Source organism: Diabrotica virgifera, chromosome 5 (genome assembly GCF_917563875.1).
Source record: "Diabrotica virgifera virgifera chromosome 5, PGI_DIABVI_V3a".
Classification (NCBI taxonomy): domain Eukaryota; kingdom Metazoa; phylum Arthropoda; class Insecta; order Coleoptera; family Chrysomelidae; genus Diabrotica; species Diabrotica virgifera.
In genome coordinates this window covers 102,602,928-102,747,106 of record NC_065447.1, presented here as the reverse complement: position 1 = coordinate 102,747,106, position 144,179 = coordinate 102,602,928, and the positions used below count along the sequence as shown (strand labels likewise).

General features: G+C 33.7%; 1 protein-coding gene across 1 annotated transcript; it reads right to left on the bottom strand.

Moving 5' to 3' along the window:
• Positions 1-38,162: 38,162 nt before the first annotated feature.
• On the bottom strand, positions 38,163-140,932 carry LOC126885075 (uncharacterized). The gene is made up of 6 exons (XM_050651503.1): positions 140,752-140,932; positions 113,982-114,020; positions 89,938-90,062; positions 67,326-67,542; positions 40,892-41,027; positions 38,163-38,405 (listed from the first exon to the last, which is right to left on the bottom strand). Exons 1-6 carry the CDS (start codon positions 140,786-140,788, stop codon positions 38,282-38,284), a joined length of 678 nt encoding a protein of 225 aa, XP_050507460.1. The 5' UTR covers positions 140,789-140,932; the 3' UTR covers positions 38,163-38,281.
• Positions 140,933-144,179: the final 3,247 nt, after the last annotated feature.

The following is a 144,179-nucleotide window of genomic DNA, read 5'->3' as shown; positions in this document are numbered from 1 at the left end:
ACTAAATTCAAAGAACAACTTCGATTCATACATTTACAGAAATAAATTCAATAGGAATTTAATATGACATGAGAGCGGCCATATTCGTTCCTTTTTCTCAAACTTTTTTTAAGAGTAAAAAAATTTACCGGATGACATGACTTCCAATTCCTCCGGGATCTCCCAAAACTTAGTCTCCTAGCTTCTCCAAAGCACCACCAATAATTTGCCACTAAATATCACTTATAAAAGCTTGAAACTATTGTATTAAAATTTCCGTCCTTTTCAATCAGTCATCCGCCACTTTTCCGTTCTAGCGTACCAAGCGAAGTCAATTATTTCCCGTCGTTAGACGAGGAGCCTCACAGAACGAAACTCACATGACAGCGAATGGTGTCTAATACCAACTGAAGTACTTGTGCCAACTAATAGTTAAGTATGACGTCAGTCAAATATTTATTTTAGTTAGATCTTATTATTTTTAAGTATAATTTAATGACAAACCGTTATTAAAATTTAAATAAAATAACTATAAAGATAATTAAAGTTAACGGACTGTTATACAGTTAATTTTCGATTAGAACTATTGCTTTTTGTGAAGATTTAAGTTTGAGACCAGTCTTTCATCCTTACCATCGAGTCCTGATGTTTTTAGGATATCGATTGGTTTTCCGTGTGAAATTTTATCAAATGCCTTCTCGAAATCTATGAAATATGTTCACACACCTCAGTTAATATCCCTGTCTCTCTTTATTAGAACTTACAAACTGAAAAGTGCTTCCCTTGTTCCAAGTCCTGCTCTGAATCTAAATTAAACTTTACTCAGGTGTTCTTCAATTAATTATTCCATGAATTAATTTATAGTTATTCTAAAGCTATGTTCTCAATATTATTTCACACTACAGTTATATCAGATTTACTTTATTTTCTTTACTAAATAATATTGTTTTATCTCGATGTGTTTAAAGTTGAAACGACAAAATGATGAGAATAGAGATTATTCAACATAATTCAAATGATGCAGAGCACATATGCAAAGGGCTTGTTCATTATTGTTACATTTTCAGTCGCTAAGCATTATATATTACAATATGTGAATAATTAGTAAAGATTTTATCTGACCAGCATGATTCAGTTGCTAATTATCTATGCGTCAGTTTCATTGATAGATAAAACATACGAGTTGAAAATTACATGGAGGTTAATTAATGATTCGGGCATATACGTCAGTAGTGCCTATAAATCCCATTCATATTATCTTTTGATTAAATGAACAAAAGCACTGAACTGAAGTTCTGGCAAGGTTTTATTAAATTTAAGTTTATTTACAGGATAAAAAATATTCACATATTAAAAATACGTTATCTGTTGGTTAAAGGTAGTAAATTTGGTAAGGTGTAAAATATTTACTAATACTAATTATTACAATAATAACTATACTTGGCTAAAGAAGTTTTGTAGTGTTCATGAGTGATTGTCAATTTTAATTAATTATGTTATTTTTAATCCGCAGGAAATACCATCATTCCTTACTAAGGGGACCACTTATCTAATACCGAAGGATCAAAATAACACCCAAGATCCAACCAAGTACCGCCCAATTACTTGTCTACCTGCATTGTAAAAATTGGTCACATCCTCTGTAGCTCGGCGTATCCACCAACACTGTGCTCTGAACAATATCATAGAGCCTCAACAGAAAGGATGCGCTAAGGGTTCCATGGGCTGTAAATAACAGCTTATTATCGACTCGGTCATTTCTAACCAGGCATATACCAAAAAACGAAATCTCTGTACTGCTTTTATTGACAACAAGAAAGCGTTTGATTCAGTGGCGCATGCATGGCTTATCGATATATTGAAAATATATAAAGTCGATGATAATATAGTGACCTTTTTAAAGCATATAATGACTGAATGGAAGACAAAAATTCACCTTCAAATACCTGGTGAAAACAATATCGAAACTGAAGTTATCCCAATTAACCGGGGGCTTTTCCAGGGGAACTCCTTGAGTCCATTTTGGTTCTGCCTAGCAATGAACCCACTATCTAAGCTACTGAACTCCACTGACTCAGGCTTTAGCATCAAAAATAATAATACTTTTGTAGAGAAACTTAATCATTTGTTGTATATGGATGATTTAAAATTAATGGCTTCAACTCGAAAACACCTAGATCAGATGCTAAAAACTGCAGAAACCTTCTTTAATGATATTAGTATGCACTTCGGTCTAGACAAGTGCCGTATCTTAAATATAGTCAGAGGACAGGTTCAGCCCGGTGGCTTTGATATGCAAAATGGCCAGAACATCGAGACCATGGGTGAAAATGTCATGTATAAATATCTCGGTGTTAAGCAAGCGCGGAAAATTGACCATAAACAAATGAAAACCGAACTAACCTCTGAATTTGTACCAAGGCTAAGACAGCTTAATCGGTCTTATCTCAATAGTAAAAATTTGTTTAAGGCATTAAATACGTACGCCTTTTCCGCGCTTAGCTACTCATTTGGCATTATCAAGTGGTCAAAAACCGATATAGAAAGTCTTCAGCGGAAAGCAAGAACAATTCTCACAAAGGCACAAAACTATCATCCTCGCAGTGCAGTAGAGAGAACAACATTAGCACGGTATCTAGGAGGAAGAGGACTCATGGACATAGGTAAGCAATTGGATAAACAAGTGGCTAACTTAAGAACTTACTTTCAGGCACAGGCTGAATCATCTCTTTTACATCTTGCAATCTGCGCACTAGATGACTCAACGCCGCTTAAACTGAGGGAACAAGAAATGGGCATAAACCACCTATCTAAGAACGAAAAAATGCGCACCTGGATGAGTAAACCACTGAATGGACGCCATCTCAATGAGGTCAATCAAGAATAGGTCGACAGTAGAGCGTCGAACTATTGGTTGGTACCGGGAAAGATGTTTCTTGAGGCCGAAGGTTTCCTACTAGCCATTCAGGATCAAGTTATTCCAACTAGAAATTACCTGAAGTACATTGTAAAAGATCCTCAGTTCCAAAAGGACAAATTCCGATATGGGTGTCAAGCCCAAGAATCCATCCCACATCATACCGGGGGCTGCCAGGCGTTTGTCGGAACTGATTATAAAGAACGCCACGACTCAGTAGGAAATATTCTCCACCAAAAACTAGCTAGCAAACTTGGACTTCTCCAAACCGACAATCTTCCTTATTATCAATACGTCCCTGATAGAATGCTTGAAAAAGAAAACTACAAGCTATACTGGGATCGCACTGTGCTCACAGACCAAACAGTGGCACAGAATAGACCGGATCTCATACTAGTTACCAGCGAACGGCAGTTCTCGCCAGTGGCGCACACCTACACCCACTATACGCGACACTATATATACACGAAATTTTCGATTTTCTAAATCTGACTGAATTGAAAATTGGACCAACTCCTATCTTAAAGTTCAGGAAAAGACTCACCCATTCATATGTCAACTTCGTAGTTAGGGTCTGTTTTTCGTTCTCGTCCCCAAAACTCCCAAAAACTTCAAAAATTTAAGTCCGACCTTTGCGGCTTCTAATAGAAGCGATCATTACCTTTCCAACGCATGTCTAATTTTGAAAATCGGTTATATCGCTCAAAAGTTACCAAGCTCAGAAATATGAGTCAATTTTTATTTAAAAAAGGGAAATGTTTGTATGTAGGTATGTACGTATGTGTGTATGTATGTATGTATGTGCGTGAAAAAGTTAAACCGATCTGAATTTTTACTCTGTGTTTGAAGAGGGGGTGAGGGCCGATTCAGAACCGGTGTAGTCTGTGAGTTTTGACTACCCATAAGCCAGCTATAGAACTTGAAGGTAAAAACGGCATATTTTTTGGCGGTATATACCTTCGGTTCAAAAAGAGACAGGAGAACAGTAAATACACCAAATCAATAGCGTTGAGTTAAGCTTACAAATGGTGTCTAAGCTGTCAGGATCGGACATACACACGGCTCAGTATAGCCAAAAAACTGAAAAACTAAACTTTGAAAATTTTGGTTTTACGACAATTACTCAAAATTTCAACCTACGAATTACGCCAATAACCGAGCATTTGTAGAAGGACTCTAGACAAATCTAACGGTGTGTACCTTATATCCGGGAAAATTCGACTTTTTAAGTTATAGGCTTCATAAATATGATCAAATCTATTTCTTATGGGAGAAACGGATTTTCAAGCTCAAGAATTCCTGTAATAGCTTCAGTTATCATGCTTGAACTTAGATGCATAAGATACTACTTGTCAATACGTTTCAAACTCATGTTTAGTGAACAAAATCGGTTAAGTCGTTTAGAAGTTATTAAGCTACAAAAGTATAATCCAATTAACGATGATTCCCTAAATGGTTTATGTAGTTGTAGTGGTTACGATGCTGATTTGATCTGGCAACGGGCAATCCGAGTTCATTTACCGGCCATCACAATATTTTTTTTCAATCTATTTCGAATAGAAAAAAATCTAGTGTACATTCGATGGAAACTAGATCATTTGGGAGATAATGCGACAAAGGCGACTATTTATAAAGCTTAACGTGTAATCGAGAAACATTACATTCAACTTTTTACATTTAATTTATAAATCACTTTGAAAAACTCTTGATACAAAATAAAAAACCGCTAAACGCCGTAAAAATGAGTGGCGTATACAATATTCCAGCTAAAAAAGATCTGATATGAATATTACGTGGCGCGAAAATGTATTTTCGTTTTGATGCTAAACAAAATTATAGTTTTATTTTAAAAGATTTTTTCATAATATTTGCTAAATTTGAAGTAAACGCGCCACAAAAGAGTTTCAAAATTCAAACTGTATCAAAGTTACCCTTTTGTGGCGCGTTTTACTTCAAATTGGGCAAATATTATGAAAAATTATTTTAAAATAAAACTAGAATTTTGTTTTGCATCAAAATGAAAATACATTTTCGCGCCACGGATCTTTTGTAGCTGGAATATTGTATGCGCCACTCATTTTTACGGCGTTTAGCGGTTTTTTATTCTTGTTAATAAACTTAGGCAAACAACATCAATAGAGGTGGCGATACCTAACAACAATAAACTGCGTGTTAAGCACAACGAAAAGATCGCCAGGTATAGAGATCTCGAGATACAAATAAAGAGACAATGGAGAATGGAAAGTACCCAGACAATACCTATTATTCTTTATACTACTAGAGTCATTCCAAAGAACCTCATAGAAAACATCAAAAAGCTGGGCCTAAATGAACATCTTAACCAGACTATGCAGAAAGCTGTGCTACTCTCGACCTCCAGATGTGTGCGAAAATTTTTGGGAAATACTCCGGCGTACCAACGTCACCAACGGCGTCACCTAGGGCTCGATAACACGGAAAGAGTCTCACTAGAGCTCAATCCTTTTGATACCCTGGTATATGGGATGAGTGAATTTTCCCTTAGAGGGAGTGCGGGCCGTATGGCTAAATCTGGACTTTACTTGATAATACGGAAAGAGTAACACCAGAGCTCAATAATTCTTCTGATACCGTAGTTATCTGTGATGAGTGAAGTTTTCTCTTGGAGAGAGTGCGAGCTGTATAGCTAAAACTGTAATAAAACGTGTATTTTCATTTTTTTCTACTACTAGAGGCATTCCGAAGAACCTCCTAAGAAACATAAAAAGGTGGGCCTAAATTAAAGTCTCTATAAAACCATGTAGAAAGCTCTAGTACTTTCGATGTCCAGATATGTACGCAAATTTTTGCGAGATATTTCAGCACACACACACACACACACACACACACACACACACACACACACACACACACACACACACACACACACACACACACACACACACACACACACACACACACACACACACACACACACACACACACACACACACACACACACACACACACACACACACACACACACACACACACACACACACACACACACACACACACACACACACACACACACACACACACACACACACACACACACACACACACACACACACACACACACACACACACACACACACACACACACACACACACACACACACACACACACACACACACACACACACACACACACACACACACACACACACACACACACACACACACACACACACACACACACACACACACACACACACACACACACACACACACACACACACACACACACACACACACACACACACACACACACACACACACACACACACACACACACACACACACACACACACACACACACACACACACACACACACACACACACACACACACACACACACACACACACACACACACACACACACACACACACACACACACACACACACACACACACACACACACACACACACACACACACACACACACACACACACACACACACACACACACACACACACACACACACACACACACACACACACACACACACACACACACACACACACACACACACACACACACACACACACACACACACACACACACACACACACACACACACACACACACACACACACACACACACACACACACACACACACACACACACACACACACACACACACACACACACACACACACACACACACACACACACACACACACACACACACACACACACACACACACACACACACACACACACACACACACACACACACACACACACACACACACACACACACACACACACACACACACACACACACACACACACACACACACACACACACACACACACACACACACACACACACACACACACACACACACACACACACACACACACACACACACACACACACACACACACACACACACACACACACACACACACACACACACACACACACACACACACACACACACACACACACACACACACACACACACACACACACACACACACACACACACACACACACACACACACACACACACACACACACACACACACACACACACACACACACACACACACACACACACACACACACACACACACACACACACACACACACACACACACACACACACACACACACACACACACACACACACACACACACACACACACACACACACACACACACACACACACACACACACACACACACACACACACACACACACACACACACACACACACACACACACACACACACACACACACACACACACACACACACACACACACACACACACACACACACACACACACACACACACACACACACACACACACACACACACACACACACACACACACACACACACACACACACACACACACACACACACACACACACACACACACACACACACACACACACACACACACACACACACACACACACACACACACACACACACACACACACACACACACACACACACACACAGTCACATAGGGCGCGATAACAAGGAAAGAGCCACACTAGAGCTCAATCGTGTTAACACTTTAAGTATCTGGAATCAGTGAATTTTCCCCTTAGAGGGAGTGAGAGAATTACGGCTAAACCTGGATATAGTGGGCAGTCCCATAAGTACATAGCCTAAAAAAGAAAAAGGAAAACTTTGGAAAAGTGGCAATTAATTACTCTACATAGTCTCCTTTTAGCTCTATGCACTTCACCCAGCGATGCTCCAACTTCTTTAACCCGTCTGAAAATTACCTTTTCTCGAGGTCTGCAAAATAGGCTTCCGTGGCGGCGATGATCTCCTCATTCGACTTAAATTTCTGCCCAGCGAGAGTCTTTTTCAAGTTTGGAAACAAATAGTAGGGGACAAATCTGGAGAATACGGTGGATGGGGCAACAGTTCGTAGCCCAATTCGACCAATTTGGTCATGGCGACGGCGGAGGTGTGAGCCGGTGCGTTGTCATGGTGGAAGAGCACTATTTTATTTGCCAAATGGAGTCGTTTTTCTTCAATTCGGCATCGATTCCGCCCAATAATTCGGTATAATAGGGCCTTGTGATCGTTTTGCCCTTCTCCAAGTAGTCGATGTAGATCACACCTTGTGAATCCCAGAAAATGCTGGCCATCACCTTTCCGGCCGATTGGACAGTATTCGCCTTCTTCGGAGCAAGTTCGCCGGGTGCTGTCCACTCTTTCGACTGTTCCTTGGTTTCTGGTGGATACCAGTGAATCCATGCTTCGTCGACGGTTACGAAACGATGTAAAAACGTCTTTGGGTCACACTTAAATAGCGTCAAACACTGCTCTGAAGTGATCTCATTGTTGCGCTTATTGTCCGAAGTGAGCAAACGCGGCAGCCATCGCGCCGACAGCTCTCTCATGTCCAAAATATCATACAGGATATTACCTGCGCGGTCTTTTGAGATGCCTACTGTGTCAGCTATCTCGCGCACCTTCAGTCAGCGGTCTGACAATACAAGATCTTGGATTTTTGTCACTTTATTCTCCGTGGTAGCCATTTTCGGGGCACCTACGCGTGGCTCATCAAAAACCGACGTTTTTCCGCGTTGAAACTCATTAAACCAATTTTTGACAGTTGCCATCGAAGGCGAAGAGTCACCGTAAGCACTCTTTGATTTCGCTGCGTGATTTCCCTTCCAAAAACAAGAATCGAATCATCGACCGATATTGCTCTTTTTCCATTTTATTAAAATCCATGGACACGCTGACTTTCACATGTAATAACAACAATAGTGTAATTTCGATTTGGCTGAAATTTTGACATTAGCCGTCTACGAGAATGCATTAAATGACAGTACATTTCATTTGCGATAGTGACGCCATCGAGCGGAGAGGCTAAGTACTTATCGTAATGCCCTAGTATATGAGGGAGCACCGAAGTTTTTTCAGTGTCGGTTTCATTTCTATTCTAACTTTTGACATTACAGCCCGAAAGAGTTCAGTTGAGCTGCATCCAAACCATTCTCTGAGGTTTCTCAGCCAGGACATATTTTTTCCACCTATGCTGCGCCTTCCTTAAATCTTTCCTTGCACGGTTAATTTTAGGAGTTCATATCTGTCACCACGTGTTATATGACCCAAATGTTGTAATTTTCTTAAAAATCTAACATTTTATCCTTTTTCGCGATAACTTAGTGAAAAATTTTGTAACATAACTTTCCACTCGTAAGTGCCTCGAGAAAGGGTGTAGTAATGCGTAGGTTTTTTCGGGGAGAGCGAATTAGCTTTAATAATAATTGTTAGAAATAAGATTATTTCCACATATACCATTATACCATAAAGCCATAAAGGCCGCCAAGGAAATTTATTACAATGCAAGGCTGGCTAAATCAGGTAATGTTGTTAAGGAAACGTGGTCTATCGTAAATTAACTGAGAGATAAGACTTCTTCTCCCACCTCAATCCCGACTTCTCCTGAGACCCTGAACAATTACTTTGTAAATGTGGCAAAAAATTTAACAAATACTATACCTCTTTCTCAGGATCAGATTTCATATCTTTCTCATAAGAATGTAAATAGTTTCTTTTTTACACCCATAGTATTTGGTGAACTACGCTCTACAATAAATGCCATTAAAAACAAATCGTCATCTGGGACTGATGGCCTCACTCTTAAAATGTTCTCTGCTCTACCTGATTGCACTTTAAGCCATCTTACTACCTTAATAAACAGGTCATTCGAAACTGGAGTTTTTCCAAGCTGCCTTAAGACAGCGATAATTATTCCTATACACAAAGGAGGCGATAAAGATCTTGCTTTGAATTATCGCCCTATTGCACTCCCGCCCACGTTGTCGAAGATAATTGAAAGTCTGGTAAAAAAAAAGAATCTTATCTTTTCTGTTGAAATCCAAATTGCTTACTCCACATCAATTTGGATTCCTGAGTGACAAATGCACGAATGATGCTATGTTCTTCCTTTTCGATCATGTTTACTCCAGTCTAAACAACCATCACTCTACAGCAACAATTTTCTGCGATTTCTCTAAAGCATTCGACTGTGTAAACCATAACATCTTTACTGACAAATTACAGCACTATGGATTTAGGGGAAAGGCTCTTAAATGGCTTAAATCATATCTCAATAAAAGAAGTCAGTGTGTAAGGGTTGACACGAAGACGTCTTCTTGCATGACATTAGAATATGGGGTACCTCAGGGTTCAGCTCTAGGCGCTTTATTGTTTCTGATATACATAAATGACATTTCTAGTCTGAACATTAAAGGTAAAATATGTCTCTTTGCAGATGATACTAGTATTATTGGAGTAACACGGATATTATGGATCTTCGCAATACCATAGCTACAGACCTAGTCACCATTAAATCGTGGTGCGATTCGAATTTCCTGTTATTTAACGTTTCTAAAACCAAAGTCCTACCTTACAACAGTATGATGCAATCTTTAGTACTTAATAACAACAGTCTAAAGGTAGTTGAATCGGTGAAGATCTTAGGGCTTATTGTGGATAAGTCTCTAAAATGGAAGTTGCACATTGATGCCTTACACAAAAAATTGAGTGCTGCTTGTTTTGCGCTAAGATCAGTTGCTACGGAAATAAATTTGTCAACATCTAGGACCGGTTATTATGCCCTTTTTGAGTCTCATTTTCGGTACGCCCTTCCATTCTGGGGTTCGTGTTGTGCGACTCAATTTGAGCGTATTTTTAAACTACAAAAGAGAGTTCTTCGTTACTCCCTGAGACTCAATAGCAGAGTTCATTGCCAGGAATTCTTTAAAAAATTTAAAATATTAACTCTTCCTTCTTTGTTTGTTTTTGAATCCGTTTGTTTAATCCGCAAACATGCATCAGAATGTCCAGAGAGACCCACTTACAACTATCCCCTTAGAAACGCGGACCATAATCTTTATCTGCCAACCCCACGGTCTGAGCTGGTTAAGTGCTCTATACTATACAATTCGAGAAAAATGCACAATCACCTGCCATCTAACATCAAATCTATTGCAGCATTTCCCGCTTTTCGCAAGGCCTTGAAAGCTTATTTGCTTGAGAGAGCTTTTTATACAGTGAATGACTTTTTTATAAACGATTTGAATTCAGTAAATTGACTTGCAGGATAATTACTTTCGATTACTTTTGTACATATTTGCAGCGGCATAGATCTTTTGATTTACTTTCCCTTTCCCTTTTCCTCGTTCGCCTTCTTTTTGCTCTGACGTTGTATACATATTGTTTGCAAAATTTTTAAAAATTTTTAATGTGTACTTAATAACTGTAAAATTGTATTTAGGTAGTAAAACTCACGCCATTTATTTGGTGTCTGTTTCTGTTTTTATTTTGTTTGTAGTTTTTATTATTTTTGTTTTTTATTGTATTTTTTATTTTGTATAAGCTTTGTCCACAAACTGTAAAAATTCTTTGACAATAAAGCATACCAATCAAATCAATCTAACATATGAAGTAAATAAAAATTCTATAAAATAAAAATTTGTTGCAAATTCGTATTTAAATTCGTATTGTGAAATAAAATCTAACACGCGACTGTTCACGTTACAGAAGTGAGCGCGACTGCTCCCGGGTTAATGGAATCCAGTATCTTCCTGCTGTTCTCTATTCTGCTTAGTACTTTTTTATTGGTTATTCTCTCTGTCCAGGAGATTCTTAGAATTCTTCGGAGATACCATCTCGTCAAAGCTTGTCCACCAAGCACTGGAAGATGCGTTCAAACAACTACACTGGATATGCTTCGATATTAACATAAACAAACAATATCTGAATCACTTATGATATGCTGATGATATTGTATTAATAAGAGAAAAAAGTAAAGAAATACAAATAATGATAGAAGAACTAGATAGAATATCGACAAAGATAGGACTGAAGATGAACTACAGTAGAATAAAAACCATGACCAATTAACGAGAAGAAATGATAATTACAGTGGCACAAACAATAATAGAACAAGTACAAGAGTATTATGTATCTAGAACAATTCACTAAAATCAGCTAAAGAAAATCAGACCCAAGAAATAAAATAGAAGAATAAGATTGGCCTGACCATCATTCGGAAAACTGTGTTATATTCTGAAGAATAGCAAATACCCGCAATACCAGTGGCGAATCTAGAAATTTGCCTCGGGGGGGGGGGGTAACTTCCAACGAGAAACCAACCAAAATACCAGCCATTTTTGCTGGTCTTACTAAACCTGTAGGTACACTATAAAAGCAAGATATAAAGGTATTTAGTAAGCGACAAGGAAATACTGAACAGAGGAAAAGAATACTTCGAATAGCTTCTAAATGAAATACCCACAACACAATATGAAGAAGGAAAAGAACAAGAACTGAAGGAAAATACTGATCAAGAAGAAACAGAGGAAAGACATATACAGAGAAAAGATATAATACAGAAACTCAAATTTCCCAAGATAGAAAAACATGGAAGAATGAAGAGGAGGCCTATATCCAACGATGGATGTTTAGGGCTCATTAGATAGATATATATGCTGCATTGTACTTTATACTGCCTTTATTATTATTATGATATACTGAGTTTTAGTTCTAAAATTCATATTATTCGAGCATTCAACCATATCTTATTTAAAAAGGTATTACCTTATATATGACCGACAAACATGGAAGGCAATAGTAAACGTGGCAAAGACTCACGAAGAGTTGTAACGCCATTGATGATGATGATGATTACCTTGTATACTTTTTTTCTTTGCGGCGCGTCTGGCCAGAGGTTAAAATATTTTAGCAGATGATTTGCTCATTACATATTATAATTTTTGACATATAAATACAGCGTAAACGTTGGTTTTGATAACCTAACCCGTTAATATTAACTTAAGGGGTTATCACTGGCGAAGCGTCCATGTAACCACTGTTACCATTGCTAACACTTAAAAATCTTGCAAATAAATATGTATTTTATGACGATGAATAATTCCATTTATTATTTTGTTTTATTTTTACCAATAGAAATATATTATTATATTATGTGTTAATAGTACCTAATTTAGTAAATAGCCAGACACACGAAAATATTGGCGAGTTTATGTGACTCAGTTGCTCTTTATTATACTCTGTTACCAGTCTCATTTGTGGTGACAGTGAATGGTTATCTCGCTGTGGCTCGGGCGGCTAGGGACCGGCTAGTACTGAAAATTTTGAAGGAGCGATGGGCGTAAGCGCGCTGTGTATATCAGTAGGGCTGTTACCAGATTTAATTGCTAACAGTACCTATAATAAAAAGTGTGCGTGCAGTTCACCATGGATAAGTGTCGCTGCGTAATCGATCAACTACTTGAAAAGTAATTCTGATTGAAAAATAAAATGAGATTATTGAAAATGAAAGACATATTTTAAACAATTTAAAAAAGGAATTTAAAAAATTAGCTCGATATTTTAAATTTAGTTGGTACAGTGAAAATCCTTGGTTATGTGGTTGCAAGAAAAATAGACTGTATTGTTGGCATGTCTTCTGGTTTTTACAGAAAAATGGGTGGACCAGGTTCACGATTTAAATAGTTTTAGGGTTTTAAAAAAGAGACATGAAATTTCTCCGTTACCTACATGTAAGATGTACACACAATTTGATTCAGTTTGGCAAAACAAGAATCAAAAGTTCTCTTAACCAAGCACTTAAAGCAAATATTGCTAAACATACAATGAGTGTTAAAAAAATAGATAGGTACTCGTATATCCTTAGCTCACTTATAATAGATATGTACCGTATGTTTTTTGGCCGAACAAGAATTAGCGTTTCGTGGTCATTTTGAGGGCGACGGCTCTGACATTCGAGACAATTACAGGGAATTGTTAACATTAATTGCCAAAAAAGAACCAAAATTTTGCCAACATCTAGAAACATCAACTGTTTTTTCGAGAGTTTCAAGTGATATACAAAATGATATTATTGAAGCTAATATGTATATACGTTCAGCAATATCTTCATTTTTTTTAAATAAGATTTTTTGCATCTGGTTTTGGTAACACTTTAGAAAAAGTCACGCGTCGCCACTGGGGGTTACATAGGTCTTGCGGGTAAAAAAAGTGACTTTTTAGAAAAATTATATCTCGAAAACTAAAAATTATTTTTTTTTATAACTGAAATATGTAAAAGTGTAGTACTAAAGGTACTCTCCAACACGTTTTCAGCCAAAATATTCATTTTTGTAGAGTCGACTGCAATTTTTCGACAACAGCCCTTTTTTCCGGTGGGCAGCATAACTAAGTCCAGTCTCATCTGAAATCAAAAATTCAAAAGGTTTCTTGTAGCTTATACTTCTGGCTAGTGAATGAACGAAGGAATTTTTATTAGGTGAAGTTTTTTTTTGTTTTATAAAAAAAAAACTACTTTAAAAATGGTCATTTTTGGAAAAATGAGAAAAATTGGGTTCGAAAATGTGTATAAACTTTGTATATTTCTCGAGGTTTGCAAAAGTTCTTACAGTAATTAAAAGAGAACTCGATGAAAAGTTTTCGGATTTTGATGCACTAAAACCCGATCTTGAGCTTTTTAACAATCCAATGGGAGTTAACATCCAGAACCAATTAGCAGAATACCAATTAGAGCTGTGCGAACTACAGTCCGATTCGATTTTTCGAACAAAGAAAAATGAAGACATTAGTACCTTTTGGAAGTTAGTCTCCAATGATCGTTTTCCTAAACTTCGTAACTTTGCGTTGAAACTATATTCAATGTTTGGTAGTACGTATATATATAATATGGACGGAGTTATGCATCACTAGACCAAGCGCCATTTTCTCAAATTGTGGATTATGGCGCTTTCTGGTGGGAAATAGCATAAACTATATATAAAATAAATCCCATTAGTCTATTAGTAACGGTTAACCAGTAATATTTAAAAAGACCAAGCGCCTTTCTACTTATTGTGGATTTCGAATTTTGCATGACTAGACCAAGCGACAAATTTTGTGTATTAGTTTTGCATTAGTAGACCAAGCGCCAAGGCCAAGAGTTTCAATGATCGTAAATCGAATATTTTGGCAATATATTATGTACATCTGCACTGTTGACAACAACTTGTTGAGGCGTTTAGGTTAAGTAGTGGCAGTTTTTACTTGAATTTTTTTAATAAAATTTTCGTTAGAAGTACAATTAAATATGGACAATTTTAAATCAACAACGAGACAAATGATTGCCAGTGCGATGGTATCACATACACTAGAAGATGTGCAGGTAAGCAAATAAAATAAATATTTATAAATATTATGGTATACTGATCGTATATCTGTTCCAACATTTTATCAGTTTTTCGTGACAAAGTTAGAATTTTCATCTATGTAAATATCTAAGTATTTGTAGTTAAATTAAATTTATGTCAGCAACTTAATGTGGATTTATTTTGTAGTACTTTTGTTTAGTTTGTAATACAATGTTGCCGAAATATCTGCAAATAAGCAAACGGCCCCTTGATGAATATTTCTTGATTATAATTTGGTAAATATTTTGATCTAGTTTTATTGTAATGTTTGCATTTTTTTGCAGACTGAAACACATCCATTAGCACCAGATGATAGCGTTAACCTTATAGAACTTGTGCCAGTTACTTGGGAATTAGATAATGAGCCATTAAATAATGAGAAATATCCTGACAATGAAATTTGTATTGAAAATACCATTCAAGTTCCGGAGGTTGAACTACCAGAACCAGAAGCAGATTTCGACAATCAATCACTTCAGATGCCTTCAACTTCAGGAGAAACAAGTAACATTATTTCTCAGCAGGAGCAAAATGCAGAAGAGGAAATCGCATTTAACAGTATTATTACAAAAGCGAATTTGCCCAAGGGAAGACCAAGAAAAGGGAGTTATAAGGGAGTAAGGCATTATACTCTGGTAAATATTTTGATCTAGTTTTATTGTAATGTTTGCATTTTTTTGCAGACACAAACACACCCATTAGCATAAAAAGAACCCATTAGTAGTTCACAGAATGAAAAGAGAAGATTTCGTTGGAACGAAGAAGTTGGAAACTATGATTACAAACCGTAAATCAGACACAGAAAACAGTAAGGTAAGCTGGCTTAAAACGAGGCAAATTGAAATAAGAAAGGATAAACCACTGAATATTTTTATGAAAAGAGATTTTAATATTAGTGAAGTTGAAGTAGATCTGCACAAGAAACTTCAAAGAGGACGGCCCGTTGCAATGCAATCCCTAAGTAACCACTTGATTCCTCTTTGGCCCACAGGCAAGCCATTTTCTGTCCCTAAGCTTAACGACTTAAGATCTTTAATGCATCTAATACCAAATGATGCAAAACCTCTGTACCGCTCCCTGTTCAGTAATAATACAGTAGAAGATGACATTGACGGATTTGATGGAGAGTTAGACTTTGAGGTGTAAGATGATTAAAGTTTACTTAATAATATCACAATATTCGGAAAGTAGTACTGTTAACACTTATTCAAGTTTTTTTTTATAGTTTAAGTTTTTTTATATTTTTTATTAATTTCTTAAGTAATATAAAATGTTCAAAACAACGACTTTTATTGTCATATCCAAAAACAAAAAATAGCTTGTGGCCTACTATTCACTCACTAAAAGTGATATTTTAGTTACGCATCACTAGACCAAACGACCTCCATGTCGCTTGGTCTATTGATGCATAACGCAATGACACAATGTTCCGAAAATCGTAAGTCGACCAAACGCCTTTTTATTTTTTTTTTCCTTTTTCTTTAGCATTAGCAAGTTACTATTTCGTATTTAGAAAAAACATAAAAAACTGTCTTCGAAAACCAAAAATTACGACAATTGAAACATATACTGAATTTTAATAGAGTGAAAACTTTGAAGTTAAATATCTCAAAATTAATTTTTGGCGCTTGGTCTAGTGATGCATAACGCCGTCCATATATACTTATACTTTCACATATTATGTGAAAGTACATTTTCTGTTTTGAAGCATATTAAATCTAAAACACGTACTGGCATGGAAAACGATTCTCTGGAAGTGTGTATTAGACTCACTATGACTAGCTTAGATTACATAGCAAAAGTTAGTAGATGATAAACTCTTGCCTCAAATATCCCATTGATTTTTTATTTTATGTAAATACATGTATTGTATATGTATTTACATAACATGTAAATTGTAAACCGTCAAAGTGAAAACCGATCTTTTAAATTGCTCTTTAAAAAATATTAGTTTTCGACGTTTTTTTCTACATTTTTATAGTAGTAATCATATAAATCGGACGTACCTTCGGTACAACGATCATTGAGACTACAGATAACCCCCATTGTCTTAATTTAATTTGAATTTTTTACGACTGCAATATCGTTTGCTGAAGCGCCTACAACTGCAATATGAGTGTCAATAGCGGAGGTAGGCCTCCTGATCCACCGCCCAGAAAAACTATTATATTCGATAGTCAAAATGATGCCGAACAAATGGAACTTTCTGTAAGTACTCCCATTCCAATAAATTTGACAACCAAAAACAACAACAACAACCAGTATCCAAATGATCCAAATACAACGAATATGAATGTTAATAATGAAACAAAACAGAACTTAAAAGAGGTAAGGCAAGCATTTTTATTTAATAGTAATGACCTGGGACCATATCACATTTACATCGAAAACAGTGCTAATGATTTTAAAGGTAAATTAAATTCTTTGAAAATTGGTGAAATTATTTTGTCTAACTTTCCTGAAGCAGACAATATGATTTCCAGTATAGATGCCATCGGCCGAAATAGGATTAGAGTCAAATGCAAAGACTATAAAACTGCAAATAATCTTATTAAAAACAAATCTCTGGAAATTTTTAGATCAAATAATTTGGATCTATATATTCCAAAATTTATTTTACACAGACAGGGAGTTATTAGAGACATAGACATAGATTTCTCTGAAGAGTATATAAAAAGTAAAATAAAACAGTATGATAGTCATTGTATATTTGAAATTGCAAACGTTAAAAGAATTACGCGTAAATTAGAGAAAATTGTTAATGAGGAAAAAATTGTCGAATATGTCCCTACTAAATCTTGTATTGTGACCTTTAAATCGCAAACTTTACCTAAATATGTAGTCATAAATAAGGTTATTAAAGAAATTGAAGTGTATAAACAGAAAGTTCTGTTATGTTTCAACTGTCTTAGGTACGGCCACCTAGGCAGTCAGTGTAGGAGTCAGCCAAGATGCAATAGATGCCAAGAATCTCATAATTCTAAAAATTGTACAAAAGTTGAGTTCACACAAGTATGTTTCAGCTGTAAGGGGAATCACTTGACTACGAATTTAAGCGCGTGTCCAGAATTCACACGACAAAAGTTAATAAAAGAGACGATGGGTTTAACAAACGTTAATTTTTACGATGCAAATAAAAATATACCAAAGAATTCATATGCTAGTATTCTTAGGTCAAATATCACAAACAATGATACAAATTTTTCACAAAATTCACAACCTTCTACTTCTACCCAAGGAAATAACTTTGCTAAATTTATATTTAATCCTCACACCAACACCAGTAGGCCAAATAAAAGGCAAAAGCCAAATAGTCCAGACCCAACTGATATAGCCAGAAAAGAAATAATATCTGTAGTTTCCCCTCCAAAACATTCTGAGGGAATAGTTAAAAGTCAATTCTATCAACAAAACTTAAACGTTGCAGATTCACAGTCAGAAGAGTTAGATTCTTCTGTAATAAATGTCATTTTAGAATCAGTTCTTACAATTGTTAATTCAATTAAACAAAATAATAATTTTAATATTTCAAAATCTGATGTAATTCAGTTAATTAGTAACCATTTTAACCAAAATCTAATATCAAATCGCAGGCCTAACTAAAATAAACATATTACAATGGAACTGTCGTTCGGCAGTTGCTAATAAACATAGTTTAGAATATTTACTCCATCAGAACGACATCAGTATAGCTCTATTATCTGAAACCTGGTTCAAACCGGGAAAATATTATAATTTTAAAGAATTTAATTGTTTTCGAGCTGACCGCCCTGATGGATATGGCGGATGTGCCATCCTTTTGAAATCTAACATAAAATGTGAAGAAATAATTTTTCCAAATACGTATTCGTTTACATATAAGTGTATTTCCATTAAAATTTCACCTTTCAGAAAACCTTTACATATAATTTCTTTATATAATGAACCCAATAATAAAGTTTCAATTCAACAATGGATAAATTTTTTAGAAAATATATCAAAACCATTTATAATAGGAGGCGATTTTAACGCACACAATTTGGCGTGGGGTTGCGAAGTTGATGATAGATTAGGTAAAGATCTTCTAGATGCTATAGAATATTGTAATTTAGAATATTTAAACGATGGGTCTCCCACTCTCGCTATTTCCAAAAAACCTTCTGCTGTAGACTTAACCATTTGTTCCCGAGATATTGCTTCTTATTTCCATTGGAATACTCTACTAGAACCTCATGGATCTGACCATGTGCCAATCATTATTTCATCACAAAGTTTCTCCGCAACAGAAGCCACATCCAGTAGAAAACATAGAATATGGAACCTTAGCAGAGCCAATTGGATGACTTATGCCAGTACTTTGGAAGCAATGGAAGTTCCATTAATCTACGAAGAATTGTTAACACATATAAACCAGGCAGCCAACACCGCTATTCCAAAATATTCCTCCATTAACAAAAAAAACAGAAGCCATATTCCGAAACCATGGTTGAATAATCAGTGTCAACTAGCAGCTGAAAGTAGAAAACATGCGTTCATTAATTATAAACACAATCCAACGCTCCAAAATTTAATAGAGTATAAACGACTTGACGCTGTTGCAAAGAAAATCTTCAAACAGAAAAAAAAGAAGAATTGGATTGATTTTTGCGAAAGACTAAACTCAAGAACACCATTAAAAGATGTCTGGCGAAAAGTTAATTGTTTTAAAAACCGCAAACAAGCCAACAGAGTACCTATTGATCCAGAAGATACATGGTTGCAAGATTTCCACAGAAAAATTGCTCCGGCATGGGTTCCAAATGACGACACCGTACAAGAAGATATTCAAACAGTATCCAGACAAAACCACAATTTTGACGAAAATTTTCATCTATGGGAATTGCATCGAGCCCTTGAACAAAGAAATAATACTTCTCCAGGTATAGACAATGTGTCATATTCGCTGTTGTACAACTTACCGATTGAACATAAAATTTCACTACTAAACATTTTCAACAATATTTGGACAAATAAGATACCAGTACCAAATAGTTGGAAAGAATACCTGATAATTCCTATTAAAAAACCTGGCAAACCAGACCGTGATCCAAATTCTTACCGACCTATCTCCTTGTCTTCATGTCTTTTAAAAACATTCGAAAGAATAATTAAAAATAGATTTGAACATTGGTTAGAACACGATGGTATACTTCCAAGATCCCAATATGGTTTTCGCAAGTCTAGGTCTACTCAAGATGCAACTGCAGCTCTAGTTACGTCAATTCAACTTAACTTTACAAGAAATAAGTCTACAGCAGCTGCGTTCCTTGACATTTCCGCTGCTTTTGATAATGTTAATTTAGACATTCTTTACAAAAAAATGTTGTATATTGGAATCCCTAATTCATTTGCTCTCTTTTTAAAATCTTTATATTCCAACAGATTAACTTATTTAAAAATTAATAATGATGAATTTTCATATCCTCGACTAACTAATATTGGATTGCCACAGGGGAGTATTTTAAGCCCGATTTTATACATCCTGTACAACATAGATCTTGAAGTTAGTATAACCAACAATACAAAAATTCTTCAATATGCTGATGATGTTGTTTTATATACAGAAGGAAAATTGTTAAGTAGATGTGAGGATAATTTAAAAGTCGCATTAGAAATCGTAAATCAGTGCTACGAAGAAGTAGGATTATCAATTTCTGACACAAAAACTGAGGTGTGTTACTTTACAAAAAAGCGTAGAATTCCACAAGGCAATCTTAACGTTGGAAAATTTAATTTTCCAATTAAAAGCTGTGTTAAGTATCTTGGTACCTATCTAGACAGGAAATTGTCTTGGAAAGATCACATTCATCATATTGTTAAAAAATCAGAAAACTCAATAAATATTTTAAGAGCTTTCTGTAAAACAAATTGGGGAGCAGACCCAAATATTGCTTTGATGTTTTACCGTAACATGATCAGACCCATTCTCGACTATAGCTGTCATTTATTTGGATCAGCGACCAATACACTTCTAAATAAACTTGAAATTCAAAAAAATAAATGCTTAAGATTATGCCTAGGTTATTTAAAATCCACTCCAGTCCAAATAATGGAAAATGAAGCAGTGGAACCTCCATTGCATTTACGCCGCCAATTTCTCAGTGATAAATTTACAACTCGAATTCTGTCCAAAAAATGTAAATACCTTCAAGATCTACATGAGCTATCAGTTTTAGACCTCACTCATAGGTACTGGAGAACTAAAAAATCTATACCTTTGGTAGAAAGTTATCTAAGTACGGTAAAGTACAGTGAAGTTATCTATAAAAGCCAAATTCCGCCTTACTACAGTGCAATGACAAAAACATTATTTTCTAACAAGGTTAAAACATGTTATTTAAGCTCACATTTACCGCCAAATATGTTTGATATACTTATTAGAGAAAAATGGTCAAATTTTCAGTACATATTTACCGATGGGTCAAAAGACGCAAATGGAACGGGCTGTGCAGTATTCCACGAAAATACAAATTACCATCATCAATATAGCCTACCTATTGAATGCTCAATATACACAGCAGAAATGATAGCAGTAATGTTTGCTGTTCAGTATGTACTACTGAATCCAACTAGCAATTATGTTATATTTACTGACAGTAAAAGCGTGGTGGACAGATTAAGTAACATTCAAACAGTCAAACACATAAACCACATTGAATTGAATATACTTAAAACTCTGTTTGAAATTACACAATTAGGAGTAAATGTAACAATTGCTTGGATTAAGGGTCATTCGGGAATAAAAGGCAATGAAATAGTTGACAATTTTGCTAAATCAGCTTATGTAATCGGAGAAAAAATAAACAAAAATTTAATTCCAGCTTCAGATATTGATACTTTTAGCAGACAAAAACTTAAAAATAATTGGCAATTGCATTACAGAGAATGTAATACTGGCTCAAATTTTGCTCATTGTAACCCTAGGATATTCTCAGAAAGATGGTTTTATACAGAATATAACAGACATTTTATAAAGACCATTAATCGGCTGAGAGCCAATCATGCTCTTACGCCATATTACATGCATAGAATCGGCTTGTCAGATACTCCCAATTGTACTTGTGGCAAAATCGGAGATCTAACACATGTCATATTAGAATGTCATTTAAACATAAATAACATAAACGACCTTTATAAAGAATTAAAAGATTTAAAATGTTTTTTCCCAATAAACCTTAATACTTTAATATTTACAAATGATATGGAAATTCTTCATCTCATTTATAAACATGTTAAATTATGTAAATACAAGTTGTAAACTTAATATAATAGGCATAATTTGTTAATGTGGTTTGAAAAAATTTAAAAAAAAATATATATATAAAAAAAACACATAATAAAATAATAACAAAAAAAATAATAAATAAAAAAAAAGAAAAAAAAATAGAAACAAACATAAAAAAAATAGAAACAAACATAAATAAAAAAAGAAAAAAAAAATAGAAACAAACATAAAAAAAAGAAGTGTTTCGCACAAATTAAAATATATTTTATATTTAAAAAACAGTAAAATAATTAAAAAAAAAACAAAATAAAAAAAGCTACACAATGTACCAATGTATCTATAAAAATAATATTGTAGAATGTACTTATGTTTATAAGAAATTTATGACTATGAATCTGCAATCAATCACAAACAAGTCTGGCTAATTGGCTCTGCCAAAGCCATTTTTCAAAAAAAAAAAAAATTGTAAACCATAATAAAATACTTGTAAATAATATTTCGTTTCTATATTATATTTTAAAGTAAACTTTTTTTGAACGAGTCGAGTTCTCTGGCCCTTCATAATAATTTCAAATTTAATACGGCCCGCAACGTCTAAAAGGTTTGACCACACTGAAATAGGGATGACGGTTTTTGACAAAACACCGGTTTTCGGTTATACCGTTTTTTTTTGCGGTTATAACCGGCCAAAAAAAACCGGTTTTTGGAAAAACCGGTTTTCGGTTTTTTTAATCCAATAGGTTACAAAGTTACATTTACAATACACTTTAGTTTGCGATACTCCATTCAACTCGATATCAATATGATTAAAATTAGGACTATCGAAATTTTAACACGTTTTTATATTTGTAGAATAGGTATATTTTAACTCATTTAATACTTCCTGTATGAGTGTATCGTTTTGAAAACGTAGCAAAATTTTTGGAGATTCCTATTCGTAATCATTAATTCGATATTAGCATTATTTTTGGTAATCAGAAAAAGTCATTCATCCACTTTCAATGTCAAGAGTTAAGTGTGAAAAGTAGATGATGTTTGCATCTAATTCAACCAGACACTTCTTATGTAAATATTATGATTACAAATACCTTTTCAAGGAAATATTATAATAAAACTTAATAATTGTTTCTGGGTGATGAGAGATTGTACTTTCAGTTTGATTCTGTATTTTATAAAATAAAATTTGAATTATGGTTTTGTTTGGAATAATTACTTGAGAATAATAATTATGATTGGGATCCGAAATAATACCTAACCTAATCCTAATCACCGCAAAAACCTAATAACCGGTTTTTACTTTAAAAAGAAAAAACACCGGTAAAACCGGTTATTGCGAAGTAAAACAACCGGTTTTAAGTTTAAACCGGTAGGTTTTTCCCATCCCTACTCTGAAATAGAGTATGTATTGCATACGCATCAATATTTTATCGGCCAATTTCATTCCACAGATCGGTGAAATTGTATATAATACGCTTTAGTTTTAGTTTTGGTAGTGCTTGCTTGTAGTAATTACGATTGCAGTGGTGATTTTCTTGATAATGATGCCCTTAGTTCGTTAGTGGAGGCAAGACTTATTATGTGGTATAAAACTTTAAATACGTACAAATGATTGTTTGATCGGTAAAAATCTGGTGACCGCAAGCACTTGCTACCAGTAAAATATTTAGTTTACTAGTATTTTTTTATTTAATAATCGATTTTATACTGGTCGTCCAAAATCGGTATGTGTGTGTAATAATTTGCGTAACAATCCATTATTGCCGGTATTTTATTTAATTGTAAAATTAAAGTTTTAAATAATTTGGCAACTGAACTCTACAAAAGGTTATCTGAACAACGAAAAAGTTATAAATGGATAATTATTTCTAGATTTTTATAAATTACACACACAGTGAGATATATTTTCTTCGTCTGCTTGCCAACTTGAAATGTGGAAGCAATTTAGGAACTAGCGAACAGCGGCGCCCATGTTCCTTCATAATACCGGTATTGTTCTTTCCTATCTCCCACTACATTTATTCACTACGGCCCGACTTGTATAAACAACATCCATTCAACGATCATTGTGAGCCGCCTTGCCTAGCAATTGTGTTTTCTGTTGATTCTATTGTTGATAAGATGTTTCTGTAGAGAAGGATTCCTTTGAGAGACGCTTGATTAGAGACTAAAAGACGGTAATATGTTTATTTTGTGTTCGCGACAAACGTTACACAAATGCATTTATTAAGAAAAATTGTAGTCTTTGAATGTTGTTTCTCTTGCAGACACTGGAAAAAACTGAACAATAGTTGATTTAACCTCTACACTTTCGTCGAATCATTAAAATTTGTAAAAATAATAACAAATATCCGTAAAAAATATGTTATGTACCTTACTGTGATTTGAAAAAAAGCATGTTCTTAAAATGCAGTATACGGCAAAATAAACAATACTGAAATGAATATTAAAACGTGAGTGAAGTTTCAATATTCAACTTTTGAATATTGAAATGTTTATCCTTATTTACACAGTATGGTCACTATGGTGCAAATAAAAGGAATAAATTCCTGATTTCTTAAACCGGCGATCTCAAGGAAAAATCCCGAAACAGGTCGATTTTTATTGAAGTTATACTTCTTTAGGCGCGATTGGGAGTGAATTTTTATTTTTCTGGGCGCATGCGCACACCGACAGTATGGTATTATTCGTTATACGGGCTCTGATTGGGTGTTGAAATGATCTGTCAATAATTGTTCAATATGGAGGTTATCGGTAAACAAAAATGTTGTATATATTAGTTTTTAGTGTTGTGAGGACAGAAATAAAATCAAATTTATAATTATAGTGACTTTTTAAATAGTTTTGAAAAGCCACAGGTACGTAATTCTAAATGTTTCAGTTGTATTCCAATAAAAAATTATCTTCATACATATTTGGAAAATGTAAAAAAAATAATGTACTTACCTATTAGTAGACAATGCTTTAATTTACATAATCTGAATACGAACAAACTTTCTACAAATCTTCATCTAATATATCGTTTCCTTACTCTATATTTTGTTGTACTTTAATTCGACAAAAATCAAACTAATAATTTGATTAAATTCATATAAATAAACAAAATGTCAAAAAGTTTATGGTGTAAACGTTCAGTTTGTGTATATTTCCACATGACGTATACGCGAAGGTGGCGCAGTGGAAAATCGCTTCGACTTTCGTACGGCGTGATTGACGGGAAGTGGGTTCAAGCCCCAATGCAAGTTATTATTTTTTTATTTTTTTTTTATAGACTTTATGATTGTAAGTATATTATTGTATAACTTTTTTCAGAAAATACTTATTTAATTAAAACTTTTGGCAACAAATATTGTTCAGAAATCATTTGTGGCATTTTTCAATGTGTTTGTGTGTGTTTTATTTTATTATTTTTTAAATTTTTGGTATTGTTTTAATAAAATTTTTTGGAAAGTAGTAGAGAAACTATTTAAAGTATATTGATTTCGTTGAAATCATATAATAGAAGTATAACTTCTTACGTGCGTACAAAGTGCACACATTCTTTTTTTTTAATTATGATATTTTGGTGTATATATCATAATAGTGACGTCGTCCATCTAGCCGTGATGACGTAATAGATGATTTTTTAAATGAGAATAGGGATCACGTGCTAGCTCATTTGGAAAGTTATTAAGTTTTCTCTATTTAGTAATATAAACAATAACATAATTATTTATACAGGGTCTCAAAAAAATGTTTAAATAAATTAATTGATATTATTGAATTAATAGTATCCATTTGACTGTTGCTATAAAACAAAATATAGTTATTTGTATAACAAGAGAGGAAAGTGCTACTTTTCCTCCCGAGAATGAAGTTTACTGCCCGACGCGTAGCAGAGGGCAATAATCATTCAAGGGAGGAAAAGGCACTTTAGTTCCATGTTATACATAATGATTTTTCCACCTTCCTTAAATAACAAGTCATTTTTCCATGTTTAAATAATCTATTTATGTAACTAAGAAAATTTATTAGAGAACTAAAACTAAAAAGTAGGTACAGTAAAGTTGTCAACTGTCAACTATACGTCAAATTATTAATGTAAACATTGTTAAACCACAATAACAATCTACTATTTTTTACCATTCTGCAAAATACAGGGTGTAAATAATCATTAAAATGTATAGATACTTACGTAATAGATAATATAATATTGTGTAGGGCGTCAATAAGTTATTTCGTCAATGACATACCATGACGTCACTTTCACTTTTACTCCCTATTGAGGAGAAGTACGACTTTGCGCCCTACAATCCGGTAAGGAAAAGTATACTTTCGGTAGAGGTAGGTGAAAAAAAATGTTTATTTCGGAAATAAACATTGCTTTTCGATTCAATTTAATATTCAAGCCGGCTACCACCAGTCAGATGCCTCTTGGAAATTTGAACATTTAATTTAAACAAAAATCAATGTTTATTTGTGAACTTACCATTTTTTATATCTGGTCGCAGTAAAATATATTATGAATTAAATCAATTACATACATTCATCTTTTTTGTCAACTTTTTTAACCTTCGGATGACCAAGCGGGGGAAATTGTGATCCCAGTGTATGTTTTTCTTTAATAAATTCAAAAGTATTTTTAATTTTTAACTCATTATTTTTTATTTGACTTTAATATCATTCTAGATATCCTCATGTTTTGAAATAAAAAAATTCCCTATATTTCACGAATAAAAAATATATTCTGAAGTTGATGTTTAGTAAAATAGCGTCTATTATGTGTAATTGCAAGTAATTTTACGCTAATGACGTCGACTTTGCAAAGTAACAAGACACTTACTCAACTTAAACACTACACATGACACTAATACTCATATTGTGACTGGCTGAATGACATAAAGTCCATGCCAAAAAAAATTAAAAATTAAAAAAAAAAACTTTTTTTTTTTGTTAATTTTCATTTTTGACATTTTTAACCTGGGGTCACCTTTTCCCCTCCCTTGGTCATCGGTGTAACAAAAAAAGTTGGTCATCGGAAGGTTAATAGAAAAAATTTTTTGGTCACACTCTATACAAAATTATGTTAATATTTATATTACTGAGTAGAGAATTTAATAACATTTCTAATGAGCTAGTATACGACCCCTATTCTAATTAAAAAAAATTATCGATTGTGTCATTCCGCTCAGGTAAATGACGCACTAGTACGAAATATAATATACTGAAATAATAATATAAAAATAAAAATCGAATTTTTCGAGATTTTTCCTTAAAGTGCCTTCCGTTCAGTTTCAAACATTTTTCGTAGCGGTGACGAAGGTTCTCAATCATGTCTGTGAACGATGGCTGTTAAATGGCGCGAAACAAATAATATTGAATTTTAGTCTACAATTCCGAAATGTCAGATGGTGGATCGGTACGAAAAACAGCCTCCTTTAGCATTCTCCATAATATGTACGGATCACGTAGGGTTAGGTCTGATCAAATCTGGTGAGTGCGATGAGTATGGAAATAACTGCCACTCAAAATAAGGCCATCACCAAAATAATTGCTCTTCTTCTTCTACTTCTTCTTTTTTGTAGGCATGACTCTCTCTGTTTTTCAATGTGCCTCGAGTAGGTTGTCATTCCACCTTTTTCATGGCCTCCCACTGATCGTCTTCCTATTGGGGAACCGTATCTCGTCGTCCTTACTACTCTATTTGTTGTCATTTGGCTTATGTGGTCATTCCATTCTACTCTTGTGTTTTTCACCCAGTTATTAATGTTGTCCACCTTGTATCTCCGTCGTATGTCTGCACTTCTAGCTCTATACCATAGTGCGTTACCATCGATTTTTTAAAGTGTTTTTATCTCTGCTGTTTCTAGCATTCTTTGTAGGTTGTCATTCCACATTTTTCATGGCCTCCCACTGATCGTCTTCCTATTGGGGAACCGTATCTCGTCGTCCTTACTACTCTATTTGTTGTCATTTGGCTTATGTGGTCATTCCATTCTACTCTTGTGTTTTTCACCCAGTTATTAATGTTGTCCACCTTGTATCTCCGTCGTATGTCTGCACTTCTAGCTCTATACCATAGTGCGTTACCATCGATTTTTTAAAGTGTTTTTATCTCTGCTGTTTCTAGCATTCTTTGTAGGTTGTCATTCCACATTTTTCATGGCCTCCCACTGATCGTCTTCCTATTGGGGAACCGTATCTCGTCGTCCTTACTACTCTATTTGTTGTCATTTGGCTTATGTGGTCATTCCATTCTACTCTTGTGTTTTTCACCCAGTTATTAATGTTGTCCACCTTGTATCTCCGTCGTATGTCTGCACTTCTAGCTCTATACCATAGTGCGTTACCATCGATTTTTTAAAGTGTTTTTATCTCTGCTGTTTCTAGCATTCTTTGTGTCCTCTCTGTATCAGGTCGTGATTCTGCCGCGTACGTCATTATTGGTCTGATGACTGTTTTGTAAATTCTAGCTTTCACTTCTTTTCCGATGTTTTTATTCCTCCATAATGTTTCATTCAGGCAATGTACGGCTCTGTTTGCTTTATTCACATGATCTTCCACTTCTGTTTCGAGCTTTCCGTAGCTATATAGTGTGATGTCTAGATATTTAAACTTTATGACTTATTCTATTATTTGACACTCCAGCTCTAATTTGTAGCACCAGCGTTCCGAGCGCTATTTTATTTAGCACGATAAGTTAAATAACCAAAAAGATATATATTCAAAAAGTGTAGTTAATTATGTAACAATCCTAAACAGGTGCAAAATTTATGTAGGTCATAGACATGATGTTCTTTGTGCTACTTTTCGGGATGCCCCGGTAAGCTACGTTCTTCAGAGATTGAAAGGGGTAGGATTTTAAAATAACTTTTACTATCACAAGGTATTAATCATTGGGCGCTATTATTTATAAATCAAAACAAATATACTGCCATATGCCCCTCTAAAAATAAAAAAAAGAATTACTAGCAATGTCGTTCCAATATACTATGTAAAATGGTACTTACCATTGCGGTCGTAGATTGTCTGTACGCCTTACCAACAATAAGGTTAAGAGATATAGTGTACAAAAGAAAAATACTGATAAAAGTTAAAACATAATAATCATTTATTTATGAAAGAAAAAAATAGTTAATAAAGCAAAAATGAATTGAAATGAATCAGTAAAAAAATTAAGTCATTCACGCGTTTGATTGTTCAAAGGAAAATAAACAGTTTATTACAAGTACCTGGTGACCTGGTACTGCATTGTTGACTAGAACTAACGTAGATCGGACACGCGCCAACTCGTAACTCTTAATGACAAACTTTTTTAAATCAAAATGTACACTGGCCAATTCGTAACTTTTTCAACTACCTGACCAACTCGCAACTTTATACAGGTGAATTCGAAACCATTGTTTAATTCTAATACCCCAGGTAGTTGTTAGGTTAAAAGGTAAGAAATAAATTTGAACAGTAACGGATTAAGCCAACACGGGGCATATAGCATATTATGTAAGCGAATGGTTCTTGGTTTGCTTAAAAACATGTTGTGTATTAGGTATATGTACCAATAAAAAAATAACAAAAATTGAAATCTCTTTTGATTGAAACAATATTATATGTATAGACCAGGGCGGATCTGTAGAAAAGCGTCTATTTGTGAATGTGCGAGGTGGCATTCGGATTTTTTGCAGATAAAGTTAGGTGACAACTTCAATAATAATAATTGACTTATGCTCCTTCTCAAATAGGCCTGGAACATTAATAAAAAATTAAAATATTTAAAAATTTCGAAAAACAATAATTTTTTTCTATATTCTTTACTTATAACTTTAAAACGATTCATTTTGGAGCAAAGTTGTACGGAATTAAAATAAAGATAATTGAATTTTTTATGATATACGACTAGTTAAAAACGTCTCAAATTATTACCCTTTCTGCAAAATAGCAATAAATACAAAATAAGGGGGCAAAATAAGCCTTTTTTTTTCAGTGATTTCAACAACTTTAGTTACACTTAGAACCTTCGTAATTCGCATACAAAATCCTTATAACATACTTAAATCGTCCACTAAATTTTATTAAAATCGACTTGATAGATTTTGCATAATAATTTTGCAATCTAAATTTTTTTAAAAAAGTTCAAATTTTTTAAAAACTTTCTGAACAGAAAGTAGACCATTTAGAAGTTTGCTAATTTTTTCACATATAAAGAGGCTCTCTACCTATCTAATACATTTTACAGAATTAAAATCGGATTATCTAAGCGGCCTCAGTACTGTTTTAAAATTATAAACAATTTTTTGGGTTATAAACAAATACAGTGAGGACGTTTGAGTTGGAATAAATTCATTTTTTCGAGAATGGGCGTCTCTGGAGGTAAATCCCGAAATAGGTCGATTTTTATTTTTAAATTCTAATTTTTTGGTATACATATCATACTAGTGACGTCATCCATCTGGGCGTGATGACGTAATCGATAATTTTTTTTAATGAGAATAGGGGCCGTATGATAGCAGGCCGTATGATTCCGTCGGTATAATAGGTTGCCTTGCAACCAGATGCAGAATAGTACCATAAATGTTTTCCACTTTGTAGCACTTTCTTTAATTGAAATTTAAAATTATTTACCACCAGTAACTTACACCCACGTGTACTCATTACGAAATATGTTTTCTCTTACAAGAATTTCAGTCATTTTCACAAAATTTATTTGGATTTTCTCTAGTAACTCTTCCAAGAGACAATACATAAATGATGAATACCTTTTACACCACCTTCAAAGAGAGTAATTTTTACAGACCGGTATTTATTTATCAACATTACTTAAAAATGAAAGTTACTAATTCACCGGTAGTTAGTGGGTTATCGAAGAATTACCTGCGCATCAGAGTTACGAGTTGGCCTGTAATTAGGATGGGGGATTAAAATAGTTACGAATTCACCGAGACCCCGTAGATCTGGTATATCTCAGCTGGAACTTTTGTTACCCAACACTTTTCACTAACACTTTCCATTTGTAAGATCTAAAGTAGGTACTATTTCACAAAGTTGTATATTACGAAGATAGAATTCAAAAGTTTTTGTTTTATTTTGACAAAAGGTAACTGCTTAATAGATTGTTAATGAAACATTCCAACATTGGAAATATTTAAATATTATTTACTTGAACATAGGAAAATTTTGTTTAAACAATTTATTTTTTATTTTATTAAAAAAAACTGGGAAACACGTTCCGCGAACTTGCATTAATTTATGCTTGAAAAGACTCTTCTTGAAAAACCAGGTGGTCTGTTTTCTCACCAAGAAAACAGACAACTGTAACGGTTCGATACGTTACGAGAGTATTTTTTAACTATTTAATTATTTTTATAATTATTTTCTCTTGATCTCTCAATTAATTTCTATAACTTTCGCTTAATTAGCTATAACTAATTATTATCTTTTATATTTAAAATTTCTTGCAACGATGCCACACCTCATTATGTTTTGGTATCACTGATGGAACGTACTATATACGCCACCTAGCGAGAAATATTCTTTCGTGTTCTGAAAAATTCGACAAGGCGGTCGTGCTCGACTTTTACTTGACTGTGAAGTGCGCTGGAAGTAGGTCGGCGGACCTCTGGTTCCATAATGGCGAAAGGTCTCATTTTTTTAAAAGTTATTTATTGGGAAATACAGGTCCACTGGAAGTAGAAATGGTGTCCCGTGGATTTGTCAAATCCATCGAGCGTGTTCTTGAGGAAAAACAATAACTAATAAGGGAAATTCCGGTAAATATTTTTTTGACATATAAAGGTTAGGTTGGATCTTACATTTCTTTTTTCATTTAAAATATTCTTCCCAGTTCAAGTTTTCCAGTAAATTTGTTAATGATTATATTAAGTTTCTTTTATTCATTCCACCGTGTACAATATTTGTTCGGAGAAAGTTCTAACAGTCTTAATTTTTGGTTAATAAAGTTTGAAGTCTGTCCATACCCAATATCTGATAAATTATTAATAAAAAAATCTAATGCCATGCTCATATCAAACTGGCAATATAATTATTCTGTAATATTTTGTTCTAAGTATCATATTCTGTATTTAAATTCTACATCAAGGTCACACACAATACCTTTTCACATCTGATAAGCTGTGCTAATGGAAGTTTTTATTGCTGTTCATTCTAAAAACCTCTTCTTCATTACTTCTTCTTTTGTTTTTTTACTCACATGTTCGATTGGAAATTGAAACTAAGACTCGGAAATGTTTGTTGTTTTAGCCATTTGGGAGAAATATTAAAACCTACTGCCGCAGTCAAGTCACTATTGGGTTTAGCCACTTGGAGAGCAAGTTTTTGGGATATTCCAGCTCAATTTTCGTCTTGGCACCTGTACCTACAGGAGGCATTATTTGGTATCATACTGGTGCTTATTTCCGACGATGCAACAGCAACCTGTTAGGAGTCGTTTGGGTTTAAAATCCACAAGGAAAAATTTCCTGTAGCTGGCTGTATACCATTATATACAAAAATTGAAGAAAAAAATTTCTGTGTAAAAGGTATATTTATTAAGGTATATTAATTAATAAATATAACTTTTATACAGAAGATTTTTTTCTTCAATTTTTGTTTGGGTTTGTTTGGGAACACTTATTAGTGTGGTGATTTGAGTATCTATTGTATTTTATCTCTCAGACGTTTTGGTTTAATGCACTATGTTTAATAATTTTTTTTTTCAGATTTAGCTTGCCTTTGTTTTTTATATAACATATTTGAATATTAGTATATTTAGTTCCCAAACTTTTGTATTTACGGTAAGTTCTTGTGCAGAGAAATAAGCCCAAGAAATTAGGTTTTTTATATTTTATTGTTAATTTAGGTCGATTTCATTAGGTCGATAGGTGTTCATTTACTTATCTTCATTTATTCGGTCAGTTCAAGTCGGTTGGATGTTATAATTCTTCGCTTCAATTTTATTCATTAATTTTGTTTAATTCATTAAAATATTTTCTCTTAGTCAGGCTTGTGCCTATTTATTTACATTATAAGTCATATTTTTCGGGTTTTGCTTTAGTTGTACGTAGCAAGCGTACTATAACCATTTGATAGTCTCATGTGAGTTGTACCCTATGTATAAGTAAGGTACATAATTTTGTACATACTTAATAACAGGACTGTTGTTATATTGTTTATCATAGTATAAACCGTAATTTTTGTCATTTTAGAGTCACATTATATGCATTGTTTAACTCAGAGATTGTCAAAATCTAGTAGTTATCTTTAATAAATGTTTATTTATTTTGCATATCATTTCTTATTATTTCTTGATATTTACATTTACTTATATATTTAATATATTTAATATTTGACAGTAGTGTAAGATACCTAAGAGAGTAATCGAAGATCATTTTCTTGGCGCCCATGATTTGTTAGTTTTATTTAATTGGTTCTTCTTTAGCAATTAATCACCTTTATTCATTTTCAGAACATTCTTCTTATTTTAGTATTTACCTTTTCTCGTCATCATCATTTTCTACTTTGATCTACTCTTCTTCGACAGCCATGCAAAATTGGCCGTATCCATCCTTGAGTGTCAAGTTATCGTTCTCTTGCATATCTAGCTAGCCTAACTCCCTTCAGTTTGCATCTGTCTATTCATCTATATATTATTTGTTCATCAATCCTTTCATCTAATCATTTCCCCCAACATAATACTACCATCAACGTAGTATTTTGATACTTCGGCTTCTCAACGTAGAAGCCACACAATTTTTTGTTTCATTAGCTTACATTAATTTTCTTTTTCCTTACTTCTGTTGGAGTTTATCATCCTCTTTACTTTCACTCCAACAGAAAATTTTATTTGGTACACTACCTATGCTCTACTTTGGCACAACAAACAAAAACTGGAGTTCACTCCATCTGATAACTCAACTTTGTCTCGCAGACAAAACTACAACTGTCTCGCGGACCAGACTAAATGGTCCACCAGCCTCAATTTAACTCTGTCGTAGATAGATCTTGACTGATTTCTTTTACTAATCCAAGACAAGATTCTCCTTGTCTCAGACAGGGAAATTACTCTCCCATATGACAATCACCAGTTAGTTATCCAATTAAAAGAAACCAAATATTGCTTCTACCAATAAAATGACCAGGGTATGTTCCTAAGTCTCATCCCACTAAAAGTCGTAAATCTTCTTTAAACCAATAAAAAAATACACAATATTCGTACGCAGTTTGTCGGTTCACACCAAAAGTGTTAATTCAGCTTTTTAGCAAACCTCGACTCAAAGACACTTGTTTATCTAATCGCTACAGTGGAATGTATTGTATAAACATTATAGCTCTAAAGTAAACAGACTTCAGTCTCTAAGGCTCCTTATTGAAGAATTTATGACCAAAATCCTTTTGTAATTCGCCGCGACAGATGAACTCACAGATATCTCACACACAGACCGTGGGATAAAAAAAGAATTTCGCGGTACATATCCGTTTAATTTATTCGTCGCTACAGGGTCGGACCTGATATATTATACGACGATAAAAACATATTTATTATATTTTTCCTTTTCTGGACCGTTACACTGCCTCCCCCACGATTTCAACTTGGTACAAATACAGTTCTAAATCGGAACAAGAACTCAAAAAATGAAACGGTCAAAAAAACATAAAAAATGAAGACCAACACATGGTAGTCACTATATCATAATATTGTTCAGAGACCTTAGGCTCACGCTAACGATAAAAACATGTCTTACGATCTAGACATGGATGCGTCAACTATAACACAAAAAAAACTAACACGCTTTCTCAGTGCCTTTTTCTTTATCACGGACCACGGAGGAAATTGTATGTCGCTAAAAAAATTAGCAAAATATTTAGATTATAGTAGGTTTCCAGATCAGAGATTCATATGCGCAAAATAAGCTATTTGAAATCGCACTTTCCAAAAATAAAGAATTCTGACTAATAAAAGAGTTTGGTGCATATAACAAAAAACATTTCTTTTCGAATAACTTTCTGTACCATGTGCTACAAATAAAAATCAGAAATATCAAAAAAATTATATATTAAAGCTGGTTCATATCACCGTGTATTAACGGGATACATTTCTATTCTATATCGGACAAATTTGAATCACATGACGAAACATTAACCGAATGATAAGCTTTTAAATCTTTTATGTACGAATTTCCAGCATTCGATCCATATGGATTCTTAAGAACGCACACCAAAGGGGACAGTTTTTTAATTATGGTACACAGAATATATTTGGGAGCCAATTTAGCCATAACATGTTTTGGGGCATTAGATAAAACTCTATTTTTTCTCCAAACTTGATCACCAACGTTAAACTATACGTCGCGTTGACGCAAATTATACAAAAAAGTCTTAGATTGTATAAAAAAAGTCCTGCATCACCTTACCAAATACGCGGTCTGTCGTCGATTTTTTCTTATTCAGCATACTTCTTAATGACTCTAATTACTGTAGATTGATTACAGTTTACTGCGGATGCTATTTTGCGACTATATTTGTCGTTATTATGATGAAAAATAATTTCAAAACTCTTTTCGTTCGATAATTCAGTTTGTTTGGTCTGAGATGACATTTTGATCTTTTTACTAAAAATCAAAGAGCGAATAAATATGTGTTAGGGTAACTAGAGTGTTTATATATAATCAAAATATGTGGCTTTGTCATAAAGATTCAATTTAATAGTACTTTAACGACTTAATAATCACCTCATAATTTTCTCGGATTATGGGAAATCCCTTCAATCAGATTATTTTAGTCTTTTCTGTAGAATTTTGAGCTATTAATTAAAAAAACATTAGTAAGTAATGATAATTACAAGCACAAACTTAAAATTAATTAGCAAAAATATACAAAAAACTTGTGTTAAATCTCCCAGTGGTGTTAAAATTTTTAACACCACTGTACCGAAAATAAATTATTTAATAGTTATTAACCTTCCGATGACCAACCATTTTTTGTTACATGGATGACCAAGGGGGGGGGGGAATGACCCTAGGTCAAAAATGGTAAAAAATGGCATTTAACAAAAAAATAAAGATTTTTTTTATTTTTTTTTTGGCATGGACCTTATGTTATTCAGCCAGTCACAACATGAGTATTAGTGTCATGTGTAGTGTGTATGTTGGGTAAGTGTCTTGTTACTTTGCAAAGTCGACGACGTTAGCGTAAAACTACTTGTAATTACACATAATAGACGCTATTTTACTAAACATCAAATTAAGAATATATTTTTTATTCGTAAAATATAGGGAATTTTGTTATTTCAAAATATGAGGATATCTAGAATGATATTAAAGTCAAATAAAAAAATAATGAGTTAAAAATTGAAAATACCTTTGAATTTATTAAAGAAAAACATACGCTGGGGTCACAATTTCTCCCGCTTGGTCATCCGAAGGTTAAGGTGCCAAGGGTATTATAAGGATAATACCGCTTGGGGTCAATGGTGTATAGACCGAGGTCTTTCGGCCCGAGGTATATACGTTGACCGAAAGCGTTATTATTATAATACCCGTGGTGCCTTCAACGTTTAATGTCCGACTAAATTATTTTTTATATGTAAAAAATTTAAATGAATTCTGAATTAATTAATTTTCAAATAAGTACATTTATTAGAAATAGTCGTAACGTAATTATTGTGGTAACCACAGTTTTACTTAGAGTTTTATTAGTCAACTTAACTCGTTATTTAAATTTGATATGCCCTAGGGCGTTATTTTTCAATAACACGCCCTTACGCGTTATATCGTACTTAATAGACTTCGAAATAATGTCATTATTTGTGAAATAATAGACCAGTCGGACATTAAATATTTTAATAGTTTTTAATAACACATATATTATTCGTGTTAACAAAATGGAAAAATTGGCGTTTAAAAGAGTAAGAGGAAAAACAAGGGAATATTTAATTTTTTAATATCGGTCACATAAAACCTATACTAAAATCTTGCATCATCTGTTCTGATATTTCACTATAACTAGGGTATATACAGTCGGAAAAATGAAAGAATACCCATGAATGATCACATCAATCACTTATTTTGTATTTGCGTACTTTTTCTATCAATAACAAACGTTTGTTATAGAAAAAGATAGCAAATACAAAATAAGTGATTGATGTGATCGTTCATGGGTATTCTTTAATTTTTCCGACTGTAAATATAGGGAAAGGAATAATATGCTACAACAACTACAGCAAGTAACATAGAGAGTCGGTTTAAAACTATATAAAAACAAAAATGATGACCAGTTGACCCCCAATAAGCTAATAGAATATAAATATTATATGAGCTAATATAATATAAATCGAGAAATCGCCCATAGAACTTGTGGAAAAATATGTGTAATTCTGTTACGAAATACGGCTAATGTGAGACAACCACACATGCGAGCTAGTCAAAATAATAAGTTTAGGTTGAGCTGCATTCTGAAAAATGAGAGACGTGTTGAAAAAATACACCAATCCATTTTAAAAGAGAAGCTTTTAACCAGTGCCCAGAATGGAAAATATTATCGAACGTATTACAAGGCAAAATTGGATATGGGCGGGATATGTAGGATATATGAGAATAAAAGACGATAGATGGACAAAAAAATTTCTTGAGTGTACGAGGACAGACAAGCAAAGACGAAGAAGACCCCCAACGCGATAGACCCTCAACGCACCACAAAAGAATTATGACCAATTGTACAGCAGAGGCGCAGACCAGAAGTTGAAAATATCTAGAGAAGGCCTATGTTCCACAATGGACAAATCAGGGCTGATTGATGATGATGCAAATAAATATAGAACTAAGCTTTAATAATTTTATTTTTTTTAAATTGCAATAACAGGTAGTTTGAAACACAAATATAGATACTCAGTAATTCCTTTATTTAGTTATGTATTATGTATAATAAACAATTTTGTTTTTAAGCTGAGCAGGGACCAGCTATTACTTCGTCGTATGCTTTCAAGAATTTATCTAAGTTGGAAGACGCGTCGCATTGGTCAGTAAACATCTGCGGAAGACATTTAGAAATCTTGATGAGAACCCTGAAACACAATTGTGAAGATATAAAGCTTTTTCGTGAAAGTATTTTCATTGAATTAATGAAAAAATTAAAACGTTTGATATTTTCCCCCTATTGTAGCTTGTGAAAAGGAGCTATTTACACACATTTGAGTTACCGCAGTTAGTTTTTTGGCTACGCCCAACTCGATTGCCTTCCATAGTGTTGGACGATTAGTTGAATCATAAGTCTGTTTGAAATCTAGAAGGATCTGATGCAGGTATCTATTATACTCCCAGTACTTTTCAAGAATTTGTCTAATAGTATATATTTGAACAATGGTTCATCTTCCAGGCCTAAAACCACACTGATATTCGCCAACTATTTCTTCGGAGCATATTAGTAGTCTTTTTAGTAATACCGAAGGCAGTATTTTATACGTAGTATTGATTAGTGAAATTCGTCTGTAATCTATACATCATTCCTTTTTCGATTCTTGTGTATTGGTACAATGATACTACCGCATGATTCTTTTGACATTATTTCTTGTTGCATTATACAAAAACCTATCTATCGAATAAGCCCTAAACATTCATCCTTGAATATAGGACTCCTCTTCTTTCTTCCATGCCTCTCTATATTCGGCAATTTGTATCCATTTTGACCCAGTGTGTTTCTTCAGGTCATCTAACCATCGCATCTGTGACCTTCCCCTTTTTCGATGGTGGTTCCACGGTCTCCAATGTACAATAATCTTAGTCCATCTTCCATCCTTATGCCGTTAGGTGTGTCCGCCGAACTTCCATTTAAGCTTTGCTACTTGGGTTGAGACATCTTTCACTTATGTTTCGTTACGGATCCATTCGTTTATTTTCCTGTCTGATAGTTTTTTGTTCAGCTTTTGTCGTTCCATAGATCTTTTTGTCTTTGCTATGTTTTCCATATTTTTTTTTGTAAACGTCCATGTTTGAGAGCCATAATATTAAAACAGGGAGTAGGTATACATTGATTAAAGATACTTGTTTTTAGGTATTGCGGGTATTTCCTGTTCTTTAGAATACAAGACAGTTTTTTGAGTGATGCCCAGGCCAATCTTATTCTTCTCTTAATTTTTTTCTGTGTGATTTTCTTGACTTAATCTAGTGATTTGACCTAGATATACAGGGTGTCCCAAAAATATTGGTTATAAATTATACCACACATTCTGGAGTCAAAAATAGTTTGATTGAACCTAACTTACTTTAGTACAAATGTGCTCATAAAAAAAGTTACAGCCCTTTGAAGTTACAAAATGAAAATCGATTTTTTTCAATATGTCGAAAACTATTAAGGATTTTTTATTGATGTATCATTCTTATGGCAGGATCATCTTAAAACAAAATTATAGTGAGGTTTGTCCACCCCATAATAATTTTATGGGGGGTTTTGATCCATTATACCCTCCCAGACTTTTGTGTACGTTCTAATTAATTCATTATTGTGTATCATTAGTTAAACACAGCGTTTTTAAAACTTTTTTGCCTCTTATTATTTTTTCGATAAGTGAGTTTTTTTTTTTCGAGATGCGTCTTTTTTTGATATATTTACAAACAAATTTTATGGGAGCTTTGTTCCTTTAAACCCCTTAAATGTTTGTGTACGCGCAAATTAAATTACTATTGTGGTACCATTAGTTAAAAACAGTGTTTTTAAAACTTTTTTGCCTCTTAGTCTTTTTTTGATAAGTCACCTTTTATCGAGATGTGGCTTCTTTTACAAAATATACCTAAAAATTTAAATTATAAATACATTTTCAGATTACTAACAGGTCTCTACAGGGCGATTGATTAGTAGGGTAAAGCTCAATAGCTGCGCTATAGTAATAAATAACAATAAAAGTTAATAACAAAAGTTTTAGCCACCTTTGAGATTCACATCAAAATTAGTTAGAATGTTACAGGGTGTTCGATAACACAGTGGCAGACCTAACTATGTTTTTTTTAAATAGAACACCCTACATTTTATTTTATATTCGAAATCCTGTTAACTTCTCCATCACAAAAATATAAAGGTTTGTAATGTTATCCAGGATATTTACAAAGTTATAACTAAAAAAGCAAAAAATGAAAAAATATGAAAAAAATATTTTTACGAAACGCTTTTCTTTACTTACGAGTGACTAAAATTAAACATAATATTATAAATCAACTAAAAAGCAAAAAATAAAAAAAAAAAAAAGAAGCGCCACGCTTTTCTTTGACGAATGTGTTAGATTTTTTCAATTTTTTTTATTTTTTGCTTTTTAGTTGATTTATTTTATAATGTTTAATTTTAGTCACTCGTAACTAACGAAAAGCGTTTCGTAAAAATATTTTTTTCATATTTTTTTATTAAATTTTTAAATAAAACACCCTGTAACCCAGTAAGGAGCCATATTTTATTTAAACGATTTTATAAATTTTAATATTTTGATGTCTTCTATCACCCATTAGCTAATGTCCAATTAATTATAGGACACCCTGTATAATATAACATTATATTCTGACTTACCGACATGCTTCAGCTTTACTATGAGGAATCTCGACTTTGTCGACTCCTTCTGAAGCTTTTCCAATACATTGCCTATATTTATCACGGGCTATATTATTTTTCAATACTTTTCTGTAGCATTGCTGTACCTCATTAGCTAAAAATGGATTTTTTTTATAAATTGTGCAATAAAAAGTGTTTGTATAAAAAATATACCTACTTAAAATATTTGACTACTTACGCTAATTGTTTTTTCAATATCTCATTCTCAAATTAAATATAGAACATAATTTTACTATCAAAAGTTAAATTTTGGTGTCTTAATGTCGAGTAGATAATTTTGTTATAAAAGATGACCTATTAGTAAATAATAGTAAGTAATAATATAAACTTACGTGCATAGAAATCGGCCCACATAAAAATTTGGTCATTTTTGATGTCTCATATTTCCTAAACCTGTTAGCCGATTTAGTGATTTGTCGAACATGTTATAACCTGATTCTTTAACAATACGACTGTAATAATATTGTTGCTAAACAGGTAAATTTTGATTATATACCGGGTGTACCAATCAAACTGTGTTTTTGTCTCAAAGTTTGCGTCACTTTGTGGAATATTCTAGCATATATAAAATACTAAAATTAAAACGTAACTATAGCCTTAGGTTTTCTCAACATTCTGTTTTTTGATTCATTCGTTTACGTTAGATAATAAAAAAGTTAGGTACTTTAACAAATAGACATGTTCTTCAGCAATACACGATGTTTCTAAATAAGTGCGACAAACTTTAAGGGGTAATTCTGCATAAAAAAATAATGACAGTTGGCTTTATAAACGTATGTCCGCAAATGTTTCGTTTCCGAGATACCGGATGTTGAATTTTTTCTTACAAACTGACGATTTATTTTATTGCTTTAAAACCGGTTCAGATATGCCAATGAAATTTGGTGGGTTTTAAGACGTAGTTATTGCACATTTTTTGACATACAACTAAGAATTTAATATTCACCAATAGCGCGCATACGTGTAATAAGACCGATCATATTACCAGTATGCACGCTAATGGTGAATATAAAATTCTTAATGTTATGTCAAAAAATCCGCAATAACTATCTCTTAAAACCTACCAAATTTCATTTGCATATCTCAACTGGTTTTAAAGCAATAAATAAATCGTCAGTTTGTAAGTAAAAATTCAACATCCCGTATCTTGTAAACGAAACATTTGCGGACATACGATTATAAAGCCAACTCTCACTATTTTTTCATGTAGAATTACCCCTTAAAGTTTGTCGCACTTATTTAAAAACACCGTGTATTGATGAAGAACGTGTCTAGTTGTTAAAGTACCTAACTTTTTTATTATCCAACGTAAACGAATGAGTCAAAAAACAGAATGTTAAGAAAATCTGAGGCTATAGTTGGGTTTTAATTTCAGTATTTTATAAATGCTAGAATATTCCACAGGGTGATGCGAACTTTGAGAAAAAAAAAACAGTTTGATTGGTACACCCGATATACAATGAAAATTTATCTGTTTAGCAACAGTATTATTACAGTGGTATTGCTAAAGAATCAGGCTATAACATGTTCAAAATATCACTAAACCGGCCAACAGGTTTAGGAAATATGAGACATCAAATATAACCAAATTTTTAAGTGGGCCGATTTCTATGCACGTAAGTTTAGGTTACCAAATACTATGTGCCAACTTCTGAATACAGGGTGAGGCAGATAAAGGGCCTATTAGAAATATCTCGAGAACTAAAGTTAAGAAAATCATGAAAATTGTTATACAGGGGTTTTAAGGTGTGAACTATTTAATAAAAGTATTTTGGTCTCTTTGCTACTTCCGGTTATACTGGAAGTTGATTGTAACGTCGTTTTTTTAAGTGGGACATCCTGTATATTTTTACATTTTTGGATTCTCCTCGATTTTTTCTTTCTTTAAATATAAGGTTCTGTAATATTATACAGGGTAGGTTAAAAGATAATTACGTTTTCTTATTAGTTTGGTCAAGTGTAGCAAATCTTCGTTTCTGATGGTATTTGGCCACAAAATACAAACAATTCTTCGTAGAAATTTGTTAACAAAGACCTGAAAGTTGTCTGTAAGGGATTTTGTCACTCTCCAGGTTTCACATCCATAGAATAGAACAGACATAACATTTGACTGGAATATTCGGATCTTTGTCCTGGTAGTATATTCCCCAGACCTCCAAACAGGGTTAAGCATGCTGAATGCTTGTTGAGCTTTCCGTGTCCTCATACGAACATCGTCTTCTGTACCTCCGCTTTCTGTTATACGCAACTGTAGATATGGTGGAAAATGGGAGGATTAAATTTAGATAATGAAATTCGAACCAATAAGAATAAAGATAAAAGCCATCATTGTAAATATAAACACCATACCGATGCTCCTAGATGATTCATCATCATCATCAGTAGCGTTACAGCTCTTTATGAGCCAAAGCCTTCTTCATATCAATCCTTCTTTCGCCCCTGTCTTCTTCTTTGAGTGCCTCTCCTATCGGAGATTGGATATCATTAAGGCGATTCTAATTTTATTTACTGCTGTTTTGAACAATTCGTTAGTGGTACAGCCAAACCACTCTCTCAAATTTCTCATCCAGGACATTCTTCTACGGCCTGGATTTCTTCGTCCTTGGATTTTTCCTTGCATTATATTTTGTAGGAATGTGTACTTTTGTCCTCTCATCAGGTGGCCTAAGTATTCAAGTTTTCTCTTTTTTATACTCCGTAGAACTTCTGGCTCGTTATTTATTCTGCGTATTACTTCTTCATTTGTAATTTTATCCACCCAACTTATTCGTAGTATACGGCGGTAGCACCACATCTCAAAGCTTTCAAGATTTTTAATATTCCTCTGTTTAAGAGTCCATGACTCAACACCGTAGAGCAAAGTACTGAATACATAGCATTTTAACATTCTAGTTCGTAGATGAATACTAATATCACGATTACAAAATAATTTTTTCATTTTTATAAAAGTAGACCTGGCAATTTCAATACGTCTTTTTATCTCGTGATTTTGGTCACTTGTTTCATTGATAAGGGTTCCCAAGTATTTGTATTCGTTTACTTTTTCAAGTTGGGTACCGTTTATTGTGATACTAGTGTCATTTATTGGATTCTTACTGAAGGTCATATATTTGGTTTTTTTGACGTTCATCCTTATGCCGTAGTTATTACATATCTCATTCATAGTTTCAACTAAATGTTGTAGACCTTCCGCTGTTCTTGCCATTATCACAGTATCGTCAGCATATCGAATGTTATTGATAACTTCTCCATTGACTATTATCCCTTCGTTTGCATATGAGAGAGCTTCTTGGCATATTTGTTCGCTGTAGATATTAAATAAGAGCGGTGACAATATACAACCCGGTCGTACTCCTCTACGTATTTCTATTTCGTCCGATGTTTGTTCTTCTATTTTTATATTAGCTCGCTGATTCCAGTACAGATTTAATATTATTTGTATGTCTCTGGTGTCAATGTTCTTACTCTCCAGGATTTCTTTGAGTTTACTGTGGCGTACTTTGTCAAAGTCCTTTTCAAAGTCTATAAAGCAGGCGTGTACCTCTTGGTTAACATCTAGGCATCTCTGTGTTAGAACGTTCAAGGCAAATAGAGCATCTCTTGTACCTAATCCTTTTCTGAATCCCATCTGTGTATCGTTAATATCGATGTCTAGTTTTTGATAGATTCGGTTGTGAATGACTCTAAGAAATATTTTAAGCAGGTGACTCATCAAGGAGATTGTTCGATGATCTGAACATTGCATTGCCTTAGTTTTCTTCGGTATGGTGACAAACGTAGACAGCAACCATTCTTGCGGTATTATACCAGTACTGTATATTGTATTGAATATATGCAATATTATGGTTACGGATTTATCATTCAAAAGCTTCAGCAGTTCTGTAGGGATTTCATCAGGTCCGTTTGCTTTTCCATTTTTAGCGTTTCTTATTGCGTATTCTACTTCTTCTTTCAATATGTCTGGCCCAGTTGCATTGATTATCTGAGTTAAGTTGTTTCTATCGTCTTCAAATAATTCATTCAGGTATTCTGTCCATCTTTTTATTTTATTCTCTAGATCTACAATAAGATTTCCATCTTTGTCTTTAAGTTTACCTATTTCGCATTTCTTTATGCTTCCTGTTATCTCTTTTACTTTTTTGTGCATATTGAACGCATCGTACTTTTTCTCATAGGTTTCCATTTCTTCACACTGTTCTTTAATCCACGCCTCTTTGGCTTCTTTTATTCTCTTTTTTATGTGTTTGTTTATTTCTTTGTATTTGTCTAGGTAATTCTTCATCTTTCTTCTTTGTTCCATCAAGTCTAGTATGTCCTGTGTCATCCACCCCTTGTTCTTTGTTGTTGTTTTTGTCAGATGTTTCTTTCCTGCTGTTTGTATAGCTGTATTTATGTACTTTAATTTTTGGTTAACGTTATCCGTATCATTAATTTGTTGTTGCACTGAACTGAGGTTTTCATTTATTTCTTTTCCTGTTTCTTGTCGTATATTTTTATTTCTAAGTTTATCTAAATCTAGTGTCTTCCTGTGTGGTCTCCTAATCTTTTTTGGTCTCGCCTCTATCACAGTAACTATCGGGTTATGATCTGAGCCTATATCAGCTCCTGGGTACGTCTTAGTACATTTAACAGCATTACGATACCTCCTTGCTATCAGAATGTAGTCTATTTGATTTCTCACTATTTTTTCTTTGGTATGTTGTGGGGATGTCCATGTATATAATCGCCTAGGAGGTAATTTGAAAAGGGTGTTTGTTATTACGAAGTCTTCGCTCTGGCAAAATTGAATCAATCGATCTCCTCTGTCGTTTCTGTTTCCAAGTCCGTAGTTTCCTACAAGTTCTCCTACCTTACCTTGACCGACCTTGGCATTAAGATCGCCCATTATTATGTTAATGTGTTGCTTTTTTATTGCTTTCAGCATTTCTTCTAAGTCGTTGTAGAATTGTTCTATTTCATCGTCATCTTTATCTGCTGTTGGTGCATAGACTTGAATAAGATTTATTAAGTTATGTCTTTCTTTAATTTGTATTAATATTAAGCGTTCTGAGTAAGGAGTACAGGTAATTAGAGAATTTTTCCATTTCTTTGAAATGATGATTCCAACTCCGTACCGATGGGTGTTGTCGATTCCGGAGTAATAAAATACGCCATCATTTCGTGTTGAACATTTCCCAGATCCTGGCCATTGTGTATCGCTGATTCCTAAAACATCGATGTTTAGTCTATTCATTTCTTGTTCAACATTATCCAGTTTTCCTGCAGAGAACAAACTTCTCACATTCCACGTTGCAACTCTTAAAGTTGTTGGTTTCTGCATTTTTGTACAAGGATTTTGCAGGTTTACGACCGAGTGAGCCTTGTAGTCTTGTGCTTTTCTCTCTCTGCCGGATCTTGGTATCCGATTCCCATGATCAGTAGAGTTTCCACTATTTTTTGTGTACACCGTAATGACTTAACTAGGGGTACTCTATGAGTCTTTAATGCAGTGGTTCCCCGTTGCCTTCTGCATCCTTCCACCGTTGACCGTCCTTGGTTCATCCGCCTTCAAGACCGATTTCTCGATCTCAGGACAAAAGAGTGCCCTTCCACATACTAGCTCATCCGCCCGAAGCCGTTGGCCAGTAAGTGGTGGGATTGCTTATACCGGCAATCATTCGGTAGATTTCACCATATCTGGTTACCCTCACTGTATCTGGAAACTATTCTCCATGATCTAATTACAATAGATTTTAAATCATTATCTAAGTAGTCTTGGTACCTAAGTCTCGGTCTTCGTCTTGCTCGTTGTCCTATCGGTCCTCTCCGGTCAAAAACTTTTCTGACTATTTCATCTTCCTCTTGCCTGACTACATAAGCTATCCATCTAAGGTGTGCTACCATAATGAATTTTACAACGTCAGGTTTTCCAAAACTTCTATACGACTCAAAGTTGTAACGCCTGCTTCACAAACCTTGTTTTTTATGCCTCCATTATATTTGTCTTAAGATTTTTCGCTCAAAACGTTTGAGCTGTTCTTGGTCATTCTGTGTAATTAACCAATTTTCTGAACCAGATGTTAGCACTGCTCTTATAAGTGTTTTTTAGACAGCCAATTTAAAGTTGTTCTGAAGCTATTTCCTTGTGGCATTTTTATGATTAACTATTTATATGGGAAATAAGCCACAATTAAAATGAAAAAAATAATTTTATTAACGTTTCGATGCCCAAATCGGGTGCCGTTGTAATATTTTGTAACATATAAATAGTTAGCCAATTTAAATTTTCTATTTATTTTTGAGGCGTCTGTCTTATAGTACACTCAACGAAAAAGGTACGTAATATTAATAAAAATGTTAATTCGGACAATAAAAGCAATACTTAAAATTGGTCCAATTCTTGGTTTTATTGTAACAACAAAGCGATATTTATCAATTCATTTTATTTTCGTTAGTTGATCCAATGTATTACGTTTATTGAATGGATGAACATCCATTTATTAATATTACGAACACTGTTCACTGAGCCAACGAACACTATTCATTGAAACAACAACGTCGTTAATTGACCGACGAAGACTATTCGTTGTGTCAATAACAGTGTTATTTCTCCTAACGTATTTCGTTTATTTCTACAATTATTGCCGTTTATTCTTACAATTAATTCCGTTCATTCCCACAATAAATACGGTTATTCTTACAAGCAATTCTATTCATCCCTACAATCAGTTTCGTTCATTCATACTATGAACGTATTTTATATTGATAACTACTGAATGCATTAGATCAATGTATGATATTAATTGATTAATAATAATTTTGCAAATCCCCTTTTTTGTCCTAAACCTAATGGACTTTGCACTGTGTGATTTCTCATATAATTTCACTTATACCGTGCGCTATAAAAAGTGTTGCCCCCTTATTAACTTATTTATTTTTAGCATTTAAGCAAAACACTCGGACAGGTCGATTTTTAAAATAATCAAAGTATATTATAACATCAATGTTTCGAACTTTACGCGATCCCTCTTCAGGTGACAGCACCAAAAATGGTTTTTTTAAAGGGAAAGTATATCATGTGACAAGCTCATTTAAAAGAGATTGAAATAGTGATTCCAAAATGTATAACACTTTAATCTTTTTGGAGAGCGCAGGTGCAAAATTTCGATTGAATTCTTGTTAAATGCATTTATTTCTTTTTAATCCTGATAAAACTAATAAGTATTTTTGAAAAATTTAAACGCAGAATAATAGATTACATTATTACCGAGGGCTGAAATCAAGAAAGTGTTTTGCTGCCAGAATTACCATTATTTATTAAATATACGAAACTAACTTATTGTCTGAATATATTGAGTGTTATTGATTAATTTACTCTAGTTATTTTCACAATTATTATTCAATAATTTTGACAATAACCAAATACATTTATCAATGTCTAAAAGTTCGTTGAAACAAAAAATTAAATTGTTGTTACAACGAAATACTATTCAATAATCACTGTTAACCAATATTACGAACTAAATTTTTTTGAGTGTATTACTTATTGCCGAGCACTATTTCTCTTTTAATTATTATTGTAGGTGTCAGGTTACTGGACCTAGTGCAACAAATATACTTGGTGTTTTGAATATTTATATTTAGTCTGATTCTCTGTGAGATGCTCTTAACCACCGAAATGCTTCAGTCAGAATTTCTGTGGATCTGCCTATGATGTCTATGTCATCTGCGCATCCGACAGTTTGTATTGATTTGTTTAAGATAGTACCATTCGTATTAATTTTGGACTCTCGAATTATTTTTTCTAATGAATGACGCAATTGTAGATAGGGTTGAAAATGGGCGGAATAAATTAAGATAATAAAATTCGAACCAATAGGGCTAAAACTAAAAGCCATCATTGTTATATTAAACGCCATACCGATGCTCCTGGACGGTTATCCTTTATTTAGTCTATTTTAACACGTTGACGGACAGTGCGTCAAATGTATAAGCAAGCAGTGTTGTGACACTATTTTGTATTTTGCAACGTAGATTAGGGGAATTGATTAATTTTTTGAGTTGAGTTTTTGAACATTGTTTTTAAACATGTGGACGACGACCATGGACATCGCGTCACATTTAATATGCATTTGTAGATGTAATGTAACATTTTTTGTCACAACTCGTTATTTAAAAAAAAAGACGTCTATAGAGGTTGTGCCACATTACATCAATGGAAATTCGACGTCTATAAACGTTCTGTCCGTCAGCGTGTTAAATACCTGGGAACTAATCTATCGGCCGACAACAATATCGACGAAGCGGTAAAAACCAAATAATTAAAGCCAGTAGAACGGCCGGATGCCTAAACGGACAATTTGGAAAAACAGACACCTAGGATTGAAAACAAATGCCCGAATATACAGGGTGTAACAAAAATACAGGTCATAAATTTAATCACATATTATGGGACCAAAAATAATTCGATTGAACCTACCTATTGAACTTACCTTAGTACAAATTTGCACGTAAAAAAGGTACAGCCCTTTGAAGTTAGAAAATAAATCGATTTTTCCAATATATCGAAAACTATTAGAGATTTTTTATTGAAAATGGACATGTGGCATTCTCATGGCAGTAGCATCTTAAGAAAATTGAAAAATTAGTGGAAAATTAGTGAAATTTGGACACCCCATAAAAATTTTATGGGGGTTTTGTTACTGTAAACCCCCCAAACTTTTGTGTCCGTTCCAATTAAATTAGTATATTGTGGTACCGTTAGTTAAACACAATATATTTAAGACTTTTTTAGCCCAGCAAACGAACCGGAAATACGGCGATACCGTGTAATTTTCAAGGGCAACTACGAAATGCATGAAAATTTGGATTTAGGTTCTACTCACCCTCCACTTCAAAGTTGAAATTGTGCCGTTGGTTGCTTTTACTTGGGGGGGTGACAGTCACCCCTTCTAGGGGGTGAAAAAACATACATTCAAGATAAGACCGGAAATGGATAAATTGCCTGATTTTAAGCAAGTTTTTTTCTATAGAGTTTTTTGTGTAAGTCAATATTTTACGAGTTTTTGGCGATTGAAAATGTTTATTTTTCGACAAAAAAACTACGTTTTCTGACGGTTTTTCGCAAATAACTCAAAAAGTAAATATTTGGTCGAAAAAATATCCTTAGCAAAAGTGTAGCTTATAAAAAACCGAAAAAAATGTGTATCAGTAAAGTCTATTAATCGAACAAAACCAAAGTTGTAGCTCATGAAAAATATGTTCTTATGCGTCTAATTCCAAATCTAATATCTCAAGGTGAAATCACCGAAAAATTAAGCACTTTTCGGGAAAACCCATTTAAACTTTTTTAAATTATTTATAAAAAGCTTTTTTCTAATTGTTCATAAAAGTTTCTAGCATTTAAAATAAGCAAGATACGCTCAAAATAAAGTTGGCCCTCTTTTTTTTTGGTAAAAAAATCATGAAAATCTCGCCGTGTTTAGTTCCCAAAATGAAATTAATCGCTACCGATGTAGAAAAAATTTACTTACTTATCTATTTTTTATATCATCTGTCAGTCTCACGGGTTTAAAGTGCCTATTTTTGAGAGGGTTATGTTAAAAAAGCTTGAACGGGTCACTAATCACGAGTGTATGCAAATTTTGAACAGCCATATCTTAACCAATTTTTTTCTTGCGGAAAAACAAAATGAAACTAGCAAATTTATAATAGCAAAACCTACATTTATTTACTCCTTAAGATTTTTCTTACCACCAATACTTTTTAAGTTATTTTGAAAATTTTTAGAATTTTTAGAAAAATTTTTTTTTTACTATAAAACCAATTTTTCTTAAAAATAAGCACTTCAAACCAATCAAGTTTACAGATCATTTAAACAATATACATACCATTAAAATAAATGGTAAAGCGGTAACGATTAATTATATTTAGGGTGCTAAATAGAGGGAGGTTTTCAAATTTTTTTTTACCAAAAAAGAAAAATTTTTTTTCAGTGTAACTCCTTTATTTTTGTTGCTAGAAACTTTTGTAAAAAGAAATATAAATTTTTTCTAGATACTTTAAAAATGTTAATAAGTTTTTCCCGAAAAATGCTTAATTTTTCGGTGATTTTGCGTTTACGTATTCGATTTTTAATTAGACGAATAAGAACGTATTTTTCATGAGCTACAACTTTGCCTTTTCTCGTTTTATATACTTTACTGATACACCATTTTTTTATTTTTTATAAGCTACACTTTTGCTAAGAATATTTTTTTCGATAAAATATTTACTTTTTGAGTTATTTGCGAAAAACTGTCTGAAAACGTAGTTTTTTTGTCAAAAAATTAACATTTTCAATTGCGAATAACTCGAAAAGTATTGACTTACGTAAAAAAATTTATAGAGCTAAAGTTGCTTATAATCGGTAAATTTATCCATTTCCGGGTTTATTTTAAACACGCGTTTTTCACCCCCCGAGAAGGGGTGACTGTCACCCCCCAAGTAAAAGCAACCAACGAGACAAATTCAACTTTGAATCGGAGGGTAAGTAGAACCTAAATCCAAATTTTCATGCAATTCGGAGTTGCCCCTGAAAATTACACTCCAAAACGGTCATTTATTGGGCTATTTGCCTCTTAGTACTTTTTCGAAAAGTCAGTTTTTATCGAGATATTTTGAATATTTGTCAAATCCACCACATATTTGTATATGGAGATTTGTATCTCAACGATTATGGAGACCTGGTAATAATATAAAAATTAATTTATGATTTACATTTTTAAGCATATTTTGAACCATATTAAAAAAAAGCCACATCTCCATAAAAGGTGCCTTCTCGAAAAAATACAGAGACAAAAAAGTTATAAAAACACTGTGTTTAACTAATGGTACCATAGTAATATTTTAATTGGAATGTACACAAACATTTGAGGGGTTTAAAAGAACAAAACCCCCATAACTTTTTTATGTAAACATATTAAAAAATAAGCATCAACTCGATAAAAACTGCCTTATCAAAAAAATACCGAAAAAGTTTTAAGAATATTGCATTTAACTCATGGTACCACAATAATAATTTAATTGAGAAGTACCCAAAAGTTTGGGGGGTTTAAGGGAACAAAACCCTCATAAAATTTTTATGGGGTGCACAAATTTCACTATAATTTTCTTTAAGATGTTCCTGCCATAAGAATGCCACATGTCTATTTTCAATAAAAAATCTGCAATAGTTTTCGATATATTCAAAAAAATCGTTTTTCATTTTGTAACTTTTTTTATGTGCATATTTGTACTAAGGTAAGTTATGTTCATTCAAACTATTTTTGGTCCCAGAATATGTGATTTAATTTATGACCTGTATTTTTGTTACACCCTGTATAAATCAGTTATTAGGACAGTTATGACTTACATGGCCGAAACAAGATCAGGTACAAGAAGAACACGAAGACATGAAGATCTTAAGAAGGATTGCTGGAAAAGGACTACAGGATAGGGCAAGAAGTGGGGAAATCAGACGCATATTATATGGGATAGACAATATAATTACCTGGGTAAAGGACAGAAAAGAAGAGTGAAATGAACAAATATGCAGGATGTCTGAATCTAGGATAGTAAAAGTAGCCAGGGACAAGTAACCGTTAGGTAGAAGAAGTACAGGACGCCCAAGGAAAAGATGAAACGATAACTAAGGGGCTAAATGAAAGGCACCGTTGAAGAAAAACAGGTAATACTGTCTATATAAAAGAAGAAGAAGAAGAATAAAAATCTTTTTAGATGAATAATGACGCAACTGTAGATAGGCTTGAAAATAAGAGGATTAAATTAAGATAATGAAGTTCCAACCATTAGGCATAAAAATAAAAGCCACCATTGTAAGAATAAATGCCATACCGATGCTTCTGGATGATTACTCCTAATTTAATCCCTATTTTTAATATTTAAAAATCGTTTTTTGCTCTCCTAAAAAATTTCGCTTTCTGCAGTTACGTCGTTCTTATCCCGGACCGGCGATATTGCCTTGTTTCGCTGCTCAAAAACAACTTTTGCCAATGCCGCGTCTTTATCCTATCTTACCATTTAAAATAATAGTTTAACTTATACCTCAAGACATATTCAAGATCATGTTCATCTTTTTATCAGTGAGAAGATTTTTCTCTATTAATTTATGAGTTAACTTCTTTATTACACGCTCTTTATTTCCCAGTTATCTTTAAGATTCAGCCCGGAATCCACCTCTCAAGGGCGTCTAGTTCATTTAAGCTATCTCTTGAAAGCATGTCTTTACTACAACTTGTTAGGTTATTTTCTCGCCTTTGGACAAAGTATCATACATGTTGATCAACCCGAGTTCTGTCACATTACTCATTAATATACAGCTCGGCGGTGAATTTTAATCCTATAAAGCTCAGCGATGACATTGTTCGAGGTGTGATATTACATAAACAAGGAATCATTTCATAAAACAGGTTAATGCGTTGTTTATGGAATTGCACACCTCAAACAATAGCACCCCTCTGGCTAAATATTAATAAGTTTCTAAATGATAGCGTACAGCTTCTACGCAGATGTTAATACTGATACTGACCAACTCAAAACCTAATACTACCGAATGGTCAGCTTGATGAACCATGTTTTTAAATATTCCATAGAATTTTGCACTCAAGGATGCACCAAAAATATAAGAATATCTTGTGACACAGTTTGGGTTCCGCAATAAACTAAAAACAGAAAAAGCAATATCATTGTTTATACAGGGTGCGCCATACCTCTGGTTTTCTTTGATTACGGCTAAACTATGGGATATACAAAAAAATGTTTTTGACAAAACTAAAGTACATCAAAACACTCTATAATTTAAAATTATTTTCGATTATACAGGGTAAGTCAGAACTACGGTACGAACCAAAGTTTTGTTTTTTTTTTAAATGGAACACCCTATACATTAGATCATTTTTAAATATAGTTTTTAAAAATATGAAAAAATTGTGAAAAGTCTTATAGGTCTAAAGTTAATAATTTTCGAAATATTTACATTTTTATTGAGAAAAATGGTAATATTTGTAGGGCTGTGGATTATGTTTCCTAGGTAATAAAAATTTAAGTGATAGGTCAAAGCTTTTATCATACAGTGTCATTTTAAAATAATTTCATACCTTTTACTTATAGCTATAAAATATACAGTGTGATCACTATTTGCAAATACAAAATTTTCTCATTTTTTTTTAATAGAGCACCCTGTATATTAGTATTGCATTTTGTAGTAAACATTACAACCTTTCTTTTGATATAATTTGTATGCGTATAGCATGTTTGGTTTTCTAAATATTTAAAAAAGAACTATACATTTTACGTTTCGCGGATATTTTATATCCGCGATAATTTTAATTAAATTTTTTTGTAAAAAAAAATTCTACATCTTGAGAACGTATATGCTTTGAAACAAATAAACGTTACAGAAGTATATTATTAAGTAAATAGTATCTATGTAGTCGTGTCACAAAAGCTGGTAATAATTTCTAATGGTTTCGCCCAAAACAAATGTCATATCCACCAATTGTTCGGTTGAAAAATTAAAATTTAAAATATAAAAAATTGTTACAAAAATTTCAACTACAAAAGTGTTACGAGCTATTCTGACACCATTTAATACTATTTATATTAATAAATAATTTGGCTGATACATTTAACATTCATTTGTCTCAAAGCATACTTTATAATTATTATGTTCTCAAGATGTAAGTAAATTAAAAGTTTAACTGATCTTACTCGTAAATACAATAATATAACTAACAATTAATTTGGTACAGGAAAGTTGCTGTGGTAGAAAAATTACTGGGATTTTGGCTGTTTATTTAATTTAGTAACTAATTTATGCATTTATTAGTATGGTAAAATATTTTTTGTAAAATAATTTTAAGTTAATAAATCAATTGAATTGTACTAGTGTACGATTTATTTTAATCTTTAATTACGTTTTTATTTTCATATTTGATATTTCATTGTATGTTTCTAAATCCAGATTATAATTATTTTTTCTACGGCCGTGCTAAAAGAGCCACTTTCACGCACGTATTTCGTTTCCGAAAGTTGCACTTTCCCGCACGGCGTGCGTGAAAGTAAATTTTCCCACACAGCGTGCGGGAAAGTAAAACACCTTGTAATATGGCATTATAATATATTATAAAACATGCAATAACCTAATATTTAGATATTATTTACTAATTTATTTCAAATTTATCTTATAGTGTTCATGTTTAAATGAAATTAGCGCGATTATTTCATTCCTAGGAGATTCTGACCAACAGAAAGCTAGAGAAATACAAATTAAACTGATAATTTCTGATAATTTCAACTGATAATTGGCATTAATGAAAATTAATGTTTTAAAAATTATAAAAGTGACGACTTTCAACCGTCAAATATTGATAAAAACTGTGTGTTAAAATTGTACTAATTTGTACTTACATAAATAAATTACAATAAAATTTTGGTTTTGAACAGTTTTATTCATGAAATAATCGCAACAAATTGCACTCGATCTCTAAAATTAATATAGAATTTCTGCCCTCGTGACACTTTGACATAATTTCACTCGCTTTCGGCTCGTGAAATTAAAACTGTCAAAGTGCCACTCGGGAAAAATTAAATAATTTTAGAGCTCTTACTTGCGCTTACAGCGCAATTACTACTGATAATTCGGTGAAATTAAATTATTTTGACATAATATTTAAAAGTCAGATCAGTAGACAATTACAATGGTTTTGATTCGTCGTCATGGAAACCAATATCGTCGTCGTGGTAACCCATTATAATAAAAGTTTGGTTTTAACAACCTTGTCAAAGAATTAATTTGTGTATTTTCACTTCTACAGAAAAATTGACATAATTCTATTGTTTGTGGCTTTTTTCCAAACGTACGGCCCTAGAAAAAATATTGTTCCTAACTCATGCGGAAAGTGTCTTCCCCGCACTCGACTGCTTGTCCGAACTCCGCTATCGCGTCTTTCAGGTCAACGGCACTTTCGTGCGTGAAAGTATCGCTTTCCGCACTAGTTAGGAAAATAACTATTTTTGCAAAAAATTTTTAATAAAAATTCCGCAAAACGTATAATCTATAGTTTTTTTTTAAACATCTTCAAAACGAAACATGCTAGGTACATACAACTTTATACCAAAAGAAAGTTTGTAATATTTACTACAAAAGTAAATACTAATATACAAGGTGTCCTATTAAAAAAATGACAAAATTTTGTATTTGCAAATAGTGATCACACTGTATATATTATGGCTATATGTCAGATATGTTAATTTATTTAAAAATAACACTATACTAAAAAAACTTTGACATGTCATTTAAATTTTTATTACATTAAAAGCCTAATTCACAGTCCTTTGAGTATTACCGTTTTCCTCAATAAAAGTGTACATATTTCGAAAATTGTTAACTTTAGGCCTATAATACCTTATGTAAATTCTTAATATTTTTAAAAAATACATTGAAAAATTATTTAATATATAGGGTGTTCTATTAAAAAAAACACAACTTTGGTTCGTACCGTCGTTCTGACTCACCGTGTATAATCGAAAATAATTTTTAATTATAGATGGCTTCAGTATACCTTAATTTTATTTAAAACATTTTTTTGTATATCCCATAATTTAGCCGTAATCAAAGAAAACCAGAGGTTTGGCGCACCCTGTATATAGGGTGAGGCAGATAACTGGCCTATTAGAAATATCTCGAGAACTAAAGGAAACAGAATCATATAATTTGGAATAAAGGGGTTTTGAAGGATGATCTATTAAATGAAAATATTTTGATCTCTTTGCAACTTCCGGTTATACCGGAAGTTGCTCATAACTTCGTTTTTTTAAATGGGACACCCTGTATATTTTTACATTTTTGGATTCTATTCGATGTCTTCTTTCTTAAAATATCACGTTTGTAATATTATACAGGGTATTTTAAGATAATTACGTTTTTTATTAATTTCGTAGCAATATTCACACCCTGTAGAATTGTAGTAGTTTGACATCTAAAACTCTACTTACGTTCAAATGATTTTTAATATACTCTACTATTGTTAAGAACCATTAGTATAGCTAAATTTTTAATTTTAGTGTACAGGGTTGGTCGAAACTCGGAATGAGTATTTTCTGAGTTTTCTTAAATAGAACAGCCTGTATTTTTGTATTGTAGTAAAATGATATTTTATAGTACTTTTTTATTTCTTAAGCATTCCCTATACCTAACTGCTTTAAATTGTGAGTTATTGGTGATTCAAGCTAAACATTAATTGCAAAAAAAAATACGTAAAATTTTATTAGGTTGGCCGTGAAAATACTCAATCCCAAATAATTTTTCAGAAATAAATACATGTTAATCCAGACTGGTCCTTAAAATTAGCAATAATGGTTTAGCTATCAAAATACCTACGTAGTTAAATTGTTGGTGCGATTAACAATTAAGCACAAATTAAAGCAGTTAGGTGTAGGAAATGCTTAAGAAATAAAAAAGTAGCATAAAATATCAATTCATTACAATACTAAAATACAGGGTGTCCGCTTAAGAAAACTCGGAAAATACTCATTCCGAGTTTCGACCAACCCTGTATACTAGAATTAAAAATTTCGCTATACTAATGATTCTTAACAATAGTAGAGTATATTAAAAATCATTTGAACGTAAGTAGAGTTTTAGATGTCAAACTACTACAATTCTACAGGGTGTTAATTTTGCTACGAAATTAATAAAAAATCGTAATTATCTTTTAAAATACCCTGTATAATATTACAATACCTCATACTTTAAGAAAGAAGACATCGAAGAGAATCCAAAAATGTAAAAATATACAGGGTGTCCCATTTAAAAAAAAAACGAAGTTGCAAAGAGATGAAAATATTTTCATTTAATAGACCATCCTTTAAAACCTCTTTATTCCAATTTTTATGATTCTACTGCCTTTAGTTCTCGAGAGATATCTAGTAAACCCTTTATTTGCCTCACCCTGTATAGTAATAGTCATCCCAATAGGTAAAACCGCCTGTAATCAAATTACAGAGCGTCAGTGAGACAGGGGCTATCCTCACCATAGCCCAAGCGCAAAAAGTATACACGGCCAACAGGATTTCCAAGAGTGGTAGGGAAACCCTCATCCAGGCGAAAAGCCCGGAAGATTATAGGAAAATGGTGAAGATAGCGGAAGAGTATGCGAAGACAAACAACGCCAAAGGGAAAGGCTACAATGGATAGCTTTCCCATTGGATGAGGACGTAAAACCTAGAGTGGTTTTAAGAGGATTGCCCACGAACACCACAGAAAAGGCAATCCAAGAAGAGATGGCAGCACAGTACCAAATAACTTGTCACTCCGCGAAGAATATGTCTACCAGAGCAGGCCCAAAAAACAACTACCCATGTTCATCCTGACTCTGGACCATGAGGACGTCGAAATGGCAAAGCGTATCTCAAATTTGTGCCACATGAAGGTCGTGGTAGAAGACCTACGCAAAGCGACCGGACCAACGCAGTGTTTTATCTGCCAAGGCTACCACATGCCCAGAATGCCTGCCACAAGGACCCAAAGTGTGTGAAATGCGGCGAAGATCACCCCTCAGAGCTGTGCAAACGAGCTAGAGAAGTGAAGGCAACATGTGCTAACTGCAATGGAAGCCATCCAGCCAACTACAGAGGATGCCCTAGGTGCTCAACCTGGGGAAGACCATCACCACAGAGGCCACAACAGACGAGTAGACGACAACAGGCAACCGGGGTATCCTACGCCCAAGATACGCAAACAAACAAACAAACAACAAACACAGAACACCACAGCGAACCCCCAAAACGTAGACTACCTAGTCAGAATGGTCACCAACATAGTGACAAAGGTAGTCCAAGAAGCGATCCTAGACACCAGGCAGACGCAGAACTAATGCAGGCAGATAGGGGATACTTGAGGATAGGCTCCTGGAATCCGGGCGGTATATCAACAAACCAGAACATCATGGATGAACTCGCCAACAGATACGAGATGGACATCGTAGCAATACAGGAAAAAAAGCAACTACGAACAACTTCAACCTAAAGTTTCCTGGGTATGATGTATGTAGCAACGACCTCACAAGAAGATCAGGAAGAACGGCCATCCTAGTCAAGAAGGGAATCAAGCACACAAGATTCACGACCCCATCACTTGTAAACATGGAGGCAACAACAATAGAAGTGAAAATGAGGCAAGGCGTAGTGAGAATAATATCAGCCTACTTAAGACCGCGAGACCCATTAACGAACGATGACCTAGATGCGTTCCTAAACATCTCTGAAACATCGATAATAATAGGGGACCTGAATGCAGGACAGAAACGATAGAGCTACGAACAGAAACGGACGACTACTAAACAGTTATATAGAAAATAACGAAGACATAGTGGCAATGGGCCCAGAAAAACCAACACATTTCCCAGGAAACGGACTTCCCACCCACATCGACATCATTGTGGCTAAAAACCTAGGACTACAAGCTGAACTAATCACCTTGAACGAAGGAACAACAGATCACAACCCCATTCTACTAGAACTAGGAACATGGGAAGAAACAAGCCCGCCGAAAAGAGTAAAAAAGAAAATAAAGTGGACGAATTACAAAAGATGAGTGAGTGAAGGAATAAATATAGTGACAGTTATAAACAACCCCAACAAATAGAAGAAAAAGTCCTAGAGCTAGAAAACATCATCCAAGAAGCAATCAGAAACAGCACAACAGAGGAAGAAGTCGAGATCCACACGGGAAGGTTCAAAGACATACCACAAGAAGTACAAGACTTGATATGGGAAAAGAACAGAGTGAATCAAATAGCCAGAAGAACAAGAAACTGAGTAGGCCAAACCTGGGCAAACACATTAAACAGAGAAATCAAAACGGCCCTTCGACAACACCGCAGTGAAAAATGGGACAACTTCGTACAAGAGATGGAAGAACTAGACTCAAACATAAAAAATGTTTGGAAGCTCCAAAAAATGATGAGAAGTGTCAGAAAACCCATCCCCCATTACATGGAGAAGACGGCATAGTGTATACCCTAGAGGAAAAAGCAGAGGTGATGAGGTCTCCCACCAAGACGAGGACCTAGATTTCATGAAAGTAGTCGAAGAGCAAGAGGAAAGACCAGAGGACCGAGAAGACATCATTCCTCCAACATCACCGGAAGAAATTAACGAACATATAAGAAAGAGTTCACCGAGAAAAGCGCCTGGTCTGGACGAAATAACAAATAGAGCCCTAAATTATTTGCCCACAAGAGCTATAGTGTACTTTACAAACATAGTGAACAATATATTGAGATACAAAATATTCCCAAACGAATGCAAAGAGGCCCATGTCATCATGATCCCAAAACCTGGCAAGAACTACACATTCCCGCAGAACTACAGGCCAATCAGCTTACTCCCAGCGATCAGCAAGATAGTGGAAAGAATTATTCTCAGAAGACTGCAAACGGAAACAAACAGATTAGAGATAATCCTAGAAGCTCAATTCGGATTCAGACCAGAGCACTCCAGTGAGCTACAAGTACAAAGACTAACTGAGTATATAGCAGCTGGATTCAACGACAACCAGTACACTGGAGCAGCATTCCTGGACGTAAGCAAAGCTTTCGACAGAGTATGACACAATAGGCTCATATACAAAATGCGAGGTTATGGATACAGCGGAGCGATGACGAGGCTACTCTCCTCGTACTTAGGCGACCGGAGCTTCAGGGTTCGGATAGGACAAGTCCTATCCGAGCTCAAAAGCACGGAGGCTGGAGTACCACAGGTAGCGGTCCTGTCACCTCTGCTGTACACAATATACACCGCTGACGTACCTAGAACACCAGGTACCCTAATGAGCCTCTACGCCGACGATACAGCAATAGCGGCCAACCATCGCAGTGACCAACCTGCAAACAGCGTTAGAAGACATCGAGGAATGGTGTATAAAATGGAAGATAGCTATCAACTCCGAAAAGACGCAAGAGGTACTATATAAGAAAGGAAGACAACAGCCAGAAGAACAGCTGACGGTGCTGAACAACCCCATCGAGTAGAAAAATGAAGCTAAATACCTGGGAGTCATCATGGACAAAGGATTAACCTTCCAAAAACACGTAGAAGCTACAGTCCAGAAAGCCAACACGGCGAGAGCAACATTAAGAGGACTCACAGGAAGAAAAGTAAATTAAGACTAAAAACGAGGTTAAGACTAATAAATAGCATAATACTACCGGTATTAACATACGCATCTCTCTCATGGGGACAAGTATGCAACACCCACAAAAATAAGATACAAGCGGTCCACAACAGCAGCCTAAGAGAAGCAGCCAGAGTCCCAAGATATGTAGCAGAAAGATGTCCTCTTCAGAGAACTTTAACAGGTGAGAGTCACCGAAATAATGACAGACAAGGCAAGAGTCAAATTCGCGGAGCTGCAGCACCACCCAAGTCACATACTGCGAGAGATGCTAGGGTATGACGCTTTCCATCGATGGAAGCACAAACGGCCTAAACAACAAATAGTGGATTAAAGTGAATAATAAAGCAAACAACGAGTGACAAAGTAAAGAAAAAAGTAAAAGTAGTAGATAGTTCGTAGCTCGAAACACCAAGTGCCGAAGAAACACGCGTAGGTCCAACATCACGACCAGGTAAGAAAATATAGGAAAAGGCGCAAGCCAACAAAAAAATACAAAAAAAAAGGCGTAAGCCACCAAAAAAAAAACATAAAAAACATAATTTTTCTGATAGTTGTGCCCCCATCGCGCATCAGCGTGCTATGGGGGGGGGGGGAGAAGGGATGGCCTAGGGCACTGGAGCAAGGTGGGGTGATCCCTGCTTTTACTCGGGTCAAAACACCTCGCCCCAATGAATTGTTACACCCGAATATACTTTTTCGATAGGGTGGATATCTCCCACAGGTCGGGTTGAATCAAATTGCTTGCTTCCCAATAGGTAAATTTGTTTGATTCTAATCGAGACAGTCACCAGATGTCATCACCATTTATTTCAGGGTAGCAACGTCAGGCGTAACTAGGATGAATCCAAAATGCATAGACACCAATTTGAATAAGGTCCTATTCGTATCACCCCAACTCGCATACATATTAAGAAAAATAACTATGGAATATTATTTAGATATTGAATTAACCTTTCAGAGATAACGTGGCATGATGGTACATAAAGTGTAACGTGCGGACTCACAGTCCGCACATTCAGAAAAGGTCCGAAAAACAAATAATTTCGGAAAAGCGGTCTGAGAACTTGTCAACTGTTTAAATATAAAGACAAAAAAAACATTTGCAAACAAATTTATTATAACTTGCACTTAAACTCATGCTTCAAAAATAAAAGTGAACGGATATATCCTTTTCACATTTTGAGTCCTATAAATCACAAAAACCTAAATTAAAAACATACAATACAATTATTTCTAAGAAACTAAACAATGACTAAATAAAAAACAAATGTTTGAGCTGCGCAAAGTAGATACATGAATGAACGAAAATAAGTCAATCTTCGCTGCTGTCGTCGGAGATTCTAAGATTCTCTCCTCAATTTCTTCTTCCATGTCGCTATCGTGGTCCTGTACTTCTCCATAATCTCCTTCCAAACTAGCATCATCATGGTCAGGTTCAGCTTCTGGCTCAGAATCAGAGAGAAATTCCGCATGCAGCTTTCCAAGATATGCTAGTTGCTTTCCGAAACTCATCTTAAAAATCTGTAACAAAAATAAGTTTATATCAATCAAATATACAGAAAACGTAATCAGTAGATCACTCCCAATTATAAAGTACATAAATATTTTAATATTTACCCTAAAAACAAAATATTTTAAAATTGAATCTTACCTGAAAATTTGTGACAACTTGTATAACGTGCGGACTCACATTCCGCAAGTCAATATAGCAGCAGAACTAAACGCACTAAGACAATTCTCACAACAGTACTGAATAGAGCACCCAAAGACCAAGATCGTAATTAATCGTCAGAAATCGACAAATATTTAGACAAGCGGAATCATAGTCGGCACGTTAACTTTGAAAGGTTAATGATGTCATGCTATTATATTATAGGGTGCCCCAAAAGTATCGGAACGGTCGAATATTTCGTGAAATGAAGATCGGATCTAAAAACTGAAAAATACCTATTCAATAATTTTCAAAAGTCCATCGAATGACACTAAACACGAAACCCCCACTCCAGCCCCTGAAGGCGGGGTGGGGGTAATTCTTAAATGGTAACCTCCATTTTTATTGCAGATTTGTATTCCTTATGTAAAAGTAAGTAAATTTTATTCGAGACATTTTTTCGTATTGTGGGCAGATGGCGCTATAATCGTTGAAAACGATTTATTGTGACACCATAGGTAAATAATTATAGAAACGTTATGTTTGAGGTCGTCCAATAGGTTTTTGAAAAATATTAAAAACGTGTTTTTTGGTTTTTCATTTGGAAGTGTATTTCTCGAAATATTAGACTATTTCTGTAGTTTACCTATGGTATGACGATAAATCCTTTTTACCGATTATAGCGCCATCTATCCAGAATTCAAAAAAAAAATGTCTCGAATAAAAGTTGCTTATTTTAACGTAAGGAATCTCCATCTGCAATAAAAAAATGGAGGTTTCCATTTAAGATTTTAAAGCTACCCCCACCCCACCTCCAAGGGGTAGAGTGAGGGGTCGTGTTTAGTGTCATTCGATAGATTTTTGAAAAATATTAAATAAATATTTTTCACTTTTTCGATCCGATGTTCATTTCGAGAAATATTCGACCGTTCCGCTACTTTTGGGACACCTTGTATATACAGAGTGAGTTTTATGTATGGAAACACTCAATTATCGCGAAAACGGCTTGCACGATTTTTATAGATTTTTGTGGGTAAGGGTTTTCTGAGGTGGCCGATTTTATAGTGGCAATTAAATAGTTGTCAGATTTTTCGTTTTTCTGGAAATCTAATGAACTTTCTTATTTCAAATGAAACACCCTGTATATTTTTTGCGTTTTGAAGTCCTAAAGAAATACTGACTATTTTTCATGTTACATTCCCTATAACTAAATGCCATAAATTCGGAGTTTCGGCTACATTTATTAAAAAAAAAATTAAACAAATTATAAAAATCAATTTTTTCGGCTCTGGTAAATATTATTTTAGATTCTTTGGTTCATTATGAACAAAAAAGATATTTTATAATTTTTCTATAAAATTAATCGTTTCCGAGTTATAAACAATTTAAAACTGAAAAAAAATCGAATAATGACGATATTCAAGGTTCAAAAATACGAATAAAAATTATTAGTTTTGAAATTGCGTAATACCCAAATTCAAGTTCAAGCCTTATTTTACCAGATATCGATAAGTAATTTGAACTTGTTTTATATGAAAATATTTTTTTATAATTGTTTAATGTAGTCCGATCGCCCGTCCTCTCATAATGCGCTTTATTAACAAATTAAAAAGCGATGTTTTAGAATAAAACATATCAAAAAATCTTTTCGCCAGCTCGTAGAAAAAGGATAGAGCTTGAATTTAGGTACTTTGTAATTTCTAAAATTATATTTTTTATTTGTGTTTTTGAACCTTGAAAATCGTCATTATTTGATTTTTTTCAGTATTAAAGTGTTTATAACTTGGAAACGGTTGATTTTATAGAAAAATTACAAAACAACTTTTTTGTTCCCAATGATCCAAAGAACCTAAAGTAATGTTTACCCTAACCAAAAATATCGATTTTTATAAATTGTTTAAAATTGTTTTTTAATAAATGTAGCAATAACTCCGAAATTATGGCGTTTAGGTATAGGGAATATAACATGAGGAATAGTCAGTATTTATTTAGGACTTCAAGACGCAAAAAATATACAGCGTGTTCCATTCGAAATAAGAAAGTTCATTAGATTTCCCAAAAAACGGAAAATCTGACAACAATGCAATTGCCACTATAATATCGGCCGCCTCAGAAAATCCTTACCCACCAAAATATATAAAAATCATCCAAGCTGTTTCCGAGATAATTGAGTGTTTCCATACATAAAACTCACTCTGTATAATGTATATGTTATAGTCAAAGTCCGAATTTCAGGCACCCCTAGGTTTGACTAGGCAATCTTCAGGTCTGACTGACGGTGTTAGTCAAAGCCCGTAATAAATTACAGTTTCGGCCTTTGACTAGTCAAACCTAGAAGAGACTACGTTGGTCAGGCAAAGGTCGAAATTTAATTTTATGAAATCGGGGTTTGACTAGTCTAACCCCGGTCAGCTATTAAATGTGTATTATATTCATATTGTCGTAATTAAAATAAAAAAATTAGTGTTTATTCTCGCATGTTGAGGCATTATGGCATTTAGAGTTGCACAATAGGTTAGATCTTTTACACTTACATGGTTTTGAAGAGCACTTCTTATCGCAGTGGTATTTTATAAATCCTTGTCCTCCAAATTTAGAATCATTTTACTAATTTATCTTAGAGACAGCTTTACGTCTGAAACATCTTCGAAATGAGGAAAATTCTCTTTGCATTCTCTTATTTGATTTCTTGAAAAAAGTGTGTTTGTTTCGTATTTCGTACCAACTCTATATAAACCGTCAATTATTGTTTTATCTTGTATGATACCCAAAATAATTTTGAGCATCTCCTTGCCACGCATTCGAGCATGCGTTGTGCACAGACAGAAAAGATTAAAACAAATAAAGGATATGCGATTGAATGTCTTCATGCCAAGGCTAATGCTATGAAACAAATAAAGTGAAAAAAAAAGAATGTGTGTGTACTGTGTACGCACGTTAAAAGTTATACTTCTATTATACGATTTCAACGAAATAAAATATTTTAAAGAGTTTATTTTTATTTTATTTAAATATTAAACTAATTTTAATAGTTAACACTTTTTAAAAATCCAAATTGTTAAAAAAATTAAATAAAAAAAGACATCAATTGTCGGCATTTGAACCTGGGACCTCTCGATCTCTAGTCGAACGCTCTACCAATGACCCACAAAGACATTGTTTTGACCGTCTCTCGGACATTATGACAAATCACGGTAACAAACAGATGAAGTGAAGTAGTATACATATAAAAATAATGTTTTAATATAACGTATTATATTACTCCCGAGGAAGACAAATCCAAAGACACAAAAATTATAATAAATATATTATTTACTAAAAACACTAAAATATTCTGTACACAACTTTTTTGGATTACATACATAACTTAAATCATTTATCAACGAACTACATACTGTCTGTGTGCGCATGCGCGCAGAATAATAACAATCCAATCCCAATCGCGCCTAAAGAAGTATAACTTCAAAAATGTCCTCCAATTTTGATTGGAAAAGCTGTACCAATACCTATCCCCAGCTTTGATAGAGCCAAAGAGAACTGCTCGAAATATTTTGAGTTGCATACAAGATAAAACAATTTGACGGTTTATATAGAGTTGGTACTAAATACGGAACAATAAACACACTTTTTTTGAAGAAATCAAATAAGAGAATGCAAAGAACAATTTCTTAATTTCGAAAATATTTCAGACGTTGCTGTCTCTGTCTCTAAGAGAAATTAGTACAAAAGATTCTAAATTTGGAGAACCAGGATTTATAAAATGCTACTGCAATAAGAAGTGCTCTTTCAAATAACGTAAGTGTAAAAGGTCTAACATATTGTGTAACTCTAAATGCCATAATGCCTCAACATGTGAGAATAAACACTATTTTTTTTTATTTTAATTACAATATAAAAATAATAAACATTAAAAAAATTACGTTTTATTAAACCTAATCTAACAAATTACGACATTTTAATAGCTGATCGGGGTTTGACTAGTCAAACCAAAATTAAATTTCGAGCATTGCCTGACCAACATAGTCTTTCCTAGGTTTGACTAGTCAAAGGCCGAAACTGTAATTTATTTCGGGCTTTGACTAAGACCGTCAGTCAAACCTGAGGATTGCCTAGTCAAACCTAGGACTGCCTGAAATTCGGACTTTGACTATAACATATACATATTATATTCAATTTCAAAATATATTCTTCCATGTATTTATTTTTCGTAATATGTATGCGAGTTGGACTGTTATCAATAAGATCGTATCCAACTTGGTGTCTATACATTTTGGATGTATTTTAGTTACGCGTGACGTTGCGACCCTGACAGAAATGGTGGTTACATCTGGTGACTGTCTCAATTTGAATCAAACAAATTTACCTATTGGGCTGACCAATTATTACTATATGTATAAACAATGGAAATATCTGATATTATAGTATAAGTATTTCAATATTATCCGATGTACAAATGTAACATCCTTTACTTTCTAGATGACCAATGTACTTAAAATAAATAAAAATATTTAGCTACTAAAATCTAAAAGAAAATGTTTACTTACAGCTTACAACATCTTTGTTAGCATACATAAAGTGTGTTACTGAATTTTGTGCTGCTACAAGTAAATCTGGATAATAGCCCTGACTCTCCTTTAAGCAGGCTTTACTAAGTCGGACCAATTCTTTGCTGCAGTCATTAATGTTTTGTATGAATTCAGCTTCTGGCACAAAATATATTTGTTTTTTACCTGCACATAATTCGACATCATCAAACGTTTCCTAAAAAGAACCACGTACATGATGTATCTTAAAGCAATGAATTTACTATAATATTATGCTTAAGCGGCCACATCAGCGCGTCATCACTATTACTTCGGAGAATTAATAGTAGCACACCTTATTTCTAACTTTCTACGAAACTTTGGCAACAGTGTGTCGGTATTTTTGACAGTGCCTAGATGAAGGCACAATATTGTGACAATATACTCATACGCGTGCTAAATAGAAGTAATAGAAAACAATTATTATTGTATTATTATTAAACAAATGTTTATAAAAATAGACCAAAATAGATGAAAATTTTATGTTAACATAGGTATTTGCATGATATAATAATAAAACAGTATTGCCACTCCCCCCCATATGTCGTATTTTGATGTAACACCATGTTACCAATAAGCCTGTTACCTGGTCTATCAAAAATCTTGGAAAAACTTCTCCTTAAACAATTATCCCCAATTATAGAAGAAAGGGAACTATTTCCCCATCACCAATTTGGGTTCAGAACACAACACGCAACGACAGAACAGGTCCATAGACTGGTAAAGCACATCAGAAACGATCTAGAAAATGAAAAATATTGTTCTGCTGCATTTCTGGACATTGGTCAGGCCTTCAAAACACAACACGAAACGACACAACAGGTCTATAGACTGGTAAAACACATCAGAGACGATCTAGAAAATAAAAGATATTGTTCTGCTGCATTCCTGGATATTGGTCAGGCCTTCGACAAGGAATTGCATGCTGGTATGCTCTCTAAAGTAATGAAAAACCTTCTCCATCCTTTTTATCAAATCCTAAAAAGCTATATTTCCAACCGACATTTCCCAGTCAAGCAGGATAATGAATACCCAAGCTTAAGACCAACAAAAGCCGTTTTACCACAAGGAAGTGTTTTGAAAACAATATTGTACTTGCTCTACACTGCTGACCTACCAACAAGTAACAGAACAACGTGTGCAACTTTTGCTGATGACACTGCTGTACTAGCCTCTTACCATGAACATCACAGCATCCAGAACCCTTCAAAAAGACCTTAATACCATCCAAGGATGGCTTAAAAAATGGAAGATAAAGGCGATTGAGAGTAAATCCACCCATGTAACATTCACCATGAAAAAACAAACATGTCCGTCTGTAACTCTGAATTAAACACAACTCCCACAAATCGATACTGTCAAGTATCTAGGAGTCCACCTTGATAGGAGATTAACATGGCGAAATCACATTTTCACAAAAAGAAAACAACTAGGAATAAAATTCCGAGAAATGTGCTGAATTATCGGTCGTAAATCTCAACTATTACTTGACAACAAACTGCTGATATATAAAGCTATGTTGAAACCAGTGTGGACCTATGGTATCCAACTTTGGGGGACAGCCAGTCAAACAAACATAGAAATACTGCAGAGATTCCAGAACAAAGTCCTTAGAACAGATGAATGCCCCTTGGTACGTGCCAAAACTATGTCGCGATAGAGCAAGACCTCAATGTTCCATCCGTAAAAGCAGTAATAACAGAATATTACAAAAAATATACCAAGAGACTAGAATCTCATCCAAACAAGTTAGCCAGGAACCTCACTGATGACCATAATGATGTACGACGCTTGAAGAGATTCAAAGTAGTGGATCTAGCCAGAAGATTCGAATAATCTGTGATAATTAAACTTATTTTAACTTGTTTTAATTTAATTTATGTAAAGAGGGTGATTACTGGATCTCCCTCTACAGGTTAAATTTTTAATTTTTGTCAAATAATTTACCTATTGTTCTCAGTTAAGGACAGATTTTAATAAAACATTTTTAAAAAAATGTAACACATGTGGCTTTTTTTAAGGCTACTCATCCTTCCAACTACATAGAAATGGCGAATACTAAAACGAACGGATATGGTCCCCAGGTGGGTACGGTATGTTATGCCAAGTCCCACACCCAGAAAAGGGTCTGCCTCGTGGAATCTGGGGGAGGCAAGAATTCGCTTAGTACACACAAAATGCACATCGGAACATATAAGATCAGAACGATGAGGATAGAAGATAACCTAGAAGAGTTGCAAGAAGAACTTAAGACCATAAAATGGGACGTAGTAGGCTTATGCGAGACAAGGCTTAAAGGCGAAGAAACGACTCTACTAAAATCAGGGCACACTTTGTACCAATACAATTCAGGAAATAACCAAGGTATAGGAGGCGTATGCTTTTTGGTACATAAAAGAATTGAAAACTTGGTAACTAAATTCCAAGCGATTTCTAATAGAGTTATCTATCTGGTAATAAAACTAAATTGTAGATACAGCATTCAAATAATCCATTGTTATGCGCCAACTTCTTCTGCAGATGATGAAGAGGTAGAACAACTTTATGAAGACATTACAAGAGCCAGAAACCTAGAGAAAACATATTACGTAATAATTACGGGAGATTTCAACGCTAAAATAGGAAAGAACGAAAATAACAACGACAACGAATATATTGGAAATTTTGGACTGGGAAGTAGAAATCACAGGGCTGATATGCTCGCAAACTTCCTCAGCACAGAAAAGCTATTCTGCTTAAACACATTCTACAAGAAAAAGATGCAGAGAAAATGGACGTGGCACAGCCCAGACGGCAAAGTAAAGAATGAAATTGACTTTATACTCTCTAACTTCAAAAACATTGCTAAATATGTTACTGTACTAAATTCTGTCGACACTGGCAGTGACCATCGATTAGTTAGGGTGCGAATAGAAGTAAATACGAAATTCGATAGAAGAAAATTATTAACACAGGATAAATTACCAAACATAGAAGCACTCGAAATGAATCAAGAGGAATATCAAAGTGAACTAAAAAAGAAACTAGGACCTTTACCAGTATTCAACACGAAATATATAAATGAAATAACACAAAAATTAACGAATGACATAACATCAACTACAAAAACGATATGTGGTAAAAATAAAAATCCGAGAAAAACGAAACTTAAACAAACAACACTGGATTTAATGGAAGAAAGAAGAAGAACATCTAAAGAATTACCAGAATATAAGGCTATCAACAATAAAGTTAAAAAGAGCATAAGGTCAGACTTGCGGGCTTATAAAACAAAACAAATATTGCAAACCATCGAAGACAATAGCAACATGAGAGTATTGAAATTAAATTTAACTAAAGGAAAATCGAAGATAACTAAAATCAAAAACCAACAGGGAAATACGGTGACAGAAAAAACTCAAATACTAAAGGAAATACAAACGTTCTATAAGAATCTTTATACATCCACTATACAGAACCCCGGAACAGACCATAGAACAATTCTAAACGTCGGCTCGGAAACTCTCCCTAAAATAACTTCTTCGGAAATTAGACATGCCTTACAGCAAATGAAGAATAAACAAGCTCCTGGCGAGGATCATATAACGTCTGAAATGTTAAAAATGGGTGGTGTGGCGTAATTGTCTTTTTACGCCGTTGACTCTACTATTTTATTTATTTATATTTTTAGGCACTAATTTAAATAAAGGAAGACTTACTTATATTATTTTATTTACATCGCTTATTTATTTAATAATTACAAATAATACCAACTAACACATCTAATTTATTTACAACTCAAATTTATGATTTAATTAACTAAACATACTTCCGATAACTAATAAATACATTTCACTAAATCCGATTTCGAATACAATTATATCACGCGTCGCGGCTCGTTCATTGACTGACTCCCTGCTGCTTAAAAATTATCCGCTTATATAGATACGGCTCTGCTTGGAGAACATTTGGAAGGCCTGAGGCACGTCTCGGCCTATCATCGGGAAACTTCTGGATTAGCGGAGACATTACTCGTCGATGACGTGTCGCTGTTGTTTGTTGACTGCTAGGGGCAGGACCGGCCTCAGTTAGAAATTCGTCACATTGCCCCCTCCTTAAAAGATGGTTCCTCCTGGAACCTTGTCAGGACTGGAACTGGATGCTGGTATCGGCAACTGGACCCTCTTTTACAACTCCCAGTTGTATAAAAGTGGCAGGGGACGGTCTTCTCTCCGCACCAGTAACTATGCGGATTGCAACAGACTAACACCTGGACTTCGGTGTCTTGGAAAATTTCTTCTACCATATTTCGGATAACTCTCCAGTCTAATTGGCTGCATTCTAACTTTGGCATGGCTAACTTTTTCACGTCGGACTCCAACACGTGCTCTCTCAATTGAATTAATGCATCCCATACATCTTGGTAGGTAGGTTGGTCATGGACAGTGTCTTTTGTTACCAGATAGAATAGGTAACGTGATGCATCTTGGAGTTTCAATGCTTTGCCAGGAGCTGGCAGTTGGCATTGAAGTTCTGCAACTCGACCAAACTTCCTTCGGAAGGCGGATGCCAACCCTCGTGCGTCTTTGATACTGGCCGGGATGGTATGGGCCAGCGAATAGTCATCGGGAAGTGCGAGAAGATCTCGCTTTTCTTCAGTGGTAACACCATGTCTTACTTTACCGGTACCTCCGTAGGCACCCATGAACTCTTCAAAGGTAAGGTCAGGTATTCCTCGAATTTGGTTGACTTCCACTTCTTCATCTACGTCGTGGTCTCCCTCGTACGGCGCCAACCGGTTATGGTGGACTATCATCGGCTTTCCCCTAGGAATCTTGCTTATTCGGTAGATAACGTCATTGATTTTCTTGACAATGAGGTACGGACCCTCCCAGAACTGCTGCAACTTGGGAGAACAACCTGTTCGCTTCTTTGGATTATAAAGCCAGACTTTGTCGTTCTCCTTAAAACATCCCTTCTCGGCTTGGGTATCGTATCGTTTCTTCATGCGGTCGCTAGCGATCTGAAGGTTAGACCGGACCAACTCATGTATATCGTCCATTCTTCTTCGTAATTCATTCACGTAATCCTCACCAGCAACATCTTCTCCAGGTTGATATCCAAACTCTAGATCACAGGGTAGACGCATCTCACGTCCAAATAGGACTTTTGCTGGTGTTTGGCCAGTTGATTCATTAACAGCAGATCTATAGGCCATTGCGAAAAACGGAAGGTACTGGTCCCAGTCTCGTTGATGATTGGACACCATCTTTGTCAAATACTTGCCGACTGTCCTATTCATACGCTCCACCATTCCATCCGATTGCGGGTGATAGGCCGTGGTCCTTGTCTTCTTCATGCCTAGTTTATCACAGATTCCTTGAAATAGATCGCTCTCAAAGTTCCTTCCTTGGTCACTATGGATCTCCAGAGGTACTCCAAATCGGCTGATGCAGTCTTTGATTAACACATCTGCAATAGTGGCGGCCTTCTGGTCTGGAATTGCGTAGATCTCCACCCACTTCGTGAAGTAATCCATTATCACCAACATGTATTTGCATCCATTGTCACTTTCTGGAAATGGCCCGGCAATATCCAAAGCTATTCTTTCAAACGGACTTCCAACATTGTACTGTCTCATAGGAGCCTTTCTTTTCCGGTAGGGCCCGTTACTTGTAGCACAGGTAGTACATTTCTTACACCAGTCCTTCACATCGTCGGAACTATTCATCCAATAAAATCGTTCCCGAATTCTCTGAAGGGTCTTCTTTACACCAAAATGCCCTCCTGATGGACTGTCGTGTAACTGACGAAGTACTTCGGCTACTCTGCTCTTTGGAATCACCAACTGTGTTCTCCTCACCGAACCATCATCATTTTCTATTACTCGTTTAAGCAAGCTGTCTTCCAAGATAAATGAGTCCCACTGGGCCCAATACGTCTTAACTACTGAGCCTAGGCTTGATATTTCTTGCCAAGATTGTCGACGATTTTCTTCTTTCCATTTTCGAATCTTCTGTAAAACTGGATCTTTTTATTGTTCTTCCTTGATCTTCCTCGTCGTTGACCACTGTTGTTCTTAGTACTGCTGCTTCCTTTGACTCTGTTTTGTTGCAATGGGAACATTCTGCTGGACACGGTCTTCTAGATAGAGAATCAGCGTTTCTGTGGCTAACTCCGGCCCGAAGCTCGATTTTGAAATCATATTCTTGAAGTCGTTCAATCCATCTGGCTATCTGACCCTCTGGATTCTTAAACTGCCTTAACCATTTAAGGGCGGCATGGTCGGTTCGGATTAGAAACTTCCTTCCGTAGAGGTATTGATAGAAGTGTTCCACTGATTTTACTACTGCTAGAAGTTCTCTTCTCGTGACGCAATAATTTCGTTCACGTTTTGAAAGCACTTTACTAAAATATCCAAGGACTCGTTCCTGTCCTCCTTGGATCTGCGACAGCACTCCTCCAATTCCCACATTGCTTGCATCCGTATCTAAGATGAACTCTCCTTCTGGCAGTGGATACCCTAATATTGGCGCTGTAATTAAATGCCTCTTCAAAGTTTCAAAGGCCGTTTGGCAGTCTCCATCCCAGCAATAATCCCTTGCTTCCTCTGTAAGTCGCGTTAATGGCTTAGCGATATCTGCAAACTTCTTAATGAATCTCCGGTAGTAAGTACATAGTCCCAGAAAACTTCTCACTTGATGTTTATCAGTTGGTTCCGGCCATTCCTTAATGGAATCGATTTTTCCTTTGTCCACGGCCACTCCTTCTTTGCTGACTATATGGCCTAGATAATTGACTTTACTTTGAAATAGCTGGCATTTCTTGGGCTTTAACATTAACTGGGCAGCTCTAAGTCGATTAAAAACGTCTTCTAAATTTTTCAGGTGGTCTTCAAACGTCTCCCCCAAAACGATTATATCGTCTAAATACACCAGGCACGTCTTCCAAGATAACCCTCTCAACACATTTTCCATAAGCCTCTCAAATGTCGCAGGAGCACTACAGAGTCCGAACGGCATAACGTTGAATTCCCATAATCCAGATCCTGTCGTAAAGGCCGTCTTCTCCTTGTCCACTGGATCCATTTCTACCTGCCAATATCCAGACTTCAAGTCCAACGTAGAAAACAATTTACTTCCAGTCAGTGTGTCCAACGTGTCGTCGATCCGAGGCAGAGGATAACTATCTTTCTTGGTAACATTGTTCAACAAACGGTAGTCCACACAGAATCTCGTAGCTCCATCTTTCTTCTTGACCAGGACCACCGGAGAGACCCATGGGCTCGTAGAAGACTCTATCACCCCGTCTTTCTTCATTTCTTGAACAATCCTTTCAGCTTCCTCTCTCTTTGCCTGTGGTAATCGTCGAGCTGTTTGACGAATTGGCCTAGCGGTACCAGTGTCAATTTTATGTTTGACAACTGTCGTTCTTCCTGTCTTTCCTCCTTTCGGTACGAATATATCACGATATTGCCTAAGAAATTCACTTAATTTTCTTTTTTTCATTTGATTTAGAGACTGGCCTGCAACTGCAACCATTTGGTCGAACTTGTCGTTGGAATTATCTGATGTTGTCGTCTGACGGATTATGGACGTCACGGGTACACAAGTTCCTACTTTTGTCTCCTTCTTTATGGTCACTGGGTAGTCATTGACATTAATCAATCTCACGGGAATTTCTTTAGCAGAAGTAACCAATTCCTTTCCAATTATGATTCCTCGGCCAACCTCCTCGTCGTGGTTCCATGGCTCCATCATAACAGGCGTTCCTTCTTCTACAGTTCCCTGTAGCCGCGCTACGATGATCGTTTCACTCCTCGCAGGCACAACTGTATCTTCTTTAATGGCTGCTAGCACAGTGCTGTCATCATGTGGATGAAGAAATACCTCCTCGTTGCCAACTTTGATTACCCTGTTCTTAAAATCCAATTGAAATCCATGCAAATTCATTACGTCCATTCCTAATATAACATCTTCTTCGATGTCTGCAACTATGACAGTATGGACGAACTTTTCTGCTCCAATCCCTAATTGTATCTGGATTTCTCCATGGGTGTTGGCGTTTTCACCTGTGGCAGTCCGCAGTCGCAACCTCGTTGGTAAGAGTATCTTACGGCTGTTTAAAACTGACGGTCGTATAATGGTCCTGGTCGCTCCGGTATCCACCAACAATGTATACTTTTTACCATTTATTTCTCCATCCACATATACACTATCTTCACGACATTTCAAAGAAGCTATTAGTATGAGAGGGTCTTTGGAAAAGTTGCGGGTCGAAGCTGCCCCCTAAGGCCGACCCGTTCTAGTTTTCCTGCTGGTGAGTCTCTTGATTGTTATTGTACCTAGGGTACTTACATGAACTCCGTACGTGTCCCATTTCCCCACAGTTCCAGCACCTTATGGTCTTCGTTTTCTTCGATGCCATGTCTTTCATCATATTAACAAGCTGGTCAAGTTTGTCCTCATCCTGTTCCTCTTTCACAGTCCTCACTTTACTGTACCCACCAGAGGCCTGGGTAGCTGATTTGTATTCGAGGGCGGCAGACAAGACATCGACCAGCGTCTTGTGACGAGCTAATCGCAGTGTTCTTTGCATTTCATGATCACGAAGGCCATCAATAAATGTTTGAACAGCCAGCTTTTCCATCATATTTTCGGGAGCTGTTGGATATGCATATCGTACCAACCTGGCAATATCGACCTCGTATTCTTGAAGAGCTTAATCTTTCTTTTGTCTTCGATTTTTAAACTGCGACTGATAGATATGCTCTAAATGTTCGTGCCCGTATCGCATATTCAGTCTCCTTTTAAGCTGCTCGAAGTCATCTGTCTCCTCTACGGCTATGGTCTGGAGGACATCCAAAGCGTCGCCTCGACGAGCAATAGTGAGGTTTACAGCTTTTTCTTTTTCGGACCATCCGTTCGCTCTGGCCGCCGATTCGAACTGTTTCATGTAGTTGTTCCATGATGACTTTCCGTCGAAATTTGGCACCTTAAAACGGGCATGACCTACACTCCCTTCAACTATCGACCGTGGCTCCAGTTTGTATTTGGTTTCATCATCTTTGATGTCTGTTAAGATGGGTTCCATCCCTTTGTCTACTTTTTCCGTTTCCTCCATTTTCTTTTCTATTTCCTTGATCTTTTCTTCAAAAGTAGATTTTATGGGCGATATCTTGTCGTCAAAATCCGAAGTGACCCTAGAGATCTCGTTAGTCATTTTGCTGTCAAGGGATGAAATATCACCCGAAACTTTCTTCTCTAACGATGCAATGTCTGTCGAAACTTTCAAAACATCCGAGGAAACTTGGGAAATTTCACTAGAAACCTTTTTCTCTAACGATGTAATGTCTGTCGAAACTTGGAAGATTTCACTAGAAACTTTGTTCTCTAACGATGTAATGTCTGTCGATACTTTGTTCTCTAACGATGTAATGTCTGTCGAAACCTTCGAAATCGACGAGATCACAGCAGCATGCTTGTCTTCAAACAAATAGGTTTCTGGATCTTGACCCTCTTCCTGAAGAGCGTTCTTAGACGTTCGACCAGATCAGCCTTTTTCCCAGTAGAACTCAGATCTCTTTCTTCCAATTCAAGTCTCAGGTCTGCAATTTTTAGCTTACACAAGGTAGACATGATCACACACTTTATTTATTACGATTTATATTTTATTTATTTTTAAAGGTTCCACACTTTATTTAAACCGAAAATTTACGTTGATATTTATTTCAAGTATCCCACTTCTGACACCATTTGTGGCGTAATTGTCTTTTTACGCGGTTGACTCTACTATTTTATTTATTTATATTTTTAGGCACTAATTTAAATAAAGGAAGACTTACTTATATTATTTTATTTACATCGCTTATTTATTTAATAATTACAAATAACACCAACTAACACATCTAATTTATTTACAACTCAAATTTATGATTTAATTAACTAAACATACTTCCGATAACTAATAAATACATTTCACTAAATCCGATTTCGAATACAATTATATCACGCGTCGCGGCTCGTTCATTGACTGACTCCCTGCTGCTTAAAAATCATCCGCTTATATAGATACGGCTCTGCTTCGAGAACATTTGGAAGGCCTGAGGCACGTCTCCGCCTATCATCGGGAAACTTCTGGATTAGCGGAGACATTACTCGTCGATGACGTGTCGCTGTTGTTTGTTGACTGCTAGGGGCAGGACCGGCATCAGTTAGAAATTCGTCACAGTGGCAACACCGTTGTAGAGGTTGTGGAAGTCTTGCTGAATAGGTGTCTGATAGAGAAAAGAATACCTAATCTGTGGGAAAACGCCGAAATAATACTTTTACACAAGAAAGGAGACAATACTAATATTGAAAACTACAGGCCTATAAGTTTGTTGTCACATTTATACAAATTGCTAACAAGAATAATAACCACCCGCATAACACAAAAACTTCATTTATATCAACCGGTTGAACAGGCGGGATTTCGAAAAGGGTTTGGTACTAACGATCACTTACAAACCGTCAGAACACTGGTAGAAAAAACCACAGAATATAATGTACCCTTACATATGGCATTTATTGACTTTCACAAGGCTTTCGATAGTATTGAAACCTGGTCCTTTTTGTCAGCCCTCAGGGATGCTCGAATAGACTCACGGTAAACTACACTCATTAAAAACATTTATGAACAGGCCACATTCCACATCAAAATCAATGAAGACCAAAAAACCGAAAAAATACGCCTTGGTAAAGGTATTAGGCAAGGTGATACTATTTCACCACAAGTTTTTACCTTAGCATTGGAAAATGTATTCAAACAGCTCGACTGGGAGGAAAAAGGTCTAAACATTGATGGTGTACATTTGAGTCATTTGAGGTTTGCGGACGACATAGTATTATTCAGTACAGATATCAAGGAACTGGAGCAAATGATGAAGGAACTAAACCAGCAGTCAAATAAAATAGGTCTCAAAATGAATCTTCAGAAAACAAAAATAATGAGTAATGTACAAACTAATCTTGTTATTGACAACGTCAGTCTTGAAAATGTAGACCACTATATATATATATATATATATATATATATATATATATATATATATATATATATATATATATATATATCTTGGACATACCATTAAAATCGGCAAAGAAAACCAAATAGCCGAAATAAAAAGACGCATACAATTGTCTTGGGTAGCTTTCGGCAAGTTAAGCTGTATCTTGAAGAATAGAGATATACCAATGTGTCTAAAACGTAGAGTTTATGACAAATGTATCTTGCCTGTAACTACATATGGACTGGAGACCATGGCCTTTACAAAGAAAACCTTAGAGCAGCTCAGTACAACTCAAAGAGCGATGGAGAGGGCCATGCTAGGGATTAGTTTGAGAGACAAAATTCGAAATATCGACATTCGTGAAAGAACAAAGATTACTGATGTCGCAGAACGTATAGCAAGGCTCAAGTGGCAATGGGTCGGACATGTTGCCCGAGGTAATCCCGAAAAATGGACACAGAGACTAACAAACTGGAGACCAACAGAGAACAGGCGATTAGTAGGCAGACCGCAGAAGAGGTGGGCAGATGATATCAAACAAGTCGCGGGCAAACAGTGGATGAGAATTGCCAAGAGTAGAAATCGATGGAAGCAAATGGAAGAGGCCTATGTCCAGCAGTGGATGAACACAGGCTGAAGAAGAAGAAGAAGAACACATGTGGAGGTGAGCCGTAAGAAGATTACAGCAAAGCGTAAAACATAATAAAAGTGGATACAGCGTGTCTCGTTCCCTGTTCAATAGTGTTCAACTGATGTTGGAGTGCATATATACAGGTTGTCTCGGTAAGTTCATATTTATTATGCATATTCTAAAGGACAAATGAAGACAACATAGTTATTTATAAAACAGTTCGTGAAGTATGCTTTTTGAGCACGCACGCGATGTTTAGAGACGAGTGCTATACATCTCGTAAGGGCGTAAAAAGTTCTTCACGCACAGTTTCATATATTATTAAATTTTATCTACGATAACCAAATAAAAAAACTGCAACTCTTTGTCACTGGAATACATTTCTCTCTTCTAGAATGACTAGAACTTCGACATTTTGACAAAACTGTCAAAACTTTTGTAGTAATTTATTGCTCACATACCGTCACCATGACAATGCGAAAGTTAAGGATATTTGATTATATTCTGAAAGTGTGCCAAAAATCATTGCGCTAAAGTAATTCCCATTTAAAATACATTGTAGAATGTAGAAAATGGGGCGGCCAATATAGATCCTGATACACTGCGACCTTTGCAGATCTGTTGTGTTTCTCTATTATTTTAAAGCACTTCATCTAGCTTGGTCTTCTTAATGAGCCTCACCAGCCTTGATAGTGGTCTTTTCATGTAGCCTGGTGCTTCCTGTTTTTCCTCCCTGAGTTCTAGAAACCGCATTCGTGCGAGACCTTCGCAATGACCTAGAACGTGTAGAGTGGTTTCCCCTTCTTCCAGACAGAATCGACAGGTGTTCTCTTCTGTCAGGCCTATGAGACTCAAGTGTCATGCCCTGGAATCTTATATGAACAAACTGGGGAATTTTCCCCATCACTTTCACACCGGTCAGCTAATAAAGGAAATGACAGCCTATCTCGCTTACGAAGCCTTTAACCAATCATTTATGTTAACACCATACCTGAATGTCACAAATACAATAGTCAAACGAGGCTTAAACAAGCGCGGATCCAGGGCCGATTTTCGGTGGGGGCCATGGCCTTTTTTGGGGGAGTAACGGGGGACTGTCTTTTTTTAAATTAATTTTTTTTTAATTATGGCTAAAGTGGTGAGTTTTAAGGCATTTTTCACACACTTTTGAGTGGCATAAAGACACTCAAAACTTATCGTTATTAAAGTAGTATTTTCTACAACCGTGTTAAAAATGCAATTTTTAGCACTCCATACGAGCGTTAAAAATGCTACTTTAAGGCACTAGTGCTTTAAAATATTTTTAAGGCACTGCAGTTCATTTTCAGTAGTTTCAATTTTGATGTAATGTCAAAAAAATATAAAAATGGAATGTCAGTGAAGTTCAAGTAAAAGTTTTTGTAGATATTGTCCTGTAATTACGTTTGTAGAAAAAATATTGTATGATATGCGTGTTAAAAAGTACATTTTTAAGACACTCATGTGAATTGCAGAACTCGCTATCGCTCATTCTGCAAACTTTCACATGCGTGTCTTAAACGTGTACTTTTAACACTTATATCATAAATAACTATTAAAGTCAATACCGATCACTACACATTTCTTCGGATCCAAGTGCAGTTCTTTCAACAAGTTTAATACTATTTTTACCAAGGCTTTTCCTGTCAGGCGTTGTTCTTCCCCTATTTCTTAATTTTCACTAAGTATTTTTATGTTCTCATAAGTGTCAATGAACTTGATTAAATCTTCACGAATGTTGTTATTGTGTATGTATGTAATAATGAAAACCTGGTATGTAAAAGTCTAAAAGGCTATTTATAAAGAAATAGAAGAATAATAAATATTATGACACAAAATTGACATAAATCTTGTTCCGTCAATTTTAAAATCTAATTTAATATTTTCTTACATATTTGTTAATTTTTTTCGTTTAAACTTGTTAATGTATTATTTGTTATTGTTAATTTAAAGATTAGAATGTTAAAGACTTATAAAACCGATTTTCTTTAAGGTATGTAAATATTTTGTCATAATTGTATTCAAAATTAATAAATTTTGTTCTTTAAGGAGAAAAAACGGTGTTTAGTCTATGTCCCGAGTTTCCAGAGTTTCTACATTATAAATCGGTTTTTGGTCACCTTGAAAACAGGAAGATGTCGATAAAGAAGGTACGAATCCATTTGGAACTTGGTGAAGAAAATAGCTTAGAGGTAGTTAAATTAACAACAATTAGATTATTATCAGATGATATCACTTATTTCTTTCCAACAAATTTACAAAATTTAAAACATCATAAAGATTTATTTGACACAAGTAGTACTGTCAAAATGGCAAGTAAAGCTTTGACAAAAGTAGGTCAGTATAGGAAGATCACGATTACATTAAATCCTGAGATTGTTACTTTGTATTTAGATGAAGATTGTAATTTTGTTTTTAAAAATTGTTATTTAGAGGAATTAGTAGAGAATAGCACGCTGATAAATACTCCGGTTTCATTAGAAGCAACAGATAAAACTAAAGTAGGTTTAATTAGACTAATTGATAAATTAAGTAATAAACTCGAGACAAAAGTAAACAGGGGGCTGGATATCTCCCAAATTCAAAGTCAGTTTGTTTTAAATAAATTTCAAGGCAAAGAAAATGCTAGACAGTGGATGAGTAATTTTGAAAATGAATGCAAAAGACATGAAATAGTAATAGATGAAGCTAAAATACAAATATTACGTCTATTTCTGGAACATAATGCTATAGAATGGTATAGCTCAACTTTATGTAAATTAACAATGCATGAAGCATGGTTGGAATGGCAAAATTCTTTTTTAGAAACTTACGGCGATAAAAGTTGGCGAACAGTATATCTAGCATATACTTATAAGTATATAAACGGTTCTTTTCTAGACTATGCGCTAAAAAAAGAAAGGATGTTGTTAGAGACTGAGCCATCTATGTCAGATCAATCGCGCATAAATCACATTGTGGTGGGTCTGCCATTGGACATTCAAGATCGCTTGGACAAAGAGACCATTAATACTACTGAACAGCTTATGAATCAGCTACGTAGATACACATCAATATTTCCTAGATTCAAAAAAAGACAAGGAAGATTTTTAAGTGTTACTAATGAGACTGATATTGGTTTGAATGAAAGTAGAAATCAAAAATCGATAGAAAAACGACCATGCAGTAACTGCGAGGCTCGTGGGTACCCAGGACGTTTTCATCCAGTTGAAATTTGCAGATACAAAACCCGTAGCGCTGAGGCGAGAAGGGTAAATCTAGCGGATGTGGGTGAAGTTGCTGTTAATGCTCAAGAGGAAGAACAACAAAAAAACTAGATTATACACCACTAATTAAATTAACTGTTACAATAAACAATAATAAAGTTACTGGAGTTTATGACAGTGGATCTAATATAACACTGATAAATTCAAAGATTATTGAAGATGTTAAACATAATATGTTGGAAAATGAACAGACATTTAGAACAATTAGTGGTGTGGAAAAAAGTTATAATAAAATAAAGTTACCTATGAAAATCCATAAAATAGAACAAGAAATAGATGCTTTTGTGATTAAAAATGATAATTTTTCTTATGACGTATTGCTAGGATTAGATGCCATTAAACAGTTTCGTTTGCTGCAAGATGAAAATTTGAATATTCTCCAAAGAGTGGATGAAAATAAGATAGAAGATATTAAGATATTAGAGGAAAATTTAAGATATAGTCATAATAGTACAACCGAGACTTTAGATAACAATAAAGTTCAGATAAGACATTTCGAAGAAAATTCCTATGACTATTTAGATAAAGTAAAACATCTAGACAACATTAAAATAAAACAAATTTCTAAAATTTTGGATGAAAACTTATCGATATTTGCAAAACACAAGTACGATGTAGGAGAAGTAAAAAATCAGGAAGCTCACATTAAACTCTTAGAAAATAAATATATTTCAAAGAAACCTTATAGATGTTCCATTCCTGATGAACGTGAAATTGAAAGTCAGATAACCAAGTTACTTGAAGCAGGATTGATAGAGGAATCTGAATCTCCTTTTGCTGCACCAGTGACCTTGGCATATAAGAAAGATGAAGGAAGACGATCGAGACTCTGTGTTGATTTTCGTGAACTGAATAAAATTTTGGTACCGGAATCACAACCATTCCCACGAATCGAAGACATTATAGTAAAGGCTCGAAACTGCAAATGGTATACAGTTTTGGATATTAATTCAGCATTTTGGACAATACCAGTAAGGCAAAAAGATCGTTATAAGACGGCATTTGTTACACAGTCCGGTCATTATCAATGGAAGAAATTACCTTTTGGTTTAAAAATATCTCCAGCGATTTTTCAACGAATACTAGCCACTACTATTCGACGCAACGGACTTCAGGGCTTTTGCATAAATTATATTGATGATACTCTAATCTTTTCTTCTGATTTCGAAGAACACATACATCACATAGAACAGTTACTTCATGCACTTAAACAAGAAGGGTTCCTGCTGAAACTATCAAAATGTAAATTTGCTCAATTTTCTGTGAAGTATTTAGGCCATGTTCTCTCTTACAATTCTGTTAGACCACATAATGATAACTTAAAATCTATTAAGCACTTTCCCAGACCTCAAAATAAGAAAAATATTCGTCAGTTCCTAGGAAAAATAAATTTTTACCATAAATACATTCCAGATCATACTAGGTTTCTTGAGCCCATCCATAATCTTCTACGTAATAAAACAGAGTTTAAATGGACAGATGAATGCGAGGCAACATTTATTCGAATCAAAGAATATCTCTGCCAGAGTCCCATCTTGTCAATTTTTGACCCAGAGAAAAGAACTTTTTTATTTACAGATGCTAGTGCTTTAGGAGTTGGGGCAGTTTTGAAACAGTTACAAGACAATGGTGAGTTGCACCCAGTAGCATATTTTTCAAAGAAATTCACGCCATCACAAGCAAAGAAAAAAGCGGTCTATTTGGAGTGTCTCGCAATAAGAGAAGCGCTACGTTATTGGCAGCATTGGTTAATAGGGCTTAAGTTTCAGGTAATCACAGATCATAAGCCATTAGAAAATCTTAAAATAAAAGCACGAACTGATGAAGAACTTGGAGACCTAGTGTACTATATGTCTCAATATGATTTTACCATTACATATTCTCCAGGCAAAACGAACCAAGAAGCAGATGCTCTTTCGAGAAACCCTGTTTTGGAATCATTTGAGAATACTGATGATATACTACAAGTGGTTAATTTGATAACCATCGAAGACCTAAAAGAAGATCAACAAAATAATAGCACTGAGCTCTCTTTAGACAAACGTATAGTTAAAAAAGGCGAACTTCTTTATAAAAAACTAAGAAACAAAGAACGCATCTTTATATCTAAGAACTTCGGTTTACAGTTGGTAAAAAAAATTCATTCTCACTATGGCCACATTGGAACTGGTCATATGATAGCAAAGATACGACCTTTTTATTATTTTAAACATATGGATGCAGTTATAGCAGAATTTTGTGACCAATGTGATATTTGCAAGAAAAACAAGTCAAGAAGAAGCCGAGACATTGGTCGTTTATCACAGTTAGGGCCAGCCAAGGAACCATATGAAATCATGTCACTTGACACTATTGGTGGGTTTGCAGGCAACCATTCACCTAAACGTTATCTTCATCTTTTGGTAGATCATTTTAGTAGGTTTGCTTATACATTCCCTTCTAAAGGCCAACAAGCTAAGGATCTAATCAGGTTCTTACGTCCTATTTTTGAGAAGAATAAGGTGAAAGTTCTCCTGGCTGATCGTTATGCAGCGATTAATTCAAATGAGTTCAAATTTTTCATACGAAACTGTGGCATAACTTTAATTTTTACGGCTGTTGACTGTCCTTTTTCAAACGGATTAAATGAGCGTCTCAACCAAACACTGGTAAATCGTATCCGCTGCAAGGTTAACGAGAAACCACGACATCCATGGTCCAATATCGCAATTGAATGTACAGAAGAATACAACCGGACAACACACAGCGTAACAAAATTCTCTCCACTTTATTTACTCACGGGTGAACAATCTTCAATTTTGCCCTTAGATCTTAATCAGCCCCAAGATTTGGCTCAGAACAGAACTCTGGCATTCCAAAATTCACAAAGAGCTCACAATAACAATAAAATTAGAGTTGACCAGAAGAAGCAAGACTATGAATTTAAAGTCGGAGACTTAGTCTATGTCGAAATGGGTAACCGTCTTAACAGAAACAAACTTGATCCGGTAAGAAAGGGGCCATTCAAAATTTTAAACAGGTTTTCGTCATCAATTTATGAAATAAATGGAGGCTATCGTCGGAATCAGAAAAATTTTGTCCATAGCAGTAAGCTCTTGACTTTTCAAGGGGGGGAGATGTAATAATGAAAACCTGGTATGTAAAAGTCTAAAAGGCTATTTATAAAGAAATAGAAGAATAATAAATATTCTGACACAAAATTGACATAAATCTTGTTCCGTCAATTTTAAAATCTAATTTAATATTTTCTTACATATTTGTTAATTTTTTTCGTTTAAACTTGTTAATGTATTATTTGTTATTGTTAATTTAAAGATTAGAATGTTAAAGACTTATAAAACCGATTTTCTTTAAGGTATGTAAATATTTTGTCATAATTGTATTCAAAATTAATAAATTTTGTTCTTTAAGGAGAAAAAACGGTGTTTAGTCTATGTCCCGAGTTTCCAGAGTTTCTACATTATATGTATCTCCAATTTAGAGAAAGCTGTTCCACGTGAGATACGCCGGTCCTTTCGTCAAATATGACAGAGTAATAATTTGAAGTTTGAACCTGGTTCATTATTTGTTCAATTATTTCTTCATCACAATATGTGTATCTTGCTCGGGAAGATGCTGTGGATAGATGTTGTTTTAGATAATAAAATTTGCCTTATTGATAGGTCCAGCATCTTCGTCCAGAAGCAGAAGGCCATCATCACGATGGCCCCTTAGAGGAATATTTTGTCGGCCTAAGAACACTATAGACTCTAATATTGGTCGTAGTCTTTCTCTATTTTCTTGTATCTGTTTAGACCTCTGAGAGTATATTTGCTTAGTGACTGACTTTTGCGGGCTGCGATAACTTTGTAGAAACTCCAGCCCAACCTAAACGCACTCCTTGTGCTACAATGTTTTTTCATGAGTTTGTATGGCCTCGACGGTGCCCATGAGTTTGGAGAAAGATGTTTAACCCTCTAACCGGCAAGCGTTCTTTAAAGAACTCGTCTTTGGAAATCTGAAAAACCTATACCTGAATATTTATTATCGTTTAAACCTGTGTCGTTCCGTCCGTCAACAGGTGTTTAACATTTGCTGAAAAGATTAATGCAATCCAAAATTTGGTTTGCACGCTGCTTTCAATATTGTTCAAAACGGCAGTGTAGACGCATCGATAATTATTTGTCGAAACGACCACGTGTTGTATCAAATATAATTTGTATTCTGAATATCCAATCGACTTGGGAATTTTTTTAGTAAGTAACATAAATGTCTTTTATCAATAAAAACTACTAGTTGGATTACAGAAAAAAACAGTTACAATAATAAATAATGTTTGATAAAGTGAAGCGTTCTTTGAAGAACGCTTGCCGGTTCAAGGAAAAAAAATAGTGAACTTATTTTTGTTTTTTTATTTTAGAAAGGGATTATTAGTTTGATTACAGAAAAAAAAAACAGTTGAAAAAAATGTTTGACAAAGTGAAGCGTTCTTTGAAGAACGCTTGCCTATATAATAAAAAATATATTATTACTGAAACCAGCTTTTTTTTTCTTAACCCGGGAGTAGTCGCGCTCACTTCTGTAACGTCGATAGTCGCGTGTGAGATTCTATCTCAAACTACGAATTTACAACAAATTTTTATTTTGTACTATTTTTATCTACTTTTATATTGTAAATATATATTTCTAACAATTTTATTAAAAAAACCTGTGTTAACGGCCACCTACCAACATCGGCCACCTGTTTTAACGGCCAGTTTAAAAATTTCCCAAACCAATTATAATGTAGACTACAAAAACTGGCAATACCGTCCACCTTTCTATATCGGCCAATAGTTCTTTCATTTTTAGTGGCGGTTACTGACAAATTTTACTGTACAGTAAAACCTGTGTTAACGGTCACCTGCCAACAGCGGCCACCTGTCCTAACGGCCAGTTTAAAAATTTCCCAAACCAATTATATGTAGACTACAAAAACTAGCAATAGCGGCCACCTTTATATATCAGCCAATAGTTCTTTCATTTTTAGTGGCCGTTACTGACAGGTTTTACTGTATTACGAAAAAGGATGAAATGTGAGATTCTATCTAACGGCGCGACTACTCGCGGGTTAAAGCTAATTGGCTTTCCCCAAAGCCATAAATTACAGAAAAAGAAGAAGAAGGAGAAAAAAAATTCCTACGCATTACCACACCCTTCCTCGAGGCACTTACGAAATTTTTTCAAAATTGCAAAATTTTTCATCAAGTTATCGCGAAAAAGGATAAAAATTGAGATTCTATCTCACCGCGCGACTACTCGCGGGTTAATCCGGCAAGTGTTCTTTAAAGAACGCTTCACCAACCAACTTTTTTATGCTTAATCCGGCAAGTGTTCTTTAAAGAACGCTTCACCTTTTTTACCAAGAAAGTGAGCCAATAAACTTTTGCCTGCTAGAGGGTTAAGGTTTCGTGGCAAGGCATCGTGTCATCCCTTTATTGGGACCATATTTTTCATTCTTCTTTCTTATTCTTCTTCTTTTTATTTTCTTATTTTCTTATTCTTCTTATTTTTCTTATTCTTCTTCTTCTTTGTGTGTACATCATATGGAAATTGATATCATTTTGTTTTGATGGCTGCCAAGGTCGTTCTAACAATTGGCACTTTGTAAAATTATCAACATTTTGATTTATAAAACATCCTATGTCATTCTTGAAGCCTCCGTTACTGATTTTGTACAATTCTATTCCTAGAAGACATATTTATCCCTTGTTTTGTACATATATGTATATGTGTTTGAAACTAAAAACATTTGCACTGCAAATATTTAAATTTATATTTTTGTTAATTCTCGGAGGGGGCCATGGCCCCCATGACCCCCTCTCTGGATCCGCCCTTGGGCTTAACTCGGCGGCAATGTAAATTCTGTCAAAAGTAATGACAGTTAGTGCAAATAACTTTCCATTAATTTACAGTTTTTATTGTATTATCTTTAACGATTTATTCTTAGTAATTTCAATTTAAGTTGGTTCTCTATCATTTTTTTTATTGGCTTTAGGATAAGACCATGCGGCCAGAAACAAAGTAAGTAGTACCTAATATAAACATAATACAAACAAAAGAATTATACATAATATAAACAAAACATAAATAAACATAATATATCTTATCTAAATTATCTAAATAGTAATCTAAGTAAAGATTATCTAAGTCTGACCGACCTTTTTGTTAAGAATAGATATATTAATCTTAACAAACATTTTAGGTTAAGGACAAGGGTTACACTTTTCTCATCCAAGGGTTTTTCTTATCATTTTTTATTAATTACTGATTACCTACATACCCACCCCACACGGTAAGGCAGCATGTAGGAAATTAAAAGGAAAGACATTTAAGGTTACAAGCCTAATATAGTCTTCTACAACTTAATTTTACAGTCATATAGGAAAAACAAAATAAAATCAAAAAAATACGTTTATCACTCAGAGCCAAAAGATACATAACATTATAGGGACCGTAAACATTTAAACTTCTTAAATTTTTTGTAAGAATGTCCGACTGATGTGTGTACTTCTTACAATTCAAAAATATATGATCTAAGTCTGCCGTTTCATTGCAAATATCACAAAAATTTTTATCAATTATTTTTATTTTGTATAAATGTGCCGGATAGTAAGCTTGTCCAAACTTCATTCCAGATATGGTTGTTATGGAACTTCTTGGATAGTCGTAATTTTTAAACCAGTAATTTTTTCGAATATCGGGTTCTAGCACGTTTATAAAGTGTAATTTTTTTTTAGTTACGAAAGAACTTTTGTGTTGTGTTAATATAAAAAAAACTAAACATGGTTTATTATTGTTGTGTACCGTTGGGTACAAATCATAGATAAGTCTCGACTGACGTCTCGTGATTTAAGTCAAAATTTAATTCGCGAAAATTGCCAGGCAACAAACTTTCATACCAGTCGAAAATATTGCCGGCAAAATGTTCTCTCTTGTGATATTATATACGAAAGTAAACAAACCCAAAAAATAATCAGATATCTCAGCTAAAAGCATGTATTTCGTCTTCTCTTCATGTATTCGAAGTCCTAGACTACCTGTTTCTTCCTCGAGTTCTGAAGGCACCTCTCTCACGTCTCTTATGGAATGAGCGACTTCATTATTTAGATAATCAGCAAAAGCCAATCTTAAGTTTTATCACTGACTCAGCTCCATTTCAGTTCTATTTCAGGGTGGCAATTTGGGAAATTACATCGGCAACTTCTGATCTTCGTCTTAAGTCTTCATTACTAACTCGGTCACGAAGCGATGTAATCAGCATTACCTCTCCATTTTCCTCTGAGCTATTTGCAGCATTTTAGAAGTTGTAGCTGTCAATGTCAAAGTTTCGGCACCATAAGTCATCACATTCAATACACATTGATAATTTTTTTGTTTATTGTTTTATAATAATTATTTTATTGCATTTATTTAATTATTATATATTATTTAATTATTTTAGATATTTTACTTATTGCATAGTTTTAAAGCCAAATTAAATAGCAATGGTGATAAGGGATCTCCTTTTCTAAGTCCTGATATTATACCTACTAAATTGAATCGACGTTTTGTTTCCTAACTTTTACTTACACTAATTAATACTAATTTATAAAAATCTTGTATGCTTACCTTCAATTTATTTAGGGTTTCTGCCGTCATTCCATTTCGTCTGCAGTTATCTATTATAGATGAAATATCCAGAAATCGATTTTGGTTTGCATCAGACATTATATATCTTACCAATCTGTAATGCGCTGAAGAAAAAAAAGTTATACAAATCTGATGCTATTGTAGAATTAAACCAAATTTTTGAAGTTATTATACTGCTTTAAAACATGTTGAGAAAAATGTTGAGAGCCAATTTTTAGGTTGCGGACACACCGACAGAAAAAATCAACAGTCTGAATTTAGTTGCTGTATTTTTGAAAGTTACGTATCAGTGCAAATAAATAGTGTGAATAAAATAAAACCATAAATATTGCTTTTTTGTTAATTCAATTACTTTATATCATACAACGGTAATATACATTTACTCACAATTTATTAGAAAATATATTTACTTGGAATATGAGTAGACTAGGGCGGATCTGTTTTGAGGTGGATGGAGATGTGGCATTCGTATTTTTGCAGATAAAGTTAGGTGACAACTTTATTAATTATAATTAGTCTGGGCTGATTATCGGAGAATAGGCCATTTTTGGGAAAAGTTATTTACCAGGAATTTTATTGTTGCAATCGAAGCTTATGATTATATATATTAATAATATAGGTATGAAAAGTCGGCAGATAGTGTGCTACTTTTTTTGTTAAATGGCGCCCCCAAATCGTGTTTTCTTTTAATTTTTGCTCCATAACTCCGAATATTTTAACTTTACACCAAAAACACCCTAATAACGAAACTAAATTCTGCATAAAGATTTGTTTTTCCCAATCTGCTCCGACGAAAATTTTCCTCGGATTATGCGGGTTTTCCCAACAAAATCTTTAAATTTCAAATAAAGTTTTAGATAAGTAATTATCTACCAATAATTAAATAACTCGGTAACATAAAAGCTTTCTTGGTTTAGATTATAGTTTCAGAAGCCGGTAAAAATTAAACGAAAATTTTAGCAACAATTCAATTGTTCATTAATAATTTACGGTCACAATAATAACCAAAATAATTATGAAACACTGATCAAACTTTGAAATCTTATAAAAATGGGATGCCTATTTAATATTTTGTTGACAAAATATAAATTTTTAATTTTTTTGAATAATCTTTAAATGTTAAAAAAAAATAGTTATAAACAAATTAACCTTTCACAGAAAGTTTTTATTATATACCAATTTTAAAAAATAGGCAAAACGCGTATTTTAGATATCTTGAAAATGAATGAATTAAAACTTTTTTGCAACCATTTGCAAAAAAGTTTTTGTTTTGTTTGTAAATTTTTTTTTAATTCTTTCAAAGCGTAGAAGTGAGTTTAAAGTACAAGCTAATTACTTACAAAAAAATACCGATTATTAGTTTAATGGTGTAATTTACACGCGCGAAAGTAGACTAATAAAATACTGTAGCTAAAATTTTCACTCGAAGCGACGACCGCCGCGCGACGTATAGTAAGTAGTTAATAAACAAAATTATGTATTATCGGCTCTGTAAGCCTACTTTCGCGGTAAAAATTACAAAAAAAAACATTTTTTAATCTTGTAAAATATAACCATTGAAAAAATGATTAATATTTTTTGAGAGCAATTAGTTTGTACCATAAACTCACTTTTAAGCTTTGAAACAATTAAGACAAATTATAAACAACGGAGCAATCGTATGTTTACTTTGCTGTTTCATAACTTTTTTGCAAATGGTTGGAAAAATTTTTTAAAGCATTCATTTTCAAGACATTTGAAATACGCATTTTAAGTATTTTTTAAAATTATAATACAGGGTGTTTCATTAGGAAAGTAACTTACGTTAACTGTAGAAAGGGGACACTTAGGCGATCTCAAAAATATCATACTTAATGGATCTTACTCCATTAGTAACAAAGATACTGGGTGTTTTACCTATTTTGCCATTTTTTTAATTGGTTTATAAATTTTTAACCACACTGTATATTTATTTTATATTTGTCACGCAGGTATCATTTAAAGTGTACAATAAATTAATTTGTTTACAATTGTAAAAAATCCAGATCCGGATTAAAAAATATTGGAAAAATTTTTCGACCCTAAAACAACACCCTGTACATTAAATTTTTTTAAAATGGATTTTTCAGTTGAAAAGAGGATGAAAAACTAAATTCAGTGGTATAATTTGAATTTTCGGCAAAATGATTTTTCTGGTGAAATTTTGAATTTGAATTCGGAAATTAAGTGAATTGCGAGAGCTCTAACTAAAAAAAAAAATGAAATACAGCTTACAACTTGTCAACCTCACTGTACATTAATTTTATATTTAACACGCGAATATTTTTTTAGGTGTCCAATCAATTAATTTATTTACAATTATAAAAAATCCAGGTCCGGTTTAAAAAATATTGTGTAAATATTCCGACCCAAAAAAAACACCTTGTATATTAATTTTCTTTAAAATGGATTTCGCATTTGAAAAGAGGATGAAAAGCAAAATTAGTGGTATACTTTGAATTTTTCACAAAATGATTTTTCTGGTAAAATTTTGAATTTGAATTCTGAAATTATGTCAATTGCGAGAGCTCTTGTAGAAAAAATTAAAATGCGACTTAATTTTAATTAATACCATTATTTAATCTAAATTGGTAAAATGTTAATATTTTAGTGTTTTTTTATTATGTGTGAAAAATAGTTTTTGGCGAATATTCATCTTTAAATAATGAATAAATAATAAAGGGTCAATAAAGAATACATCACTTTAATAAAAAAAATAGCTAAAAATTATAACAAAACAGCGAAAATTTGCAGCATAATCACTATTCAAATCTAAAGTACTTATTCAAAATTACCACCATCAAAAATTATTTTTTTTTACGTAGGTACGGTAAGTTTTTGTAGTTAGGTACCTAGCGTCATGTGTACTGTGTACTGTGGGTGTTGAGCAAGTGTCTTTTTACATTGCAAAGTCGACGTCATTGTCTTTGCAAAGAGACGCTAATTGTATCCGAACGTCTGCGGTCCCTCCGGTGATTACCGATCCCACAAGGACAGAAACTATTTTCATTTATTAATTTATAATAAACGAAAAATTTCTGACCTTGGTGAGATTCGAACTCACGACCACTCGGACCTTTCGATCCAAAGGTAGGCGCTCTTACCACTGAGCCACAGAGGGGGTCATCAAAAATTATTGTTATGTGTGCAAATGTTAATATTTTACAATTTAGATTAAATAATGGTATTAATTAAGATTAAGTCATATTATAATTTATTTTACTTTGAGCTTCGCAATTCACAAAATTTCAGAATTCAAATTCAAATTTTTACTAGAACAATCATTTTGCCAAAAATTCAAAGTATACCACTAATTTTGTTTTTCATCCTCTTTTCAAATGCAAAATCCATTAAAAAAACTTAATATACAAGGTGTTTTTTTGGGTTGGAAAATTTATACAATATTTTTTAATCCGGACCTGGATTTTTTATAACTGTAATTAAATTAATTGCCTGGAGACCTAAAAGAATATTCGCGTGTTAAATATAAAATCAATATACAGTGTGGTTGACAAGTTGTAAGCTGTATTTCAATTTTTTTCTACTTAGAGCTCTCACAGTGCACTTAATTTCAGAATTCAAATTCCAAATTTCACCAGAAAAATCATTTTGCCGAAAATTCAAAGTATACTACTGAATTTAGTTTTCTAACCACTTTTCAACTGAAAAATCCATTTTAAAAAAATTTAGTGTACAGGGTGTTGTTTTGGGGTCGGAATATTTTTCCAATATTTTTTAAGCCGGAACTGGATTTTTTACAATTATAAATAAATTAATTTATTGTACGCCTTAAATGATATTTGCGTACCAAATATGAAATAAATATAGAGTGTGGTCAAAAAGTAATGAACCAATTAGGAAAACGGCAAAATAGACAAAACACCCAGTATCTTTGTTATTAATGGAGTAAAACCCATTAAGTATGGTATTTTTGAGACCGCCTAAATATCCTCTTTCTACAGTTAACGTATGTTACTTTACCAATGAAACACCCTGTATAATAAACAATTTCTGATAAATGATAATTTGTTTATAACTATTTTTTTAACATTTAAAAATTACGCAAAAAAATGAAAAAATTTTATATTGTTGACAAAATATTAAATAGGCATCACATCTTTATAATCTTTCTAAATTTGATCAATGTCTCATGATTATTTTGGTTGTTATTGCGACTGTAAATTGTTAATTAACAATTGAATTGTTGCTAAAATATTCGTTTAATTTTCACCGGCTGCTATATTTATAATCTATACCAAAAAAGCTTTTATTTCACCAAGTTATTTAATTAATAATAAATAATTACTTGCCCAAAAAAAATTATCTGAAAATTCGAGATGGTGTTGGGAAAACCCACATTTTCCTAGGAAAATTTTCGTCAGAGCAATTCGGGAAAAACATGTCTCTATGTAGAATTAAATTGGGGTGAACTTTTATTTGAGTGTTTTTGGTGGAAAGTTAAAATCTTCGGAGTTATAGACCAATAATTGCAAAAAACACTATTTGAGGGCGCCATTTTGTTAAAAAAAGTAGCACACTATCTGCGGACTTTGCATACCTATATTATTAATACACTAAGTGCTAAAATTAACGGACCACCTTAAAAATGGGACATTTTTATTGTCTCATATTTCCTAAAGCTGTTGTCCGATTTTAGTAATTTTTTTTTTATTATAGATTTATTCTTCAAAAATATCGATGTAATAATATTTTTGCTAAGCAGGTACGTGTTGTTGTATACCGGGTGTAAAAATGATAGTGTGTTTTTTCCTCAAAGTTTGGAACACCCTGTGGAATATTCTAGCGTATATAAAATATTCAAATTACAACTCAACTGTAACCTTTGGCCATCTTAACATTTTGCTTTTTGATTCATTCGCTTATGTTAAATAATAAAAAAGTTAGGTACTTTAACAACTAGCAACTTTCTTCATCAATACAGGATGTTTCTAAATAAGTGCGACAAACTTTAAGGGGTAATTCTGCATTAAAAAATAATGACCGTTTGCTTTATAGACATACGTCCGCAAATGCTTCGTTTACAAGATACGGGATGTTGAATTTTTTCTTACAAACTGACGAATTATTTATTGCTCTAAAACCCCTTGAGATATGCAAATGAAATTTAGTAGGTTGTAAGAGGTAGTTATTACGCATTTTTTGACGTACAATTAAGAATTTTATATTTACCATTGGCGTGCATACGGGTCATATTACCCGGTCTTATTACCCGTATGCACGCCAATGGTAAATATATAATAGGGTGGTGCGAAAAAAGTCAAATTGATAATCCCGTATGGCTATAGTGCGGAAAAGTTGCGATTGGTAATTACAAGAAAAACAAAACAAAAATTATTAAAATCGGATTTTATCCTCCGATCCCGCAACGGGCCTAAAGATTATGAAAAAAATGAAACTTCACCTTTTTTCGGAAATTTTTATTAATCCTCAATGTACGTTTTATTTATCGCTATAGTAAAATTTATTTACAGTTTGCATGGTTGAGTAATAAAAACAACAGTTTTACGCATCTAACGAATATCTTCCGATCCCTCAAAGTCAATCACCTAGTAAATCACCAAAATCACCAATAATAGTAAAGGGCCTAGCCGGGTAAGATGGTGAAAAGTGCCCCCAACCCAATCTAAATTCCATATAGGCCAATTTTTAGCACATATAGAGGAACTCACTTTCTGAAATTTTTAGCCCCCTAGGTGGTCACGTGACCCCCCTAGAGCTTAATTAGGCTTTTTATGTTTTTATTTTTTATCTCAGCCGCATTAAGAGCTAGCCAAAAACTTTATTTAAAAAAGTTGTAAGCTTCAAAAAGATCTATATGAAAAATTTCTTTTTTATTTTTTTGGCTGGAAATTCGAATTTTTAGAACAATTTTAAACTTTTAAATAAATCTGAAAAAAAAACTAAGACACTCGTTTTTACGAAAATTAATTATAATGTGTATTTTTGCACAATCTTTCACCTTGAATTTTTTCAGATTTTTAAAATTGGTGAAACGTACCTTTAAAAATAAAAAACCGCATTTTTTCGGTTTTTTTTTTTCGTTTTTTTGATACAATTTTATACATATTTTTCAAAAAATTTAACACCGTCACTAGAATAGGTAAAAAACTGAAAAATAATTGGGATTTGCTTCATAAAAATTTTTTGTAACGCCATCCATTTTCAAGATACAGGGCGTTGAAGAAAACAAAATTTTACATATTTTTACGATTTTGCCGAAACTACTGGCAACATTGTAATAAAACTTGGCGGGTTTTAAGAGGTAGTCATTGTGCATGTTTTGACATACAACTAAGGATTTAATATTCATCATTGGCGCGCATAGGGGTAATGGTCTGAACTTTTCAAAGAAAAAAAGATAGTACGCCACTGACATATTTCAAATTAACAATCATTTTTGAATTCCTCGTTCAATTTGCAATAAAAAATCTATCTTCTCATTTTTTCATACGACGCGCTGTTTTGCTGCAAAAAATAAAATATCTTAACGCTTCCAAAGTATTCGAATTAATTTTGATAATGGATGTACGAGTTTATTATGTATGTATGTAGATGTAGAAACTACTAGAAGTTCGAATACTTTGTAAGGGTTAAGATCTTTTATTTTTTGAATAAAAATGGCGCGTCGTATGAAAAAATAAGAAGATACATGTTTTGTCACAAATTGAACGAGAAATTAAAAAACGATTGTTAATTTGAAATATGTCAGTGGCGTACTATCTTTATTCTTTAAAAAGTTCAGACCATTACCCCTATTGGAGCCAATGATGAATATCAAATCATTAATTGTATGTCAAAATATGCACAATAACCAGCTCTTAAATCCCGCCAAGTTTTATTACAATGTTGCCAGTAGTTTCAGCAAAATCGTAAAAAATGTGTAAAATTTTGTTTTCTTCAACGCCCTGTATTTTGAAAATGGATGGCTTTACAAAAAATTTTTATTAAGCAAACCCCAATTATTTTTCAGTTTTTTACCTATTCTAGTGACAGTGTTACCTTTTTTGAAAAACATGTATAAAATTGTTTCAAAATACGAAAAAAAAAACTGAGAAAATGCGGTTTTTTATTTTTAAAGGTACGTTTCACCAATTTTAAAAGTCTGAAAAAATTCAGGGTGAAAGATTGTGCAAAAATACATATTATAATTAATTTTCGTAAAAACGAGTGTCTTAGTTTTTTTTTCAGAGTCATTTAAAAGTTTAAAATTGTTCTAAAAATTCGAATTTCCCGCCAAAAAATTAAAAAAAAAATTTTTCTTATAGATCTTTTTGGAACTTACAACTTTTTTAATAAAGTTTTTGGCTAGCTCTTGATGCGCCTGAGATAAAAAATAAAAACATAAAAAGCCTAATTAGGCTCTAGGGGGGTCACGTGACCACCTAGGGGGCTAAAAATTTCAGAAAGTGAGTTCCTCTACATGTGCTAAAAATTGGCCTATATGGAATTTAAATCGAGCTGGGGGCACTTTTCACCATCTTACCCGGCTAGGCCCTTTCTTTTTCATATTTTTATCCAGCTTTTAAACGTCAACTTTGTATTGTGATTTGGTGGTAGAATCTGGCAGCATGGACCTTGATTTAAGTGTTACCCTTATGAATCCATCTCTTGATTGGGGCCCACATACATTAGACCAGGGATGACCAACTTAATCGGACACGAGATCTACTGTCTGCCTCTCTAATTCTCTGCGATCTACCGACTAGGAATTTTTGTAATATTTAGGACGGGAATAGGTAGGTAGGTAGATAATTTTTTCTTCGCCATCGATCGACTGACCTAGGGGTCGCGATCGACGGGTTTGCCTCCCCTGCATTAGACGATGCTTCCGTGACCAACTTTAGGCACCTCTCATCAGCTTGCGTGTGTCAGGGATAGTTTTGTACATTCCACTCTGGTATGTCGCCCGATGTAATGCAAGAACTTATATCTTCATTTGACACTTCGAAGAAGTAGTGGAGAAGATAGTTTTACAACATTATATTGCAGTCTATTATTTCAGTTTAGTACCCTGCTTCAAAATTTCAAGTACTAGGGAGAAAGGAATCACATTAGAGAGCTAGGGCTAAGGAGAGTGTTAAAAGCCGGATAGATTAAAGCCAAGGACAAGCGTATTAGAAATTTCATCCCTCCTACTTTAAATTTTGAAGCACAGGACTACACTTAAATATTAGATTGGAATGTTGCAAAACTATCTTCTCCACCAGTTCTTCAAAGCGTTTCAAATGAAGATATAAGTTGCTACATTATATCAGGCAACACACCAGACTGGAATGTACAAAACCATCTCTGCCATACGCAAGCTGTCTAGCGGTACGTAGAGTTGGTCACGGAAGTATCGTTTAATGTATGTGGGACCTAATCAAGAGATGGATTCATCAAGACAACCCTTAAATCAAGGTCCATGCTGCCAGATTTTACCACCAAATCAAAATTCAAAGTTGACGTTTAAAAGCTGGACACAAACAAATGAAAAAGAAATGTACGATCTAAATAATGTAAAAAACACACACTCATTGGTTTATGGAGAGAAGGGTGTGGGTGGAGTAAAAAGTGCAACCACTTTCTTGTTATGAGTTCTGGGTCGGTTAAATATTATTATACAATATCTAAACAAGCGAAAAGCTTCACAATGCAACAGAAAAATGAGATAACTAAATGTTTTTTAATTTATCAAAATCATCAAAAATTTCAAATTTTTATAGATTTTGATTGACCTTGCGGGATCAGAAGATATTCGTAAAGTGCGTAAAACTATTGTTTTTATTTCTCAATCATGCAAACTGTAAATAAATTTTACTATAGCGATAAATAAAATGTACAGGGGGAATAAATAAAAATTTCCGAAAAAAAGGTAAAATTTCATTTTTTCATAATCTTTAGGCCCGTTGCGGGATGGGAAGATAAAGTCCGATTTGAATAATTTTTGCTTTTTTCTTCTTGTAATTACCAATCGCAACTTTTCCGCACTATAGCGATACTGAATTATCAACTTGACTTTTTTCGCACCACCCTAATATATAATTCGTAATCGTATGCCAAAAAATGCGCAATAACTACCTCTTAAAAGCTATCAAATTTCATTTGCATATCTCAACCGGTTTTAGGGCAATAAATATATCGTCAGTTTATAAGAAACAATTCAACATCCCGTATCTCAGAAACGAAGCATTTGCGGACATATATTTTAAAGCAAACGGTCATTATTTTTTCATGCAAAATTACCCCTTAAAGTTTGTTGCACTTATTTAGAAACACCCAGTATTGATGAAGAACGTTGCTAGTTATTAAAGTACCTAACTTTTTTATTATCCAAAATAAGCGAATGAATCAAAAAGCAAAATGTTAAAATACCCTAAGGTTACAGTTGAGTTGTAATTTCAATATTTTATAGTACATAGGAAGTATACTATCCTAAGTCACATTTTCATAATTTTACAGGAGGAGCACTTAAACATTATATTTGATGAATTTTAAAGTCAAAAGGCAGATATCGAGCACTGGATTTAATTAAATCTTGCCCAAGTATACTTTCGCTCACAAGAGGGGCCCTGAGGATGCTCTTGTGAGCGAAAGTATACTTGGGCAAGATTTAATTAAATTCAGTGCTCGATATCTGCCTTTTGACTTTAAAATTCATTTATTGGAGCATTCAACCATTTCCTAATTATATTTGATGTTTGTTCAAAAAATGATAAGTAATTAATAATTGTAGCGGAAACTATTGTCGGTATTTAAAAATAGTATTATATATAGTTTGCTGTGGTAATTTGAAAGTAAAGTAAGGGTTTAAAGATAATAAAATAATGGACTTAGGCTCTATTACCTCTAAGTAATAAGACTCCTTATATTTATAATAAACATATACTAAGTCCTCATAAATTGGTTATCTGTTTAAAAAAACTCGTCAATATTTCTATATTTATTTTATTTAGTTATAATTAACATGCAGTTTTCAAATTATGTATCATCATTATCGTTATGGTACTCGGATTCTTCGTTTGAAAGTGGCAGATTTTTATAGAAATCATGGCTGTAGGATGGCAAGTATAAGAATAAGTCCATAAGATCACTATATTTTTTGTTGATATAGGAATCAATTGCATACTCATTTGTGGTAAAGTTTCTGGCAAAATGATATCACCTCTTTTATTTCGTCTGAAGTCAACCATTTGAAAAGTGTCACTGTTGAATGATGTTTTATATTGAAGCATTCCAAAATTTTCTTTGGTAACACGTAAGATCACTGATTTTGAAATTTGAAATGCCCCTCTATCAGTATTTATTTTCCGATTAATAAATGGACCTGTTGAAGAATATAAGCATTCAAAATTTTTAAAATCATTGAGTTCCATGTTGACAGCTTCGTATTTATTTGAGCACTGACGAATAAATTTTTGCCAGTCCCAGGGTGTTAATATAGTTATAGTTGGTAGTTTTTTTCCGTTTCCTTTTTATATTAGCGTGTACTGAATCGGATTCCGTATGCGTGTGCCCCTTTAGAAGAAATTTACAATATATTACTTTGTGTTTTGGGATATCTTTGAATGAGATAAAATGCACACATAACTACACATAGGTTTTTGGTCTGGCCCCAACAGTTATCTGCCATATGGTTACACATTCGACGTCAGATGAAGGAATATTTAGATCAGTTCACTTTAAAATTCACGAAGCAATTTCATTTCCTCCTCTGTTTGCTTTGGTTTCATCCCACATTACACAATACGCAGCACTATTATATCCATCGTATAAAGTGTAATTCAAAGTCCATAATTTTCGCTTATAAAAATTTACACAATTGGTCAAATATGGCGTTGGAAGGCACTTTTGTAGATCACCAGTCAGTACTTTGTGCTTTATATTTGCTTTTGCTTCGGTCATATCAATAGATTTAAATTTATATCTCTTTTCTGCTTCTTTTAAGTGCGTATCTTTCTCGTTTTCAATCAGTTATTTCTCAGAATAATTATCAATTGCTCGTATTTTAGCTGCAAACATATCGCAGTCGTCACTAGTGTCTACCTCTGGGGGTTTAAACGTTAAATTAAATTGCTTATTAAAAATATCGCGATATAGCCAGGGCTTTGCTATGTCTTCAGTAGCATCCTTATTCTCTGTTTTATCCTGTTCGTATAATTTATACATTTTTTCAATATTTAAATCAGGCCCTAAATAATTCTTTTTGGACCTTTCCCGATTGTAGTGACACTCGTATTTTGGAAAAGATGAAATATGTGATACCACAGAATGAATAATTATTTCTGTGTCTTATTACTTGGTTCATGAGTGCCCCTAAGATCCCATTGAACCATGCCGCCATACTGTCGCTTTGATAAATCAGTCTTCACTACATGTTGTGAAATACTTAAGGCTATGGGTACATAATTCGAAAATATTTTACGGCTATCCCTACCTTTTCTGTCTTTACATATCAAATTACGTGTAGTAAAATTCACACTGGTATGGACGTATGGATAGGTACATATTACTAGAATGTCATTCTACTTGACAATGTCATTGGATTGTTCTTGGATAACTGTTATTTTTTGTATAATTGCAAATTATTAATTCAGTTAATTAAATGTGATAATTTTTTCACTAGCTATGTATTCAGTGATTGTAATAATATGTACCTACAACAAAAACTAATACTCAATCGAGAAAAGAGCAAAAGTGTTAAAGTGATTTTTTAATAATATATTATTATTATGGAATGCTCACAATTTTGAACATCGTTAAAAACAAAATACTTGGATCACAGAATATATCTTAATGTATGCTCCGCTTCTATCTTCCCTAAATAATACACAATAAATAACTTTTTATAAAGTTCACCTCTTAGTCAATTATTTATCAAATACACTATATATCAATATTATTTTATCAGCAACTAAAAATATTCCCGATTCATGTCAAATAATTATTAAAAATTGTCACTGATTGTCAGTGTCTGACTGACAATATTCTATTCGACTAAGTGCGTTGTATGACAAAGATAGATTTGGAAAATTTTACCACGGACATGTGTTCATTTTTTTTCGAATCCTGAAAAAACCAATAAACATTTTTGAAAAATCTAAACGCACAATGAAAGACTAAATTATTGCCGAGGGCCGAAAGTCCCTTAGAATAAATAAAAAGTTTATTTTGAATGAGATATTTGAAATTAAAAATAACACTAAATTTTCTCTTATTTTTCACCCCTGTAACTTATTAAAATAAACAATATAGAAGTTCTCAGGGACTTTGGGCCCTCGCTAATGACGTAGTCTTTCATTCTGCGTTTAAATTTTTTAAAAATACTTATTAGATTTCTCAGGATTCGAAAAAAATGAATCCCTATTTGAATAGCATTGCAGCCGAAAAAACGTACCGATCCTCTTAACGTGTTTAAGAACATGGTTCTACAAACTACAGTTCTATTACCGTTAATTACAAAAGAGTAAACTAAAGTATTTGATCTTAGTTTAGATTCATCTCCTGAGCGCAACGTACTTCGTTCTGTAGGTTTCGTTTGGACACAAGATAATATAAATTGCCTTTTGATGTTATAATCTGCTGTATCATTCCAATATTTTTTGAAAATATCTTCCCTTTGAGCTTCAGATAATTTTGAACCACATTTCATGCGGCAAGATGTTCCGCATGACACTTTTAAATTTTTGCAAGGAACATTCTTACCCTTCTTACTAATATAGGCCCTTCCACCAGCATAGTTTCTTTTTCTCTCATTTGCTTTCCAGTTAAGAACATGTCGTGTTCGTTTCTTTCCTGTTTGCTTTATTTTTGTTTTATTGACAACTTTTCTTTTGGTCACTAGACGATTGGGATTTCTAGTATCTCCTACTGTAGTAGTTAAAGAGTCTGGTATAGCATTAGATGTACTTGGCACACCTTCTGGAAATGCCGATAAAGGTACAGGAAACCTACTTCCACTTTCATCCGAATCAGTGTCCGAATCTGGTTGATAATCTTTATCCTTTATTGAGTAATCGCTGTCACTTAAATAAAGGTTGGCACTTACCACAGAACTTTGTTTAGAGTGCTTTTCTTCTGCAGCACTAGCCGATTTGATGGCTGCATCTTGGCCGCATATATCGCTAAGTTCGTGATGTGGTAGGGTTTCTTTATCTTCACCTGCAATAGAAAGTTTCGTTACAAAGGAAGCAGAGTTTAAATAAAATAATTATTATTAAATATATTTTTATTAACATTTAGAAAAGCAGTAAATATTGCATTTATTTTTTCACGACTGACTGAAAAAAAAATAATTTAGTGATAAAACTTACCTTTTTGTAATCTGGGGTCTGTATTTAAAGACTTAGGTATGTCGGAGAGTGACAAATCTAATATCTTTAAACTTCTTTTGCGAAAAGCCATTGTTAAAGCAATAAAAGACTCACTAAATACCTTCTCTAAAATAACACGCTTTCGACTTTAAATCTGTTTTCGGTTTGCTATGCTGGTACGTTAAAAACTAAATATTATATTATATTCAGAATGCGCCTGCCTGACATTAATGACAATTTTTCGTTAAAATACTGCTTAGTACAACGTAATAAATTAAGTAATAATTAAATCCAATCTCCAAAAGATATAAACACAATAAATTAGGGCGGCCTGTAAACCATAAAATTACTAAACCAATATTCTAAACAATCACTACTTGATGTGCACTTAATATACTACGCATTTAACTTGAGTTTGTTTTAAAAATATTAAGTTCCACGAAAATGCACACGTGTGTGTATATTTTATTATTAGTGGAGTCACTGAAGGTGGATATGAGCTATTACCTCCGATTTCGTTGAACCTCCATCGATTTTCATGAAAATTGGTGAGTGACTAGAGGATATATCAAGGAACAAAGGTGACATGGTGCCAACTTGCGCTTTTACTCTGGGGGTGGATGCCACCCCTTCTCGGGGGTGAAAATTATTTTATAAAAATAACCCCATAATTTGATATAGGGAAAAATTTCAAGTGTTATATAAAATTATTAAAATAAATCAAAACTTTTTGAGTTATTAAAGATCAAAAATTTTTATTTTTATTGAGAAAAATGCATGATTTTAACCAATTTTTCATCAATAACTCAAAAAGTGTAAATTTTTACAAAAAAGTTATTATTATCAAAATTGAAGCTAATAAAAAATGTAATAAATCCCTTACTAGAAAAACCTCTTAGTGTTAAATACAAGTGAGTTATAGGTAATCGAATGTATATTTTTTTCGGCGAGTAAAAAACTCTAAGTATTCAAGCTGAAATAACGGGAAATTAATGCATTTTATAACATTAACTTATTAAACATTTGTCAAAGTACTTAAAAATATCTATGAAATGAGCCCCCGAATATGTTGATAGCGTTAAAATTTATGCACCAAAATTTTTTCAAAATTTATCTTTTAAAAATTTTTCCAAAAAATGTTAATGTTTTTTTTAATAACTTCGTTCGTGTTTAGGATATCAGGTTTTCCTAAAAATTGTTTGAAAGTTAATTCCAAGTGCTATTTAAGCACGTTAAACCTAATCTTCTGAACCCCTTACTTTTTAAAACTAAAAGGTTAAATAACGCCGGTTGCATGGTTCCCACAGCAAAATTTAAGATTTAAACGTTTCTATCTCGGTTATTTTTTACCCTATAGAAATAGTAAAACAGGTAAAATATTTGACATAGAAAAAACTAAAATTTGGTTATATATAATTTTTTACGTATATTGAGTATTTTTGGAGTTATTATCAAAAGAATATGAGAATTACAATAATTTTAAAAATTACGATTTTTTTAAATTATACCTTTTTTTCAAAAATATGCATTCTAAACCGGTCAAAATTATCGAAAACGTTACTTATGCTAATATAAAGAAGTTCTTGTAAGAATTACTATAAATTTTAGTTTTTGTGGAAATCGCGTATGTTTCATTTTTCACTTTTTTATAAAAAAAAATCGAAACGGTTCTTTTATTTTCATTATAACTTGCTTAATCTTGACTATTTCCTTGTTCTAAAGCTCATTTGATAGGTACTCTGAAGTATTTTGATAAATGTTTAGCAGGAATATTTTATACATTGCATCGTTTTCCCGTTATTTAAGCTTGAATACTTAGATTTGAGTACTCGTCTAAAAAAATACACATTCAATTACCAATAACTCACTTCGAACTAGAATTAGTTTAGTTCTTTATGTGAGGAGTGTATTAATTTTTTTATTATCTTCAATTTCAGTAATAATAACTTTTTTGTAAAAGCTTATAGTTTTTGATTTATACGTGAAAAACCGATTTAAAACATGCATTTTTTTACGAAAAAATAAAATTTTTGGTCTTTAATAACTCAAAAAGTGTTGATTTATTTTAATAACTTTATATTACAAATTTTGCTTATAATTTGTCCCTCTATGGACTTATGGTATTATTTTTAATAAAATAATTTTCACCCCCGAGAAGGGGTGGCATCCACCCCCAGGGTAAAAGCTCAAGTTGGCATCATGTCACCTTTGTTCCCTGAGGTATCCTCTAATTTCTCACCAATTTTCATGAAAATAGATGGAGGTTCAACGAAATCGGAGGTGAAAACCTTCAGTGACTGCACTATATATACTTGATATATTTTCCTTGAGAGGCATATAATCCTATAATGGACTTAGGATCCGGTTCATAATATTTCATTTGGAGGAATATAAGTTTAAGTCCAGATAAGATTATATACCTCTAAAGCAAACTGGACATAGTATACATATTTTCTCGTATAATTTCGTTTCTAAAAGAGTTTGGACTTAGTATAGTATTCCCCTGAATAATATAGGGTATTCCGATCCCAGCTATACAATAATGTATTTTTCTGAAAAAACGGACTTAGGATAGTATGTCTCCCATATCGCACCTTGAAAACCATATGGCAATAACTGCAATTTTTTCATGAAATGACCTTTAAATGCAGTCTAATAGGAAAAAAAATCTATTTTTTAATGCTATATAGCAGCATCTTCAAAAAAATTTAAGTTTGGCACCAGAAAAATACATCCCTATGGCTTTTTTCAAAAATCGATTATTCTTTTTATACCATCAGGCATTATCTGCAGTTGATGCTTTACGGTTTTAAAATTGGAACAAAAACTCAGATCTATATGGCAATATGTGCAAAATGTGACCCACGCTCGTAAAATAGAAGCAAGATGTAATAAGGAAAAATCCTTTGCATGCAACAAAACATAGAGTGGTGCATAGAGATTTCATTGCAACACTGGAAATAAGCGACAAGAATATAACAAATTAATATACAACGTCGTACTGCAGATGGGTTTATCCCAAAAGAAAAGCGAGAAACTCATAAGAATGGAAAAAGAATCAACGAAGTCGTGAAACAAAACATAATGATTTACATCGAGTCCATTCCTAGAGTGGAATCTCTCTACCTAAGGAGACAAACTATCAGATAATTCATCAGCGATGACAAAACTCTTGCTGATATTCATCGCGATTATATAAAATTTTGCAAAGAAAAAGGATCGGTGTTCGGAAATTACGCTACGATGTTGACCATATTTCACACGGAATTTAATATAGACTTCTTTAAGCCCAAAAATACCTTTGCTTGTTGTGAAAACGTTACAGAAATTAATTAGATAAATCGACATTAGAAACAGCCTATAATACTCACCGTCAGGAAGTGGAACTCAATAGGAAAGAGAAATAAATGACTTAAAATCTGCAAAATCCAACACTTGCATCGCTGCTTGTTTTGATTTACAATCATTACTACCGACGCCTTCAGGCGAAGTCTCTTTATTTTATTACAAAAGGAGATTATCAGTAGTAATTGCACAAGAGCTCTAAAATTATTGAATTTTTCCCGAGTGACACTTTGACAGTTTTAATTTCACGAGCCGAAGGCGAGTGAAATTTTGTAAAAGTGTCATGAGTATGTCAAAGTGTCACGATTATTGCGATTATTTCATGAATAAAACTGTTCAAAACCAAAATTTTATTGTAATTTATTTATGTAAGTACAAATTAGTACAATTAAACACACAGTTGTCATAAATATTTTATGGTTGAAAGTCATCACTTTTATAATTTTTAAAACATTAATTGTCATTAATGTCACTAAATGTATTTTTTCATAGCAACGAATGGCATCTGGCGTAATATACTTGACGACGGGAAATTATCAAAAATTATCAGTCTAATTTAGATTTCTGTAGCTTTCTATTGGTCAGAATCTCCTATGAATGAAATAATCAACATTATTTAATTTCACAATTTTTTACCTGACCAGAAATGCAGGACACTTCTGTCTTTGGTTCGAGCGAATTGCTAATCGTGATTCAAAATGAAATAGCGTCGTTCCTGTTACAATTTCTGAGGAACCGTGCCAGGAAAAAAGAAATAAAATTATACTCCGATAACTACTGTGGGCAAAATAAGAACAAGTATAATATTGTCTAACTTTATCAATATGCAGTACAGAAATTGAACATACCTAAAATTACCCACAAATTTTTGATAACGGGTCACTCCCAAAATACGGTATATAACGTGCATTCTTTGATTGAGGAACAAAAAAGAAAGGCTTTAAAAGATTACCAATTTACGTGGCTGCGCAATGGTTCACAGTAGTTCAAACAGCGAAAAAACCAGGTGAACCTTATAAAAAATTAATGAAAGGTGTACATCGGATATATTGGACTCTAAAACGATGTAAGAAAATGGGGAACAATTATAACATTGACAAAGAAGGAAATCAGGTCGTCTGGAATGACATTCAGATGAGCTAGGTGGAGAAGACATTTAAAAATAAGTTTCAGGTTAAGGCAAGCTTCAACGATACAGAGTTCAGAACCATTAATACAAGGCAAAGACAACGAGGGATGTGGCTAATATGGAACGTAATAAGTAAAACATATTAGCATCCACCAGGAATATGCAATCTCAAAAACAAGATGTAGACTCTCACTATGTAAGGCTAATGTTATTCAAGAGCAATATCATAGGTTTTATGCAGATTTACACGTGACCAATGCAACAATAGAAACCGAACAGACAGATTATAATATGCAATACTTTGAATATCAAAGTCTTGCTTCAATCTTAAATAAAAAAACTGTTATTTGATATGCATTTTTACTGCGTCATTTGCGAAAATTGATATATTTTTTAAAACCATATGGCCGTATGCGCTAAAATACCTATTTCCTGGAGGAAATTTTATGTACTTCTTAATTCATATAAAAATATGCAAAATTAAAGACAATTGTACCAAATATCAGGTTTGTAGCTTAATTTTGGGAACTACAGGAAATAAAATTAACTTTACAAAAATTTAAAATGCTCATAACTCGATATTATGATTTTTGCAATTATTGCCCTATGGTTTTCAAGGTGCGATATATGCTAGAATATTCCACAGGGTGTTCCAAACTTTGAGGAAAAAACACACTATCATTGTTACACCCGGTATACAATGACACTTATCTGTTTAGCAACAATATTATTACGTCGATATTCTTGTAAAATAAATCTATAACATATTAAAAAAATCACTAAAATCGGACAACAGGTTTAGGAAATATGAGACATTAAAAATGTCCCATTTTTAGGGTGGTGCGTTAATTTTGGAGCTTAGTGTATATAGGATCATAATTATAATATTCGACTCCAGCAATTAAATTGCTGGTAAATAACCTTTCTTTTTACTTTACTAATTAGACCAGCGTATTAAACATTTTTTTTTTCAAAATTTAAAGAATATGCAAAAAAAACGAAAAATTTATATTTTGTCGATAAAATATTAAATAAGCATCTCATCTTTATAATCTTTATAAGGTTGATCAATGTATGTATCGTAAATTGTTAATTAACAATTGAATTGTTGCTAAAATATTCATATTCGTATCAATGTAATCGTAAATTGTTAATTAACAATTGAATTTTTGCTAAAATATTCGTTTAATTTTCACCGGCTTCTGAAATTACAATCTATACCAAGAAAGCTTTTACGTCACTAAATTATTTAATTATAGATTAATAATTACCTACTTAAACTATATTTAAAAATTAGAGATTTTGTTGGGAAAACCCGCATTTTCCGAGGAAAATTTTCGTCGGAGCCAATCGGCAAAAACATACATCTATGCAGAATTTAATTGCGGTGAATTTTTGTTTGGGTGTTTTTGTTGTAAAGTTAAAATCTTCGGAGTTATAGAGCGATAATTGAAAAAAATACGATTTGTCGGCGCCATTTTGTTTATAAAAAAGTAGCACACTCTCTGCGGAGTATACCTATATTATTAATATATAGGATCTTATATATAATTCGATTCCAGCAATAAAATTGCTGGTAAATAACTTTTCCTTAGACTTATGCTCCTTCTCAAATAAGCCCGGAACAATAATAAAAAAATTAAAATATTTAAAAATTCCGATAAACATCGAATTTTTCTGCTTTCTTTGCTTATAACTTTAAAACAATTCACTTTCGAACAAAGTTGTACATAAATAAAATAAAGATAATTACATATTGTATGATATACGACTGGTTAAAAATGTCTCAAAGTATTACCCTTTCTGCAATATAGTAATAAATACACAATAAGGGGGCAAAATACGCCTGTTGTTATTCAATATTTTTTAACCACTTTGGTGGCACCTAGAAACTTCGTTATTCGCTTAAAAAATTCTTATAACATACATAAACCGTCCACCAAATTTCATTAAAATCGACCTTATCGATTTTGCATAATAATTTTTCAATATAAATTTTTTTAAAAAAGTTCAAATTTTTAAAAAACTTTCTGAACAAAAAGTATGCAATTTTAAAAGTATGTTTTTTTACATATTATGTAAAAAACATACTTTTAAAATAGACTACATTTTGTTCAGAAACTTTTAAAATTTTTCTAAATATTATAAACAGGCGCTTTACCTATCTAATACACCTTACAGAATTAAAATCGGATTATTAAAGCATCCTCAGTAATGTTTTAAAGTTATAGACAATTTTTTGGCTTATAGAAGAAATTAGTGTTTTCGGCAGCAGGGAATGCAACGGCCTCCTTTATTTAGATGGACTTACCCAAGTTTTTTTTTAGTGTATTTTGACCTGTAGCACACGAATTTTTTGGGTAACAGTTGATCCGGCGGATGTCGATAAGATTGTTATAAGCAAAGAACTTGAGGAATTACATAACATTGATTTTTCGCAAAATAAAATATTTTTTTGGATTTCTTGGTTACTTTTAAGCAAAAAAGGTTCTTACAAGTTTTTTCGTAGGATGCATAATTTTCGAGATAAACGCGGTTGAACTTTCAAAAAATCTAAAAATTCCAATTTTTGAACCCGAATAACTTTTTATTAAAAAATAAAATAGCAATTCTGCTGACAGCATTTGAAAGTTTAATTCAAGTTATACTAGTTTTGATTATTTGCATTACTAAAAATTATATTTTTTTATTATTAAACAAAGCTATTTTTTATAAGCTAAAAAATTGTTTATCATTTTGAAGCATTGTTGAAGCCCCTTAAATAAACATATTTTAATTCTGTAAAGTGTATTAAATAGGTAGAGCGTCTCTTTAGGTAATGTAAAAAAATTAGCCAACTTCTATATGGTCTACTTTTTGTTCAGAAAGATTTTATAAAATTTGAACTTTTTTAAAAATATTTAGATTGCAAATTTATTATGCAAAATCTATAACGTTGATTTTAATGAAATTTGGTAGACGGTTTAAGTATGTTATAAGAATTTTATAAGCGAAACACTAAGGTTCTAAGTGCCTCCAAAATGGTTCAAAAACATTGAAGAACAACAGGTGAATTTTGCCCCCTTATTTTGTATTTATTGCTATATTGCAGAAAGGGTAATACTTTAACTTTCGGATGACCAGGGGGGGGTAAATTTGGACCCCAGCGTATGTTTTTCTTTAATAAATTCAAAAGTATTTTCAATTTTTAACTCATTATTTTTTATTTGACTTTAATATCATTCTAAATATCCTCATATTTTGAAATACACAGAATTCCCTATATTTTGCGAATAAAAAATATATTCTGACGTTGATGTTTAGTAAAATACCGTCTATTATGTGGAATTCCAAGTAGTTTTACACTGCGCGTTATCAAAATATATTTTTAGTCTCTGGTGCCTGTTATGTACGAATCATGACATTCCTGTCTGCTACAGTTAGTCATTATTTTTATTTTCTGGCGTATATTATTATTAATCCGGTCAACTTAGACATCAAAATAGTTGGCAAATAACAAAAATTGCCGGAGAGCCAAATTTTGGTGGAGAGCTAGAGTTTACCATAACAAATAAAGTTTTAAAAGTCCCCATCGATCCCATGTATACAACAAAAGTTTTGCGGGGTAAAAAGTCAAAATTTTAGATTTTTTGGATTTTTCTCGAAAACGGTAAGTTTTATCAAAAAATACATCACACCAAAGTTATAGATCTTAACATTCTCTACAAAAATAATCCTTACAATTTTTTTCCTAAGAGTTACCATTCCTGACATATCGCGATTTTAAAAGTTACTTTATACATTATATATGCACATATAAGCCACGTATATACATAATGTGGCGCTTAAGACAAGTATAAATGCCTGTTTTTTGTGTCTCTTTTATATAATATATTATACTATTCTGAAAATATTTCTTCAAAAGATAATCAGACCCAAACTGAATTTCCTCTATCCACGTGGCCTTAGAAAACATTTGGCTATACCTACCATTGTTTAAAAAAGAACAGATTGTCTATCGTAAACAATGGCTACAGTACTGTCCGTAGGTCTTGTTCATATTATCTGTTTCTTTTAGTGCTAACGGTTCAGTTGAAGTGAATATAAGTACTTATTACAAGCGTCTACCATTTAGCAGACATTACGGGTTTACAGTGACTGGTATTTGACGGCTACAGTGACTCGACAAAGAATATTAAAGCTGCAGAACAACGTCGTCGAACTACAAAAACATCATCGGGTTCCGAGATTATCTTTGATGAAAATATAACAGTTCCAGCGAATCAGCAACAATTTTTCGCTAACATTAATAATAAATCTCGTTTCATTTCCATGGCCAACTGACAAATTAACAGCTGTGAATATTGAAGTGAAACAAGCTAAAAATGACGCAGATGTCCTTATAATTGAGACAGCAATTGAAAAATTTAAGGCAACAAACACAACAGTTGTAGTTGGTGAAGATGTTGATTTGTTAGTAATGCTTACTACAAGGACTCCAGTAGATAAAGGTATTTATTTTCTGAAACCTGGAAGGGCTCAACAGCGAACAGAGATATATTCTTCGAAAAGTTTATCGGCTTATCCCAAATGCCAAAATATATTTTATTTTTATATGCGATAACCAGCTACGACACTACGTCAGCAATGTACAGAAGGGGCAAAACGCCAGTACTTAAATTATTCGAAAAAAAAAAGATTTGACTGACTGCTGTAAAGTTTTTACAGAATTTTTGATTCCACACCGCAAACAATAATTACGGAAGGAATTCGCTACCTTCTTGCGGTTTATGGAGCTCCAAAAAAATTAGTTGTCTTGGTAAATACCGATACTTAACTTTGGTAAAAATTACGCGAAACAAGAAACAAGTCCAACTATCATGTCTTCCTCCAACATCAGCATCTGCTTTTAAACATTTGTATAGAATATATCAAGTTCAAACATGGCTAGGCAATGAACTGAATCCAGAAGACTGGGGTTGAAAATTTATAGATAATACTCTAGAATCGATTAAAATCTTACTCTTACCTGCTCCAGAAAAACTCCGTAACACTTTTTTTTGCAATTGCAAAAAAGGTTGTAGTGCAAAATATGGATGTAAAAAAGTCGGGTTGCTGTGTTCTCTAGAGTGTACCAACTGCCAAGGTCAGTCGTCTTGCTCAAATGTTCAGTTTAGTACAACATAGAAAGACTCCTGTAATTTTAATGAAGAGACCAATGACTCAGTCATATTTGAACAATCTTTGAACATCCAACAAGAGGAAGAGGAAGAAGATGTAATCAAAGAAGACTTGACTGTTGAAGCAGGCTTTCAAGAATATGAATTTGGTTAAAATATCCAAAGAAATCAAAACTACTAGTTAACCTAACAAAATCAATAGCAATATCAATAATCAATATCAATCATAAGGTAATATCTAGAACTTGACCGGTATTGTTTCCTTAAATTATCCTAAAATTGTCAAAACAGTTGGTGGAGTAGGCCTACAGGAGAAACCACGGTAAAAAAAACGCGCCGAGTACACTACCTCACAGGTAGTGTGGAAACGTGTGCATAATTTATCAGGTATAATGTGACTTTTAGAATCGCGATATCTCAGGAATGGCAACTCTTAGGAAAAAAATAGTAAGGACTATTTTTGTAGAGAATTTTAATATCTACAACTTTGGTTTAAGGTTCTTTTTGATAAAACCTACTGTTTTCGAAAAAAATCCAAAAAATCTCAAATTTTGACCTTTGACACCGAATAACTTTTTTTGCACACATGGGATCGATGGGGACTTTTAAAACTTTATTTGTTATGGTATACCCTAGCTCTCCACCAAAATTTGGCTCTCCGGCAATTTTTGTTATTTCAAATGTCTATATAGATCGGGTTATATAGTTTCTTAGTATTTTGTGTACATAAATTATATAAGAAATGGCCGGCAAATATCTTACTGAGGCTGAGTTATAGGAAATTGTTACTGCTAGCGATTTTTATGATGATATAGAAGATGAAATAGTATCAGAAAACGAGGATATATTGTTAGATGAAGATTGAAATGCTGAAAATATTAATTCCAGGTCATTTTTGACCTGGGGTCATTTTTTACCCCCGTTGGTCATCCATGTAACAAAAAAAGGTTGGTCATCGGAAGGTTAATAAAATTATAAAAAGAAAAACATTGTTAGATTTTTTTCGACGCAAGAACTACATTGGCTAGACTAATATGTCGGTTAATAAGAATGACTTACCACTTCTCTTCTCTAATGCGTATTCTGCATTTGAGAGAACTAAAACAAAAAAAAAACAAAATATAAGATATTGCATTTATGTTGCATAAAAGAAATAAATAACATATTAAACATTTCTAGTTAATATTCACTATTATTGGCAAATATAGTATCTATTAGGAAAGCATCATAAACGATTTCATTTTAGGCCTGGATCCCGCGTACCAAAAAAAGTTGATTATTAGCACGCTGAAAGTTTGTCAATAGATTAACGGTGTCTAGTTGGACAACTGGATGACCAACGAGATACTCGGCATGATGGACCAACGAAGACAAGCCAAGAACAAAGACAATCACAATTACAAAATAATTAACAATGAAATCAGAAAAAATATAAGAGAGACAAAACAAACTTACTATGAGGAAAAATGTAAAGAGATAGAAGATCTTCAGAACAAATACGATCTATTCAACCTGCATAAAAAGGTTAAAGAAATGGCAGGGCTGCAAAAAAGAAACCACAACACAACTCTTTTAGACAAAAATGAAAACATTATTATAACGACTGACGAAAAGCTAAAACGATGGAAAGAATATATGGAAGAGCTTTTCGACGACGAAAGAGAAAACCTACAAAACATATCTTTCGAAAACAGGGAAAAAAGTGTAGAAATTACAAAGGAAGAAATATTGTATGCACTAAAAAACAACAGTAACGGAAAAAGCCCAGGGCCAGATCAACTGCCTATTGATATTCTTAAAATAATAGAAAATGAGTACATAGATGTCCTCTTAAAGCTATTTGTAAAAGAATTCATCTGTACTCAGTAGATATATCTTAAAAACACCCTGTAATTATCTACGATAATTACTTTCAGTTATTTATGTCATCATAACAATATTACAACCTTCATTCGAATATATAAATATTGTTATCCTAGATCACGATTCACTAATAATTGCAGAGTCAATTATAAACACTTTTCATGGTCGATGCTGAATAGGCATTTCTAAATATATAAACAGCAAAACTATAACAAGGGAATTCTTATTATTATATGAGACATTCGTCATTATATTTTTTGATCAGACGTAATATTTCCACATTAAAGATAGTGTCTCTTTCTACACGAGACGTTCTTTGGGTGCGGTGCTACCAGCTTATGCTCATGCGAGTGTAAATAAAACAACTCAACAAGTAAAAGCGTATCAATTATTCCACCCCTCGGATAAGGGATAACCACCCTCACCGGGAGAAGATAGCCTTAATGCCAGGGCTGTCATATGGCGATCCAAGACCAGGCGAGAACTCAGAACTAGCAGTCTAGAACGAGAAATGAGAAAACACGTCAATGTTCAGGCACCTAGACCACCTTAGACAACAGTGTGGTATGTAAAATGGATGGAGACATCAGGCCGACGCGGAGCTGAAAGTGGAATAGTATGGAGATGGAACATCGTGGGACAATGGACAATGGACAATGCTATGGAACATGCAGCGAGGACTTGTGATACGAACAAAGACGTGTAAAAGCGGTAAGTCCATATTAGCTATTTTTATGGTATTTCCTGATTAATATAAAGTATAAAGTATAAACATTATGTGCTACCTTAATTACATTAATATATGTTTCAAGTTTACCTATTTTTACTTAATTATTCTATTCTATTACCAATATTTATCAATATACAAAGATTTTTTTTTACCCTCATATTAAGTTATTATAGGACGCAATGATACAATTTTATATGATTTTTTACATATTTATCAACGTATACTTTATCCTTGCTGACTTTTATTCATTTATTATTTGACTACTGATTTTTAGTACATTTTTGCAAATTTTTATGATTTTAATATTTGCTATCGTAAATATACCTATCAAAATAAATATACGATATATAACAAATATACGCTATATGCATAATACATTTAAATTATTATTCTAACTACTTATTTACAAGGGTTAATATAACGTTATTTATTTTTGAATTTTTTATTACCACTGCAATTTTTACATATTTTTACCATATATTGACGTATTATTTTATCACCATATTTTTTACTATATATCTATATACTACATATCTATATACACCGTAAGACTATCGAATTTATATTTTCGCTAGGAAGTGCAGGAGCTGAAAAAAAATTATGTATAAATGAGTAGCAACAAAGTTACTTGGGAAGATTTTGTCAAAATAGTTGAGGAAATTGCACAAGAAATAGACAGGCAAAGCAGAAGAGTCTTAAAGAAAAAAGTTCCGAAATCTAAGGACATAAAGGAAGAAGTGACGACACAGCTAATTAAAGCTTATAACAAGTTCACGCAATTGACTAGGAAAAACTGGGAAGCACTTTCGGACAAACAAAGGGAATCGTGCAACAAATATTTTGGAAAAATCAGAGACAAAGTTATACGATCATTTCAAGCAATAAATGTGAGAACAGTGGTTCCAAGTTCAATACATCAACCAATCGACAAGGAAGTTGAAGAGGAACAAAGCGATGAGGAAATAGAAGAAGGAAAAAGCGACGAAGAAGGAGAAGAAGAAATAATTAACGACGGAATAAAAGAGGAAAAAGGTGACATAAAACAAGATATAACAATATTAAACATGGCTTTGACAATCAATGAATTTTTGAATATCGCAAGCAAGATATTGCCCAACGAGTTCGATGGAAGCGCAGGGAAATTACAACCATTTTTAGACGCATTAGAACTACTTGGAAAATTGGCAGAAGGTCATGAAGACACAGCTGTAACGCTAATAAAAACGCGACTCACCAATAAGGCTAGGAACCTAATAACCACAGAAGATACGATTCCACGGATAGCTGAAGCACTAAAGAAAGAATTAAAAGGTGATAATCCGAAGACTTTAATAGCCAAATTAGCCAAAAAAAGGCAAGGGCATAGAGATGCAGCAGTGTACGCATCTGAAGTGGAAGAGTTAGCAGAACAATTAAAAGTAGCATACATAGCGGAAGGAATGCCACTTGACTTAGCAAAGAAATATACGACAGAAGCAGTAGTAACAAAAATGAAACGAAACGCTAATGCAGAGAAAGCTAAGTTAATACTGGAAGCAGGTAACTTTACATCACCGCAGGAAGTAGTATCTAAATTTTTGTCGATCCATACGACTGAAGAAAATGCACAAGGAAGAGTCTTAAATTATAGGACAAACTACGAGAATAGGAGAGGACAGCAGCAATACAGAAGAGGATACCATAACAAATATGACAGAGGAAGAAGAAATAACTTCGGACAACGGAACGAAGGAGAAGCAACGGACAATCAACGAAATTATTCGAACAGAGGATACAGACAATTTAACAATCAAACATACAGAGGAAACCAGAGAGGCGGACGTAACAGGAACATAAGGTTACTAGAAATAGAGGACAGTCAAGAAGAGCAAGAAAACCAGCAGTTGGGGTTTTGAATGAACAAGAAGTGGGAAGCACACAGGCAGAAATAAAATATAACATTTACAACTTCGACCTAAACCTAACGAACTTGTACGAATGAAAACAGGAATTCTTGAAAACACAAGCACTTTTATCATAGACACAGGAGCTGACATTTCAATACTAAAATGTTCACAAGATTTTATGAAGGAACAGGTGAAACCAAACACAAAGGCGAAAATAAAAGGAGTCACTAAAGGAGAGTTGCAAACCATGGGAGAAGTTGAGACAACACTCGAAGTAAAAGGAACTCGATTCGAACACATCTTTCAATTGGTAGAACCTAACTTTCCAATTCCAAGAGACGGAATCATTGGGAGAGACTTTATTTCTAACTTTCAATGTATACTAGATTACGCAAACCTTAAAATGCACATTAAAGAGGACAACGATTGTTACATTAGTACGAAAATTCTGGATAATATAGACAATGACACCATAATAATACCGCCTAGATGTGAAATTTACAGAATCGTAAAAATTTTTCAAACGTTAAAGAAAGACAGGTTAGTGGAACAGCAAGAAATACAACCAGGAATATTCATAGCAAGAGCAATTATTTCAAGGAATAATCCATACATCAAAATTTTGAACACAACGTACGAAACAGTAAATGTAGACGCAAGCACAATCAGGACGTTGGATATTAAACTATTCAATATATATATAGGCTAGTCAACGACAGCAAGGACAGAAAAAAAGAATTACGAGAATCACTGAAATTAGACATACCAGAATACATACGAGACAACTTAGTATCGTTATGCGAGGAATATTCAGACATATTCGCCCTAAGGCATGATATGTTAACCTGTAACAATTTCTACGAACAAAAACTAAGAGTTAAAGACCAAACTCCGGTATATATCAAGAATTATAGGACACCTCATGCGCAAACAGAGGAATTAAATCGACAAGTACAAAACCTAAGAGACCAAGGAATCATAGGACCATCTACATCCGAGTACAACAGCCCAGTAGTACTGGTACCGAAAAAAGCTATAGATGGAGGAAAAGCATGGAGATTATGCATAGATTTTAGACAACTGAACAAGAAGATAGTTACAGACAAATTTCCATTACCAAGAATAGATTCGATATTAGATCAACTAGGAAGAGCAAAATGGTTTTCAGTTATAGACTTAATGTCAGGCTTTCACCAGATACCATTAGAAAAATCATCGAGAAAATACACATCGTTCAGCACAGAAAATGGAGCATTTCAATTTACCAGATTACCTTTTGGATTAAATGTAAGCCCAAATAGCTTTTCAAGAATGATGTCAATAGCATTTTCAGGATTAACACCAGACATGATCTTTCTCAAGAGGGAGTATCACCAGACAAAGCGAAGTATGCAGCAATTGAACAATATCCGACACCTAAGACAGCGGAAGAAACAAAGAGATTTGTAGCATTTTGCAACTATTACAGACGTTTTATTAAAAATTTTGCGGAAATATGCAGACCACTCAACAAATTATCGAGGAAAGGAGTAGAATTTTCGTGGACCGAGGAGTGTGAAAAAGCATTCAAAAAGCTTAAAGCATCTCTGACGAAACCACCAATTTTAAAATATCCTGATTTCAACAAACAGTTTATCTTAACAACAGACGCATCCAATGAGAGTTGTTCAGCAACCCTAAGTCAAGATTACAACAGAATTGACCTACCTATAGCATATGCATCAAGAAGTTTTAGTAAAGGAGAATGTAATAAACCTATAATCGTTAAGGAATTACTAGCGATTCATTGGGGAATTAATTATTTTAAATGTTATCTATATGGAGCACCAACATTCAAAGTAAAAACAGACCATAAACCTTTGACACACCTATTTGCAATGAAAGAACCAACCTCAAAACTCACGAGGATCAGATTAGACCTAGAAGAATATGACTTCGAAATAGAGTATATAACAGGGAAAAGTAACTACGCAGACAGCCTTTCAAGAATAACATTGCATCAACTAAAAAACCTATACATAGACAACGCCCATATACTAGCTATAACAAGAGCTCAAGCAAAAGAAAAGGAGAAAGAAGCAAGAAAAACAAAGGCTGAAAGTGAACTCGCACTACAGCCAGAAGCCACCAAACAGACAGTAAGGAAGGTACTAAATAATTTAGAGGCGCATAGACTACCAATTTTGTCCTCTGGAGCAGAACTAATCTCACCAAGACTGAGCATTAGGGCCAAAAACAAAATAAAATGCAGCAAAAGCATAGCCACAGGATTGAATCGTTTCGATTTAAACCAAGCGTTGGTACAGCTTGATAAGCTGGCGGTAGAGAATGCAGTACGTAAAGTAAAAATATACGCAAATGATATTATTTTTAAAATGTGCACAATTGATGAATTTATTAAAGAAGGAAATAAAAAATTGAAGAATATAGAAATATACATATGTGAAGTACCAGAAACAATAAAAGATGACAAAGAAAAACACAGATTAATAGGAGAATACCATAATCACCCGATGTTCGGAGGACACGTAGGGAATAACAGACTAATTAAGAAGCTAAAGGCAAGATTCCGATGGAAAAATTTGGAAAAAGACGTAAGAAAATACGTAAAACAATGCCACAAATGTCAAATTAACAAACCGAAAAGAACACATGTCGAAGAGTTCGTGATATCGGACACATCTTCCAAACCATGGGACATAGTATACATAGATACAATAGGTCCATTCACGAGAAGTAATGAAGGTAATAAATACTGTATCACAATTTTGTGTGAACTGACAAAATACGCGGTCAGCATACCAGTGTGCAATAAAGAAGCAGAGACAATAGCAAGAGGAATCTTTGATCATTTCATACCAACATACGGACTCATGAAGCAAATAAGAACAGACCAAGGCACAGAGTATAAGAACGAAATAATGCAGGAATTAACAAAGCTATTAAAAATAGAACACAACTTTTCAACGGCATACCACCCACAGTCCATTGGAAGTCGCGAAAAACTACACAGAACGTTGAACGAGTACGTAAGAGCATTCATAGACGAAGACAGAGAAAATTGGGATGTGTGTTGCAGAATGTTCTGAGAGAGCCAGAACCTTCTTATTAAAACACAAAAAAGAGCGGCAAGAAAAGAATAAGCTCAAAGCAACACCACAACACTTTAAAATAGGAGACCTAGTCCTTGTAAAAAGGGAAGAGAATGGTAAGTTTGATAGTCTTTATGTAGGTCCTTTCACGATAACAGAAGTAAATAACGTTAATTGTAAAATCAGAATAGAAAACAATAAAATCAAGGAAATACATAAGAATAGATTATATGCTTACAATCCGAAAACACAGTGAGTGACAAGTGTTACGAAACAATGTTGTTAAACGAACATTTTATATTATTTATGTATTTGCGTAGGCTTAGGAAATTTGTATATAAAATAAATTTTTTGTATTGATTACAACACAGTATGGGTTGGTAGCACGACTTGCAAATTTCCCTCCCCGTAGTCGGAAAATTCCTAAAAAGGGAAGGTGTACAAGAATTCATCTGTACTCAGTAGATATATCTTAAAAACACCCTGTAATTATCTACGATAATTACTTTCAGTTATTTATGTCATCATAACAATATTACAACCTTCATTCGATTATATAAATATTGTTATCCTAGATCACGATTCACTAATAATTGCAGAGTCAATTATAAACACTTTTCATGGTCGATGCTGAATAGGCATTTCTAAATATATAAACAGCAAAACTATAACAAGGGAATTCTTATTATTATATGAGACATTCGTCATTATATTTTTTGATCAGACGTAATATTTCCACATTAAAGATAGTGTCTCTTTCTACACGAGACGTTCTTTGGGTGCGGTGCTACCAGCTTATGCTCATGCGAGTGTAAATAAAACAACTCAACAAGTAAAAGCGTATCAATTATTCCACCCCTCGGATAAGGGATAACCACCCTCACCGGGAGAAGATAGTCTTAATGCCAGGGCTGTCATATATTTAATGAAATTTATCAGTCGGGTAACATACCCAATGAATGGTTGACCTCAACATTTATTTGTCTCCCAAAAAAGAAAAATGCTAGGGAATGCACCGACCACCGTACCATAAGCCTGATGTCTCACGCACTTAAAATGTTTTTAAAGATCATTCATAAACGCATTTACCAAACACTTAATATGGATATTGAAGAAACCTAATTTGGATTCCGTAGAGGCGTAGGTACCCGTGAAGCTCTCTTTGCATTCAACGTACTAATCGAGAGATGCTTGGACGTGAACCAGGATATGTACGTCTGTTTCATAGATTACAACAAGGCTTTTGATAAAGTACGCCACAAACAACTAATGGACGTCCTCAAAGCAAAACAAATACAATACAATGACCTTCGAATCATAACAAATCTATGTTATAAACAGCAAGCACACATACGCATTAAACATCAGAAGAGTTCGAAATTAAAAGAGGAGTGCGACAGGGGTGTGTATTGTCACCACTACTATTCAATGCATACTCTGAAGAAATTATGAAAAGAGCTCTTGAGGGAGAAACAGCAGGACTAAAGGTAAATGGAACGCCAATTAACAACATTAGATATGCGGACGATACTATCATAATAGCAGACAACCTTAAAGACCTCCAAAAGCTAATGAACAGGATAGTTTAGTATGGAGAAGAATATGGATTATCAATAAACATCAAGAAAACCAAATTCATGAGGATATCAAAAACCCAAAATAATGATGAAAGCCTGACAATTAAAGGTAAAACTTTAGAACAAGTAGAAAACTATAACTATCTTGGCACAATAATTAATCACACAAACGATTACTCCAAAGAAATCAAAGTTCGAATAGAGAAAGCAAGAACAAACTTCAATAAAATGAGAAAGGTACTTTGTGCAAGAGAACTGAAATTAGACTTGAGAGTTAGGCTGGCAAGGTGTTACATTTTTTCGACTCTGCTTTACGGGATAGAAGCATGGACTTTTAACGCATCGACTACTAAAAAGTTGGAAGCATTTGAACTGTGGGTGTATAGAAGAATCCTGAAGATATCGTGGACCGAGCATACAACAAACAACGAAGTCATGAGAAGAGTCAACAAAAGACTGGAAATATTGGAAACCATCAAGACACGAAAGCTGCAGTACCTGGGGCATGTTATGCATAATGAGAGATACAACATACTTCAGTTGATTATACAGGGGAAACTCCAGGGCAAGAGAAGTGTAGGAAGGAGACGAATTTCGTGGTTGCGTAACTTGAGGGAATGGTACGGATGCACATCAACCGAACTGTTTAGAGCAGCAGCATCTAAGATCAGAATAGCCATGATGATTGCCAACCTCCGTCGCGGAGATGGCACGTGAAGAAGAAGAAGAAGTCGGACAAACTTTGATGTATGGGAACACTTTAACAGGGAAAGTTTTAATTATGGAACCTCTTATCCTGACCAGTTTAGGATTGTGAAAACTAGCAGGTTGCTTTTAAGTCTATTTGATAGCAAACTTTATAAAATTATAATATATGAAAAATTTTTGTTCGACAAATATGTAGGGCATTTCAATAAGTTTGACGCGTAGAACATGACATTATAGCAGATAAATCGTAGTGTAATTTTTGCATGAGAGCTTAGTGAAAGGGTAACAAGTCAATTGGAAGTTCTGTCCGACAAAATACATGGGGCGTTTTCGTAATCTGACGTTCGAAACCTGTAACGTGTTCCACATTTAAAACTTTAACTGTTTCAGGGTTCCCGTACATCAAAGTTTGTCCGACTAGACACAGTTAAGCTATTAACAAATTTTGAGCTTGATATTAATAATTTTTTTAAGGATCCAGGCCTATCAGCAAAACTATGTAAAATACTACGTGTAATCTATCTATATACTCCTTCTCAGCATGTCCTGTTTACACATCCGTTAATTTTTATCTCAGCCGTGTCCTAACTGTTAAATTTTTATGTGCGTATTGAACTAATGATTCATCGCAAATTTAACTGCTCCACAATTGAAAATTTCTTTATCGTTCGTTTACACTCAAACCGTTCGCGACGCAAATTCTTTGATCTTCACTCAAAAACCGACAGCTGATGTCGAGAATTCTTGCTTCCGATGTATGCGATGAAGACGTCCACATTTGCAGAATTTACCTTCTTCTACTTCTACGGCACTACAGCCCAAATTGAGCCTTAGTCACCTTTATTTTTGCCTCCACTCTTGTTTGTCCATGACTGCTCTTCTGCTTACACTGACTCCTAAAAGGTCTTGTTCGTCGCTGTTTACTGTATTCACAGCGCTTTGATGGCTTTTCAACCGGTCTCTTTCCCTGCATTCTAGCGTTCAGTGTTCTTTTTGATAGCCTACCCTGTCCCATTCTTATTATATCCGACCCATTCTTTGTATGTATTCGTACACATGCCTGAGTTACGTCCATTGTGGCTTTAATGAGTCTAGGTAGCTTCTGTGGTATTGCCAATTCAGCCAATATATAATATAGTTTGTTCATTTTGACTGATTAGTATGCCTGTTTAAAGTCTACAAAAAAGTTGTGAACATCACTGTTGTGTTTCCATGATTTGCTCCAGATCTGCTTGACCGTAAATATTTGTTGTTCTATAGCTATTTTCTTGTGGCATTTTTATAATCAACTATTTTCAATGGGAACTAGGCCTTTATTTTGTATTTTGACAACGACACCCGACTTGGGCGTCGAAACGTTAATAAAGTCATTTTTTTGGTAAACTTGTGGCTTATTTCCCATTGAAAATAGTTGATTGAAAATATTTGATCTAGTGTCGATCTTCCCCGTCGGAAGCCCGTCTGATACTCTCCAATAATATTTACACTCCAATTTTACAATCTACCTAGCGCACGCAGATATTTGCGACGAAAATTTGGTTCGTCACGTTACCCATGAGGATGTGCCTTTACTAGTTGTAGTCTTATCAATTGTCAAGCGCCGGCGCGGAGCCGCTATTAAATAATTGTCAAGCGCCGGCGCGGAGCCGCTATTAAATTATGTTTTAGTCGTAACTATGAATATTATTCAAAACGAATCAAAACGACTATGATACGATAACATTTCAAATCATTTTTAGGGGCTCGTTTAGATCATCATACACTATCATTCTTATTACAATATCTTGATAATCCGCAGTAAATACTAGAATTTAAACTTGACATGATAAACAAGAATTTCAATAGACATCTATTCTCAATAATTACGCCGGGAACAGAATAAACTAACAACAAGAAGCGACACGATAGCGATTTTCATGAACCAAATTTTTTTAAACCAAATATGTTATAATATGTTTTAATGTCAAAATCAAAGAGCTTTCAGGACATTGACTTTGGTAATTGTACAGAATCGGCGTTACCTTTTCTATATGCTATTTTTGATATACTTTTATATTTATAGGCTATTGATTATATTCAAAATAAGATAGCTAAAAGGAACTATAACGTTAATGGGGTTTTATTATTTCATATGGTCAATGGACATCTATATATAAAAAAACCGCGGAGTGCTACCATTTAAAGGGGTACGTTTTTGAGAAATAGGTGAATTAGTCCCTGGGCATAGGAAGTAATTCCTATCTTCCTACAATTGCAGTTTTTTGTACATGGTTTGTTACATTTACATGCTATTTTTTTAAGCAAAACTTGTGGTACAGGAGCTTTGACAGTAAATATTGGAATTAATCTATATTTTTAAGTTTGCCCGGCCGAGTCAAGTGGATCCAAAGTATTACCTATAAAAAATAAGGTTCAATCATAAAACACAATCACATAAAAAAGTTATAATGAGAAATTTAAAAAATAATACTAAAATCTAAAATCGTTGCAAGTGCTTATTACATTTTGAAAAAGCATATCTTATTCAAAAATATTCCTAGAATTTTTATATTACACCATTTTAAAGTAAACAGAATAAGCTTTGTTTTTTATTATATAATATATACCCAAATCTAGAAAAAAAAATTTCAAATGGGCAATTTAAAAAATAATCGTAAAAAATATAAAATCTCGTTAAAAGTATAAAATCTTGAAAAAGATGACCTCTTTAAAAGAAGACCTACAACATTATAGAGTAGAACATTTTAAAGGTAGGTAATTGATTTCTATTCCTCTTACATGTACCATTGAATATGCCTAAAGTTACGTAGAAAAAAGTCACAGAACAATATTTGCGAAATAACAAGAAAAATTGCCCAAAATTGCTGTGAGTGGCGAACTTTGAAAAATCATATTTCGAAAACTAATGAGCTCTACCAAACATCCTTTTAAAGAAAATATGTGAGTTTTTTTCTATAAAGCAATGTCTATACCTATATCCCCGTGGACAAAAGTTATGGGACAAAAAACAAAATTTCTTTCTTTTGAGTTTCTTTGTGCTTTTTCTTTTGAATATATTTTTGTAAAAAAAAGTATCTTTGACTTTAAAAAGTTATATTTAGATCGGAAATTTAACCGGGAACAATTTTTATGTAGATGTGTTTGTACCAAAAGTGCATAGAACTCACCCTAATGTAATCTGTGCCCAGGGACTAATTCATCCATTTCTCAAAAACGCACCCCTTTAAATGGTAGCACTCCGCGGTTTTTTCATATGTAGAGATTCATTGACCATATGAAATAATAAAACCCCGTTAACGTTGTAATTCCTTTCTATAGTACATAATAAATAGCCTATTAGATTTTAGACTTCGTAATTAGATTTTATAAAAGTTTAGGTTTTATTTGTGTGTGGTGTTTGTAGTTGTTGATTTAAGGCAGAAACGCATTAGAGGGTCGCTGACAAAACAGTGACATACTTAGATTCTCAATAAAAATTGAATCAAGTCCTCGTCGCGTCTGACACTTCTAAGTGCGTTCATAAAGATAAAAAACAACGTAAAGAATTTGAGCTAGTCTAGTCCGCGACTATCTATTGTGTTTCAGCCTTTACTGTTCAAAAGGCTAAGAACAAAGGAAGCTATCTTGTATTTATATCGTGGTTGTCGCACAAAAAGTGAAGGTAGTTTAAGCCTATTTTCAGTTCCGAAAAATCAGGATGTAGCAATGTTGCTAAAATGTTTTATATGTTATGTAAAATGTTCATACATTATTTTTTATCGATAGAGGAGTATGTTATGTATATGTTACGGTAAAAGTAGATAATCTGGAAATTGTACACAATAACCGGTAATTGTATAAAATTACCAGAGGATCTTGGTAAAAGTAAGAAATTCATATTATAACGATCGACACCTAATCGGATGCTACAATACATATCCGTAGAAATCATAACGATCTATTTGAATCTGTGTGAGAGCAAGCAGATAATTAAGTCAAGTTCATTTTGGTCTACCAAGATCACGTATCTTATAACATAATTTGTACAATAAAGAACTTTGACAACTAAACTTGCCGGAAAAGTTGCATTAGCACCTCCTAATATTCCTCAAAGCGACAATGGACGAGAATTATCAATAGTAACTGCACGTTGTAATTCCTTTCTATAGTACATAATAAATAGCCTATTAGATTTTAGATTTCGTAATTAGATATTATAAAAGTTTAGGTTTTATTGTTGTGTGTGGATTGTGTAGTTGTTGATTTAATGCAGAAACGCATTAGAGGGTCGCTGACAAAACAGTGACATACTTGAGATTCTCAATAAAAATTGAATCAAGTCCTCGTCGCGTCTGACACTTCCAAGTGCGTTCATAAAGATTAAAAACAACGTAAAGAATTTGAGCTATTCTAGTCCGCGACTATCTATTGTGTTTCAGCTTTTACTATTTCAAATGGCTAAGATCAAAGGAAGGTATTCTTGTATTTATATCGTGGCTGTCGCACAAAAAGTGAAGGTAGTTTAAGCCTACTTTCAGTTCCGAAAAATCAGGATGTAGCAATGTTGTTAAAATGTTTTATATGTTATGTAAAATGTTCATAAATTATTTTTTATCGATAGAGGAGTATGTTATGTATATGTTATGGTAAAATTAGATAATCTGGAAATTGTACACAATTACCGGTAATTGTATACAATTACCAGAGTCGAAGGTAAATGTAGGAAATATTCTTTAAAAACCCTTTATTTTCTACTTTTACCAGTAATTTTATACATTTCCCAGAGGATCTTGGTAAAAGTAAGAAATTCATAAAAAAATAAAAATGTATACCATTTTTATTCATTCAGTTGCGGTGCGAAACCAAAACTGTCTTAATTTTTACTCAGATCAGAGAGTGCAGCCAGCACTCTTATCGACGATTTCACCTCTTTTTAGAGGTTCATCAGAGACTGCATAGGCTGCTTTTCTCTGGCCCAGGTAAAAATCTTCGACATATCCATCTCCCACCGCAACTGACGAGATGGTAGTAGGTGCCTAGCGGCATCTGCTAAATAAAAGACTAAGTTTTTCAACCTAATAAAAATATTTGTAAATTAAATATTTTTAAAAGATTTTTAATTGAAAAACTTTATTGGCCCATTTCCTGGTGACAACCTCCAAGGCTTCTACAATATGCAAGCCAAATGGATGCTGCAGTGAAGACTAAAGGGAAGGAATTCTACACTATGCAATTCACAACCCCCGTCTGCAGCGTGGAAAAGCTCCAACGGAAAATGGACCTAGTTACTCCATAGGAGTAATACTAATATAAAAATAAAAATGTATACCCTTTTTATTCATTCAGTTGCGGTGCGAAACCAAAACTGTCTTAATTTTTACTCAGATCAGAGAGTGCAGCCAGCACTCTTATCGACGATTTCACCTCTTTTTAGAGGTTCATCAGAGACTGCATAGGCTGCTTTTCTCTGGCCCAGGTAAAAATCTTCGACATATCCATCTCCCACCGCAACTGACGAGATGGTAGTAGGTGCCTAGCGGCATCTGCTAAATAAAAGACTAAGTTTTTCAACCTAATAAAAATATTTGTAAATTAAATATTTTTAAAAGATTTTTAATTGAAAAACTTTATTGGCCCATTTCCTGGTGACAACCTCCAAGGCTTCTACAATATGCAAGCCAAATGGATGCTGCAGTGAAGACTAAAGGGAAGGAATTCTACACTATGCAATTCACAACCCCCGTCTGCAGCGTGGAAAAGCTCCAACGGAAAATGGACCTAGTTACTCCATAGGAGTAATACTAATATAAAAATAAAAATGTATACCATTTTTATTCATTCAGTTGCGGTGCGAAACCAAAACTGTCTTAATTTTTACTCAGATCAGAGAGTGCAGCCAGCACTCTTATCGACGATTTCACCTCTTTTTAGAGGTTCATCAGAGACTGCATAGGCTGCTTTTCTCTGGCCCAGGTAAAAATCTTCGACATATCCATCTCCCACCGCAACTGACGAGATGGTAGTAGGTGCCTAGCGGCATCTGCTAAATAAAAGACTAAGTTTTTCAACCTAATAAAAATATTTGTAAATTAAATATTTTTAAAAGATTTTTAATTGAAAAACTTTATTGGCCCATTTCCTGGTGACAACCTCCAAGGCTTCCACAATATGCAAGCCAAATGGATGCTGCAGTGAAGACTAAAGGGAAGGAATTCTACACTATGCAATTCACAACCCCCGTCTGCAGCGTGGAAAAGCTCCAACGGAAAATGGACCTAGTTACTCCATAGGAGTAATACTAATATAAAAATTAAAATGTATACCCTTTTTATTCATTCAGTTGCGGTGCGAAACCAAAACTGTCTTAATTTTTACTCAGATCAGAGAGTGCAGCCAGCACTCTTATCGACGATTTCACCTCTTTTTAGAGGTTCATCAGAGACTGCATAGGCTGCTTTTCTCTGGCCCAGGTAAAAATCTTCGACATATCCATCTCCCACCGCAACTGACGAGATGGTAGTAGGTGCCTAGCGGCATCTGCTAAATAAAAGACTGTTTTTCAACCTAATAAAAATATTTGTAAATTAAATATTTTTAAAAGATTTTTAATTGAAAAACTTTATTGGCCCATTTCCTGGTGACAAACTCCAAGGCTTCTACAATATGCAAGCCAAATGGATGCTGCAGTGAAGACTAATGGGAAGGAATTCTACACTATGCAATTCACAACCCCCGTCTGCAGCGTGGTAAAGCTCCAACGGAAAATGGACCTAGTTACTCCATAGGAGTAATACTAATATAAAAATAAAAATGTATACCATTTTTATTCATTCAGTTGCGGTGCGAAACCAAAACTGTCTTAATTTTTACTCAGATCAGAGAGTGCAGCCAGCACTCTTATCGACGATGTCACCTCTTTTTAGAGGTTCATCAGAGACTGCATAGGCTGCTTTTCTCTGGCCCAGGTAAAAATCTTCGACATATCCATCTCCCACCGCAACTGACGAGATGGTAGTAGGTGCCTAGCGGCATCTGCTAATTAAAAGACTAAGTTTTTCAACCTAATAAAAATATTTGTAAATTAAATATTTTTAAAAGATTTTTAATTGAAAAACTTTATTGGCCCATTTCCTGGTGACAACCTCTAAGGCTTCTACAATATGCAAGCCAAATGGATGCTGCAGTGAAGACTAAAGGGAAGGAATTCTACACTATGCAATTCACAACCCCCGTCTGCAGCGTGGTAAAGCTCCAACGGAAAATGGACCTAGTTACTCCATAGGAGTAATACTAATATAAAAATAAAAATGTATAACATTTTTATTCATTCAGTTGCGGTGCGAAACCAAAACTGTCTTAATTTTTACTCAGATCAGAGAGTGCAGCCAGCACTCTTATCGACGATTTCACCTCTTTTTAGAGGTTCATCAGAGACTGCATAGGCTGCTTTTCTCTGGCCCAGGTAAAAATCTTCGACATATCCATCTCCCACCGCAACTGACGAGATGGTAGTAGGTGCCTAGCGGCATCTGCTAAATAAAAGACTAAGTTTTTCAACCTAATAAAAATATTTGTAAATTAAATATTTTTAAAAGATTTTTAATTGAAAAACTTTATTGGCCCATTTCCTGGTGACAACCTCCAAGGCTTCTACAATATGCAAGCCAAATGGATGCTGCAGTGAAGACTAAAGGGAAGGAATTCTACACTATGCAATTCACAACCCCCGTCTGCAGCGTGGTAAAGCTCCAACGGAAAATGGACCTAGTTACTCCATAGGAGTAATACTAATATAAAAATAAAAATGTATACCCATTTTATTCATTCAGTTGCGGTGCGAAACCAAAACTGTCTTAATTTTTACTCAGATCAGAGAGTGCAGCCAGCACTCTTATCGACGATTTCACCTCTATTTAGAGGTTCATCAGAGACTGCATAGGCTGCTTTTCTCTGGCCCAGGTAAAAATCTTCGACATATCCATCTCCCACCGCAACTGACGAGATGGTAGTAGGTGCCTAGCGGCATCTGCTAAATAAAATACTAAGTTTTTCAACCTAATAAAAATATTTGTAAATTAAATATTTTTAAAAGATTTTTAATTGAAAAGCTTTATTGAAGAAATTCATATTATAACGATCGACACCTAATCGGATGCCACAATACATATCTGCAGAAATCATAACGATCTATTTGAATCTGTGTGAGAGCAAGCAGATAATTAAGTCAAGTTCATTTTGGTCTACCAAGATCACGTATCTTATAAAATAATTTGTACAATAAAGAACTTTGACAACTAAACTTGCAGAAAAATTTGCATTATGAGCTCCTAATATTCCTCAAAGCGACAATGGACGAGAATTATCAGCAGTAACTGCACAAGAGCTCTAAAATTATTGAATTTTTCCCGAGTGATACTTTAATAGTTTTAATTTCAAGAGCCGAAGGCTAGTGAAATTATGAAGTGTCACGAGGGCAAAAATTCTATATTAATTATAGAGATCAAGTGCCATTTGTTGCGATTATTTTATGAATAAACCTGTTCAAAACCAAAATTTTATTGTAATTTATTTATGTAAGTACAAACTAGTACAAAAAAACACACAGTTGTTATAACTATTTGACGGTTGAAAGTCATCACTTTTCTAATTTTTAAAACATTAATTGTCGTTAATGTCACTGAACGTATTCTTTCATAGCAACGAAGGGCATCTGACGTAATATACTTGACGACCGGAAATTATCAAAAATTATCAGTAGTAATTGCACAAGAGCTCTAAAATTCTATATTAATTTTAGAGTTCGAGTGCAATTTGTTGCGATTATTTCATGAATAAAACTGTTCAAAACCAAAATTTTATTGTAATTTATATATGTAAGTAACAATTAGTGAAATTAAACACACAGTTGTTATAACTATGTATTTGACGGTTGAAAGTCATCACTTTTATAATTTTTAAAACATTTGTCATTAATGTCACTGAATGTATTTTTTCGTAGCAACGAAGGGCATTTGACGTAATATGCTTAACGATGGGAGATTATCAAAAATTATCACCTTAATTTGCATGTCTGTAGCTTTCTATTGGTCAGAATCTCCTATGAATGAAATAATCAATAGTAATACCACTAGTGATTCAATTTTCGCGATAAGTCTGTCGATTTACTTCTAAACGAAACTGAGTTGCTTGAAAACACCACAAGTCCGTAGGACGAGTGGTGTTTTCTTTAAGCAACTCAGTTGAGTTTAGAAATAAAAGACAGACTTATACGCTCTGAGCTTCGCTTGTGTCGATCCTAGTGGATTACTATTCAACTTTCACCGGTAATTTTTAAATTTATTATTTAATTGTTATCGCTTAATATTTACAACGCTAAAAATTAATTAAATTGTAATAGATTTTTTAAAGATTTTGCTAATCATTTTGACGTTCTATTGATGAAATATTAATTTCTTACTTCGGCTACTTTCACATATATCGTGTAGATGGTGCTAATATTAATTTATAATTACATATTACGGAACATTAAAAAACGTAAATTCAGTATTTAAAACGTAAGTATATTTAAGGTAAAAATATATACCACAGCTTTGGCGAACTAATATTTTTTATAATTAATGTTTTTAATTTAAATTTTAAATTAATCACTTTGACATTTGTGTCAAATTTCCGGTAAACGTTTACAGACTTGTCACTACTGGCGCTCGCGATTTTATCAATATCCCCTCTACGTACAAGCTCATAGCGTATAAGATAAATTAAATCACGAGTGGTATTTTATTAGACTATTTCACGAACAAAGTGATAGGTCAAAAATTCAGTAGAATGAGAGGAAGGAATTTAATAATAATACATTTGATCTAGGTAACTCAAATCTACCCATTTTTTGAATAATTCACAATTAGTCATAATCATGAAATATTTATTATAACTATAAATAATTTGTTATAATTATTTTTACCTATAACAATAAATAGTTGAAGGCCCAGTCTTTTAGAATGAATGCTAGTCTTTCGTTGTTATTTTCTGCATCTAATTTGTAGTTGCGATCCACACAGAACATCATAAATTGTCTCCATATATAAGATTTAGATTTTCTTGTGTTACTCGGTATATTTTCTTCAATGTTTTGGTTTATAACTTCGTTTGAATTACCACCGAAACGACTCATTTTGACGTATAGAGCTACAATAATTTTTTTGGCAAACGTCAAACTTTGCTTTACGATCGGTATCCATGGTTACGTCGTTGAAAACACGAAGCTGATAGACCAATCAGCATTGAAAGACAGTTGGTGTTTTCGCGAAAACACAAGCTGTCTTTGGTTTGTGATTGGTCAGATTATGTGAAAATTTTAAGATGAATGAAATAGTCAGTTTAATTTTTATTTCTGTAGCTTTCTATTAGTCAGAATCTCCTATGAATGAAATAATCAGTATAATTTTAATCTGATTGGACAGAATTAAACACGTGATCAAATATCTTACTATACGATTGAAAGTTAAAATCATTAAAAAATAATCAGTTTAATTTTTATTTCTGTCGCTTTCTGTTGGTCATAATCTCCTATGAATGAAATAATCCAACATAATTATAGAAAAACTGTGCTCAATGTGGAAAGATTTGAAGATAGTGCACGATAAGCCAAGACAGTCAGTCACAAGGATCTGTTGAACGTGCGGATAAAGACATTGAAAATATACTAAGTTCCTGGTTGGAAAGCAATCAAACAAATAAGTTTTCAGAGGATCTTCGAACTGTACCATTCGCCAAGAACCGAGCTTACCCTTCTGGTATCAAGTGCAGTCCAGATGAGGCTATGTTTGTAGTTCCTGCTAAAATTGGTTTCAAAACTTCATCACTGCCAGAAGATGCTCTAGATATTATTTTTTCTGAAGAAGATTTCGTAGTAGAACAAGTAGAATAAACCCAGTCAGGTCATGATTCTGAAGAACTCGAAGAAGCAGAAGTGGATGAACCAAATGAGCTTCTAATAGAACAAGAATAAAAAAATTCTAAGCAATCATCAGTGAATAAATCTAATGCAATTCTAGAAGAACTGTTTTATAATAATATTTCAGAAAAGCGAGATTATTTTGCAACTAAACGGACATGTGCAAAGGAAGGTCTTGAAAAGCAAACGAAGAAAATACTTAAAAAATCAAACTTGAAATTTTCCCCTGGTAATGTCTGTGATACGGTAAAATTTAGAGCGCTAGAGGTTGATAGGGTACGAAGTGGTTCTAGAAATGTTTGGCTGTTTTGTCAGTTTAAAAGTAGTTATACGAATTGGGTACTAAATATGGGCGACTGCCACAGTTGTATAGCAGAAATAAATTTACCATCTGCAAAGAATCATTCATTTCTCTAGGCATGGTTCCAAAACATTTCATTGCGCGAGTATGTTAGAAAAGCGTATTTTTCGGGTAGACAAGTCTATCAGCGATGTGCTTGCAAAAGTAAATGTAAAACAGATAAGTGTAAATGCAAAAAAATGGAAAGTTGTGTTATTTCCAAATTCCATGAGAGTTTGCCATGTCACAACAAATAGTAAGTAAGTAAAGTAGTAGTATTAATTCGGAAAAAAAGCTCAATTCAAGTTAAACAAAATTTCCCATGTTTTTAATCCAGTTCACTAAGAATCACATTTCTTCAATACCTGTTGGAATTTGTTGTTTTTATTACATCATTTTACTTACTTTTACCGCTGGTCCTTGGTAAATATATACAATTACCGGTAAAAGTAGATAATAGAACATAATTTCCTACATTTAATGTCGGCTCTGGTAATTGTATACAATTACCGGTAATTGTGTACAATTAAAAATTATTTACTCTTACTGTAACAAATACGTTGTTGAGACAAGAGTTTTTTTTGTAATTGTAAAACAGTGAGTACAAAAGCATAGATAATAATTTTTTTAATTCTACTTCTGCCTTAAATTTACCATACCTTTGGTAAATTGTCATAATTTGCCATACCAAGCCGGCCCTGTAGGCAGCTTTTTGTCAGTACAATTATAATTTTAGTGATGAACGTCAGAAATAATTGATTTTTCTCAGTGTACTATTTACGTAACTGTCAAATGAATACTAAAATTAAGTAGGTACATGCTAACATCATAGGAACCCAATAGGAACCGACTAAGCTGTCGCTTCTTGTCGTTGGTGTATTCTGTGCTCCGAGAAAATAATCCAAAAATCTACGTTCGGGGCATTGATCCAGCCAGCTTGTAAATGGATTTTTTTTGCTACTGTAGACCTATAGATTATAGACTATAGTACTATTGACATTATAACTCAATACAAAAATTCCCGGCACAGGTTGAAGGCATATAATAATTCCTCTTCATAAAGGTGGTGAAAAATCTGATGCCTGCAATTATAGACCTATTGCATTACTACCGGTACTCTCGAAAATTATTGAAAGACTAATAAAAGCCCGACTTATGTCCTTTCTCGTTGATAACAACATCTTATTACAAAATCAGTTCGTCTTTTTAAATAATAAATGTACCACAGGTGCAATGTTTTCTGTACTGCATGAGGTTTATCAAGCATTAAACAATAATCTGCACGCTGCCACTATTTTTTGTGATTATGCCAAAGCTTTTGATTATGTAGATCACGACATTTTGATAAAAAAACTAGATTTCTATGGAATTCGAGGTATTTCTTTGAACTGGTTTCAATCTTACTTGGATAATAGGAAACAACTGGTTAGAGCAAATGATACAGACTCTAGTCCCAAAAATGTTGTATGTGGGGTATCACAAGGTTTAGTATTGGGTTCTCTACTTTTCCTTATCTTTATTAATGACATCACTAGCTTAAAAATCGATGGAAAAGTTTTTTGCTTTTTGCTGATGATACCAGTATCACTGGGAGCAACTCAAATATCGCAACTCTTCATGCTACTTCTGATCTACTAACAATAAAATCCTGGTCCGATTCTAATTTACTCTCTTTTAACACGGCAGTGGTCGCTATATGAGATTTTCTCTCACGGTTTCAGAAAATTGAGCACAACTTTTTTTTGGGAAATTATACGCGCTGTAGTTCTTTCTAGTCTCCTAACTATCCTCCCTCGACAATCTAATAGACTCGTCCGCTCAGATATTGACTCAGTTTACTTATTATCACCATATTGTGGAGTCAGTGCGCTTCCTGTGAGAGATTCTCTCATCAAGCGACCATCGGCACCACCATCTGTGTATAAAAATTAATTTTATTTTTCCCCCTAAAACCTGAAATAATATCCTTTTCTGATGTAATAAAAGGTGCCGTGGATGTGGTCGATGATATATGAAAACCCTATATTCTGTTTCACGGGTCAGTTGTAGATGGTCACTTACCATATATTTTTCAATGTTAATTATTGGCAGCATCAATAGTCACACTTTATATAAAAATAATAATAAAACAGAAAAACGTCGTGTCTTTTTAAAGCAAATGTCTTTATCGTTGATAAAATGGCAGTTGGATATGTAAGAGAAAATCTCACGGGCAACCACTCGCGTACAAACCTACATAGCGACCAATGCAGGGTTAACGTAGATAAAACAGTAGCATTATGCTATAAAGGAGCTCTTCAACCATTACCTTTTCATAACAGGCAAATCAGTATCGTTGATTCTGTAAAGTTTCTTGGTTTATTGGCATCCTTAAATGGTCTCTTCATATCGATGTGTTAAGTATGAAACTATCCTAAGTTTGCTTTGCAATAAGATCTGTTTTGAAGGAAGTGAATATAGCCTCTTCCAAAATAACATATTTTTCTTGGTTCGAATCCCATCTCCGATATGGTCTCCCTCTTTGGGGTTCTGGTACGGCTGCCCAATGCGATGTTATTTTTAAATAAAAAAAAGAGCAATAAGATATCTGTTTGGCCTCAGAAGAACAACACATTGCAGATGCTACTTCAAAGATCACAGGATTCTAACACTACCTTCTTTATATATGTATTTTAAAAACTGTTTGCTTAAATAGTAAACATCTACATAATCTTCCAGCAAGACCTAGACATGACTATTTCACCAGAAATTCTACCTTCGACATCTATTTACCGATCCCGTCCGGCGAGTTAATAAAGAAATCTGTATTATGTTCTGCAAAAAACTGTAGAAGCATCTCCCTCTACAACTTAAATCTGCAACATATTCCCCCAAGTTCCGTAAAATGAGACAAGCCTATTTATCTGATAGGCGATATTTTTCAATAGCGTTGTTTCTTATCCAATAACTTAGAAAGTATAGTATTCTAATTTATAACTAGAATCTTAATCTACGCTTACCGGTACAAAAAACTGGCACTCCAAAAAATGGGTCATTTTTAATGACTTGTATTTCCTAAACCTGATATTCGATTTAAGTATTTTTTTTAATATGTTATAGCTTTCTTCTTTATCAATATCGCTGTAATAATATTGTTGCTAGATAGGTACATTGTCATTGTATACAGGGTGTACGAATCAAACTGTGTTTTTTATTCAAACTTTGGAACACCCTGTGGAATGTTCTAGCTTTTATAAAATACTGAAATTAAAACCCAACTTTAGCCTCAGGTTTTCTTAACATTCTGTTTTTTGATTCATTCGCTTATGTTGGATAATAAAAAAGTTAGGCACTTTAACAACTACCCCTGTTTTTCGTCAATACAGGGTGTTTTTAAATAAGTACGGCAAACTTTAAGGGGTAATTCTGCATGATAAAATAATGACAGTTTGCTTTATAAACGTATGCTTCGTTTCCGATATAGGGGGTGTTGAAATGGTTCTGACAAACTGACGATTTATTTATTGCTCTAAAACGGTTTGTGATATGGAAATAAAATTTGATAGATTTTAAGAGGTACTTGTTGCGCATTTTTTTGGCATACAATTAAGAATTTTATATTCATCATTGGCGTGCATACGGGATATATCTAAAATGTTTTTACCCTGCAGAATTACATAAACCGTCATTATTTTATCATGCAGAATTACCCCTTAAAGTTTGCCGTACTTATTTAAAAACATCATGTATTGACGAAAAACAGGGGTAGTTGTTAAAGTGCCTAACTTTTTTATTATCCCACATAAGCGAATGAATCAAAAACAGAATGTTAAGAAAACCTGAAGCTATTGTGGGGTTTTAATGTCAGTATTTTTTAAAAGCTAGAACATTCCACAGGGTGTTCCAAAGTTTGAGAAAAAGACACAGTTTGGTTCGTACACCCTGTATACAATGGCAATGTACCTGTTTAGCAACAATATTATTACGGCGATATTGATAAAGAATAAGGCTATAACATATTAAAAAATTACTTAAATCGGATTTCAGGTTTAGGAAATACAAGTCATTAAAAATGGCCCATTTTTTAGGGTGCGCTTTTTTTGTGCCGGTGAGTATATATTTGAGTGTCGTATGCAGCAGCTGAACTTAACCTATTAAATTTCTTAAGGTAGCTTATGGAATTTGCAATTTTTTTAAATTATGCAATAGATTGGTACTATTTTTGTTTCACTAAATTAGATTTGATTTTTATTGACGATTTATATTATAATTTTAGTGATTGTATTTGATATTGTTTTTATTTTTATGATTCTTCTAAGCTTTGTCTACAAAATTATTAAATTTTTCATGACAATGAAGCAAATTTATATTCTATTCTATTCTATTCTATTATATAATAGTTATTAATAAATATTTTTCAAAATGGCAGTTTAGTAATCTAATAAATATAATCAGGGGTGGCTAAACTGTGGCTCGCGAGCCACATTTGGCTCTTTGAAGGATTATTTGTGGCTCTCAATAAATGTCGCTGAATTACTTTTAATTTTTTTTTTCAAATTGTGGCAACAAATATAAAAGTCTAAGCGTAACGTCAGGACTTGGCCAAGGAGATCCCTTATCACTGCTGCTATTCAGTTTGGCCTTAGAATATCTAATAAGTAAAATAGCATCTGAGCTGACAGGGGGTTTGAAAATCGAGGATCAAAACTTTGTTGGCCTTTGCTGATGATATAGTTGCAGTCGATCATTCTACAGGAGACATGAGAGAGGTGTTTTCACAACTCAAGGACGAAACAGGTAGTTCGGGTCTTCGAATTAATGAAGAGGAAACGAAATACATGTCACTAACCAAAAATCTAAGATCAAGAGTTAGGCAGAACATAACTATTAATGACCACAACTTCGAAGTAGTAAAAGAGTTTAAATATCTAGGAACGGTAATCATAGATGACAACTACATTATAAAAAGAGGTCTTAACAAGGGTAGCTGCGTGGAATAGTGCATTATGCTCCCTATCATCATTACTAAGATCTAAGCTGCTAAAAAATGGATATTAGCGATCGCATTTTTCATTAACTCTCTGTTTCTTGCAAAAAGTATCAGAGATTGATTGTCGTTAATCCCTGTCCATTGCCTTATGTTTCGGAGCCAGGACATTTTCTTGCGTCCCATTCCTCTCTTGCCTTAAATTTTACCCTCGATTATAAGTTGGAGGAACTGGTATTTTTCATTTCGCATAGTGGGACCTTGATACACAGTTTTCCTTTTCCTGATGGTTTCGAAAAGTTGGCGTTCTTGGTTGATTCTTTTAAGGACATCTACATTTGTGACTTTCGCTGTCCATGGTGTCTTTAGGATATGGCGATAAATTCACATTTTGAAAGCTTCTAATCTGTTTATATCCCTCATTTTGAGCGTCCAGCGCTCTACGCCATATATCAGAACCGACCATACGTAGCACTTAGTAAACCTTAGTCTCAGTTGAAGATCAAACACTGAACAGGTCAGTACCTTCTTGAATTTTACGAAAGCTTGTAGAGCTTGCTCAATGCGACATTTTACTTCCCTGTCCGATGCCCAGTCTTCAAAAAGCCACATTCCCAGGTATTTAAATTTGCTCACTTTTTCAATGGACTTGTTATTCAGTGTTATGGTGGAGTTTTAAAGTGCATCCATGTTTCTGAATATGATCATGAATTTGGTCTTTTTGGTATTAATCTCTAGTCCCATTCTCTTACTGTCTTGTCCGATTATAGTGACAAGTTGTTTAAGATCGGCTATGTTGTCACAAATTAAATAAATAAGCTACTGGGAAATAAATAAGCTGCTGGTATTAGAAAGCAAAGTATTTAGAATGATATTTGGTCCTCAAAGAGATGAATTGGCAGGAGAGTGATACTGAAAACATCGTCGGACATACAAAAGCTAAGATAAGATGGGCAGTTCATGTGGCAGATCAGAGAAAGACATAGTGTTAAAGACGGTCTTTTTCGAGAGGCGATAGAAGATCAATAGGCCATCCCAGAAAAAGTTGGAAGGATGATGAAGAATCAAAGTATCCTGAATTAGTAAAGGCTGCTTGTATAATTATTTGCATATTTGAAAAAGCGATGTGAACCATTTTATTTCACTTTAAAATTCGTGAAGTCCAAACGGTAAGAGAAAAATTTAATACCTTTTATATATTCTTTAGATAATTGTTTAATTGTGGCTCGTGAACAATTTCAAATTTTGAAAAATGGCTCGGACTATCAAGGAGCTGGCCACCCCTGAAATATATCATTATAGAGTATTCATCTCTTAGTATTGTATGCGGCAAAATAAACAGGATTTAATTTCGTATGCCTCAAATTTGTATGTATGTATCAAGCGTCGAAACGTACTGAGTGGTTTCCGAACGCCGCGTCGTTTTAACGTATGTGAATGTCCCTTATTCCCTGTTATGTTCGATAATCATCGATTTTGTCTTCAAGCCCAAATTGATCACTGTTATGGCATATTATATCAGAAAATCGTAATTTAAAAATAAAAATCCACCGGAATTTTTCTTAGAAGTGGCCTATTCTTGAAAAAATTTATTTATTCCATAATTTTGAACCTCTCTATAACATAAAATTAGTTTTACAATTTGTAAATTTAGCATAGATAAAATATTATCGTTTGAACTAATCGATATATAGAATAAACTAAAATAAAAGAAAATAGAAAATTTTAACTTACCAACACATAATAGGATTGAAATTATACAAAATTTCATTATAGCACAGCAATTATTGTAGTACGTAATTATGCGAAAAATATGTATACATTTGAATTTATATTACACTTGATGTGTTGTTTTCTTTGATATGAACTGTAACCGTAAAGAACAGTAACCTTTGATATCTTTGATGTAAAAATGAAAATTCCCAAAAACAGTAAACTTTGATATCTTTGACGTTAAAAAAATAAATTAATTGGAAAATCCGACTAGTTGATAAACCATAGTCTAAATAAACAAAAAGAAGTAAGAAAATTTGGGTATGCGTAAACATCTACTCCTCTTTTCAAATAAAATGGCCTGGTAGATTTACAACAGTCTTTATTTATTTAATAATTAGGCCTTTATTTGGCTCCAAATGTTTATTACTTGTGAATAAATATTTTTTCTACAAAAGTTTACTTGCATTTCATTATTTTGTGCAAATCCTTCAGGTAGGTCGCACCCTCGAGGTAGACCGCATACTATAGCAGCACCTTTTTTTTAATCTAGACAATTTAAATTTAACTTTAATAAAAAATCAAAAAAGAATATTAGAAATATATGGGTAAATATGAATAGTACATTCAAGAACAGTGGTGGGCCCAACGGACCCGAGTTGCCCGGTTACGTAAGTAAAATGTGTTGCCCGGATAAGGGTTAAAATAATACCAAAAATTAAAAATAAACTTAATACGTCATTTATTATGAACTACAGCGTCCCCGCAAATGCGTTTCTTGCGAAGAATCGTATAAACTCTAAAAAAACGTCGTTTTTTGACAAAACATTAAATGTTTTGTCCAAAAACGACGTTTTTATAAATTTTATACTTATAATTTTTTCACGGGCTGTAGCCTTTCTAGTTTCTGCTGTATTTTCTTCAAATTTTAAAATAATTAAAAATGGTACCTTCTCGAAATATTTATTTAACCAACAAGTGTATTAATAAGGGCGATTAACAATTGAGATATTTTAACGCGTGAGCGGCGCGAGCGCGTTAATGTGCGAGATTGTTAATCGCCATTTTAATTCACATGTTCGTTACCAAACTTTTCCGTCGACCGTACTTTTCAGAAATAAAGATATCTTATATTAACGATAAACAACAATTTTTTCAGCTTTCATTAACTTTATTCAAAGTTTAATTTTCTTTAGTCGTAGTTTTATTATTGTAAACATTAATATTCGAAATGGTACATTTACTGAAATTAAAGGAAGGTATTGATAAATGATTATCTGCTGTATAGCATTTTGACAAATTTCTATTTAAGTCTTCTTGGACCTCTCTAAATTCTGTGATAGAAGAAGAAGCGGTGGTGCTGAAGGAAGTTCTTTGACAAGGTTTACTGGTATTTTGTCGCAAGAGTTTTTCAGCCGTCTCAAGTTTATTCTGCATAGAATTTATCTATATAACCTTCTGCTACAGCAGCCGATATCCAGCCACCTAGTCTTTTAATAGCTGAAAAGTCTGCACCACTGTCACCCAGTATTAAGGTAGAGGAACGTCTAAAACAATGCCCAGTGCAGAGATGCGGGTGCTCTAATTTCAAGAATTTAGGAATAACGGAAGGAATTTTGGAAAACGTATTTATGCCAACTGACTGTGTGGAACATTTGTTATTTTTATAAAAAATTAAAAATCGTTTATGTGGTGTGTGTGCCGGTCTTAAAGAAATATAGTTTTGATCGCATTGAGAACGGGATTTGCTTCGTTATCTACTATGGTAAATATTCTATGTGTTTGTCTTTTTGATGCTTTTATTGTGGCAAAAAACTTTGACCCCAAGTCTTGAACGTTATTTGTTTCTAATTTCAATAGTTCTTTCTTTCTTAACGCACCAGCCACTCCGAAAATCAATACAACCTACAAAATTAAATGTAATGAAATACGAGTATTAAATATACAAACTGTTCTTTTTTCTTGATAAAAATAATTAACTTATTATATCTAGATATATCAATGTTTGATTTTAAACTTAAGGTTGATTTTAGCATCGAATATTTGGGCCACAAACTTGCTATTATTCCTTTTTCGGCAATGTTTGAAAACTATGTCAACAATACAGATTCTGAATATCGTATTATTTGTATCGTATTATATTCTCGTCGCACCATGCAATAAATTCAGCGTATGTTTTTTCGTACAATACTCTGCTTTTTTCAGGCAGTAAACTAAAAGATATTTCATTTGCAGTTTCTGCCACTTCTGGTGGAGTTAAATTAAACTCTTCGTCAATATATTTTTTTTTTGATTTTTCAAATACACAGAATTATAAACAATAAAGTAAATAATGACATACAATGACAGATAGTATTAACAGCGGCTACTTGATTTTAAATTTTTTGTGGGAATATAAATAGGTATGATTGATTGCCTGCACCACAGGTCACTGCCAATCACAAAGCGTTTAATTAATTTATGCAAGCAATGTATGTTTTGTTGCCTATAATGAAATCGTTCATTAACAGAAAATCATTCATTAATAGGGGTCATTAATCAATGATTTTAAGGGTGTTAGAATTGATCATAAATGGACGGTAGATGGAAAAATAATGTTAATCCATCATTTTTTGACGAACTGGAGCGTCCAAGCAATTAATTTTTCTTTGAGGAAACGTAGAACATCTAAAAAAAACGTCAGATTTTCTACACAATTTTGAGCTTCACATTCTAAAATTAATTAGAATGTTACAGGGTGATCGATAATATCGTGGAAGACCAAATTTATGTTTTTTTAAATGGAACACCCAACTCCGCCTCCGGTAAGTGCTGGGTGGATTGAGTAGCTCAGTAAATGCCGGTGCCGGTCCCAAGCCCGGATAAAGGAGGAGGGTTGAGGCGATGGGCTAGCAACTCGTCCCTTGTCAAAAGAAATAAATGCTACAAATTTAAACAAAACGCCTCGGAATGCGGACGGATCAAAACAAAGACGACTAATGCAACGGAAAAGGAAAATGATATTGGCTACATGGAATGTGCAAGAACTTAAAACCAAACAAGCAGAAGTATTCAAAGAATTAGCGGAAAGAAAAATAGATGTATCTGTTCTTACGGAAACCAAGAAAAAGGGAAAGGGAAATGAAGAGATAGGAGAGTATATACATATCTTCAGTGGAGTTAGCAAAGATAACAGAGCTAAGAGAGGAGTCTCTATTGCTATTCGAAAAAATCTTAAAAATAATATTAAATCGTGGACTGAAGTAAATGAACAACTGCTGATGCTGGAAATGACAAAGAATGGGCACAATATCGTAATTGTGGGAACGTATGCCCCAAATGAAGATGCAGATCCAGAAAGTAAAGACGATTTCTACGACAAGATGAATGAAATAATCTCTCAAGTTAAAGATAACTGTGAAATCTATGTACTAGGAAATTTAAACGACAGAGTAGGTAGAGTAGAAAAT

What these genes read in the sequence shown, in the direction of transcription:
- LOC126885075 (XM_050651503.1), bottom strand. Translation starts at nt 140,788, where the DNA reads ATGAAATTTTGTATAATTTCAATCCTATTATGTGTTG. An exon ending in AAACCCTAAATAAATTGAAG is followed by an intron (nt 67,543 to 89,937) that starts GTAAGCATACAA and finishes GGTTCTTTTTAG; the next exon opens with GAAACGTTTGATGATGTCGA. An exon ending in TAACAAAGATGTTGTAAGCT is followed by an intron (nt 41,028 to 67,325) that starts GTAAGTAAACAT and finishes ATCCATTTTTAG; the next exon opens with CTAATGAGGTACAGCAATGC.